At 37.2% G+C, this 110,067-nt stretch overlaps 5 protein-coding genes across 9 annotated transcripts; 2 read left to right on the forward strand and 3 right to left on the reverse strand.

Annotated features, from left to right (window-relative positions):
• Nucleotides 1–620: 620 nt before the first annotated feature.
• On the forward strand, nt 621–14,884 carry cnstb (consortin, connexin sorting protein b). Of its 2 annotated transcripts, none has more exons than XM_081378407.1 (10): nt 621–743; nt 2,916–3,149; nt 3,937–4,031; nt 6,480–6,510; nt 7,219–7,305; nt 9,392–9,509; nt 11,170–11,191; nt 11,279–11,569; nt 12,723–12,858; nt 12,967–14,884. In XM_081378407.1, the coding sequence occupies exons 2-10, from the start codon at nt 2,918–2,920 to the stop codon at nt 13,176–13,178; spliced, it is 1,224 nt and encodes a 407-aa protein (XP_081234533.1). In that variant the 5' UTR covers nt 621–743; nt 2,916–2,917; the 3' UTR covers nt 13,179–14,884. The 2 variants fall into 2 exon arrangements, with proteins under 2 accessions (XP_081234533.1, XP_081234534.1); XM_081378408.1 differs by having other exon boundaries at nt 11,279–11,560.
• Nucleotides 14,885–15,168: 284 nt separating this feature from the next.
• Nucleotides 15,169–29,826, forward strand: sccpdhb (saccharopine dehydrogenase b). The gene is made up of 12 exons (XM_081379231.1): nt 15,169–15,554; nt 16,422–16,531; nt 16,750–16,830; nt 17,105–17,234; nt 24,624–24,673; nt 25,277–25,407; nt 25,580–25,697; nt 27,184–27,303; nt 27,444–27,500; nt 27,605–27,716; nt 27,805–27,886; nt 28,739–29,826. The coding sequence occupies exons 1-12, from the start codon at nt 15,356–15,358 to the stop codon at nt 28,836–28,838; spliced, it is 1,290 nt and encodes a 429-aa protein (XP_081235357.1). The 5' UTR covers nt 15,169–15,355; the 3' UTR covers nt 28,839–29,826.
• A 7,225-nt stretch (nt 29,827–37,051) lies between these two features.
• On the reverse strand, nt 37,052–60,046 carry snap25a (synaptosome associated protein 25a). 4 transcript variants are annotated; one of them, XR_014031069.1, is made up of 9 exons: nt 57,890–57,995; nt 49,691–49,834; nt 48,157–48,198; nt 45,912–45,960; nt 43,416–43,533; nt 40,099–40,218; nt 39,760–39,904; nt 38,415–38,545; nt 37,995–38,274 (listed from the first exon to the last, which is right to left on the reverse strand). XR_014031069.1 is itself a non-coding variant. In XM_081378642.1 (8 exons), the coding sequence occupies exons 2-8, from the start codon at nt 49,760–49,762 to the stop codon at nt 38,477–38,479; spliced, it is 615 nt and encodes a 204-aa protein (XP_081234768.1). In that variant the 5' UTR covers nt 49,763–49,834; nt 59,884–60,046; the 3' UTR covers nt 37,052–38,476. The 4 variants fall into 4 exon arrangements, 3 of the variants coding, with proteins under 3 accessions (XP_081234768.1, XP_081234769.1, XP_081234770.1); XM_081378642.1 differs by lacking the exon at nt 57,890–57,995 and adding an exon at nt 59,884–60,046 and having other exon boundaries at nt 37,052–38,545; XM_081378643.1 differs by having other exon boundaries at nt 37,052–38,545; nt 57,842–58,062.
• Nucleotides 60,047–69,195: 9,149 nt separating this feature from the next.
• Nucleotides 69,196–86,709, reverse strand: ankef1a (ankyrin repeat and EF-hand domain containing 1a). The gene is made up of 11 exons (XM_081378390.1): nt 86,460–86,709; nt 84,934–85,292; nt 84,327–84,526; nt 83,248–83,397; nt 83,006–83,129; nt 81,396–82,224; nt 80,739–80,965; nt 80,328–80,497; nt 79,444–79,584; nt 77,123–77,278; nt 69,196–70,527 (listed from the first exon to the last, which is right to left on the reverse strand). Exons 2-10 carry the CDS (start codon nt 85,283–85,285, stop codon nt 77,126–77,128), a joined length of 2,346 nt encoding a protein of 781 aa, XP_081234516.1. The 5' UTR covers nt 85,286–85,292; nt 86,460–86,709; the 3' UTR covers nt 69,196–70,527; nt 77,123–77,125.
• Nucleotides 86,710–87,169: 460 nt separating this feature from the next.
• emilin1a (elastin microfibril interfacer 1a) lies at nt 87,170–102,663 on the reverse strand. Its single transcript, XM_081378319.1, has 8 exons — nt 102,142–102,663; nt 94,983–95,102; nt 93,953–94,104; nt 91,668–93,710; nt 90,329–90,445; nt 90,198–90,215; nt 89,954–90,088; nt 87,170–89,870 (listed from the first exon to the last, which is right to left on the reverse strand). Exons 1-8 carry the CDS (start codon nt 102,300–102,302, stop codon nt 89,557–89,559), a joined length of 3,060 nt encoding a protein of 1,019 aa, XP_081234445.1. The 5' UTR covers nt 102,303–102,663; the 3' UTR covers nt 87,170–89,556.
• Nucleotides 102,664–110,067: the final 7,404 nt, after the last annotated feature.

Below are 110,067 nucleotides of genomic sequence, written 5' to 3' on the forward strand. Positions count from 1 at the left end.
ATATTCTAATGTCCATTTTTATGTTTGCTTTCATAGTTTATTTATATTTTAGGGAAAGACTTCTGAAAATATTTGGAATATTCTTGGATGCTGATGGATTACTGAAACTGAAATCAAGCAGACTTTTTCTTTATACCAGCATTTTTCTTGTTGATGATGAATAATTTGATAGTAGCATAAGAGTTTATTCAGCTTACTGGTTTCAACATTGTTGGATATTGTTCAGTTTTGGGCAGTGAGTAAAAACTTACAATGCAAGTAGGCCTACTGTAAAGTAGTTTTTAATATAAAAATAAAACTACGTTTTTCTCTAATGTCACCTGACAAGAGTCACGACTATTTAATTGCTTTAAGGACTAATTTGTCATATTTGCAATTATGTGGGCAAATAGACAATTGTATCGCCTTGAATGAATGCAGTTTTGAAATGAACAGAAACCAATTTGATGTCTAATTTTATGTCTCCAAACACTTTCAATGTCAATGTGAACCGATGGGTGGCACTAACGTCCACTGTTGTCCAGCAAGATCGAAACCTTGAAAAGAAACGCCCATGTTTGGATTGTAAACAACTGCACAGATGCAGAGACAGGCAGGGCATCGAAACTGATTTGAGATCGGTCTGTATATCACAGAGAGGGGTCTGGGGTCGCTGCTTGAGCAGCTCTGGGAACAGATATGAACGCTGCGCGTGCACGCGTTCACAGATACGGACTATTGTAACATCATTACAGAGACTAAACGTAAGTACGACGTGTGTCTGTTTTTCTTTTATTGAAATGGTTCTGGTGAAAATAAAATAGCGAGAAAAGACAAGACGCCGTGAAATGGTTACGGGACACTAAAGCACGCGCCCTTTACACCATTTTTCATTTGTGTGCAAGGTATGAATGCAAAACTAGATCAGTAGAAATATATTACAAGAGCAGTAACGTAAATAGAAATGTATTTTACCTGTCCACGTTGTAATGTAAGCCGTTTATATGTACATTTATTAATTTAGCACACTCATTAATTAAAATGGTGAAGATTCATTAGAAGTTCAATACGATGCAATCTTAAAAGTTGACTAGAGGGGCAGAGAACAGAGTTTTCTTTTCTTTTCTTTTCTTTTCTTTTCTTTTCTTTTCTTTTCTTTTAAAATGGGTCAGTTTTAGTATGTGCTTTTCTTTAATAAAGGCCTCAGGGCACGCATGTGAACACCTGTCTGTTGTTAAACATAAGCATGTCCTGACATCTATATTTGCAGGCTACTATACAATCACTTTGTCTGTTAAATTACGGTAATTCATGGTTTGACTATAGTGTACTCTAAAGTCATTGTTAAACCCAACCTTGATGTGACTGGATGTCACTCAAAAATAAATAAATAGCTAAAAATCACTAAAAAATTAATAAATAAAAATAAATGAGTCAGTTAGATAACAGCACCAAAACAAAACCGTGGTGGTGCCATGGTACACAATCAGAATGTTATATGGCGTTTTTGATATATACCATGGCATTAAATGATTAAAATGACCATTTTTACATGGTACTTCAAGTTACTTGGAAGAAACAGTAGGCAAAACTGAAATATTGTGTTTCCATAAAAAAAAACAAATAAACATGGTTATATACTACTACGATTTAAGATTCTTTAAGTTACATTATTGCTGCAAATTACTCATATTGCAATATACACTACTGATTAAAAGTTTGAGGTCAGTAAGATAATTTATTTACATATACTTTTAATCAGCAAGTTTTTTAAATAAATGCGGTTCTTTTGAACTTTTTATTCATCAAAGAATCCTTAAAAAAATGATCATGGTTTCCAAAAACCATGCTGTTGATAATAAGAAATGATTCTTGAGAACCAAATCAGCATATTAGAATGATTTCTGAAAAATCATGTTACACTGAAGACTGGAGTAATCAAGTGCCATCACATGAATAAATTACATTTTAAAAAATATAGACAAATAGAATAAATAGTTACAATAGAGTAAACAGTTACATACTACTGTAATATCACTACAGTCATTGTAATAATATTTCACTATATTAATGTTTTTACTGTATTTTTTACTGTTAAAAATGTACCAACCACAAACTTTTCAACGGTAGTGTATTAAACGAACTTATGCCAATGAAATTTATTTATTTATTTTCAATATCACTTTTGCTGCATCAGGTACAGTGTCAATCTCAGCATGTCTCATTATTTGCCCACCCTGTTGTTAGGTTATATGTTCACACTGTTCAGCTTTTATTAGGGTTCATCTTGACATCGATCTGGCCAGTTGTGGTCATGTTATGTCAAGAAACATCTCAACTTTTCTGTCAGCCTTTTCCACCTCATCATTCGAATGATGGTTCTGTTACCACTCTGACAGTGACAAGTAATTTACTATGAGGACACTCATCCACACTCCACCCATTTTCCATCTCTCTGTCTCTGGTTTCACTGCTCGTCCCCCAAAATGCCTAGACAGAGTGAAAGACAAGCATCCCTATCCCATGAATTATGCAGCGCTGCTACAACCGGCTCTTGTTTTTGAACACACCTGTCAGTTTGAGCTTGCTGTCAGCTTCGGGAGTAAATCAAGTGAGTGTTGGTTCGTTTTAGGACACCCTGTTTCACAGCTTCACAAGTTTTTCCTCAAGTAAGGCCCAAGATCTGCCTGAAAAAAATTTCAGCAACACCAGACATGTCCTACTTGTGTTTCCTCTTTGAATTCTTTTCAATTTACGATCACTGTGATGCATTGTCGCTGATGGCAGATATGACCAGCATAAGAGACAGAGCAGGGTGAAGAACTTGAAAAACCACCCTGTCCCCAATTGGTGGATATATTTAGTCCTTAATGCTTTCTCTTGAATTCTTATTAAGGTATAGATTCATTTTCATTATGGTCTATCATTCATTGCAGTTATGGGAGAATCCAATACAAGGAAGTCTGTACGATGGAAAGAGACGAGCGCAATAACCCAGACCGCTGAGGACATCATTACGTCTTACCTAACAGCCTCTGATGAGAATCAGAACAAGCTGCACGAGGCAGAGGTTATGGACGTGAAAGCTGTTAAACTCCACTCGGAGATTATGAACCCAGAAGAGAGGTCTCCAACAAACAACAAGAGCCATAGTTGCTCTTTAGATCATGGTAGGCATTTTAGATCGCTGTAATTCTTGTCTTGATGAAAGAAATATTACTTAAAAGGTTATAAATAATTCAATCAAAAACGTGAAATGGAATTACTTCCTTTTTCCTTTGGAACACAAAAGCTAGAAATATTTAAGAATATACTATTTATTTATTTGTGTACTATTTATGTAATTGAAATTATTCAAGATATTCAATAATTATTCAAATGATTCAAGTTCAAAAGAACAGCAATGTAACAACGTTAAAGTGTCCTAACTAAACAAAAGTACTAAGGACACTTGTTACATTGCTGTTCTTTTGAACTTCGTTCTTCAAATCCTGAAAAAATGTATCACGTTCTCCACAAAAATAATACAAATTTCATAATAAAAAAGAAACATTTCTTATGCAGCATATCAGCTATTTTAAATTTCACAATATTACTGTATTTTTGTTCAATGGAATGGAAAAGAGCTGTGTGAGGATCCTTTTAAATGATTATTTTGTTCCAGGAAAAAAAAGTCAGTTAACTTGTTAGGAATGACATGAGGAAATAATGGCAAATTTGTCATTTTGGCTGAACTGCTTCTTTAAGGTTAAATTTAGACCAACTGCTAACCACATGAACACATTCCAAAAACAATCTTTCCTTTAATTATTAGCAGGTATTAAGTAGTTTAATTAACCATAAACCTAAGTAACCAGAATGCACTCAAATCACTGGATTTACCAGTTTACTTAATTCATAATTATGCATTTGCATCAGAGTTCCTAATGTTTTTTTCCTGATGTGATCTCTGTACAGGAACTCTCCCTGGACCTAGTCCTTCTCTTCTGGCTTCACTGCAGTCCCTTGTTGAAGAGAATGATCACATGCTCCTCCCTCATTCCTTACATCAGGTGAGTGCACTGGGAGTTTGAAAAGGTTACGCCCACAAAAAGGCCGTAGCCAAAACACAAATTGGCATGAAAGACCTTAAAGGGACAGTTCACTTTGAAATTAAATGTTGGTATGTTTTAGCTTACCTCAAGGGCATCCAAGATGTAGGTGTCTTTGTTTTCGCAGTAGTTTCAATTTTGATATTTTTAGGTCAAACCGTTCTTGTCTGTCAGTCATATCATGCAGGTCTATGGTCACTATCTGAAAGAGCATGCACAGAGAAGTCCAAATTAAATAATTCCACATCGTAAGTACACATTGATGGCCTAAGACACGAAACGAGCGGTTTGTGTGAGAAAACGAACAGTATTTATATCGTTTTTACCTCTTGTACACATTATATGACTGACAGACAAGAACGGTTTGACTTAAAAATATCAAAATTGAAACTAATGCAGAAACAAAGACACCTACATCTTGGATGCCCTTGAGGTAAGCTAAAACATACCAAAATTTAATTTCAAAGTGAACTGTCCCTTTAAAGGGCCATTTAGGGGTTCCCATCATGTGATCATTTTATGTATTAAGTTTAATTAATTAATTTTGTTTCAATGCATTTTTATTTTAACTAAATGTATTAATTAAACAGCTCATAAACTAAATTAAATAACCTATTAAACATGAAAGTATTATGCAATCAGGTAAGACATTTCTCCTTATTTAGCTTTTTAGCATAAAGAGTCCTTTAAAATTCAAGAGTTATATATAGAACCTTTTATTCTAAGAGTGTTGATAACCGTTGTTGTTTACTTAAGGATATTTTAAAGGGAAAAAAGCAGTAATCTTATAGAGTGCAACAGTCTTGTTCTGAAAGTATATACAGTATAGCACCATTCATTTTCTCCATAGGGAAATTTTAACGGTAACATATAAACCTGTAAAGACAGCCTTACTGTGAGCTACGAGTATGATAATATTTGCTTCTGTTTAAGCTGTTATTCTGCATTATTTCAACTTAGTTTTAATATAATCCTGTTTAACAGCAGAATTTGTGGTGAAAACTACATTACCCATGATGCTGTACAGAAAATTCCACCAATCTGAGTCGAAACAAGATAATGCTTCATGGGATAGTAGTTCTAAAAGCTGTTAAAGGGATAGTTCACTTTGAAATTAATTTTTGATATGTTTTAGCTTACCTTAAGGGCATCCAAGATGTAGGTGTCTTTGTTTCCGCAGTAGTTTCAATTTTGATATTTTTAGGTCAAACCGTTCTTGTCTGTCAGTCATATAATGCAGGTCGATGGTCACTGGCTCAAAACACAAGCACAGAGTCCAAATTAAAACAATTCCCCATCGTCCAAATGAAACAATTCCCCATCATAAGTACACATTGATGGCCTAAGACACGAAACGAGCGGTTTGTGTGAGAAAACGAACAGTATTTATATCGTTGTTATCTCTTGAAAACAGCACACGTCCAAATGATCTGACGGCGCGGGCGGGTATAGATATATACACTAGATGTCGCCTTGGCTACGGTTTCGTTCCAATGAACTGCAGTAGCGAAGTAAGTTTCGTTCCAATGAACTGCAGTAATTTCAAAGTGAACTATCCCTTTAAGTTCTAAAGCTGTTAAGTTCACAGTTTTGAACCGTTGTTTTTTTATTTCCAAATACTTTTTTGATTCAAATCAAAGTTTGTAATGTTGTGATTCACCTCGTTGCTAGTTTGGCTTGGTTCATGGCTTATAAAGCTTTAACAAATACTTTTTTTAAAATCCCTATGGGAGAAATGATTGGGAAAAGTACTTCCGGAACCAACGCTGCTGAAAAAGTGGGCGGGCGCTAATGAACTCTATTCTTATAAGCTCTTTCAGTTTTAAACTAACTCTTTAATTTCAACCTTTAATTTCTTGTTTTTCCATATTTTGCATGTAAAAAAGCTTTGACTAAAACACCATGCACATTTATAATCAGATCTGTCAACAAGACAAACTGCTGAAATGTGCTCTGCGAGTTGTTTTTTTAACCTCCCTGTTGAGTTACAAATAGAGGGGTGCAAATTGCCTCCCAATGAGATTATTGTAGTTAGATAAAATCAAGAGTACAGGACAAACAATTCATTTTCCTGCATTACACTAAATATAGACGATCCATGTAAGAGAATGCATTGGATAGGGCAGTTATTTTCTCAAGCATTCTCCGCTCACTGTCAGACCCGTCAACATGTTCGCATGCGCTTCATTCTGTTGATTGTCCTTTTAAATTTGCTCTTCACTAGAGCTTCTCTTGATCAGGGAATTGAAATGAAATCAAGTTTCAGGTTTAACAGGAAATGCGGCTTTGATCGACCACAGCTGAGAGTCTTTTTACCGAACGCTTGATGAAACTGTCTTTGTGATGATCCAGGAATTGGTAAGGAGATGTCATATTTTACTTGCTGATATTTTTCGTCCATATTAACAGATAGCGGAGGGCTACTTCCTTGAAGAGGACTGTATCCTTTTGCATATTAAATCCACCACTGTTATTCTCCTGATCTCTGTCTGTTTCCTCTTTGCCTTTCCTTTACTGTCACTAAATGGTCCCTGTTGATGCTGTTGTCTTAGTGACCAGGGCAAGCGTAACCAAGGGGAAGCTCACTGGGGTGTGTCTTTCCATGCTGACGTTTCGGGTGTTGGGAAAAGGAAGGATGTTGATAGATATTTAATTTTAAAATGAGATTTTATCTCTGGTCATCATGGGCTTTGTTTTTTGAAAGATAAAAAAATACTGTGAAATATTACAATTTAAAATAATTGTTTTCTATTTAATATATTTTAAAATGCTATTTTTCCTGTGATGGCCAATCAGAATTTTCAGCATCATTACTCCAGTCTTCAGTGTCACGTGATCCTTCAGACATCATTCTAATATGATGATTTGGTGCTTAATGTTAAAAAGTGCTGCTTAATATTTTAGTGGAAACCATCATACTTTTCCAGGATTCTTTGATGAACAGGAAGATCAAATGAACAGCATTTATTTTGAAGTTTTTTTTACAATGTACAATGTATTTACGGTCACTTTTGATCAATTTAATGCATCCTTCCTGAAAAAAAAAAATAATTTGTTTAAAAAAAAACCTTACCTCAAACTTTTGAATGGTACTCTCTCTATATAAACACCTTTAAACGCTGCTTTCTTTAAGCATTGACTATCTCAGATCAGTGGGCAGTGCAGTTTCTTCATCTGGAGAAGCTGTACCATGAAAGACTACTGTCTAATCTGGCCTCCATACAAAATGAATGGGGTAAGAATGCCAGATGATTATGGATAAATGGTACATCAAAAATGTATTTCCTAAAATAATAATAACTTTAACCAGGGGAGGTCAAATTGTTTGCATGTGAGAGGATTTCCTAAAGCATTATTTGATCTTATAAAGATGAGACTCCTTTTATAAATAGGACAATACTCTTGTAAGTTGAATTGCTAGTTTCATCTTTTACAAGTAAACCGCAGTGGTATGGTTTGATCTCAGGAAATTGCTCATTTCCCAACCGTGCTTCATTGCCCAGGCCACATGTGACTTTTACTTCACCAATTTCACTGCAGTACAGAGGTCAGACTCTCACATCTTATCTGATTTACTGTCAACAAGGTCTTACTGTGGAAAGTGAAACTTGAAGAATGTCGCATAGCTGTAGTTTTATTTGGTACAAAGATTTTTTTCATGAAATATCAGGAACTGAGAATTAAATGTGTGTTTTAAGACTGCTTTCACATAATCTGTGAGTACTAGGGCTGTTTTCGACTAAGGATTTTCATAGTCGAATCTGATTCGTTAGATTTTGCCGTAGTCGACTGATAGTCGAACCTTTTTTTTTTCTTTTTTTTTTTAGATAGCAGCTAGATTTTTTCCATTTCAAACAAAAGAGCTAAAAACACATATATATCACACATATATCATAACATTTCATAAACATGAGGAGCAATATGAGAGAGAAATTTGGTGATGGTTGTTTAGGTACATTAAACCACGTAAAGCTTTTTCACGCCCATGAGAACCGCGTGGAGTCAACTCACAGCCGCTCCGCTGCCCTGCTGAAAATGTGAAGCAGAAACGCTTAATATCAGATAACGTCCATAATAATTGGACTCTGGGTTCGATTTTTTGACCATTTTCAGTGGTTATGAGGAGCAATATGAGAGGGAAATCTGGTAATCGTTGTTTAGGTACATTAAACAACGTAAAGCTTTTTAACGCACATGAGAACCGTGTGGAGTCAACTCACAGCCGCTCCGCAGCCCTGCTGAAAATGTGAAGCAGAAACGCTTAATATCAGATAACGTCCATAATAATTGGACTCTGGGTTCGATTTTTTGACCATTTTCAGTGGTTATGAGGAGCAATATGAGAGGGAAATCTGGTAATCGTTGTTTAGGTACATTAAACAACGTAAAGCTTTTTAACGCACATGAGAACCGTGTGGAGTCAGCTTTTTAACGCACATGAGAACCGTGTGGAGTCAGCTTTTTAACGCACATGAGAACCGCGTGGAGTCAACTCACAGCCGCTCCGCTGCCCTGCTGAAAATGTGAAGCAGAAACGCTTAATATCAGATAACGTCCATAATAATTGGACTCTGGGTTCGATTTTTTGACCATTTTCAGTGGTTATGAGGAGCAATATGAGAGGGAAATTTGGTAATTGTTGTTTAGGTACATTAAACAACTTAAAGCTTTTTAACGCACATGAGAACCGTGTGGAGTCAGCTTTTTGACGCACATGAGAACCGTGTGGAGTCAACTCACAGCCGCTCCGCAGCCCTGCTGAAAATGTAAAGCAGAAACGCTTAATATCTGTTAACGTCCATAATAATTGGACTCTGGGTTCGATTTTTTTACCATTTTAAGTGGTTATGAGGAGCAACATGAGAGGGGAATTTGGTAATCATTGTTTAGGTACATTAAACCACGTAAAGCTTTTTAACGCACATGAGAACCGTGTGGAGTCAACTCACAGCCGCTCCACAGCCCTGCTGAAAACGTGAAGCAGGTTTTTGAATACATTTTTATTTATTTACATTAGTAAGCTACAGGACCTGCGCGAAAGCGAAAAAATAAAATAAAAATGGTACCCAGCCCTTCTGAAAATGCGAATGCGTCTCTGTCCCCAGCACATTTCAAACCAAACTGACGCCCATGTATTCGACTATGAGGTTCATAGTCGAATCAGACCTCTCCGAATCGAATCGTCGAATCCTCGACTATTAGAAGTCAGCCCTAGTGAGTACATATTGTATACTGTATATGCGGGAGAGAGAGAGAGAGAGAGAGAAAATGAGACACACAGTCCAAATATTTAAGACTCAAATCCTTATGTTTGGTTTCAGAGTCCCAGAGGAAAATCAGCATCCAAACCGAAAGTAACTCTACTTTAAACGCTAATGGAACTGACAGAGAGCGAGAGCATATGGAAGTGTTGAGTCATATCTGCAGAACACACCAGAGGTGAGACTGTGTGTAGACAAGAACTGTCCGAGAAAAAGAAAATAATAATCATTACATTTTATTTCCAATGTTAAAATCTTTAACCCTGACAGAACCAGGGTCTTTTCAAGTACCATCAATTTAAACTGATTTATAGGGAAATACCTGAAGAAGAATGACATGAATTTTGAACATTTTCTAAACAAAATTTGGTTTTCATTTTTATTTTCTTGTCTTAATGTAATATATTTAAGAGCTTTTATTTGACTTGTTTAAGTTGTTATTTGATCAAAAATACAGTAGAACAGTAATATTATTTTAATACTAGTGTTTATAAGTGTTTTTATATTTATATATAATATATTATATTATATATATTGAGAAGCTTACTCTAAAGGTATATATTTTAAAATAAAAATATGTAAAAACGATAATGGTATAACCATGCTATATATATATATATATATATATATATATATATATATATATATATATATATATATATATATATATATATACATATACATATATATATAATTATTCATTATTTGATCTTATTTGATTATTTGGTCTGTATATATACTGTGTGTGTGTGTATATATATATATATATATATATATATATATATATATATATATATATATATATATATACTGTTTGTGTATATATATATATATATATATATATATATATATATATATATATATATATATATATATATATATATATATACATACATATACAGTGCTATGCATAAGTTTAGCACCCATGCTAAAGTTGACTAAAAAGAGGAATAAAAAATCATCTTTTGGAAACTGAACTTAATGCCTTAATTTAAAAAATTAGGAAAAATCCAACCTTTAAGGACACCATTTTTCTTTGTGAATGAATAATGTATCATAAATAAATAAATGTTCTTCCTTAAAATACAGGGTGCATAAGTTTGGACACCCCTAAATTAAAATAGCCTTCACCATACCTAGAGATTGGTATGGTTTTATTTCAGTTAGCCTAATAGCTGGTTTGATTTGCATTGAGAGATGATCTTATGGAAAGTACTCCGTGCCAATCTCTAGGTATGGTGAAGGCTATGTGATGATGTGGGGCTATTTTAATTCCAAAGGCCAAGGGAACTTTATCAGGATGCATAGTATCCTTAATCCATGAAGTAACTGGCCTTTAAAAATAAAAATCTGCCTGCCTCTATGGGAATTTAACATAGGGGTGTCCAAACTTGTGCACCCTGTATTTTAAGGAAGAACATTTATTTATTTACGATACATTATTCATTCACAAAGAAAATTGGTGTCCTTAAAGGTTGGATTTTTCCTATTTTTTTAAATTAAGGCATTAAGTTCAATTTCCAAAAGATGATTTTTTATTCCTCTTTTTAGTCAACTTTAGCATGGGTGTCTAAACTTATGCATAGCACTGTATATGTATGTATATATATATACAGTTATGCAATATACATTATAATGTACACACACATACACATATATATATATATATGTGACCTAGCAAATAATGAATAATTATATATATATATATATATATATATATATATATATATAATGATTCATTATTTGCTAGGTTTGCAATTGTATAAAATATTTTAACAACACTACCGAAATTAAAAATTTCTTAATTAATAATTTGACAAACTCTGCTCCTCTTTCAGGCCTAACTTCTCTTTGGAAAAGGTAAAATAAAAACATTATAATTGTCTTATTATCCACCAACGCGGTTTATGTTTCTGCGAGTCTGATTAAAGCAGTCTGTTATTGCAGAACATGGATGACATAAAACTACAAAACAGCCCAACCCGTGTGACAGAACACAGAAGATCAAAACAAGTACAAGCTTCAGTGAACTCAACCGGGAGAGAAAATCGGGCGGACGACTGCTCATGGCTGGAAGCTGAACAGGAGCCAGAAGAGAACTGTGAATTGAATGAGGAGGATGAGGAGGAGGAAGGTCTTGAGGAGGACGAGTACTGGAATGAGGAGCTGCAGGACGACACAGACTTTGACGGCCAGGTTCCTGTGGATGAGCTGGACGACCTCATTCAGGTAAAGGAGGTAGGACGCTGTTGGAGTGATGTTAATCTCTTGCATATTACCATCTGCTTATAGAAAAAATAAGCATGCTGAGACACCATCCGTCTGCTGCGATCTTTCCAAACCAACCGCTTACAGAACGATTTGTATTCCTCAGAGCTTAGATATGCAATGATGTATTAATATGGGTCCTCAATTTGATTCTTTTTACGACTTCGTGAAAGGTCAAATGGGACTTTCTTCCAATTGTCGGGCCACATTTTTTAGCCACAGGGTTTTTCTGCTTTGTGAAAGCAAAATAGTGTGATGTCATCCACAGCATTATGGCAGCCAGCTGCAGGAATTTTATAAAGAAGCGTTCTGGGAGTGTAGGGTTTCCTAAAGCTATTGGGCGTGGTTGTTTTAATAACAGTCCAACTGCAAAAACCTTCTCCAGAACTGTATTGGACACACATTCTGAAAGAGTTACTGACTTTTTTGATCAACAAACACGACAACTGAGTGATGATTACATGTGTTTGTTTGCTTGTTGTACACAATTATTTTATAGTGATTTAAAGACTCTCATCACTTTTGTTTAGGCCTCTGATTTGACTTGAAAAATTACGAAAATGTGTCTGTTATTATTTACTCAACATGCCTTTCCAAAGCTCTATGACTGTCTTTCTTCTGCTGAACACAAAAGAAGGTATTTTGAAGAATGTCGGCAACCAAACAGTTGCTGGTCCCCGTTGATTTTTTTTTCCATACAATGGAAGTCAATGGGGCTCATCAACTGTCTGGTTGCCGACATTCTTCAAAATATCTTCTTTTGTGTTCAGCAGAGGAAAGAAAGTCATTCAGGTTTGGAAAAACTTTAGGGTGAGTAAATAATGAATTTTGGGTGAACTGTCTCTTTAAGTCCTACTTAAGTGGGTTAAAAAGCACTCTTAAATTCAACTAGAAAATCTATTCGATAATACATTGGTTCACATTTAAGTATATTATTTCCATAATAAGTGCTCTTTTTAAAAGTACTCTTTTCACAAGGGATCACAATAATGTAGTTCAGTTCATGATGTTGCACATACTGCCCCCTTGTGGTTACTACATTATTTGCTGTACATGCTTTAAATTGAATTCTACCTCAGATTTTGTTGTCTATTTCATGGATTTTCATACTGTATTTCTCTAGATGTTTCCCTCAAATGGCTTAGTCTCTATTTTAAAGAAGAGAGCCTGCGTCAAGGAAACCGAGAATGCGACTCCACAAAAAGACTCGACCAAACGCAAAGTCCGTTTCAGAGAGCCAAATGATGCTTTCGATCAAGGTACAATTTCATCACAGTTTTGATAGCAAATGGTCACACAGGGCCTTTATATATTCATATTTCTGTTTTGTATTAATGTGAGAATGATCATCTTTCTCATGCTTCCAGATGAGGTGTCTGCAAACTCGTGCCTCGTCCTTCTCCTCTTGTGTCTGGCTACTGTGGTGATTAGCATGGGTGGGACTGCTCTTTATTGTCTCGTTGGAGAGGCGTACTCTAATGTGTGTGTCGACTTCTCACAAAACGTGGAATTTTTCTTTGGACCTGTACGACGAGGAGTGGACGCTCTCACACAGTGGCTCTCTTCTGGTGCATCATAGCAGCTATTTTATGCTAACTTAAGTGGAACTCTTTCTTTATATTACCATTTCTGTTGATAAACGACAGTATTTCTCTTGAGATAATATGCAGAAATGCACATTACCGGACAGGCCTTAATAAATGTTTCTTTAGTGAGTCTGTACTCATCACACAGGGCTTCCTAATGCATAAATACATCTGTATAAAGTATTTGATACTGGTACTAAAACATGCTTATTAGAGGATTTTAATATACCACAGCTATTCCTCTGATCAATAACTACATGCATTGAAGGAATTGCCTTTGGAGCATTACACTGTTTTGTACATTTTAGTACTCTGATACACTACATTCCATGGTTATCTTTGCATGTATATTTTTATTTTGAGATAGATAGATTGATTTGCCGCTTTTCAATGGTGCTGTAAGCACAGAAATACACACATCAACATGAACAAGCAAAAATAGGTGTTTCTAGCAATGTTAACTTATTAGTAACAGATAAGTATATTGAATAACGAATAGCAAATGACCAGGCTGAATAATGAGGATCGATCAGATCTGACTGGATTATGTGTCTTCTGTGATTATTAACACTTCTTCTGTGGTCAGCTGGTACAAAATAAATCTGAAAATTGTATAATCGTAAAAAGACAGCAAGCAATCAATTTGTTTTTACTTTCAAGCATGTTTTGTGTTCAATAATCAAAGAAAGAGTTGTGTTTTCAATAATAATCTTACAGTGCCCCGGTTTCACAGACAAGGCTTAAGCTAGTCCCAGACTAAAATGCATGTTTGAGCCGTTTTAACTGAAAGCAACTTGCACTGACATATCTTAAAATATGTCAGTGCCATTGTTTTGTCTCAATATGCACACCAGTAATGTTTTTATCTAAGGCGCGTTTATAAAAGCTACTTAAATGTTCTAATTAAACTAAGGCCTAATCCTGGTTTAACCTAAGCCATGTCTGTGAAACCAGGCCTTAGTGTTTTAATGTTATTCTCAGAACTAGAATCCTATTTTTCTGTATGTCTTTCTGTTTTCCTTTGCAAAGTAGTACACATGACATCTCTGAATTATGACATGAAATATATTTTGGAAGTGGGTTTATGCTGTAACTCTGTCTATGATAATAGTGGAATGGTCTTCTGAATGGAAGAAAAGATGGAAATGGCACACATAACCTAGGTGAAGTAGGAGCATTTCACACTGGAGACCAGTGTGTCATCCGTAGAATGACTCATAGCTAATTTAATTTCAGAATCCAATCAAAAAAAAGCATTAACAACTCCAAAAAATAGTGCCACAGCCTTGATTAAGTACCTGATCATTGTACTGTTTCTTGCCAAAAGAACAATATGCTTGAACTTTAAAGTCAATTGTAAAGTGCATATTGAAATAATTCATTCATATTGCTTAATTTGATTTTACAATATGTGATTAATCACAAAAACATACAGTGGGGACAAAAAAAAGTCTAGAAACGCATTGAAAATAAAGGATTCAAAGTGTAATTATAAACAGAAAGTGTTAGATTTTTCAAAACAAATTTAAAGAAAGAAACATTGTAAAATGAATACAAAAATGTCTACGATTCAGCACCATTTCTTTAATTTTGCCAATATGTGAACTCCTTTATATGTGAAAATATTGTTGGTGCTGCTGTCATTAAAGCAAAAACGAAATAATTATGCTGATAAAATCATTTGGAATAATAAAAAATGCATTAGAAAAAAAAAATGGAAAATTATTTTCACAAGTGGTCTGACTTGAACTTGACATTTTTGACTGATTTCTTCATAACAAGCTGCGATCCTATCATCTATAAATTGACATTCAAATGTTATTTATAGCTGTGTATATTTACATACATTTGATTTTATATATAATATGTTAATGGTCACAAAATATAGCTTAAATTACACTGCAGTGCTGTTGTGGTAATATCACCTTTCCAGCACAAGATGTCTCTCTACTACTTCAAAGTGTGACCGTTTCTGGAATTTTCACCCACAAACAATTGGATTTGTATATGAGCTACAATTTCAATTGATCTGAATCACAACCTGAGCTTCTAAACCTCTTCTGCAGTATTTTACCCTGATACTGTACACTGTGTGTTCAGTGACACCAGAGGAGCAGCAGCGGTCGCTCTGACCTAGTCTGTGTCGCATCGCACGCGGATTACAGACACAATGGCGACGCTCACAACGTCAAGCAAAAGACCGTACCATATCATAGTGTTCGGGGCGACCGGTTTTACCGGTCAGTTTGTAGTGGAGGAGGTCGCGCGGACGTGTACCGAGGGTCCAGGAGGGTCGTTACAATGGGCTGTAGCCGGACGGAACCGCGACCGACTGGAAAAAACACTCATTCAGGCAGCTGACGCTCTGTGTACGTGTTTGACGCAGTACATTTAAGTTTAACAACAACTTTTTAGATTTTGGCGTAATTGTACTTTACATTGAAGTGCGCACACATATTATATAACATAATTAATTACAACAGAAAATACTAAACATATAGTAACTCTATTTACAAAAATACACCTGTATTAATTCTCATTTGGATTGTAATCACAATACGTGTGACCATTTAGTAATAATAAAAACTGACATGGTATTACCAAGTTTTTCCCTGTACTAGTTTGTCACCTATTTTTGTTTATTGTTTATTATAAAACAATAATCTCAATAATTCAGAATAATTCATTAATACATTGTTTTATATATTATATTTCAATATAGTGGTACATGAATATATCAAGGAAAATATGTTTACCCTCTAATCCCATAATGTTACTGCCACAGTACTTATACTATATTAAATATAAATTATTTTTTATTTTTATTTTTTTGCTAGGCCAGACAGAATTACAATGCACATATGCTATTTATGACAGACTGAATTACCATACTGTCATGGCTAGACATGAGGCAGTCAGATCATGGTATTAGACGAGTTTCAGCTGATTTTGTTTGTTGAGATTATCCGATGGGATTACAAGGTTTGAGAATATTGTTGATTAAAGGCATAATGTTCTGACAATCCAATCATAATCTGGAATTGCCCATACTGAGATGATTTTTAAACTGTGCAAAAGGCTATCTATCTATCTATCTATCTATCTATCTATCTATCTATCTATCTATCTATCTATCTATCTATCTATCTATCTATCTATCTATCTATCTATCTATCTATCTATCTGTTAGAGAAGAGAGATCCATCCGTCTTTGACATTGCATCATTTGTCTGCAGGTAAACCAGAGCTGAAGTGTGTGGAGGTTATTGTTGCAGATGTAGCCGAGCCAGAGTCATTGGCCATCATGTGCAAACAAGGCTTCATTGTGCTCAACTGCGTGGGACCAGTAAGTCCACAAAGACTATAGTAAAAAAAAAAGCACAGTAAGGGGTCAGTTTACACATCTGTGCATTCACACCTGTCCCAGCACACACATAGTCCCACGATAGCTTTATGACAAAAAAATGATAAATGGAGTTGTGTTATTCTGAGTGAACTGTTGACTGTAAAATGCCATTTTGCATTTATGGAAGTAGATTGTGCTGAGTTGTCTTCTTTCAACAGTATAGATTCTATGGAGAGCCTGTGGTGAATGCTTGCATAGAGAATGGGGCCCACTGCATTGACATCTGTGGAGAACCTCAGGTAGTTACTGTTATGCTTTTATCACTGTTCTTTGCGGTCATTACTCCAGTCTTCAGTGCAACATGATTCTTCAAAAATCATTCTAATATGATGATTTGGTGCTCAAGAAACATTAAAATTTTTGTGTAAACTGTGACTTTCCATTCTTTGATTAATAGAAAGTAAAAAAAAACAAAAAAAAAACATTTTGTAACATTATAAATGTAAAGAAAAATCTAACTTACCCCAAACTTTTGAATGGTAATGCAGATCTCTTTGTTTGTTGAATATGCAGTTTTTAGAGGGGATACAGCTGAAGTACCACAGTAAAGCTCAGGAGAATGGTGTGTATATCATTGGAAGCTGTGGGTTTGATTCAATACCAGCAGATATGGGCATCCTTTATACACAGAATCACTTCAAAGGTAGGTTGCATGTCTGGATAATGTTTTATTATTAATATATATATATATATATATATATATATATATATATATATATATATATATATATATATATATATATATATATATATATATATATATATACAGTGGTGGAAATGGGCAAAATTCACTGGGCGGACTCTATTTAAAAAAAAAAAAAAAAAAAATTAGAGGTCATCTGGCTTTAGATGACCTTATGTTTAAAAACCTTTATAATCTATAATAACAAAATTATATAAATTATTTATTTTATGTTTCATTTAACCCCTGGGGTCGGCTATTGCAAATAATAAAAACAAAACGTTTTTTTCATAAATTTACCCCTAAATACCCATATTTTTTCAAAATGATAGCTGCAAATCCACCTTTCACTGCCTGGAATTTAGGCTAGTTGTTTCTATGAATTGCAGTGATCCTTTTGCATAGCTTTCGCCATTCTGTAAAAATATACTTCAGATTTGTTGTAAAATCTACAGTCTATTTTTGTGCAGTCAATCTTAAAGCTCTTTCCCTTTTTAGATGTGTTTTTCAAACAAATGCTGCCACTCAGTCTTTCATGTGGATTTATGGTATTTTTATTATTTATTTGCCAAAACAAAAACTTTTATCAAAGACTTTTACCTACAACCACTATTTGGCTCCAGATGATTACTCAATGTGTTTTATCTCTTTTAGATTTAAGTTTAGACATTTCTAAAATCATTATTATATCAATACAATTTTGTTTTTGATGTAGCTGATTTATCTTTTTTAACAAATTATGTAAGAGAGAGCAACTTCACCATTCTTTTCTGTGTGTGATTTTGAGGAGGGAGGAGGGGGAGGGGGTCTGGGGTATTTAAAGCTCCAGTATGCGACTTTGGTATTTGACCACAAGAGGGCGCAGTTTCAACAATAACAAAGGCGAAGCTTGATGACGCTATGAAGGAGGTGACAATGGGAGATGTCGTTTTTAATGTGTTTTCACCATCTAGCGATATATCTACATGGAATTAATGAATCATGATCACGGATGAGGTAATTTATTCGTTTTTGTATTACCTGTCTGATCGTATTATTTTATTTCATCATAATTAATGAACTGCAAGGAACGTGAAATGTTATGCTATATTATCCCGTTACAACATACAGCTATTTGTCAAATGATTTGTTTGGTTAATGTTGTGCAGTTTTACGTTTTTATGGTTAACGCCGTGTTGTTTAACGTGTTCAAACCAATATCTAAAAGTAAATTTGAACGAACATTTGCAAGTAATGACTAAATATATTTTTTTAACATCATATCCGATTGTATTTAATTGTACTGCCATAAGCTCGGTCACCACACGTGATACAAAGCCTTACCAAAGTACAAAGAGCAATATGACTTTGTTTATAAGTGCTATTATTGACAGTTGCATGTCTTACCTGTCTATCAATACACTCGCGAGAGCAGAGTCTCGGTCAAGTCCAGTGGCGGCTGGTGCTAAAATTTTTTGGGGGGGCACAACAAACTGAATTTTTAATTCAGGACTGAATGTAGGCTTATTGTTAAATAACAATTTATCAGTGATAATAATGTAGCTATCATTAGCCTAAAGTTTAGCTAAAACTTCAGCCGGTAGGGTAGCCAATTGCCAAATAAATCTGAATTTTTGGGCTAAATGGCGATGTATAGTATAATCTGAGTATTTAATTATTATTTTTCTATTTGAATAAAAAAACCCTGTATTTAAATTTTTTTTTTAATATTTAATATCCTGATCGATATTGTCCTACAAACAATGTTTATATTGAAGGTTATAAAAACAAACACAGTGTAACCTTGCTGTCTATCTGCAGTCTATCCAAAAAAGGGATCAAATCACATTACATTCTAACATTGCAACATTACAATCTAAAAACAAAATAATGTTTTTTAAAGAAGTAGTTAAATTTACTAAACCAAAAAAAAAAAAAAAAAAGCTAATATCATAAAAATACACATGTAGGTTTGAAATTCTCAAGCACATTTATGTTCACCAACAACAACAAATATTCAACAACAAATGTTTTAGCTAAATATATTTATAATTTAGTGCTAATGTATATTTTAGTCAGAATAATTGCGCTCCTATTCTATTGCGCTCCGTCTGTTCGGCGCGCATGCACGCGGGGGCGCTCGTTCACGGAAGTATAGCTTGCAGAAAGCTCGCCCACTCATGACAGCAAACTGGACTTTCTAACATTTACAGATGGAGAATATGTCCGTGAAATGTAAGTTATGCACTAAGGAAATTATTGGATGTCACTTCAGCTTATGGCTAAATACTATTAGAGGAACATTTGTTTCCACCAATCGCTGCACAAGATGAGGTTACGTATGATGACGAAAGCAGGTTAGTGCGAGCCCTCCCGGAACCCATAGAGAATGCATTGCAGTGCCTGCAGTTCGAAAAAAAAAATCTTTGAATGCAAGTCTATGGGAAGACTCTGGGCGATTCTCAGCCAGAGTGAAATCGCCCAAAAAGAGGCGGTACTCCACAGAACGTGACTCGGCGCTGATTGGACTATATCCAGAGGCAGAACAACAGTGAGTGACTGCTAGCGTAACTCTGTGGTTGAATGAGATAGTGATTGAAAAAGTCCCTTACTCCCTTACACACTTTGGTGGTGCGTCGCCCGATCGCCCTAATGAAGAAACCGCCGCTGGTCAAGTCCAAGATTGACGCGCAGCTCTCTCCATCTCGAAAACGCCTGCCGATATTTATCTGGGTTATATTCCTCCGTTTGTCACACAGTCTGAGTGTATCCGAATATGGACGCTTTCGTTTTGTTGGCACTTCAAAACTCGCCAAAGAGTTCGTGATCCATAACAGCTATAACCATACAGTCTATGGCTATAACGCTTTAACCACCACTTCCGCATTTGACCATGCGATATTCCGGTGTGGTGGGTCATATTTTTTATTTTATTCTTTTTCTATTCTTTGTCAGACGTCTTTATTGTTTATTGTGATAAGAAAAAAAACCTCAAAGTTGTTGTAAAAAAAATAAAATAATAAAAAAATAAATCCGGTGTGGTGGAATATCCTATCGCATGGTCCACACCGGAAAAAAGGGATATTGCGTCACTGAGGCGCGACATTTCTTTTCCGGGACGGTCAGTTATTTAAAATCGGAATTTCTCTGAAATAAAAAATCTTTGGAGACTTTTGAGATATTGTAAGTACACAACTGGAGGAAATATATCACACTGTGCAAGTTATTTTTGGAAATTTTATTACAAAATTCCTACATATTGGAGCTTTAAATAAAATATTATTTACAAAGAGTTTACCTCACAATTGATTTGAATTGATTACCTCACAACAAGGCTACAATTAGCCACAAAAACTTATTTCTTTTTTTCTTTATTCCCTTAAATGCCTATTAATCAATAACTAAAATAACACATTAGCTTGAAAACCCCTACAATTAACAAACAAACATTATAGACCGTTCTTATTTATCTGTACAGTATTACATTACCAGTAGATTGTATTTAATAGATTTCACTTTGTAACTGTTAAACACATTTGCAGTTGGTTTGTAAAAGGTAGGCTATCATCATTACATGATTGGCCTGTATTACATTTACAGTTTTGAACAGCATGTGTCGCCATTTATGTGTGTTTTGTGCCACGCACGGCGTTTCTTTCTTCAAAAAGAAAAAAAAAAACTTTTAATATATTCTAATCTTGTCAAAAATTATAAAAATCGGCAATAAGCTCATCATTTGTGCTAAAATAATCTAAATGTTTAGTTTTAAAAAGCTGGTTATGTCTATTGTGATGTTTCTGCGCAAGTTCAGCAGACAGTGGTTCGGGTTTGTTCCGATCAGAGCTCGTGAGCGGAGAGCGCATTTCTGAATATTCCGCTCCGCTCGCTCATTCCGCTCAGGGTCGCTCGCTCAACCCAGAATGGCCTGAGCCTGGCTCGAAAATATGCGGAATATGGGCTGCCTCCGACTATTTTTTTTTTTTCTAGTCGACTAGTAGTTTTTCATATAAAGCCATTCGTGGACAAATCGTATATTATTTTAATTACTTAAATAGATATAGCCTATCAGGATAATGAGCGTAATATAACCGCACTCAAGCGCACGACCGCACGCATAAAGCTTGCCACAAAGAACCGGTAAAAGTAATGATTATGAATGTGTCTAAAATAGCAAGGAGACATTTAATTGTATACTAATAAACTGGTGTTTTCTGTGTCGCTGCAAAGATAGCTGACGATGTGGATTCGCCATGAACGCCAGAGAGAAATGCACATTTCATATGGATTTCATAATCAGAGAGTAGCCTATTTCTTTTGGTTTTGAATATTTTCGTTTAAGACATTTCAAGCTTTCTATAATAGATAACCTATATTTCTAAAATCTGTGAGGCACAAGCTGAGTTTCGGCGCCCTCCAGTTCACGTATAATGCAAGTGATCGTGCCAGCGCCTTATTCCATTGTCTGCTATATATTTGCTTCTTATTTATTAAATACAGGTACGTGGCTGATAAAACATTGATCAAAATTAAGATACAATTTATACAAAACGAAAATCTTTTAAAAAGAGCCAGCGCCTCTGCCTCTCAGCGCCTCTGCCTCGCGAGTGGATGATAGACCTGAAGACCTAGCAATGGTATACCTTTAGTGATAGCATACCTTTAATTAAGTTATACCTTCGTAGCGCACTATTAGAGACAACGCCAGGTATGATGCGTATGATGCGTAATTGAGATTCCAATTGACTTCTTTGGTCAGAACCATGGAGAGCGATCGTGGATCGGTCCGTCCTATGCACCGAAACTATTAAAATCTACATTAGGCCTATGTATATTCACAGATAATATAACAGTATATTAGTCAGTAATTTTTATTAGGTTAAACAGTGATTGGATAACGTTTTTAATTTAACGTTTTTAATTTAAAGCCCACCCACAATTGGTCTGGCCCATCCAAAACTGGAATCCTGGCGCCGTGTCTGTTTTGTGCATCTCACGCATGTATTTCTGGATTAGCCTACTGGATCTGTTACTGTTTTTTGTTGTTGTTGTTGTTGTTGTTGTTGTTGTTGTTGTTGTTGTTGTTGTTGTTGTTGTTGTTGTTGTTGTTGTTTCATTTGATAGGCTACGTGTAACGGAAATTCGATTTCGAAATCCGAAAAGCTCTTTTCGAACAAAACAACCGGTTAATTTTAAGATGGCATTTTTTATTATTATTTTAGACCGGATCATTTCAGCTCCGTTAATACAGCTTACCCATACGAAAGTTTCTGTTATGACATCTGTTAAAGTAACGGTTTCTATTCAGATTTTCAAACAATATTACAGTTCATCATCCAAGATTATTTATTTACCTCACGCGGTCTGTTTTGAAGTTCTGTGAGTAGTAAGAAAGACGCGCACTGATAAGAGAAGCATTAATTCCCATTGGCTGCAGTCTGCAGGCATTGGCCAATAACAAAAGACATAGCGCCGCCAATTTTACAGAATGCCATTGATAAATATCAATATCCCTTTAAGTTTTTATTACCATATATTGTGCTAAGTTTATGTAGCTATTATATTGTAGATAAAATATAGTAATCGTTACAATGTCGACAAAAAAAAATATAAAACCTTTTTTTTTTCAACTGGAACGCCGTCCCCCCTCGAAATTCACTCCCCACACTCCGTCCCCCCGCGTCCCCCCCCCCATTTCCAGCCCTGTATATATATATATATATATATATATATATATATATATATATATATATATATATATATATATATATATACACTCACCTAAAGGATTATTAGGAACACCTGTTCAATTTCTCATTAATGCAATTATCTAATCAACCAATCACATGGCAGTTGCTTCAATGCATTTAGGGGTGTGGTCCTGGTCAAGACAATCTCCTGAACTCCAAACTGAATGTCAGAATGGGAAAGAAAGGAGATTTAAGCAATTTTGAGTGTGGCATGGTTGTTGGTGCCAGACGGGCCGGTCTGAGTATTTCACAATCTGCTCAGTTACTGGGATTTTCATGCACAACCATTTCTAGGGTTTACAAAGAATGGTGTGAAAAGGGAAAAACATCCAGTATGCGGCAGTCCTGTCGGCGAAAATGCCTTGTTGATGCTAGAGGTCAGAGGAGAATGGGCCGACTGATTCAAGCTGATAGAAGAGCAACTTTTACTGAAATAACCACTCGTTACAACCGAGGTATGCAGCAAAGCATTTGTGAAGCCACAACATGCACAACCTTGAGGCGGATGGGCTACAACAGCAGAAGACCCCACCGGGTACCACTCATCTCCACTACAAATAGGAAAAAGAGGCTACAATTTGCACGAGCTCACCAAAATTGGACAGTTAAAAGACTGGAAAAATGTTGCCTGGTCTGATGAGTCTCGATTTCTGTTGAGACATTCAGATGGTAGAGTCAGAATTTGGCGTAACAGAATGAGAACATGGATCCATCATGCCTTGTTACCACTGTGCAGGCTGGTGGTGGTGGTGTAATGGTGTGGGGGATGTTTTCTTGGCAGACTTTAGGCCCCTTAGTGCCAATTGGGCATCGTTTAAATGCCACGGCCTACCTGACCATTGTTTCTGACCATGTCCATCCCTTTATGACCACCATGTACCCATCCTCTGATGGCTACTTCCAGCAGGATAATGCACCATGTCACAAAGCTCGAATCATTTCAAATTGGTTTCTTGAACATGACAATGAGTTCACTGTACTAAAATGGCCCCCACAGTCACCAGATCTCAACCCAATAGAGCATCTTTGGGATGTGGTGGAACGGGAGCTTCGTGCCTTGGATGTGCATCCCACAAATCTCCATCAACTGCAAGATGCTATCCTATCAATATGGGCCAACATTTCTAAAGAATGCTTTCAGCACCTTTTTGAATCAATGCCACGTAGAAGGCAGTTCTGAAGGCGAAAGGGGGTCAAACACAGTATTAGTATGGTGTTCCTAATAATCCTTTAGGTGAGTATATATATATATATACTGTATATATATACTGCAATTACATCTAATCTACAGTACCATACAGTGTTAGGAAAAAAAAAATCTAATCCTGACTTGACTTATAACAGGTTTAGAGGTGCTATTTGCATCAGTGTCCTAATGCTAAAACGTACATATGTTACTGTGATATTTACCCTGTGTATGAACTTTGACCTTTGCTTCACACGATCCTTGTGCAGTCGGTTTCTTTAATCTCATCCCAATTAGTGGGACGTGTCGTGACAAAGGCAAAGGCGCTCAGTGCTTACAGGATGTGAGTGTCTGTCGTTGGCCTTTGAAGCGCTGCTGTGGGCAAACGTGCCAGTAGAGCAGCAGATGCCTGACAACTCCTCTTTATGTCTTCCACAGGAACGCTCACTGCTGTGGAGAGCTTTTTAACCATCAACACAGGACCTGAGGTGAGCAGTATACAGTAAACAGTATTTGCACAACTATTTTAAGGGTCCATTGGAATTTGATTTACTGTTATTGAAAATGAGCTCTCAAACTTTGGTTTGATCTAGGATTAAAGCAGTGCTTATATTAAGCTCTGGGAATTCACAATTGCAGCTGCTCATAAATAATGCAACTAACTGTCATATCCCGATGGAGCAAACTAGGAATTTGTGGGAATTCATGTTAATGAGAAACCTGATTACAAAGGAGACATAGTTTATGTGGATTTTTTTCTTTTTCTTTTTTGGGGGGGGGGATTGATCACAAAAAAAAAAAAAAAATGTTTAAATACATTCTGAAACACTATATAAAATTACATAAAAACTTTACATAAATTAAAATTCCAATGTTAGGGTAGCAGATGGCATAAAGCGAGTATATGGAGAGTATTATGGCCCATATTTTGTAGTATTTCATAAGCAATCTATCATCAAATTGTATTTCCTGCTGTTTTAATCGGGTATGAAGAGAGCTATAACAGATTGTTTGCATCTGACCTATTGCATGTCCTCAAAACAGCAAAACATGTCTTGGCTTTTGTTCAGCTGTCTCGTCTTCTTCATCAGGGTGGATGTGCACATGATGCGACATGGCAGTCAGCCATCTTTGGCTTTGCTGACAGTGCCGGTCTCAGAAGAATAAGGAAGAAGTTTGGGCATAAACCTCTGCCGGCCGTCGGCGCTAGAATTAAAAAGAGGTGGCTTTAAGTATTTCTAAAATAATTCTCGACATTAGATTCTATTAATAATATCTTGATCATGTTTCATGTGCTTTATATAGCAGTTGACTCCCAAAGGAGTGAAGGAGAATTGTTCTCAGGATGGAAATCTGTACTTGTGTTAATTTGCTTGCTATTTTGGTGTCCCCAGGGGAGCTGTTTTCTTCACTAAGGAGATTGAGCAGTATGCTATTCCCTTCATGGGCTCAGATCCATCTGTGGTGCGACGGACTCAGCACTATATGCATGAGGAACATAAACACTGCCCTGTGAGTCTAAAAAAATGACACGCACTTTTGATACCAATGTAATATATTTAAATATATTTTCATTTTTTTTGTTTATAATTTTCTATGAAATTATCTATATTTATACATGTGTGTGTATGTATATATACTTATAGTCATCTTTTTATTGTTTACCATGAAATAAACTCAAATGGACCCTTTTCAAAGTCTGTGATGACACATTTCCAGTTATATTTTTTCTTTTGCTATTATAGCAAAATAACACATTCAATTATATTATATTGTATTATATTTAGCAATTTGTCATCATATTAGCAATTTGTCATCTTTTTTTTTTAGTTTATTAGTTTATAGTTTACTTTTTAGTTTATAGTGATATAATCTCAAATTGTAATGTATATTTAAAATATCAAAATAAAAATTATTTTTAAACAATTATTTTAAAATATTAATAAAAATGTTATAAATAAATATTTAATTTTATATTGTATATTTCAATGTACTCTTAAGGCCCATTCACACCAAGCACGATAACTATAAAGATAACGATAAAGATAACTATATATGCGTCCACACCAACGACCGATAACGGTCTTTTTATTCTAAGCACGCGCCCGCCCGGATGATCCAGATCCATTTTAAATGCGCGAGACCTTTAAATTAGAATGGATTCTGATTGGCTGTCAGTGTTTTATCGTTCGACAGCTGGAAAAAATCGTTCCTCATATCTTTATCGTTATAGTTGTGGTGTGAACTCTGTTATTCTTTAATATGGAGAACGATTTTTAGAATTATATCTTTATCGTTATCTTTATAGTTATCGTCCTTGGTGTGAACGGGCCTTTAAAGTCTCTTATGTTCAACAAGGCGTCAATAATATTATGTATTCTTTTTTGTCGTTAATAGTAATTTGACTAAAACAATGTTTTATAAACCTTGCCAATCAGTTTTTGTGAGCAGAATAATTTTAACCCAAACCCATTATTCGGTTTTCTTAAACTGTTATTGGAATGTAGATCCAATGGGTTCTTGCCTACCCATCTGCATCCTCTTAAAAAAGACAGACTTTGACAGTTTCTTCCCTTGCTTTCCAAACACCATTATGCCCATTACTAGTTTTAATTATATTTCTTCTCAATCTGTCTTGTGCGAGCATGATTACTGTGATAGTGCTCTGAAAGCCTTCAAGGAAAGAGCAGGGGATGAATCACAGTCTTTGTGATTCATTGTCCTGTTCTTTCATCTCCATAGTGATGACCACTGTGTACAGGGTGATGTCATGAAGGTCAACAGAGTGCTGTCAGGATATGGTCATTTTTGATTGATGTCTTGCAGTGAACTCAAATGTATGTGTTATTAATTCAGCAGTCACAAATGTGTGCAGTTCACTGTCCAACCCACTTAGTTGTTGTTGTTGTTGTATAAATGGCCTTCATTTGACTGAATCAATTGTCAACAGTTCAATGTTTTACAGTACAATTGGTTTCCTCTGTCCTCTTGTCCTCAGGTTCAGTACATGGCATATGTAGGTATCGGTGGTCCCTTCTCCGTGGTGAAGACCTTCTTTGCAGGCGTGCTCTTCTGGTTCATGGTCAAATTTAGTTTGGGCAGGGGATTGCTTACTCAGGTCCAGTACCATTTAAAAAAACATTGGATTATATTTGAACTGTTAAAAGAAAACTCGCATTCATACCATAGAACAGCATGAACTGCTTGTATAAACTCATGAATATCAACTCAAGTGTGTTTTTTTATTCTCTCTACTAGTTTCCAGAATTTTTCTCATTTGGTTTGTTCTCCAAGTCCGGACCGTCAAGAAAGCAGGTACAATAAAAATGCATTGAAACTCACAGAACAAATGACTAAGCCCTTATTTGTTTTGTTGAAGATACATTTGGTGTCTCTCTGCCATTGTTGTCTTATTTCAGATGGATGGAACCTCTTTCTGCCTGAGGTTTATGGGGGAGGGCTACACAACAGGTCAGGACCCCTCTCTAGGCAAGCCAAATGCCACTATCAACACTGAAATAACAGGACCAGGTATTGTCCTACTAATTTGATTTGACACAAAATATTCACCTTAAATACTCAGACTTAAATGGTCTACGACTACTGTCGTATTTTGCAGAGCCAGGATACATTGCTACACCGATTACCATGGTACAGGCAGCCATTACACTGCTGAACGAATCTCACTGTCTCCCTAATAAGTGAGTAATCTGACCTCAAAATAATATATGGATGATTCTTCAGCTATTCGCACTTTGGTGAACTTAAAAAAACCCAACACATTTCATATTCTCAGTAGTTTATTTACTTTGTTCACTAACATTGTCGAATATTGGATAATCACTACTGTTCAAAAGTTTGGCGTCAGTAAGGTTTATTTTTTATTTTTTGAGGGGGGAAGAAGGTAGAACTTTTATTCAGCAAGGATGCATTACATTTCTCAAAGTTTAAGTAAAGACATTTATAAAGTTATAAAGGCATTATATGAATCAGCACAGCTGTTTACAAAATTGATAATATCAGAATGATTTCTGAAGGATCATGTGACATTGAAGACTGGAGTAATGATGCTGAAAAATCATCACAGGAATGGATTACATTTTAAAATATATTCAGTAGAAAGAAATTCACAGTATTACTGGTCTTACTGTATTTTTAATATAAATATATGCATAAAAGGTGAGCATGAAATACTTTTTAAAATAATATTACCGACCCTGAACTTTGGAACGGTAGTGTATATATTCTGTCATTTTTGAACATTCACAAAACAGTTTCATTTTCACTACATGTGAAATGATAATTGTAGATTTAATTTGAAAGAAATCAACCCCTGGGTGGAAGAAAGATTTTCTTCATGTTTGAAGAAACATCCATATATGTGTTGGGGTGATGTTATATAATTGCTGTGGTTAAACCTGAATACACTTCGTTTTTGGATACTAAATTTCAAAGCTACATGTGAATGTTAACTGTAGAGTCACATTTATGGGTTGATGCTGAATGTTATTTGAGTTCTTTCTTACCTGTTGTCCTTTTGTTGGTCCTCACAGAGGTGGCGTGTTCACTCCGGGCTCAGCGTTTGCAAGAACCACCCTAATAGAGCGTCTGAACAAACATGGAGTCCAGTTCTCACTGAAGAGCGGACAGTAGACATGAGTACTCTTGTCAGATTCACTCAGCCTAGCTCATCTCTGTTGAAATTTTGCATTGACTTAGTTAGCCAAAAGGATTGCGAATCGAGTGCAGTAGGCCTGTTCTTTGTTTGTAAGCCATTAAAGGTCTCAGATCTTAGAGTATATACTGTGACCCTAAAACACTTTTGAACACTCAAGTCACACTTAAAAATCTTTGAATGTCATTGCATTAAATGACTAAAGTTGGTGCTGATGCTAGAAAGATGATGCTAGAGCCTTTCTCTTTAGAAATGTTTCTATTACTTTCAAAAATAAATCTCTATTTATCAAATATTTCTAAAGAATTTGCAGAAAAGGCGTGGTAACTTTAATTTTTAAATTATTTACTTATTTAAAATTCTGTCATCATTTCTTCACCACAAATGAAGATATTTTAATGAAATCTAAGAGATTTCTGTTACACCATTGAATATCTTTTCACCCATAACTCTGATGCTTCAAAATATTCATAAAGATGTCACAAAAGAAATCCATAGGGATAGAGAGGTTTCATGTTCTGAAGAGACATAATCACTTTACATGAATATAATTTAGTTTTTTTTTCACATAAACATTGATCAAATTTGGTCACAGAAGCTCACACAGCACATTTGAGTTTCTGTAAGAACCAATGAGGTTTGTTACGGTTTAGCTTCTGAGTGCTCTGTGTATGTTCATTGTATACAGTGATCATATATACAGTGATCGCGTTTCTTCAGAAAACTTAAGATTAAACCGCTCTATTCTTAGATTAAACCGCTCTATTCATTTGGATTTGTTTCATTTTAAATTTTTTAAATGTTAAAATTTTGTTTTATTCTGAACGTTTTGAAGCTTGGGTGAATAGATTTTCAATGAGGGCCAGAAATCTCTCAGATTTTATAAAAAATATCTTCATTTGTGTTTTGCAGATAAATGAAAGTCTTGTGGATTGGGAGTGAGTTATTGATTTGGCCATTTTAATTAAAAAAAAAAAATTTACCCAAAAGGGTGAACTATCTCTGTTTTAAAATGCCTTTGACAGGAATCTACCACTAGGTGTCTCCTTTTTCCATTTCCACATCTGCCGGTTATTTATGTGGAGATGACAGGAAAGGTCATTTGGTGTGAGAGGGGTAGACGTTGTTTGGAGAGATTAGGAAAGGCAATGAATATATCTTTTTAAGGGAAGACGAGAGGTGACTGGTGGTCGCAGTGGATGTAGAACAGGGGCTGAAAGATGCAGGCCAAGGTTGAAGCAGCCTGGCAGGCGCAAGTTAGTATGACTCAGCGTCAGCTGCTTTCAGTCTTACAGAACATGAAGAGATGCAGGGACGGAGCTTGTTTTAATCTGTATTGTCACACTTGACTAAAGAGAGTGTGTTGTAAACTCACAGACCTTGCATACATGCATTGAGGACATGTCAAATATATGAGAAATGGATAGGATGGCATCTAAAAAGACAAATATGTGGGGTTCTCATATGCTGTAAAAATGAAACAGAGCTGAAGTTAGTCATTGCGTGAGGGTTTGAGAGTTATCTTGTCAAATTGAAATGAATTGTTACATTTTTTAACCGTATTATGATATTCTTATATTTTACTGATTCCTGTCATTTTAACTATAGGATGGATGTAGGAGTAAGACAAACCAACAAAAACCATAACTCATCATAGAATTAATTAAATCCATTGGCTTTTACTTGCTTATGTGTGCCTGAAGTTGATATGACATAAAATTAATGATATTGAGGACACAGAAATATGTAGATTATCCACCAATTAAAACAATTATATATACACACCTGGAAAATGTATAAATTCTAAAAGAGTTTTTAATGTTTAAAGTTAAAACCAGCGACTTTTTATATACCCTACCTTTGAAAAGTTTGGGGTCCAGCAGATTCTTTTGAAAGAAATTAATACTTTTATTTCGCCAGGATGCTTTTAATTGATCAAAAGTGACAGTGAAGACTTTTAAAACAGTTAAGAATATTAGTGTTTTTTTGGTTGTTGATAAAATAAATGCAGTCTTAGTGAGCAGAAGAGATTTTTTAACAGTATTATATGCATTAATTAGGGACATGAAAATGTAGGCTACTACACAAAGGAAATGACCCAGTAATGTTTGTAGATTTGAGACTCCTATATTGGTTTGTTTCTTTCTTACTCTCTCTCTCTGTTTCGTCTGCGCTGCTATTCCCATATTCCCGTCACATCCTCAGCCAGTTTCCCCCACACCCGTAAGCTCTTTAACACATCTTTATCTTTCAAATGCCATTCCCATTCCTCCTTTCCCCCAAGCTTGCGATCCAGTCCGAAGGCTTCTCTTTCCGGCATATTGTATGCATTGTACATAAAACCGTTATCAGTCCTCTGTACTTTGTCTTTCTCTTTCTCTCCCTCCCTCATTCCAGTCCTCAGAGGAACATTGTTTCTCTTGCCATGTTTTAGAGCGCCTGGTACTCACGAGTCTACTGCAAAGCCTTATGTAAGTCGCCCTCCCTTCTCACGCTTTCATTTTGCCCAAGCATCACCCTCAATCTCAGTCCTCCTCCGCCCCTCCCGGAGTCGTCCGACGGATTGCTTGAAACGACCGCATGCGTAATCTCGGAGGGTTAGGACTATGTGTGATCTTTCTCGACTTGCCACAGGGACGTGTCAAAGATCTGGACAGATCCGGTGAAGCCGTGCTAATGTGTTGCAGTGAGCGCTGGGGCGGAAGAGAAGGATTTGCCGTATGATTTGGACTTGTTTTGTGGTTGCAGGACATGGGGCGGCTATGCAGCATCAGTTACAGCTACGGGGGGAGGAGTGGAGAGAGGGGGAGGGGTGAAGGTGTAGAGAAAGTGAGACAGGGAGGGTGAAATGGTATATGAGCCGGAGAGAATGTGAAATTCAGCGAGAGTGAGAGTGAAAGACGGACTGAAGGCGTGTCATTTTGACTTGATGTGACAGGAAGAGAACATGTTGGTTCAGTATAAACAGCAGAGCACTGAGGCGAGTTTAAAACTATTTAAAAGGAAATAAGATTCTAGAAGTTTCTAACTTTTTATACCAAGGAAACCGTAATATAATGAACCCCTTGTCACAAGAAAGGAGATGAATCTATTTTTACATTTGGTTTTTAATTCTCACTGTTGAAAATGTGGCTCTCAATAGAATGAAATGTTTATTTGACTGTTTAAGCTTGGGTTTATGTAGATATTTATTTTCAGTTTTTTTTCTTTTTCTGATGTGTAATTGTTCCCAACATTATTTTGAATCATAACGTACCGTTTCAGATGGACTTAAACTGGGGTCTGTGGACTGATTATTTGATTGTTTAACTATGATCATGATCACCTGAAGACCTTTCTATATAATTATTGAGAATACGTGAAATTGTCACACTGACGAAGGCAAAGAGCCGAAACGTTTGTATAATCTTTATCTCCTGTTTGTCATAAAGTATTTTTAGAGTGCAGATCTTCTTTTTTTTGCATTTTTGTACTGATATATATAGGTCTCAGCACCTAATTAGCTGGGAGAGCGCGGTGAGTGTTTTGATAGCTCTCAATAGACTCAAATAATTGTGTTTCATGGTTTATTACAGTAAATATCCAAATTCTGTCAATACACATTCAAAAGTTTTGGGTTGATAGGTTTTTTTATGCTAAACAAGGCTGCATTTATTTGATCAAAAATGCAGTAAAATTGTGAAATATTATTACAATTTATGATAACGGTTTTCTATTTTAATATATTTAAAATAAAATGTATTCCTTTGATGGCAGGCTCCAGTCTTCAGTGTCACATGATCCTTCAGAAATCATTCTAATATGCTGATTTGGTTTTCTTTTATTATATTATTAATTTAAGCTTTTGTTAGTCAAAAGGACATTACAATCCATTTGAAAAAGACATGCATTTTAGCATAGGATACTTAAAAAAAGAGTACTAATTATGGAAATAATGTACAGGGTGGGCCATTTATATGGATACACCGTAATAACATGGGAATGGTTGGTGATATTAAAGTCCTGTTTGTGGCACATTAGTATATGTGAGGGGGCAAACTCCTCAAGATGGGTGGTGACCATGGTGGCCATTTAGAAGTCGGCCATCTTGGATACAACTTTTGTTTTTTCAATAGGAAGAGGGCCATGTGACACATCAAACTTATTGGTAATGTCACAAGAAAAACAATGGTGTGCTTGGTTTCAACGTAACTTTATTCGTTCATGAGTTATTTACAAGTTTCTGACCACTTCTAAAATGTGTTCAATGTGCTGCCCATTGTGTTGGATTGTCAATGCAACCCTGTTCTCCCACTCTTCACACACTGAATTGCCCCCAAGGTCTCCCGATCTGACCCCCTTAGACTTTTATCTTTGGGGTCATCTGAAGGCAATTGTCTATGGTGTGAAGATACGAGATGTGCAGCACCTGAAACTACGGATACTGGATGCCTGTGCTGGCATTTCTCCTGCGGTGTTGCTATAAGTGTGTGAAGAGTGGGAGAACAGGGTTGCATTGACAATCCAACACAGTGGGCAGCACATTAAACACATTTTATAAGTGGTCAGAAACTTGTAAATAACTCATGAACGAATAAAGTTACGTTGAAACCAAGCACACCATTGTTTTTCTTGTGACATTACCAATAAGTTTGATGTGTCACATGGCCCTCTTCCTATTGAAAAAACAAAAGTTGTATCCAAGATGGCCGACTTCTAAATGGCCACCATGGTCACCACCCATCTTGAGGAGTTTGCCCCCTCACATATACTAATGTGCCACAAACAGGACTTTAATATCACCAACCATTCCCATGTTATTACGGTGTATCCATATATATGGCCCACCCTGTACTTCCATACTTAAAAAGAATATACTTAAGTGTGAACTGAATGCTTAATATTTTTAGTTGAAGACCGTGATATTTTTTCATGATTCATTGATTAATAGAAGGTTCACAATTACAGCATTTATTTGAAACAGTAAAAATAGAAATCTTTTTTAACATTATAAATGTCTTTGCTGTAATTTTTTTATAAATTGAATGCATCATTGCTGAATAAAAGTATTAACTAATAAAAAAAAACTGATGTGTATGTTAAGAAATAATTGCTAAACATAATACCGTAAGTTAACACTTTGCCATTCCTATAGACAGATATAGATATCAGGCAATGAGGATACTAATTGTCACTAATTAGAACATAACATTTTGGAGGGAATGGGACACAGATGCAGAATATTTTGGACACCGTAAAGCAACAAACAGCCACTCTTTAAACGAATTTTGCTCTCTCAGATTAGCCCTGCGGCTGAGAGAGGTTGCGTCTTCGTCGTAAATCTCCAGCATCTTTAATTACCTCTGGGTCAGCAGAAAAGCACACTACAGCACCTCGTTCATCAGCCAACCTCACACACAAGGCCAAAATGAAAGAAAATCACATTTGTTTTTCCTCAGGAGGGAATGCAGCTCACAGCACTCAATTTTATTAACCTGAAGGGCTGGATTTCACTGAGGGAAATGCACCGTTCCCCGTTTCGCACATCTGTTGACTCACGTATTCGAAATGCAACACGAGGCACAACGACTGCCAACATACATTGGCATTGTATTATTGCAATGACTGGCACTATCACATATAGGATCATTCAACAGACAGGTTTGTTTATAAGCCTATGGAAAACCAGCAACGGAGACAATATTTAGATGGACCACATGTACAACACCTCATCTTCATTATCCGTTTTTTCTTCTTCTGTGAAACGACTCCACTTTGAAAATGGTGTGTAAACATAGAGGCTTTCTATGCCTGCAGTGTGGATATTTTTATGCTGATGAATATTTCATGTGGTTCAGTGTTGCCTGATATTGCAACACCTTTTCCAAATGTCTCTTGCAAATGTGTGATGATACAAGAGACATGAGCTTTTTTCCTGTTAGCTCTATTGTTTAAAGTCACCATGAAATCATTGACAACTATAGTGCCTTTATAGAATATTGCAGTATTTATTATAAATGATTTATGCATGCACATCATTATTAAAAAGAAAAAAAATGAATGTGGCCTATAGTAATCTTTAATCAAAACATCTTCCCCTCCCTCTTGAAAAGACATCTCTTCTCTGATGACGCGTTTACTGGCGTGAGGGCGGGGCAACCTGTCACTCACATGACATCACAGCAATAGCAAACCACAACCATCCAACTATTCAATCAAAATCCTAAAGTCAGAGTCCCTCCCTACATTTGTTCTTGTTCAAAAAGCTGTTTCACTTGGATACACATCACAATAGGGAAGGAAAGACTATCGCAACTTCCGTTTCATATGACTTTAATCATTTCATCAATAAAAATGAATAGAAATCTGATAGCATACCCTTTATTTTACATCTTGTCCTCTTATTTTAATGCATACTTTTGCAGTGTACCTCTGGTCTGAAGTGTTTATCAGTTCATTATAATACACTGTAACAGCATATATGATAATTAAGCGTCTTGAAGAAGTTTTTGGATAAACTTTAGACATCTTGCTGGTTGCGCTAAGCATTAACGTGTTGTTGTTCTTGCCTAATGGAACTAAATTAGGCTGATGTGTCTTGATTATTTCATTGCAACAGCGAATTCATCCTTATTAATTATATCTAGCCAAAACCCGGACAGCTCAAGGTGACGATCTGAAACAGAGACTGTAGAAAAAGGAATGGGAGAAGTCAACAATAAGTAGTCCCGCTTTTTAATTAAAAGAGTCAATCACCTTTATGATAGAGTCATCACCTGTTTGTTTACTCTACAGGGTGGGCCATTTATATGGATACACCGTAATAACATGGGAATGGTTGGTGATATTAAAGTCCTGTTTGTGGCACATTAGTATATGTGAGGGGGCAAACTCCTCAAGATGGGTGGTGACCATGGTGGCCATTTAGAAGTCGGCCATCTTGGATACAACTTTTGTTTTTTCAATAGGAAGAGGGCCATGTGACACATCAAACTTATTGGTAATGTCACAAGAAAAACAATGGTGTGCTTGGTTTCAACGTAACTTTATTCGTTCATGAGTTATTTACAAGTTTCTGACCATTTATAAAATGTGTTCAATGTGCTGCCCATTGTGTTGGATTGTCAATGCAACCCTGTTCTCCCACTCTTCACACACTGATAGCAACACCGCAGGAGAAATGCCAGCACAGGCATCCAGTATCCGTAGTTTCAGGTGCTGCACATCTCGTATCTTCACACCATAGACAATTGCCTTCAGATGAACCCAAAGATAAAAGTCTAAGGGGGTCAGATCGGGAGACCTTGGGGGCAATTCAGTGTGTGAAGAGTGGGAGAACAGGGTTGCATTGACAATCCAACACAATGGGCAGCACATTGAACACATTTTAGAAGTGGTCAGAAACTTGTAAATAACTCATGAACGAATAAAGTTAAGTTGAAACCAAGCACACCATTGTTTTTTCTTGTGACATTACCAATAAGTTTGATGTGTCACATGGCCCTCTTCCTATTGAAAAAACAAAAGTTGTATCCAAGATGGCCGACTTCTAAATGGCCACCATGGTCACCAGCCATCTTGAGGAGTTTGCCCCCTCACATATACTAATGTGCCACAAACAGGACTTTAATATCACCAACCATTCCCATGTTATTACGGTGTATCCATATAAATGGCCCACCCTGTAGAATGTTCATGTACTGGACTAGCCTGTTTTAGCATGATTTAATTAAACGAGCTAAATTTATGATACAATGGTTGTCATTCATCGCAAAGTTAAAATATGTAATCGAAACGTAATATTATCAAGATTTTAGTCATTCCCCATTCAAGTTGTCTATTACCTACATTGAAAACAACAGCTCCGGGGCTGTAACCAATATGGCGGCTGAGTGAACTCGCTCGCCTTAATGGACTTTGTCTGAAAGCAATTTACTCCAATCTGCGATTGCTGTCTCGTATCATTCTGTGCCAGTTTTGTCTCATTAGAAATGCATGACCTTCATAACGACTAATATGTAAAGCGTGACACTAGTAGCAGCAACATCGAGGCCGCAGGGTTTTATTCCCAGGGAACACAGTTGCAAGTTGCTTTGGTTAAAAGCGTCTGCCAGCTATGTAAAATTCAAGTTTGGCTTGGTTTCTCACAAAGCAGCTCTGTCAAGCGACATTGAGGTTTTGCTTGAGACAATAATGAAAACCCACAGCGATTAGGGGTTTATTACTTTTAATCAATTCAGCTATAGCTACAAAATGTCAACCACTTCACAGACTGACAGGATACAGAGGGAGTTTTAATATTACATGCGTTGAGGACATCAATCTCACAGTTTAACCTATGTCATTCAGGTAAGGTATTTATTTGACTTGTTATAATAACTATTCAATATCGTAGTGATTTGGTGTGCATAGCTCTAAGTACAGAAGCAACAAAAAAAATCCTTTTTTTGTTATGAATTATTCAAATTTTTTACCAATAACAAACCACACGGGGAAAGTAAACTAACAGGATACAGTCATCTTATAAAAGTAAGTTCTCTCAGAAATATGCGTCTTTGCTTTACATTGCAAATGATTTATTTGTATTTTTTCAGATCATCCAAAACCTATGATACAGTAAACAACCGGACCCCACCTTTCAGAACATCCTTTTCTACACCAAACTGCATATTCATTTTTAGAAAACAAGTCATTTTTGCAGGACCACCACACCAGCATTGTTTCGTTTCCATCACATTTCCTCTTTAAGTCACTTTGCATTATTTTACAACAAAGGTCACAGTCTGTAAATATATATTATCGACTGAAATGGTGGCACTATTGCAAACTTGCAGTAATATGGAACGTTCCACTGTGTCCTAATACTGAGCATGCTTTTGTCAATTTTGCTACTGCCATGATTAAGTTATTTTTTTGTCATCTTTTTAAAACAAGTTTTATTTATAAGACGCTAAGATCTACCATTTGTCATGCATAACGCACAATTCACATCACTCGGAATGCAATGTTTTTACTACTACAGCTACAGAATCTAGTTGCACATCGTCTAAACAGTAACTGATTATGGTTGTGATGAGGGATATGAACCAAGGACGTTGATTGTAAGTGCTTGTTGTATTGGTATCATTTGCAAAATATTTTTTTTTCCCATTTTTCATTGTCATGACAACATCAAAATAAGGAGCATGACAGTAGCTGAGTGGTGTGACACAGTTTTACCAAGACGATACTGAGATATACTGAAAAGGAAAGACAACTTGTATAGCATTCCTAAATAGTTCCTCCAGCAAAAGTTCGATATATATACACATAGGCTATATGCATACACATACAAGTAGATATATGTATACATACATACATATATGTATACAGGCAATAAAGAGAATAAAAACTTCACAAGTGAGCAAGAGCCATCGAGTCAGCACTATATACAACCTTTGGAAAGAATGGTACAGAGTATAAGAAATCATTTTACGAGGACAATCATTGAAAAAGCTGACGGACGACACATAGAACAACATTTACAATGGGGGCCGGATGATATGTGCATGTGTGCAAACCTAGAAGGTAAATACCATGATAAGCGCATTGCCTTTTGACAAACTGCATGGTTGGTAAAAGCAGGCAGACCAGAGCTTTAGCCACTGCCCAGCATCTTTGTGGCCCTCTGGTTGGCTTCATCAATCCTGGTTTTGTTGGAATCAGCCTGAAATAGACCAAACAGTGCTTTATTAGCAAAGATCTTTTCATTCATGTAAATCAAACCTTCTATACATATATGAAGAGTTCATATGCAAAAGCCTCTAAATGCCATCTGAATTTTCTTCTAGAATGATCATTTTTATCAAGCTCGTATATTTAAATTCAATCATTTCACTTAAATGGCAATGCAGATTACCTATTAATTGTCATTTAAGTGAAATTACTGAACTTAAATATACGAGCTTGATAAAAATTATCATTCTAGAAGAAAATTTCTATGAATTTCTATGAAAATTTTAATGAACTCTTCATATGTTTGTATATATGTATGAATGTATATCATTTAATTTAGTAATTCCCAATTAAGTTATGAAAGTCAAACAAGTTTTATAGATTTTTATTATTATTATTATTCTATAATATTGTTTTATTTTTAAAGTCATCATGACTAATCTTTAATCAAAATAATATCATATATTTTATATAGAAAAATTATATATAATATATCATATAATATAATACAATATAATATTTAGATATTTCATATTTCAAATTATATATAAAATATATAACAAAATATTAACATTAAGTAAATCCCAATTATTTGTCAAATCAAAATTGACTCTAATTTTTTTTTATCTTTAATTAAAATAATATGATATATATATACATTATACATATATATTTATATATAACATATCATAAAATAATAAAATATAATATTTAGATATTTTATTTAATATTTCAAGTTATCTCAATATATAACAAAATACAACATTAGTAATAGTAATAGAATAGTATATTAGTATAATAGTAAAAATAGTCATTTTAATAAATATTAATTTAGTAAATCCCAATTATTTATGTAAAATCAAAATTGACTTAATATTTAATAAAAATATCATTCATATATATGTGTGTGTACAGTATATATTAATATATAACTTATCATACAATAATAAAATATAATATTTAGATATTTATTTCATATTTTAAGTTATATATAAAATATATAACAAAATACAACATTTAGTAATATTAATAAATATCAATTTAGTAAATCCCAATCATTTATGTTATGGAAGTTAAACATGTTGCAAATAGATATTCAGGTCAACTCTTAATTTGTTGAATTGACTTTTAAAACTGCACTTTAGGATTCTGTTTAATCATTGGAAACTCCAATAGGGTAAACTGTCCTTGAGAGCCAATCCATACCTTCTCCATGATCCTGTCGATCTGGCGGTTCTGGGTGTCAATCTCGTTGCCCATATCAAGGGCCATGTGGCGCAGATTACCAATGATGCCTCCCACCTGCTCTAAGTTCTCATCCATCTCATTTTCCCTGGCGTCATCTGTTACCCTGCATCCACATGAGAACGGTAGAATGTCACTTTAAATCACCAATCATTTCTCAAAGCAGAACGCATATATGGGCGGGCTATCTACACATTTGACCTCTTAAGTCTTTTTATTTTAGCTTTTGGCTACACGATCAAACCTCTCTCTTATAGCTAACCCTCTTGACTGAGTGTCCTGGAATCCTGGACGTCTCACCTGCGGATGAAGCCACCGCTGATGGCCATCTGTTCGCGCTCATCCACTACGCGGGCGGGCTGGCTCGCAACCACTCCATCCTGGTTGTTTCCCCAGGCCTTGCTGGCTCCACTCTTCATTCTGCACAGAGTCGGGGGAAGCGTGAGCACTAGCGTAACCGGACACTTCCATATCAGCAGCAGTGTGTCCACAGATCAACAACAAACATGAATTACCAGGCAAGCATAACAGGGATGGGCTCATTCTCCCAGGGGCTTTGCAATTTGTAATGGTATATCCTGCGGACATTTAACATACATGTACTCGATGCTGAGACACATACCTTTCTGAAAATGGGGGACGTAAATAGAGGTGGATAGCCATTTATAAACAAAGATAAATGGGACTCGGAGGTCACTTCTGCCCGCCCCATGGCACATGAGCTGTCCCCCTCTCAAATTATGACAAATAACAAAGAGCACAGGCCTTGGCGACAGACAACACAGAGTAACAGGACTGCCACATCAGTGGAGACAAGTGTAAATAACTTCAACAGAAAAGAAACTGGAGGAAGAGAAGCGCATCCTATCTTGCCCTTTCATTGGCCACTTCTCAGCTCAGTGTTTCTGACTCTTAAATGTGTTAAAATGAACGTTATAATGAAAGAAAAGCAATGACAGATCAATATCGTTATGAGATTACAAGCCCACAGCCGCAAATGAATCAATTATTGCTATTTATAGCCTCTTTTACATGCTAATTATCCAAAACATATGCAATCTTATCAAATATGACAACAACCTATTATGATTATAACTATGGGATCTTCTGATCATTCAGAGGCCAGAGGTGAGGTATAGAACAATAATTGGTAACACTTATCAATAAGTTTCCATTGGCTAACATGAACTAACAATGAGCAATATTATTTTGTAAATGTTATTTAGTAAAAATATAACTGTTCATTGTTTGTTCATTATAGTCATTTTAACTATTTAACACAACTTTGATTAATGTATTAGTAAATGTTGAGATTAACTAAGACTAATAAACGCTGCAGAAGTGTTGTTCATTGTAGTTTATATTAACTAATGTTACAACTAATTACCTTATTGTAAAGTGCTACCCAATAATCAAAAGCATGAGAAGAGCCCATTTAAAGACTGAAAGCAATTTCATAATTGCTACTGCAGACAATTTGATTTAATAGTCCATCAACATGACATAGCGTCAAGAAAATCATAAACTTAATTTATAAATTATAAACAAGAATCTAGATTGCATCTTTTGCATAAACGAGGTTTTATTCATCTGCTGTTGTTCTTGCTGTGAGTTGTTGATATGGATTTTAGTTCTAATATTTCTTGATTTATCTAAAGAGAGATGGCCATGCCTCCCACTGCAGTATTATTTATAGAGACGGACTAAAGCTACAATTCCCCCGGCTGCCGTCCCTCCGTTCTCTCTCTAAACAGCATGTTGAGCTTTATCTAATGTGAAGGAGCAGTTAATACTCAAACTGGCAAACAATGCCTACAAAATATATTAGAACCTTGAATATCTTATTTTCCTTTACATATTCTGTAAGAGAAAACATATACCTTTTGCTGTCCAACTATTAAAGAATCTTCTGAAAATTGAATTTGTTTTTAAAAATAATCAGATAAAAAAAAAGTATTTAAATAGAATAATATTTTATTTAAAAAGTGACTGTTATGTTGATAAAACTATGGACTGAGTTAAATGTGAACCACACAATCTGACCCAAAATTCAACCTCCCTGAGCGCACGGGTTCATTTGCTCCTCTGCACCAGTCCGGGACTTCATGACATGCTGTCACATTAAAAAAAAGCCTTGAATATCTGCACTGTATCTTTTTCTCTGTCTGACCTAGATCTTGTCTGCTCCCCTTGGGGAACCAGCAAAAGCATTGGTTCTCTCCACTGAACTGCGGCTATAGACTGGACTTTGTGTCCTGTTCTTTGCCGAACTATCCCTGCCAACATAAATGAGACAGGCTTGAAACTGTTAGATCATCTGAATGACTTTGAGTAGGAGTTGGTCATCAGCATTGTTACTATGCATAAATGCTCTTTATAACAAATAGCAGTAATGTCAGTATCATTAGCAAGAGATGCATGAGCATGCATTTGGCATTCAAGGACATGCTATTGCAGTCATACAGGTAGCATTGATGGATGTGCTTTCAAAGTTGTAAAAAAGCTAGTGTATGCTTATACATTTTAAAGCAGAAAATGTTAAATATGTTTAATATAGGCCTATATAACCTATATATGTGAGTGAGTTGCTCTATCACTTTGAGTCATTTTAGATCAAGAACAATATTTCTGAATTTCATGCACTGAATGAAACAGGAAAGTGCTTTCTAATGATATAATTATGATATTTCTGTTCCAAACTGTTGTCTAGATATACTCATTTAAATAGTAGCTGTCAAAAATGCCTCTAAAGATTCCAAACATCTTCAGACAGTTAATTAAACATTAAACATTTTAGCGATATGATCCTCTCGACGTTTCCTGAAGTAAATGGAATATCACGTCACGTGACATGTTCACGCGCTGTTTCATTGAGGTCTTTTCGCGGTCAAAACGCTGATGACACGACAGATGATACATTTTAGTAAGTTATACTATATCTTTTAACATGCCCTCTGACGTTCATTCATGTTTTTCGTGCTTATAAATAGTCATAAAGACGTAGATCATGTAACACATCGCCAAAACGCCATTTGTTTTTTGCATTCGTTATAAAATGAGCGTTTTGAAGACTTTGAGTTTGAATTCATTAAAACGTAGCCTAATTAAAACACAAAACAGTTAAGGTATTTCTCCGTAAACGACTCAAAATGACGAGCTCGTCACATATGCGTTATGTATGTTAACTAATCTTGATGGACTGGAAAGGAGTAATTATTTATCGGAAGATAAAGTACTTAAGTTGATAAAAGAGTCAAATTTACAGTATTTTCTATTCATTTGTATTGAGACTACGTTTAGTGACTCAACTTTGGCACATCCATGCAGTTTTAGTGGTTTGATATAGTGTTCATAATATGTCGACTTGGCCTTGGGTTGTGCAGCATGCCTTATATTCATTTCATTGATAAACTGTCTAATAAAGGACCCAGAGCTAAGGCTATTGGACTGTTGTACTTCTGTGAGCATGTGTGACCATGCCTCATGCTCACTGTCTGTGCTTAGGATCATGGGTAGTGAACTTGGCAGGAGTTGGGCACGTCTGGCTAGGGCTACAGGCCTCTCAATAAGATTTATTTTTAGGCAGGCAGGCAGGCAGGCAGGCAAGCAGCACCTACTTGTTACATGGACAGGAACAAAGACCACAGAATTTTCCTAGATCGTTCAAATTCTTTTCTGCATCCTTCATGTCCTTATTGATTTGGTCCATTCCCTCCTCGATGCGTTCCAGTTGCTCTGATTAAACAACAAGTAATTTATCCCCCACAGAATGAGAGCAGGTGTCAGGAAAATAAAGGAGGGAGGAAAGAAAGAGGAAAGAGAGGACAAAGAAGAGAAGACAAAACTTCAGACAGTCACTGTGACAAAAGGAAACTCAAAAAAAAGGGAGGGGGAAAAAAAACGGACGCCACCACATACGTAAGACCCTTCTGCCACATAGGTCAGTACCTACTTGTTACATGGACATATGAAAAGGCCACAGCATTTCCCTAAATCTTTTAAATTTTTCTCGGCCTCCTTCATGTCTTGGTTGATATGGTTCATGCCATCTTCAACACGATCGAGTTGTTCTGGTCAGGACAAAGGGATGACAGCAGTGGAATGAATTTTACTGGCCCTTGTTTGACAAGAATATATGAGAAATGAGCACTGCTGAACTGGATGCGAAATTGTTCAATGCATCTAGAGGGGACGCATGCATTAGAGTGAACCTAAGCAAAAAAAGAATTAGGAAAGAGTTAAAAAAGCAAGACTTCATCCTTTAGCTAAATATGCATCAAAGTCAACATGAAATCAAAACGGGCCCTATTTACTTTCTTAATGCACATCCCTGGTATTATCGGGAATGAAAAGAGATTTAAAAAGTGTCTTTTTAATCCCTATTCAAAAAGTTTCCTGCTGACATCACTGAGGCCACACAGGCTATTGGATAATGTTAACCTGTAGTCAAATAGCTATTTTTTTTTGCAAACTCGAATTCACTTGGTTAAATTCTGATATGTAACGCCCACTTTTCACCAATTCCCAATAAAGCCCCTTCAAACATTTTGAATCATTACTCAAAATATGTCACATTACAGAAGTAAAATGGGTTGCAATGGCAATTCAAGTTGACTTTCGCATTTAACACATGGAAAACTTGAATTTGATCCCAGCAGCCAATAGCAGACAGAGTCTCCCACAAGGGGCACTGCAGGAGGGCGACAGTGTCTTTTTAATTAGACCTTGGGGCAGAATAAAACACTGCCCGGATCTCTCTCAAGGCTTAGTGGCTGTAGTGCCCTTTTGCTGGAAGCGGACAGCCTCTTTTTCTCCTCGTTACAATGGAGGGAGCAGCTTATAGTTTGTTTGTCTCTGTGTGGTTAGGGGATGAAATGGCTGAGGCGCTGAGTGACCCGTGGTGATGCAGTCTGGCGTGTTTGTCGTGCAGACAGGGTGTGTTCGATAATGTTAAGAGGTTTAGTAAAGGTATCAGTCACAGGAAAGAGAGAGGCAAACTTGAAATGGTTGAGGAGGGAAACAAGCCTACCACATCAGTTGCGTTTGTTTAATCCCTGGCATTCAAAGACACTTTCATTTAGGCAAAGCAAATTAACCTAAATTTGATTAATTTCCTTGTGTCAAAATTCGAGAGATTCTTAACTTATCTGTCAAGAAAATTCTTAACAAGAAAATTAACTTTTGACACCTCATTCCTTGATAAAGCTAGAGCTTAGTGTCACCTCTGGGCTGAGAGTATTTAAATAGGCTTTAGGCTGTAGTTTGAGGGGATGAAGGAGTGAGATCTCATTCCCCCTATGAAAAGACTAATTATTGGCTGCAGACATGGGGCCCTCACACACAGGGGCCAATCAGAGGGCTTCTAAGGAGCTAATGCTTAAAGCAAGGCCAATTATGTAGTTTTAAGCCAAACAAGCTAACCGTGTGCTTTTAAAATGGGAAAAAGCTGGTTACAGCCTTGCCGATTTGTTTATTTAATGGTCCACTTTGACTTTGTACTGAGTCAAGTGACACTGTTACAGTATTAATATCTGGTTTCAATATTAGGATTACGCCAGGGATTATACAAAAGAGTATTAGTGTAGTTTATGGGAAAGAGTATCATTTGTCATTACCAGCTAAATCGATCGTTGCTTTATTTGTTTATTGGAACTTGTATTGTTACAAGCTGGCCTAAAAAACTAATGTGATGGCAACTACTTTTTAAACTGAACTGTGGATATATTTGACATGCAAACATTAAATGGACAGTTGCAGTGGCCAGTCCTGTTTACTTGGTAAAAGAGCATATTGAAAGAATATTAAATGAAAGAGAAAAGTGTGTTAAAAGGGTGAAAGATTTAGAGTTACTTCAGAAAAAGCAGAAGAAATCAAAATGACATTGCACAGAAATTACTGCAATTAATTAAGCAACTGAATTAACAAACAAAAAAATAGATAAAGATAAAAATCAATTTATAATACATACTCTAGTTGCATATTATAATGGCACATTGGCACATTTAAATTTGATATGAAAAGCTAATAGACATATGCAATTTATATTCAAAGATGTATGTGCCAAGAATGGAAGAAAATTGTTTTGTCGTCATCTAAAACACATCCACACTTACCTCCCTGCTCGTCCAGCATAACCAAAGTCCTGATACCAGCATCTTTACTCTATGCATCAAGAACCATGGTGAAGAAGGGTGGAAGAGAGGGTGAAATACATGGAAAACAAAGTGGAGAATAAAGGACACAGAAAAGGAGGTGAGATTCAGCACACAAAACACAAGGCTCATTCAGAGGCAGTCTACTTTTTTAGGCAGTACTGGTGACATTTCAAATTGCATAATGTTCTTCTCCTTTTTATTAGACTAAATAAGCAGACGCTAATTACTGTGGAGCATATAGCCCTGATCAATATAGTTTGTAAATGCACTAATGTGAGGCAGAATCTCTTTAGAGTCGTTTCTGAGCTTTCGTAGCTTGAGGCAATTCTAATACACCCTTAAACAGTACGAAAATCCATCAATGAAATATTCTGCTGAAATATGATCGGATTGAGGCAAAAATGAATCCGCTTGTGTGTTGAGTACAGTCAATTTAGGCAATGCAACAAATACAGTGTGGTCTCATTGAAAGTGAGAACGAGTGATGCCTTTTCGTTCCTCTTATTGAGGGCAGATTTCGCACACACTCTTTGGTGTGCCCATTAAAACGACGACAAATCATCTGGCACTTCATTAAAGCTCATAAAGTGAGTTACACTCATACAAAAGGACGCCTACTCCTCGCAAACCCCTGTAAAAATGATTAGGGGACATTAGCGTAAAGGCCAGCACAGAAGTTCTTCATATCTTGCTAGAGACGCCCTTGCCATAGTGCCCTGAAAAGGTCTGCGTTATAAATCAGCTCCTACTGTGCTGGTCCTCAATGAGAAACGTCTTTGAGTGACCTATTTAAATCACTATTTGGTCACTGGCATCCCAGATATCATCACTCGCAAAATATGACTTTTCCGTGAACGTAATGATCAGCGAGGTAAATTTACTGTGCCGTTTTTTCCCCTGGTGTTTGGAAAATAACAGGCAGCTGTGACATATTTCAGAAAGTGCAGCTTCAGCGCTTTGAGGGGAACGGGATATCGATATTTGGGATAATTGTAAGGCTTGGTGGTGCATATATCAGCGGGACGTGAAGCAGCACCCCTCCTTCCGGATGGGATCACAATGTGCCCTTAATGGATCCTTGGGGATTAATTTGTTTGTCCCATAAACCACTGAATTTTCACGCAGCAGTAAAAGCCTGGAACAAACTCAATGCTTCTACTAGTATAAATAATGAATGTGATTTACCTCCATTTTGGCCTAACGCAGGAATACTGCTGATCGTCTATAAGTGCCGAGAACATTCGATTAGTCTAACTAGAACATGAAAAGGCTGGTATAGACTGACATAGTTTATTAGACCTGACCGAGACATATCCCTGATCTGTGTGCAAGTGTGCACCCTCCCTATCCATGTTTTCTTCTGTCTGTCAGTCTCAGAGTCTTCAGGCGATTTTTGTCAATTTGTCAACTCAGAGGCGACTTATCGCTTCTCTGATCTGCCAGTAATGGACATGGCGAGGTGCTCTTTGCAGAGATATGGGCTGTGATTATCAATATGACCTTGAGATATGCTGTGGAGAATTCACAGTTCTTTCTCTTAGATATACACACCTCTCTTCTCTTTCTCTAACTAACACCCTCAACCCATCAAGCCTAGAATAGTCAAGCCCAGCTTGTGCTCAGCTCTGTCTGAAGACTAAAGCTCTCATGAAAGAACAAAAATGATCAAATTAGGATCATTATTATCCATATATTGATCTATTTCTTCAATTTTTTTACCATAGAATTATGTTCAGTTTCTAGGGATGTCAATTTAGCATGTTAATAATACATTTAATCTGAAAAAAAGCTTTTATCCAAAGTGGCTAACAGATTAAATGTACTACATTAACCTGTTAAATTGAATAAATGTAATTTTAAAATTTTGATAGAAGTCTCTCACCAGGGCTGCATTTATTTGATCAAAAATACAGTAAAAACAGTTAGACTGTGAAATATTATTGCAATTTAAAATAACTTATGGAAGTCTTTACTGTCATTTTTGATCAATTGAATGCATCCTCGCTAAATAAAAAAAATGTCTTTAAAGAATTTTACTGACCCAAATGTTTAAATGCTAATGTTATGTAGGCTATAGAGATTATGCCAGATCATAAATTATACATTTGTGATCAGAAAACATATGCATACAGTGAGATGTAATTTTTGATGATAAATATGAATAAATATATTATATAAATATAATAAAGCGTCTTTCTCTTACCTCTTCCACAAGCTGCAGCATACGACGGGTGCTCTCCAGTGACTGTGGGGGGGAGGAAAAAGATGTTAAAACCAGAATTCATTAGGAACTGACAGAGATAAAAACCTCCACAAGCTGTAGCGAGTGTGGGAGGATTTTTGACACACACTATAATCAATAAATAATCAATTGACGTTATTTGCAGCATTAATGTACCAGAACATTTAACATTTTAAAAATATACAAACAATTGCTCAACACAATGACTGCACTGCTTACTTTTTATGTTTTATTATTTAAATGCATAATAAACAATCTGTGCGAAATAATGTCTCACTGGTCGGTGCTCTGAGGCACCAAGTCAGAAAGAACATTATTCATCTCTCCTTTCAAACTCTAGATCCATTAGTCCATCCACCATTATGACCACCTTATGTTAGCTGAACAAGTTCCTTTTTTCTCTCTATCTAAACATTCAGAATACATTCGAAATATGCAATTTATATGAGTAAATTACAGCATTTTTCACACAAATATCATGGACTGGGTGTCTGGATATTATGAATTCATATCTCTGTGGATCAGAAGGCTGGAGGAAATTTTTGCAGTGTGCTGTTTGTGTTTTAATATTCTGCTCAGCTGTGAGAATCATAGTGTGGGGTGGCAGAGAGGAGCTCCATCAGGCTGCAAACACACAGGCACCACCCCCAGCTCTCTTTCTCACACACACACACACACACACACACACGCACACGCACACGCACACGCACACACACACACACACACACACACACACACACACCAAATGCTGCAGCGTTATGTAAGGCAGAGTGCAGGTGAACCTCTCTCCACATGACACACACACATTCACATATGGACTCTGACATCTCACAGTCACGGCCTACAGAACAAGCTGTGTACAAATAAGTAAATCTGTAGCATAAATTACAGCAATTTATCCAAGCCTCAATCAACCGAGCATAAAGACATGAAATAATTAACTTGTGTCAGAAACTTGGAGACTTGGATAAGAGCAAAACAAGTTTGATGTCTGCTTAATAATTGACTAGTGGCATTGATGCAGCATCACATAAAAAAAAGTTCCAATAACAGGAAGTTACCAAAATAAAGGAAGTAGTAATCACCTGCCCAACATGGCCGCCTCCATGAGGAGACCTGCTCCATGTGGAATAAATCAGCTTTTATTGGGCTATTGATGTGACTGGAGTCTTAATGTCATGTGAGTGTACTTTTTTTTTTTTTTTTCTCAAAAGTGTTATTCATTTCGGTACCATTTGGTTTGGTAGTCAAAAACACATTAATGCAGCAACAAAGCTTTATTTTGATTGTACATAAATTTTAAACAAAGTGTACATTAATTAACTGTAGTATACTCATATATATTCATCATTATCAGAAAACATGTCAATGTTGCACAAAGCTCCATTTTGATTTCTTAGTTGGCACTACGTTAGTCTTTGGTTGCAATCAGTTGATGTTTGAAGGTTGTTGTTCGTGTAAGTGTAGCATAAAGGCAGAAAGTGAATGTCCTCACCTCATCCGCCAGCTGGTCTGCACGTTGCTGCATGTCAGAGAGCTCATTGCGCATATCCGAATCATCTGCCATGGCTGCTGGGTGTGTTGGGTGGAGCTGGTCTCCAACTGGGAAGAGTGGGTCTTACTGGAAGTCTGGGGGAAGCTGAAAGAATTGGGCATAGAGAAAAGGAAACATTTCAACAATGGAGCTCACTTGAATAATAAAGTGTGTCATCCAGATTTTAAGAATGAACAAAGACAATCCTAAACCATACTCATCCTAAACCTAAACTCTCTCTTTCCCAGACCCATAAGCACCAGAAAAACAGCATAGGGCAGATAGAGTTATACAGCTAATAAAGCAATTTCATTAACACAGGCTAATTAAATGTCATGAAATAGACAGTAGGACATTGTCTGCTCTTAAAGAACCCATCGCCTCCTCTCGTACACTCTTTCGAAGAGCGTCGAGGTGGTGGCTGCTGTGTTTAGCTGATTAAATTCTTCCCTGAGGTTCTGGGTGTTCCAGGAGAAATGATTCCCTGCTCTGCCGTGGAAACTGTGAGCTTGACAGATATATTCCTGAAAAGACTGGCTTGACAGCTAGCAAGATATCCCAAGAGGTCTAATAAGAACAGCTTACTGAATAATTGTGAGTGTGTGTTAAACTGCACAAGCATGTGAGCTTAAATTATTCCATCCTTATTCAAAAAGTAAACATGCTTTCGCAAAACCATCCTGCAAGCAAGGCCAGACATTGCCCAGTCATTTTTAAATGTTTAAGCAGAAATTTCACTAAATGCAATATACATTTTTTTTTTCCAACTCAACCATCCACAATATTATCAGTGAAAAATCCAGTGAATTCCAAGCAGGCATTAAAGAGGGATACTGCTTCCATTAATTGCATAATTGTACTCGAGCGATTAAATTTAACACGCCTGCCTGACCTTTCCCAGAGAAATACTCCAGAGACTCTAAAGGCTGCAATATTACACTCCCATCTCCAATAGTGAATGTCATCTTCTGCTTTGGTTAAAGATCAGGGAGCACCAATCTAAAATTGATTGACCCAACAACCAGGCTGTGTACTGATGCAAGCTCTCTCAGGGTAGTAGAAACATGTTTGTGATGAATTTGCAGTATTGTAACATATGTCCCTAGCTGGTGCCAGTGAAACGCACTAATACAGAAACGTCCCTCACATGTCCTCGCTCAACCTCTGATGAATGAGCTCATTCAGATTCTGATGAGTGCATAAAAATGTCAGGTCAGTGAACGACTGTCATAGAGAATCCTTTGTGGTAGTATTCTTGAAATAACCTAAAAGTTAAGCACAATCTGAGAGACCAGACCAGGGGAAAAACAAAGAGGTGCCTTGCAGTCTCTTTTTTGTCTTAACTAGGCCAGTGAAACCTCATGTTTACTGTTAATTTACTCCACTTCACGCTGTTCTTTACTGCTGAAAAACAATCTTTTGATTTGCTTCTCCCTCCACATCTTTCATCTTTTCATTTTTTAACTGAGCGTACATAATGCTATTTGCCATATTATGACTATGAATGGCACTACTAGCAGTCCTTATAGGCTAGCTAAACCTGAAAAGTTTAGGCCAGAGAACTGAGTAGATGGAACCCTCTCGAATTTAAATTATTTTGCAATTCACTTCTGCTTTCAGGTTAAAATAATTATACTTGTTGCCTATATCCAAGAATTATTAATAATGCATTGGGTAGTGGTAACCTTTTCTATATTTTTTTTTCCAGTGCACTACCAGTGTAAATATGTACATGCTCTCATTCATGCTTTATTGATGACTGCCATTATTTTTATGCTTGTTGAATGATGGCAGACCATGCTAATTCTGAGGCAGTCGAATGTGCTTTTGATGAGACCTGTGTGCATCATTTCAGAACATCACTATGCAAATGAGTAAATTATAAACAAAGAATGGACAGGGATTACAAGAAATTAATACTGGTAAAATGCAAATAAAGCAGGGGTCTTCATCCTTTCAAGACTGGCCTATAATTATGCACACAGAGTACCATATTAATGTATTTTCAAACTGTATTATGTCTAGCCATTAAAATAAACATTACTGATGTATAGAATTACATACTTAAGCATCACATTTAACTTTTAATTAATACATTTTAAAGCGGGAGGGACAGTGAAACATTTAGCAGAACTGTTGCTTAAAAAAAAAGATTTATTTCATCAAACAATTTGAGATTGGACCCACGTTTGGACCTCTGAAATAAAAGCTCCACAGTAATGCCTCTAAAAGCAGTGAACATATCAAAAGTTGTTTCTTGAACTAGGCTACTGAGCGATATTTATTGATTTGGTTACGGGAAGTTGTATGTAGCTGTATGTTTGTTTACTGAAACAATGAGAAGCTCTATGGTTTAAACATGCTCTTTTAGAATAGCTGTGTGTGCGCGCGTGTGTGTGTGAGAGCTCGCTCATCCTCCGTCTCTGGCTGCCATTTTGTTTTCTCTCCTCAAACATGCAGCCTCTCCCTTCACTGCAGCACTTCAGTTACCACACAAAAACTGTCCTCCTCCAAAACTTGACGCTGCACTCACGTTTCGCTAAACGCTAACGCCAACGCCACCCTATATCCCCTCAAACGGAATGAACTTATCATGCCTGACCTCTAAATCTCCGAGTCAGGCGAAACAGACGTGTTTTACGAGATTACCTTTGAAATCGGGTTATGGTATTTCCCCTTAACAGTGTTATGTTTGTTGCAACAGATTGACTCTCGTAGAGCGGGTTATTGAGCTTGACATGCTTTAAAATCTCCAAGAGAATCCTTAATCACAGATGCAAGGACAGAAACTCGAGCCATATGCCATTTGTTACTCATTTCACAACCTTTTATGCTTGGCAAATTGATGGACATCTGATATGGCCATCTAACTAAATTCCACAGTAAATTGACAGCCTAGCCTTAGTTTGTCATAAAATAACATACTGAATGCATCAGAAAGTTGCATAGCTAAAGCGCATTTAATGTAAAAAAACAACAACAAAAAAACACGTTTAGCTGAACAAATGTTACTGAAGTGGGCGATGCATAATTTAGGGAGGTCCCTGAGTTCATTTATGCTTCCATTTGTTTCCAGCCATGCCTTGATTGAAAACCAAGGAATAACGGATAGAGCCGGCAACCTGTAAACTATAGCAATGGCTTATTATTCACAATGCAATGCAACCAGATGAGGAGGACAGGCCTGAGCGATGCCGCCCCCTCCTCTCATGAGCATTGATTAATAGCATCAGTTCCCTTCCTCCTGAGTGGAGGATTGCGTGGAATGATTCCAGGGCTCTATTAACATGTCTCGTAACCTCTTACTGTTCACACTTCTTATATAAATCAAGTATATAATATATAGAAATAGAAATTCCTATAAGATGAAAAGACCTCTGCTGCAAAAACAATCTAGTTCAAAATGGATTATACTGCCGTGAATTAGGAAAACTCCATCACCAGCCTGAGGAGGTGAGTTCCTTAGGTTTCCTCTCATCTACACTGCAATTATTTTTATTTTGTCAAAATTCCAGGCATTAAGACTTGCTATATGAGTTTTTTTTTTTTTTTCCTGTTGAACACAAATGAATGAAGAATTGAAGATTGAAGAATGTTGGCAACCAGACAGTTGATGGGAGCCTTTGACTTCCAGAGTATTTTTTCCTACTATCTGGTTACCAACATTCAAAAAAAGTGATGACAAAATTCTAATTTTTGAGTGAAATATCCCTTTAAGCATATATTTGACTAAATTGTGTTATTTTTTCTCTATATATATACCAATGGGATATGTATGAAAAATGAAAACTAAGACAAACTGTTTGAAACCGAGTACCTCGTGCAATTTTGTATCTCAAGATTAGTTCATTTAAATCTGCATTGGAACAATAAGGATAGTGAAAAGTACTAAATAAATTAACCAAAAATAAATAAATAAATCAAATAAACCTTGTACTCTCCAATAGAGAATCATTAGGCTTGTGATCTGTGGCGGTCATTAGTACTGATCTAAACTATACATTCCAGAGTGCGTGTGGCTGCATGCTGAGTATCCTTTACACTACGCACTCATGTTGCTGCACCATTAATGACTGCAGCAGCCTCAGAACCTCATCTATATCCCCCCTTTACATTGGGTTGAAGGGTCTTGTGATTTAGCAGGGATCCAATGGCAACTGCAATTGATTTGGCAGAGTCCATTTCACAAGCCCGTTTGTTGTCAGCTCTGCAGCAACACTAGCATCAGGTCCTCTGCAGAGAGCCCTCCCTTCTCATCGCCTGTAAACTCCCACTCATGGGGAAGCCCCAGGATGAATTTATTAACAACGGGGCCATTAAAGCAGACAGTGTGTTCCCCACCTGACACCCTGATTCCCTCGCCTCCCCATCTGGCTCCAAGGTTCTTGGCGATGTATGACGAGTGATGAAGTGATGAGTTTGACAGCGCAAGGATTGGAGGGCTGGCTATGCAGTCTGTTTGACAGTGACCTTCACATTTTTATTGCAGCTTCATAGAAATGATGATCAGAAAGCAGCAGAGGAATGAAAGTGAGTGCAGCCATCTTTTTCAAATTTTCTATAGAAACAGACCCACTTAAAACAACAACATTCAGACGTCCTCACACCTGCAGAAGATCTGTTTTCAACTGCCATTGCCATTCCACCAATACCATTGCTTTGCCATCTTACTTTTGATTGGTGTCCAAACATACTGTTATTGCAGTTACATAATATGCCTCTTCAACAACAGACGCTGCAGAAAAGGGAGGCATGAAGAAAGCACAGAAAAATGACACCTGAATGATAGCATCAGCAGGTGTTCAATATTTGAGGAGTCATAAACAACAGACATTAAAAAAACATTTAAGAAGCCAAGAATCCAGAAAGCAGCCAAAAGCTTTTGCTCAACGGAAACATGATTAACAGATTTATTTAGTTATAGAGTGGTGCAGGGATGACGTCAAAATCCGGAAGACTAATTCGCCACTGGTTCCCTCGAGATTTTCCTATGGGTTTTTATAATGGGTTTTTTTCAATTAATGAGTAAAATAAGGTCTGTGGTAAACATAATTTGATGATACTTGGACGTTTTGTTCTACAATGTCCTGACACACCCCAAATGATCTTATCTTGTTACTTATTAGAAACATCATTTTTTTAAAATAAACATAACAGCCTCAAAATTCGCATTTTTGTGTCTCACCACAGACCTTATTTTACTCATCAATTGAAAAACCCCATTATAAAAAGCATAGGGAAATCTCAAGGGAAATGCTGGTGAATTAGTCTTCCGGGTTTTGTCGTCATCCCTACAGCACTATTTCCTAGAGGTACATTTAGCTAAAGGAAGTAAAACTCTCCTAAATAAACACTTCAATTAAATTATGTATTCTGAATATTCTTTTTGAAAGCACCAGCTAATGATCGATTACCATATTACCATACCATACCATATATAAAGATATTTTAAGATATAAAAATATATTAAGATTAAGATAATTATATTTACATTTTTCTTATCACATTAGCAAATCATTTTTGGTCTTAATATCTCATGCAATTTTGCATCTCAAGTATATTCATGGTTTAAAGATTTCAATTTTTTTAATGCAAAACAAAACAAAAGTACTTTTTTGGTCACTGTTTATTTTAAATCTGATTTGGAACAATAAGCATAGTGAAAAGTGCTACAAAAATGTACCAACAAATTTACAAATAAAGATATTCATAATGATTTATAATGATAAAGGTTTATTTTTGGATTATTTATAATCAAAAAGAGTGAATGCCACAAAATCAAATTTCTTTAACGTTTTTTTTTTCTAAATGAGAAACATCGGTGATTGACAAGCAAAGATTGAATATACAACTTCAACTATAGCAAGTTTGTCTTTCTACATCCCATTGACTTGTTTAAATGAGCCAGTGTGCATTATCAAATGACTGTTTGGCATCTCAAACACAGGTCAACAGTCAAATAATCCTCAAAAGAAATATGCAAACATGAAGCAAAGGCTAATGTTGAATTTATGAGTAGCGTTTACTATAGCATGCTGCTTAATACTGAAATATGATTCCACTTTAATGGAATCAGACTGTCTAATAATGTAAACTGAGAAAGTATGAATCATCTTATCATCTATCTCTTATATATGCACTACACTGTAGAAAACTTGATGACGTGAACTGATTGAACTCTCTGTACTCTGAAAGAGCACCATTCTAAAATGGCTTCAGACTGCAGCTATGAGCAAATGAACAGATGCCGTAACATTTGTCCAAATTGCTCACAATAACAGCTTGCAAAAGTAGCCAAATTGCACAAGTCCATCTGATCTGGTACAAACATTAAGATGCCATACGAAAGACAATTGACACAGGTAAGAAAAATCATATTGATCACGCAAAACGCATTCGTGTTTTAATCCATTTGTACTTTAAACAAATGCCCGTCCTATGACGCATTCTCACATCTATTTCCACATCATAACAAACACAAATATGAAGTTAGGAGTTTATATGAGCATTTTCAAAAACTAGATGTCAAATACAAAATACATTGCTTTAGCTCTCTCAGTATTACGTGGCAAGTACAAACTACAGTAAGTTTCATCAGCTAGCTCTTAATCCTTTGCTTAATCTCACTTTTATTCAGTAAGTTTAAGATTGCACTTATTAACCACTGTGACCTCTCTTACATTGAGAGAGAGAGAGAGAGAGAAAGAGGACAGTGTCAGTCCTTTACTGATTTATGATGCTTCTCTTTCCACCCTCAGAAACCTCCAGCACTATTGATATTCATAAATGGTGAAGGGGAACCCACATGTGTGGGCAGAGCTTACAGGCTGAGATGCTTGGCATGAGGGTGCTTCTTTCTGCAGTCATTATGCATCATACAAGCTAATTCTTCAGGGTATCTTCTCTTTTCTCATTTCATCCTCAGCTGCCCTCCTCTGACGTACTTTGTTTTTTTTTGTATTCTCTACCAACATTATCCCCCCTCTTTCTATTGCTCGTCTTTTTATCCATAGCCGTCTTCAGTCTTTTATGCTCTTGTGACGCATTTGTCCATATTTTCAATCTGTGGGTGTTCAGCCAAGTGCACTTGTGCAGGATTGTCGCAGATATCCAGTATCCATTTTGTACTTGGGCCCATGTTATTATTTGCTAGATGTAAAGTGTTTCCCAAGACTACCTGCTCTTTTTCATTGGAGTTTGCAAATCAGTTTCCATTTTTTACCCAGCTGGTGCTTTAATCTGAAACAATTTTGTGTTCAAAGGCGATATGTAATTTGGAATATGAAATCAAGGACTTTAGGGTGATGGTTATACATGTAGCTGACAATAACATATAATTTTCAGTTATAGGCTGGTAAAGCTTTTGATTTTCTTCTTTTTTTCTTTTCTTCATTATATCTATCACAACATTTCATTGATACAATGATAGTGTATGTGATTAATCAAGACATCGGAGCAACCATAACAAAGCACTTCGCTGTCTCAGTGTCAAGATATGATGAAACAATTTCCAAATGACAGATTAATTGGTTTGTATGAGTTGAATCACTCCTGACTGAGCTCAGCCATTTGTTAAAAGTAGAATTTGTGAACATGTGCTGTTCTAAAATACATCTAATAAAGCCTGGATGACATATAGGCTAATTTAGAATTTGCATGCAACTGTTTATCCTTATACACCAATCAATTTGCATAAATATCCCATAAAAATCCATGGGTATCCTATTATATATGAACAAATCACTGTATATTTTTTTTCATCTCGAATATGTGCACTACAATTTAAACTCTTTTATGCTATATTATGTAGAACGTATTAATATTAGGTACCTAAATATGTGAAGTAGCAATGAGCATCGATAAATCAAGACGAATCGCGGTCTGGTAGGCTATCGCGTGAGTCACCACTTATTGGGGAACATCCCTGCCGCCCTGCGCTCTGCAGTCAAGCCATAATAAGCCGCATTAAACCATCAGATTCAACAACAGAAGCGTGCCAACCGCCGCAAGACACATACAGACCGGAACAAGCGAAACTGAACGCTCTACTCACTGTAGTATCGTTTTCTGTTGCTCATATATGCGTCAGTAACAGTATGCGCATTTACTAACCTTATAGCAACAGAATGATGCCCAAAACAGAGTGATGTTAAACAATACCGTGGTTTTAGAGCATTTGCAGGTGCAAGACGAGGGCACGTGACTGAAAAAAGGGAGCTCGTCTGCAGTATCCTGACATGTCCAAGTCACGCGGGCATTTTGACCGGATGATTAGATGATATTTCGGGTTGTTACGGACATCCGGTTAATGTAGGGATTTTACGCTCGCGATAATAGGCTACTATTGTGTAATCAGTACATTCTGTGAGCCAGAAAGTGTTTAACACGTGAGGATGGAGTCAATGTGGCGAAGAACTGAATCTGCATCATACAAAGGGTTTGGAGAACCATTCGATTTTTATTTTGGTGACATTCGGTTCTCGAGCGCTAAATTTTTCAGCCGATGCGGTTAGAACACTAAAATGCTCTGATGGTCTTGTTCAACATCGCTACAGAATGTACAGCAAACACGAATGCCTGTGAGCCGGATCTTTAATAGAGAGTCAAAAACACAAGTATGGATGAGTAGCCGAAAGAATGATTCATGCGAGTCGATTCTTTTTAGTGAATCAACAATTTACAGCGCGACCTGTGTAGATTTATTCCCGAGAAAAAGATTCCTCTCTATCTTTTTAGAGAATCAAAAACATACAAGTCTAGATCAGGTAGAAAGAATTAATCCTATGAGTCGGTTCTTATAGTGAATCAACAATATAGGCTACAGCACGACCAGTCTTACTCTTATGACTCAGTTCTTCTGAAGTGAATGAAACACACCTGAACAGGACATTATTACTTTCGTCATGTATGACTGGAGTTTAATCAAAATAATTGTATGTTGTTAAGTCTCGTGAGACTTACATCAGTACTGGTTGATCATACGACAACGTAGGCTACGTTGAATGCTGAGTTGACACGTAGGCTACAGCTTTTACATTATGAGTTTAGTTGTAATCAATAATAAATTCATTAATGAAATATGTTACTATTTTTAGTTTGTTTAGTATTCTTAATTAGTATTAAGACCAATTATTGTAGGCTATTGCATTTATGCCGCCTATTAAAGTCTGTGAAAGCCACGAAATCTGAAGTTATTTTCCCCAAAAATATCTGACTTAAAAGTAGCTGGTAAGAGAATCATGAAATTCTTTAAGACTGCCACCCCTAATCATACGTGAGGGTATCTCCAGCATCCGCCTCCGCTCGTCTCTGCTCAAGCCCCCGCCCATCGTCTAACACCAGGAAGACACGAACTGATCATTACCGCTGCCCCATCGCATACATACGGCAAGGTTGAGATTATTTTTGGTTCAAACAATTAATATGTCGGTTCAATTTAATAAGTCTGATGATCACTGCATCATCCCATCTGACTTTCCCCACTCTGCTTTCTTTGCAACACGCAAATGCGGCACATTAATTCTCGACCACTTTGTCGCATTTTTCCATATTGACCCCCCCCCCCCCCACTATCAATCGCTGATCACTTTCGTTAAATCTCAACCCGATGTTATCAAACCTTACTTATTTATATTCTGAGATAAAAATGCTTCTGGCAAGGAAAGCAATTAGCCGACCTGGTCATAAAATGATACTGCAAAATGAAACATCTAGGCGTTTTCACTGTCATTTCAGTGATTAATGGCCTGATGCAACAGAGCCCTTTTTAAAAACGCGTAAACATCTGGTAAAACCAGCCATTACTTAGATGGCGCCTATGCGCAAAACTTTGCCAGACATATAATGGCAATTTAGCTGCAGAGGCTGGATGTGAATTCAGGACAGAAACGCAGTCGCTGTCCGGGGTGCTGAAACACAGAAACCGCCCACATCGTGCCGCATCCAACACACGATTCAAATGCGTATAAACCACACATGGTCATCCCTAAAATCTGACATCCTAATTAGCCATCAGTTTTCACATTGCATTTTGACAAAACATCCATTGCTGCTCTTGCCTCAACCACTTTTCGGCCAAACAAATTTAAAAGAAAGAAGAAAAGACATATCGTATCAAATCCTTTATATCATTTCCTCTTTTAAATAAAGCTTACCTGATCCCGTAGTCTTTGTTAGACCGTCAGTAAGGAAGTGTCTGTCTGCGAAATTTCAACAGCGAACCACCATCAAACTCCCTTCTGTGGGGACTGAGTTGCTGCAACGGCTATGCGTGTGTGTTCGCCTTCAATGGATAGCAACTCTGCCCTCGACAAAGATGGCGTCCGCTTTGACGTCACCGACGTTTAATAGAAATCTGTCGGGGAGGGGAGGCCCAAATAAAATGTAGCACCTGCCGTGGAACATTGTTTGGCAGCAGCATGTGAATGTTGAGTTGACAAGAACAACAAGACTCGTCCAATCTAATTTGGTCTGAGTATCACTCACAGAACTTTTTTTTTTTTTTTTTTTTTGTCTGTTGAGAACAATGGGAATGTTATACCTTCTGAATGTGTGGCATTTTCTCTCACGTGAGTGAAGTGAATTTGTTATTTTTGTAGACTTTAGCATAGTTTATTTTACGTTTAATCGATCAATTAGAAGTCATTTCAAATAGTTGACCATTTAAATGTTAAGCAGACAGCTAAGATTACAATTTTGCACTGTGTAACTCTTGCAAGCTCCAGAGACAGAGGATACTCTCAATCTCAGCCATTGGTCAAATGGCAGATCTTGCAAGCCAATCAGGAAAGGGATTTTCACCTATTCTTATTTTGCTCCACTCAGAGTAACATGCAATGAGGTAAAAAACAAAGATGTATATGTATATTTTACTTACTTTCTTAAATTCCCACTGTATGAGTTTAAACTGACTTATGTCAGGAAGTCATGTGACAACAGCTCATCATGCTCATTAGGGAAACCCCTCTCCAGTAGCAGTTTTAACATTAAGTGACATGGCATCTGACGCAATGGCACATGTCACTATGCGTATTGGCACATCCGGTGGCACATCCGGTCTTCATTGGCATGTGCCAGTGGATAGTGGCATGTGTCACTGACATTATTGGCATGTGCCAGTGGTGGATAGTGGCATGTGTCACTGCACTGACATCGCAACACACTGACACTGACATGTCACCTGACTGACACCGAGTCGCGGAACATGTCACCATGTTGCGACACCTCCAGTAGTGACTAAAAGATTAATCAAACACCTATAGCCTACTGACGTAATTGTGGCACAAAATCCTAAATAAATAGTCTAATTTTGTGATTTTTAAAATATCAATTAAACGAATTAATGTGCATTAATATTTTTTCAAACGTGTTATTTGTGTCACGTCTTTATTTGATTGGTATGTGTGCCACTGAATGTTTTGTAATACCAGAGCTACTTTACGATGTTTATCTCGCAAAGTCACAAACTGCCCATTCTAGGAAAGACACGAAAAAAATCTATCATGGGTCACTACGAATACAGTCGCGTCCGTTACTGTAAACCTTTATTTTTGCGTGATGCTGCACAGACGCACGCCAGTAGGTGTCAGTATAAGTGAGTGTAACAGTGGCCAGCGCATCTGTGGCTTTAGGCTAATATTTCAAAAATAATTGTATCGAATTATGTATGTAGGCTACACATTAACTTATAGTTGGGGGCCTTAAGCACATTTTCGCGCAAATTCATCTAAAAGCGCCAAATTTGGCACAGATGTAGCTCAGGTCATACTGAAATGATTTAGCTAGGGCGCCGGAGCCAGCGACCCTCGGGGCCAAGATGGCGGCCAAATCCAATATGGCCGCCGCCCGAAAAGGATTCCGGCTTTAACTTTTGAACCACATGAGTTACAAATACAAACTTGATATGTTTTTCAGCTTAATTGATCATGAGAAACACATAGGAATGTTTATATTTATGACCCAGTATATCTGTACCCCTCGATCCTCCAATTCCAATATGGCCACTGTCCAAAAAAGCAGTTTGGGCTGTAGTATGGGGCCTTACACACCATTGTTCGCGCAAATGCATCTACAAGCACCAAATTTGGCACAGATGTAGCTGAGGGGATACTGAAATGATTTAGCCAGGGCGCCCGAGCCAATGGTCCCTGAGACCAAGATGGCGGCCAAATCCAATATGGCCGCCGCCTGAAAGGGTTTCGGCTATAGCTTTTGAGCCAGATGAGATACAAATACAAACTTGATGTCTATTTTACCTTCTTTGGCCATGGGAAACCCATAGGAATACTTACATTTATGATTGGGTATATCAGGACCCCCCAAATTCCCTAAATTCAATATGGCTGCTGTCCGAAAAACGGTTTTGGCTACAAATTTTGAACAAAATGCGCTACAAATGAGGATGTGGTGTCTATTTTATGTTTATTGACCACAGGAAGTCCATTGGCATATTTATATTTATGCTTGTGTAAGTCTGGAACCTGTATTCTTTTCAAGACTGTGGTTGAAAATCCTTTTTTTTACCACAACTTTGAAGGTTATTCTAAATGTTGATTCATTTCCTTATAAAAGTAAATGGTTTTCAGTTTTCCACAGGTGAATACATTTCAAAGTGTAATCATATAAGAAAGAATAAGACACAATTATTATTGCAAGGCAATATTAAAATAATAATATAGTCAATTTTTCCAAAACTCTTAAAGGTTTGCTTAGCATAACAAAAAAACAGCAATAACATAAACAGTGAATTATCATTATCACTCACAATCACCGGATCTCTCATTGTCTTCACCATCATTGTTTGTACAAGCACCCTCACATGCACATATAGAAATGCAACGAACTCCAGCTTTACAGCACTTACAGTGCCCTCTACATGCTGTCTTGCAGCCACAGTGGAGGAGAATGGTGCAGGCTTTACTGGCGTCGCCGAGATTAGTCCAGTAAGGTTCCCAAGTCTTGCTCGTAGAGTCCCGAAACCATCCCCATGCATTAAACTCTGGGATATCTTGCTGGACAGCGGTTGCCTGATTCCAGTAGAAGCTGGCCTTCAGCAGTGCTCTTTTGATGTGCTGAATCAATGCAGCTTGGGTGGGTGGCAGGTTTTCGAGAGACTTGGTACCATTCGAGAAAGGGTGATGTCTAGCTTCATCTACACGGCTGGAACCACAGGTCTTGCTGTACATGATGAGCTCATGTGACAGATTCATAGCTCATGGTCCAAATGGTCCGGCCAACTACTGAAAAAACATTCCATACTACGTTAACACCAGTATTGCTGGGTTTGTGAGGTCACACATGAGCTATGAATCTGTCACGTGATTGGATATTGTGTTTGACACATATCCAGAGGAGAACCTCAAAACACAAACTCACCAACGCAGAGGAACCGGATCAAGAACTAAAGTACATAGGAGAACTCCAATTCCAAAACGTAACTGGATATATCTATTATATACATTATATACTGGATATATTGTTATATATCTAACTATTTGGATAAATCAGTGAAGAGATAACCAAGCATTACATGTCAGGTAAACTCCTCCTTTCCACCAAGAAAGATGCTGTACTCTCCAACAGACCAGGGTATGACATGTCTGCCCTTCAGCCTTGTAATCATCCAGAAGCACTAGAATAATCCTGCATCTTGCACATGCTGGGGCCAATGGCCATAAAAAGGCATTTGTCCAGACTGTCGACAGCGATGTTGTCATCCTTGCCATCCGCTTCTTCAACACACTCGGCCTCACAGAGCTCTGGATCGGCTTTGCAGGTGGAAAAAACTATAGGGACATTCCTGCTCATGAAATCAGCAAGGATCTTGGTCCCCAGAAGTCACTAGCCTTACCACTCTTCCACGCTTTAACAGGCTGTGACACAACCTCAGCCTTCCTGTGCCATGGGAAAAAGAGTGCATGGGTAGCTTGGGAGGCAACACCAGATCTCACAGAATCTCTGGTTACCCTCACCTTGGAGCCTGAACAGATCAACAATGACGTCCATGTCCAAAGACTGGAGCGTATGGTCGTCATCATGTACAGCAAGAGCTGTGGTTCCAGCCGTGTAGATGAAGCTAGACATCACCTTTTCTCGAATGGTACCAAGTCTCTCGAGAACCTGCCACCCACCCAAGCTGCATTGATTCAGCACATCAAAAGAGCACTGCTGCAGGCCAGCTTCTACTGGAATCAGGCAACCGCTGTCCAGCAAGATATCCTAGAGTTCAATGAATGGGGATGGTATCGGGACTCTACGAGCAAGACTTGGGAACCTTACTGGACTAATCTCGGAGACGCCAGTAAAGCCTGCACCATTCTCCTCCACTGTGGCTGCAAGACAGCATGTAGAGGGCACTGTAAGTGCTGTAAAGCCGGAGTTCGTTGCACTTCTATATGTGCATGTGAGGGTGCTTGTACAAACAATGATGGTGAAGACAATGAGAGATCCAGTGATTGTGAGTGAAATGATAATTCATGTGAGAGACTGTTGTTTTTTTTTTTTTTATTGCTGTTTTTTTTTTTTTTATTGCTGTTTTTTTTTTGTTATGCTAAGCAAACCTTTTGGAAGCAAAAGAGTTTTGGAAAAATTGACTATATTATTATTTTAACAATTTGATATAATATAAATATTGCCTTGCAATAATACTTGTCTTATTCTTTCTTATATGATTACACTTTGAAATGTATTCACCTGTGGTAAACTGAAAACCATTTCACTTTTATAAGGAAATGAATCAACATTGAGAATAACCTTCAAAGTTGTGGTAAAAAAAAAGGATTTTCAACCAGTCTTGAAAAGAATACAGGTTCCAGACTTACACAAGCATAAATATAAATATGCCAATGGACTTCCTGTGGTCAATAAACATAAAATAGACACCACATCCTCATTTGTAGCGCATTTTGTTCAAAATTTGTAGCCAAAACCGTTTTTCGGACAGCAGCCATATTGAATTTAGGGAATTTGGGGGGTCCTGATATACCCAATCATAAATGTAAGTATTCCTATGGGTTTCCCATGGCCAAAGAAGGTAAAATAGACATCAAGTTTGTATTTGTATCTCATCTGGCTCAAAAGCTATAGCCGAAACCCTTTCAGGCGGCGGCCATATTGGATTTGGCCGCCATCTTGGTCTCAGGGACCATTGGCTCGGGCGCCCTGGCTAAATCATTTCAGTATCCCCTCAGCTACATCTGCGCCAAATTTGGTGCTTGTAGATGCATTTGCGCGAACAATGGTGTGTAAGGCCCCATACTACAGCCCAAACTGCTTTTTTGGACAGTGGCCATATTGGAATTGGAGGATCGAGGGGTACAGATATACTGGGTCATAAATATAAACATTCCTATGTGTTTCTCATGATCAATTAAGCTGAAAAACATATCAAGTTTGTATTTGTAACTCATGTGGTTCAAAAGTTAAAGCCGGAACCCTTTTCGGGCGGCGGCCATATTGGATTTGGCCGCCATCTTGGCCCCAAAGGTCGCTGGCTCCGGCGCCCTAGCTAAATCATTTCGGTATGACCTGAGCTACATCTGTGCCAAATTTGGCGCTTTTAGATGAATTTGCGCGAAATTACCTATTTATGTGCTTAAGGCCCCCAACTATTAGCGATGTTATAAATCATATTTTTTTGACAGCATAAAGCAAATTGTTATGCAAGTGGCATATGACGCAATCCATTGGCACATATCACGTTTTAGTGACACATGCCAATATCCACTGGTACATGCCAGTTGGCCTGTGTCACTAAAACTGACATGTCTCTTTATCTTGTGGCACCTCCAGTAGTGACACCTGCAGCTGTCTGCCAGAGTATAATGTAGATTATATAACATATGCACATAGTTAATTTGTACAACAAAAAATTATTTTATTTATTGAATAATTCCATAAAATTAAGGTAGGTCCTGTTTGTTGAATTTTTAAAATGCACTGAGCACTTTTTTGCACTTGTATAAATAGAGAATATTGCTAGTTTTTTACACTTTTTGGAAGGACTTGAAATATTAAAGCCACAGATAAGAATCTTGCGCTGGCCACTGTTACACTCACTTATACTGACACCTACTGGCGTGCGTCTGTGCAGCATCACGCAAAAATAAAGGTTTACAGTAACGGACGCGACTGTATTCGTAGTGACCCATGATAGATTTTTTTCGTGTCTTTCCTAGAATGGGCAGTTTGTGACTTTGCGAGATAAACATCGTAAAGTAGCTCTGGTATTACAAAACATTCAGTGGCACACATACCAATCAAATAAAGACGTGACACAAATAACACGTTTGAAAAAATATTAATGCACTTTAATTCGTTTAATTGATATTTTAAAAATCACCAAATTAGGCTATTTATTTAGGATTTTGTGCCACAATTACGTCAGTAGGCTATAGGTGTTTGATTAATCTTTTAGTCACTACTGGAGGTGTCGCAACACGGTGACATGTTCCGCGACTCGGTGTCAGTCAGGTGACATGTCAGTGTCAGTGTGTTGCTATGTCAGTGCAGTGACACATGCGACATGCCACTATCCACCACTGGCACATGCCAATAATGTCAGTGACACATGCCACTATCCACTGGCACATGCCAATGAAGACCGGATGTGCCACCGGATGTGCCAATACGCATAGTGACATGTGCCATTGGCTTCTGTGCGTCAGATGCCATGTCACTTAATGTTAATACCGCCTCTCCCCCTCTGGAGAACATTGGGAAACCAGCAGGATAGCAAAAACACCTAAAAACTGGAGGAATGACTTGCAAAAGCTGAAGTAGGTGCTCTTGAAATAAGTTGGACAGATGTCATATTTTTAGTGTTCATAATTCATTCAATTTGTTTATGTCACCGTGAGTATTTCCTGCAGATTCCACAAGAATTACAGAGATTTGACTATTTTAATACAGTTTAAACTCAACTACATTAAAGTTACCCCCTTAATAGCCTTAGTTTTCTCATCATCTCAGTATGCTATCACTGGGTAATGGAGGGAGAATATATTAGTACAATAAATGTTTTGTGAAGATTTAATGGTCATTTTTTTGTAAAATAAAAATTATTAATAATAATATTCATAAATGTATCAGATATGTTATTATACACCGGTAGGTCCCAAATAAATATTGAGTTACTTTCTCTTCCAATCAAAGACAGTTTAAAGTCAGTTGCTTGTCGTGGAATTTAACTTGAAACAAAGCAGATTTGCTCTTTTTTTTGTAATGTTAAGATTAAAACAAATCTTTAAAAAAGTCTCGCTGAATCTTTGAAGCCTTTGAAGTTTTTTTTATTAGTTTTTTATCTGTAGCATTTGACTTTGCTGCGTTTTTTGCACCATTGGAACAGAGGCAGTAAGAAAAGAATTAGTAGTTGCATTATCAACTCTCTTTGTGACTAGACCTTGCTCTCTTACACGTCACTCACACACTCATTTCCCCCTTAATTAAACCAGAGAGAGGAGAGTGAGAGCACAGAGGGAGCTGGGCAAGGGGGTGCTGACAGAGATAAAGAGAAAAAGTTGGGGTTGGAGCGGGTGGGTGTAGATCAGAACACGAGAGGGGGATGGAGGGAGAGGATGAAAGTGAGAGAATGAGGAGAAGAGCTGTTGAAGGGAGGGGGAGCACGCTTCAGCAATGGATTCGACCGGTGACTCAGCAGTCTGAAAACATGTTTATTCTCTGCTGCTACAAAGGAATCCTTTAAAATATGACTCAGAGGAATGTGAAAATCTCAGCATCGATACATCAACTGTAGTTATTTGACTTGATGATCTGACTGTATTGTTTTTTTAAATCTCTTATTTGCATGTGGTGTTTGGTCAGTCAGCTTCATCTTAAAATAGTGCACTGACCCTTGATAAAAAATAAATTCACTATTAAACAATTAGCCATTAGGCAATATTAGAGTGATTTTATTTTTTAGTAAGGATAAGTGCATTGCAGTGCACAGCTACTTCCTGAAATAAATAAAAGGAGATAAAATAATCGATTATTTAAAAATAAATAAATAAATGAGATGGATAGAAACTGCGATATGAGAGATGTGAATCTAGCACATCTATTTTGGCAATATGTGTGATATAAAGTTTTAGTGGCAATTATCCAAAAAATTTGGGCTGCAGGATGCGGATATTGACCAATCAGAATCAAGTATTCTAGAGAGCTGCGTGTTATGTAAAATGGTTTGTTCCAGTCCTGGCTTCTGATTTGTCAATTAAGCATTCTATCCCTGCAAAAATCAATGATATAGTAGCATGTTTGTTTACCATATCAGTTTTGCCTTGCATTTCTTAAGTCTCATCTCAACTATTAAGTCATTTCTAACAAATTATTCTTTAAGCATTATATAATGTAGTATTAGTACTTATGCTACTTATTTATACTTATACTAATACATGAGTACTTATTGTCAATTGTTACTGAGGAAATCCAGCTTTTTATACCTGGGTTGGCTAAGAGTTTGAAAATCCTGCACTAAATAAACACCGTTTCCCACAGAATTGTTTTAGATCTTCTGTTTTACCACGATTTATTCCTACTTTTGTTTTATTTCCCCATGCATTTTCTAATCTGGTGACTTGTTTTCATTTAGAATTAATACAAAAGTTAGCTTTGGCTGCCTTGTCACTCCAGCAGACAATATTGTTCTAGCTGCTCATTACATCCTGTCTCCTTTGCCCTAGACTTGCATGACCTATTTTCCACAGAGGTTCATTCAGATATCTCTCTAGTTGCTCCTCTGAGCCCTGTAGAGAGAAAATGCCAGACTGCAAGCTTGATAATTCGGGAAAGTGACATTCAGTGTGATAATTGATGAGCGGCTAGATTCGAGAAGGGTGGCAATGCTGATAAGTGTGTGACTGAGGGTCTCAAATGCACTGATGCAGATATATGTCAGAAGAAATATTGATCCGCATTGATCTGAGCTTTATAAGGGACTGTAGTTTCATCTCACCCTTTCATTCAATCCAAACAAGAATGGGTAATTAAAATAAACATAAAAATTTCAAAAATATGTATTAATATGCTTGGATAATCACCAAAATGCACAAGACTGGTATCAAAGCACCTTCATTTATGCCTGCTGTCATTCTCTTTCTGAGTGTTGTGGGGGCAGGAAAGGGTCACATTGATCCCCTGGGCACTGAGGCAGCATGCTTTAGCACTGAGGTCAAAGGTTAATTACTACCTAAATTGATTTGATCCAAAGTCATGTAACATCAATATGTATTTATGTATATGTACAGGGGTGTAAGCACAGTGGAGTCTTGAGTAGACTTAGAATGTTTCATTCTTGCCAGGATGATAGTGTAGACTAGAGAATAGTTTTGAACACGCCATGTGTGCATTAGGCTGGAATGTGATATCCCTTCTAGCCAATTAACAGGACGTCTTATACTTTTGCCAATTGAATGGAAACTTCCTCTTTCCAGAAAATAAATAAATAAATCAATCAACTCACCGGAAATAGTGTTCTCCCACTCTGGTTCACAAATTTAATGTATTCAATATGGGCAGAAATAAAGATCTGAGAGACAAGGGCCGAATTGTTATGACAAGGCAACTGGGTCAGAGTATCTCTGAAATGAGAAGAATTGTGGGGCAGCAGTGACGAGTATTTACCAACAGTGGTCTGAAGAGAGACAAACCACAAATCGGCGACAGGGCGCCCAAGTCTCATCGATGCACGAGGGCCTGTGATGACCCCTGTCTACCATTGAAAGCGACTCGGAACTGGACCTTTAAGCAGTGGAAGAAGGCTGTCTAGTCCGATGAGTCCCATTTTCTTTTTCATCACGTGGATGGCCGTGTACTTGTGCACCGCTTGACAAGCCGGTGGAGAAAGTGTGAAGCTCTGGGCAACGTTCTGCTTGGAAACCCTGGGTCCGGCCATTCATGTGGATGTAAATTTGACAGGCACCACCTACCTAAAACAGACCAGGTATCTTCATGACATCGATTTTTACAGGAAATCAAGACAAAAATACTAATTAAGTCAATGATTTTTGCAGTGATGCACTTGCTCATTTGCACCATGGGAAGAACTGTGGAACAGCTGAGATGCTCTTACTGCATGACTACATCTGATGTGTCCAGTGAGCAGACGTAATGACCACACTCTCAAAACAAGGACATCAGGACATATACACAGTGTTAGACCATGCAGACTTGCATCTTAATACAGCATGAAAGTTTTCAGTTGATTGCACTTTCTTTTTAGCATCTATGTGTTATTGTTTGGAAAAGTCTTTCGGGGTTCGTACACATAACTGCTCTGTCTTTCGCTCATTCTTTTTCTCCTTCTCCGCTGTGAGTAGTGCAGTGTTCTGGTTGGTGAGGCAAACCTGCCTGTTGGTGATCATTATCATTTCAGGCTTAGTTGGGGACATCAGCAGAATCCAGATAATGGTGAACGAGTGTGTGTGATGGATTTAAGGGAAGACTAGTGTAACAATGCTTAAGCTTCATAGATGGAACACCAGATTAGTCCTTGATGCCTTAACCTGCATGTTGCCATGGAAACATGGGGGTTTTCTCTCCCCATGCGTCACCTGCAGCTTCATTTTTTTTTTTCCTGCAGAGATGCTCACGTTCATGTAGAAAACGTGTGAAGAGGTTAAAGCGGATGTCCTAAAGCCACGCTGTGTCATATTTGCATGAATTTGATGAATGATGCTTCAATTCACTCGTGACGCTTGCCTTCCTGCTGCATGAAGATGTAGAGCAGCGATTCCCAACCAAGAGTACTGAAGCAGGTTCCAGGGAGTACTTGGAAAGATTGTGATTTTGCTTTGTGAAACCTGTAAAAAAGAAAGTTAAGAAAAAAATTAAGGCTGTCAAAATGTTAAAATAATCAATTGCTATTATTTTTAGTGAATGCCTTAACACATTCAGTTTTTTTAAGAAATACAAAAATGTTCAATTACTTTTAAATATTATAAGAAATTTCAAGGTCATGACTTTTTAAAAAGAGGTTTACTTCCCATTTGATTATGGCATTGTAATGATTGTATTTTGACATATAAATAACTTTTTACCCGTTTTCTTTTTATTTATTTTTTTAAACAAAGTGAAATATCGTGTTGATTATAGCTCATGCATTAACCCGCTTTACAGTTTTACTCCCAAGGGTCTTTAAGTGTGTATCCCAGTACAAGGTTCCCAGTTTATTTCGAATCTGACATAACTGTAAAATGACTCGTGGTTTCAGTGAAGGAGTCAGTTGTGAACTCTTTTGGTTTATTTGTGAATAAAAGCCTAAATTCAATCTGCTCATCATATAAAGTGATCGCGTCTTATCAGAAACTAAACTAAATCGCTCAATTCGATTAGTTTCACGATCTCTTTATGAACTTTTTGAAGCGTCAAAGTGGTAGTTACAAAGCTATCAATGGAGGGACAGAAAGCTCTCAGATTTCATTAAAAAAATCTTAATTTGTGAACGAAAGTATTGAGGGCGAGTAATTTTCATATTTGGGTGAACTGACCCTTTAAAATAACTTTTCTTCTTATTGTGAAGGAAGGTCATGTCGTGTCGCATCCAATGTAGATGCCGCTCAACCCCAGTGCGTTAGACATGACTACAACACAATCGTACATTAGTAATATTATCACTGAAGGGTTCATAAAAATAGCTTTTTCAGACTGCTGGAATGGCAAAAAGACAATCAGCATCACTGATTATAATGGGTTCTATTGTCTTTTTTTCTGCATCGTGCCACTCTCGTGCGGCTTAAACACGGTGTAAGATTGTAGAGCATCAGGACCTGGACCCAGACTGTCATGTCTGGTGCCTGCAACACACACACAGTATCTCTTGCAGACCTGACGCAGCATTTTTTTGCCATGGTGTTAATGCCAGATCTTACCCTTAAGGGCCGCTCAAAGGGAAACTAGTACCTCAGTGCCTCCTGCCGCTTAATGAACTGCAGCCTCCAGCTATGCAAGTGTGTGCGTGTGTTTTTTATGTGGCTTTGTTTGTGCCCAGAGGTGGAACACCAGACGCCTCCACTGCAGTGAAAATGAAACTGCTCAGCACTGAAACCGTGACCCACTCCAGAAAAACCGGATCGATGGAGTGCAGAGCAGATCTCTGCCAGCTTCACCCTGCTGGCTCCGCATTGCTAAGCCTCACGCTCTCATCCTCGGAACCCTGTCACTGAAATGTTGCCACTTACTCCAACACTGCATGCTGCTCAACCCCAGTGCGTTAGACCTGACTACAACACAATCATGCATTAGTGATATTATCACTGGAGGGTTCATAAAAATTGCTTTTTCAGACTGCTGGAAAGGCAACAAGACAATATCATTTCTTTCCTCACAGCATCTGGTAGTGAGATTAAAGATTAATGTCTGCCTGGGCATTCTCAAGAGCGCTCTTGCATATGCCTGATTCAAATGCTTAATGACCACTGTGATGATTAAATTACTCATCATATTACTGGGTCTTCACTGGCAGGTTTCAAGAATATTTCTTGTCAATTTTAAAACCGATGAAAGTAACCTGGCTGAGAAAATTGTGTCTGCATCTGTATTGTTTGTTGTCAAGTTCCCCTGGCTGGGTACCAAAATAAACCAAGGACAGCAAGTAAAAGATGGCTGGGAAGGCAAAGGGGATGCAACAAAAAGAATGCAAGCCAAATGCAAATGGTAATTGCAGAAAACTGCTCAACAGCAAGATACTTGAACTTCTGCCATCAGCTTCTATCGACTGAAATTGTACACCAACTCCTTGGGAAAAGAACTTGAGTGAGGAACTCAAACCAAAATAATCCTTCACTCTACAACAACAACAACTGTATTTAAGGCTGCTGGTAGGAAAATCTCACTGAACATCAGAGAAAGAAAAAGAGAGTTGTTTTGGAAATAACTTGAAAGAAAATATTACTTTTAGAGATACCGTTTTATCTAGGTTGACGCATATATGTGCAATATTGTTCAAAGATTTGGGGGTCAGTAAGATTATTAAACTTATAAGCTCTATTAAGATTATAAGCGCTTTTATTCAGCAAGGATGGATGATATTAAAGACATTTCAAATTATCATTGTTCTTTTGAACTTTCTATTCATCAATGAATGATGAATAAATGTATCAGGATTTACAACAAAACAAATGTAAGCAGCACAATAATTTTTTTATTCGCTACTTTGTAATGATATGGATTTTCTGTCCAAATATATTGAATTTTGGTTTTCTGTCAGTAGCACTATTTTAAGTGCTTCACATAGGAGGTTGTAAACAACTCCACATTCCTCCACCTTACAAGAATTACCCAAATAAACCAGTGATGACCTGTTTTATTGTGACTGACAGACTGTACCCTTCACCAGTATGTGTAAGAAAGTTGCTGTATATGGACATCCGGGGACTTATTACGACAAAACTTTCACATCGTATTCGGCAGACCTCATAAAACCCTGATTAACAGGTCATATGATGTTGTACAACACTAATACCTATGTTCATATGGCTATTCTGTGTCTACTCAAGTGTATGCAGATGCCCAGTCTCTGAACTGAAAATGATGGGTCTTAACTCTCAGTCAGGACAGAGCCAGTCGGCTGTGTTGAGACCAGCGGCCCCTGGTAGTGGGGCAGAGCTGTGACAGGCACTGAATAAAACACAAACAAACACAGCTCAGGCCAAGCCTGGCCAGCAGAGTACTCCGTCTCCCCTTGGTCCCAGGAGGAACAAGAATGCTGAGTAAGCTCCGTGTGGGGGTGTGTATGAGTAGAAACACTGCAGTGCTGCAAGGAAAGACTTTCAACCCCGAAAACAAGGCATATCATTTCGGATGGAGCAAAACAAAGTCTTAGCACAGCTCTACATGACCAGATTAACAAAAGTAAAACAGATTATTGGGTAAAAAAAAATGTTTGTAATAATCCCTTTTTTTAAAGTCTCTTATGTTTACCAATGCTTTATTTGATTAATAATATTTCACAATGTTACTGTTTTTTACTGTATTTTTTTTAGAGTTTAAAAGACCTGTTTTCTATTTGATTATATTTAAAAATATGATTTATTCCTGTGATGGTTTCAGCATCATTACTGTAGTCTTCAGTGTCACGAGATTGTTAAAAATTCATTTTAATATGCTGATTTGCTGCTCAATTATTATCAATTATCATTGGTGCTCAATTATTAATTAGGGTTCTTATTAATGTTGCAAACTGTTTTTGCTGCTTAGTATTTTTGAGGAAATCAAAATATATATTTTTTAGGATTCTTTGTAGAATAGAAAATTTGAAAGAACAGCATTAAAAAAGAAATAATTTGTAACATCATAAATGTTTTTATAATGTTACTTTTGATCAATTTACTGCCCCCTTGCTGATTTAAAAGTATTCGTTTCTTTAAAAAAAAGTGTACTTACCCTACATTTTTTTAATGGTAGTTTATCATGGTTTCCACAAAAATATGAAGCAGCACAACTGATTTCAACATGGATAATAATAAGAAATGTTTCCTGAGCACCTAATCAGCATATCAGAATGATTTCTGAAGGATCATTTGACATTGAAAACTGGAGTAATGATGCTGAAAATTCAGCTTTAGCGCAGAAATAACTTTAAATTTTAAAATATATTAAAATAGACAACAGTTCTTTTAAATTGTAATAATATTTCACTGTATTTTTGATCAAATGAAAGCAGCTTTGGTCAGCATAAGACACACAAAAAACATAAAAAAATGTAATTATGACAAATCCTATTAAATACAACAATGAACAAAGTATTAAGATAAGAAAAACAAGTGAGATTACTCGACATGCACGCATAAAAACGAAATTTGCATGTGCGTGTGCTCATCACTCTTGAAAGATCTAGTTTACACTGAAGCCAAGAGCATTGATTTTATAAAACATTCACTCCTCTATTTCCATCCCTCCATCCCTGACTCACCCCACACAGCTCTGTCGTTACCCACATCTACAGGGATGAATGTCACCGACGAGTTCACACTCAAACTATCGCTTTCATTCGCCCTGTCCTTCTCTCTCTCTGATGCACTAACTCTCCGAGCTGCCCCATATCTCTCTCTGCCACTCTCATGTTTGCTCTTTTGTTGTCTAGCATCTCTTTCTCAGCTTCTGAAACAAACGTAGTAAAAAAAAAATAAATAAATAAAAAAGACTATTTAGAAATGCATGCACATAACAAAATCCATATATGTCCAATGCTAGTTACAGTACTTGATAATTAACATAAATTCTCCATAATCTTATTGGATATCACATGTATATGTAAAAACCTCATATCTTCAGTATAGCCTTGATTTATTGCTGTTGGTTTAAACCATTTATTTTGTTATGTAACCATGCCCAACAGATCTTGAAGGCATAGCAATCCTAATGATCGAATTCGGTGGTAAATGCTGGTATCAGCAGACGTGTGCATTTAATCAGATCCATGTCGTACAAACAAAAAACACTGTATCTTTGTTTTTAAGACGCCACTTGACATTTTAAACAGATTTTTTACTCTATGGTTACAGTAAAACATTGTGACGTTGATTTGATGTGGCTGTTTATTTCTTTAATGCTGTCACAATTGGTACATTTCTATTGGTTTATAAACTAACAGAATACATCACGGACTAAATCAGAGAGATTGTTTATGGAATGAGACTTAAAATGGCAGCTAAGATACATAATATTATGCAATCCATACCTGCACATTTTGAATGACCCTCATCCACATGTTATTTTAACCGAGATCAAATTGCAACTCTGAATAATCACAATAGTTTTGAATATTATTTTGCAGCACTGTGCTGAGCTGTAACACAAGAGCGCTTGAGGATCTCACAACAGCAGCCATCCAAAACAGACACTATTCGTATGTGAACACTATTGCGCCATCTGTTGGCCAAACAGAGGAACCGTGCAATAAAAAGGACAGCCAAGTGGTGCATTTCCTTATACCAAAAAGAATCTAGAATCTACTCTGAAACCACTGCCGTCTCAGCAACCTGTAAAGTGCAGAAAATAACAGCAGCTTTTATTGGAAGTCATTCTACTAGTCACAGTTTCAACTACACATTTCCACTATGAATATATCAGACATCAGCAGATAATGTATTCTTGTTAAAGCATGTGGATAGAATAGCTTGTTTTTTTTTCTGAGATAAACAACATGAGGGGTTTTGCGCAGCGCTGCCTGTGGTGAAAGGCCTGAACTCAGCACGCCCGACAGACGCTGAGACATGGAGGAGACAAACTGCATGCCAGCACGTAGGCAGCAGCTCTCATCTCCTGCCTCTCCTAAACGCATAATCAATCTTACTTAACACACCTACTCCCTCTCTGAGGCGACAGAGAAACAGCCGTGAGACATGCAGTATTAATCCCTAAACTACAGCTTAAAACACACTGTATGTTAGAATGGTACCAAAACTAGAGTGCTGATGCCCATGCAAAGTTTGACGCTATGATGCCAAAGCATTTTGGAAGGTTGTCAGGACATTGCTATCAGGTTGCTAAAATAGATGACCCCCAAGTCTCTATGATATTCTGGGGCCAGATTCACAAAACAATTAGTTTGCTCTAAAGACAAAACTGAATTCCTTAAAAGAATGTTCTTAGGATAAGTTAGGTTAGCATCCAACTTGAGTTAAATCCCCTAAGGTAAGATGTTTAATGAATTTATTGAGCATTACAACATAACACTAACTACTTGTAATTCATATTACTATTTCTAGGGATGTGCATGAGTACACTGAAGTGAAACATATTATTATGTGTAAAGTGACTTTTTGGTAATCAACTAACAATCAGTAACAATTCAACTGAAACAGGGACTTCTTTTTTAATTTTATAAATACAACATTTTCGGCAGCATTCAGCACAAAATAAATATATAACACATGGCACATTAAAAAACTGCAACGGCAAGTGCTGAGCTCCCATTTTAAGCCAGTTGTGACAAAGATGTGTGTAAAAATAATCATTTATTATGGTAATTTGCAGGCACTACAAAAAGATGAGTTGATTTGCAAGTCTTTGTCAAGAACCGGCATACAATCAGATAACAACGGATAACAGCACACAATGCCTGTCATGTTCTTCTTAAGTAAAAAATAAGATGTTCTAAAGAAATGTTTAAATATCTTTTATCTTAAGAAATTTCTTGCCGCCTTCCTCAAGAAGATTGTCATGAGTCCAGCCCCTGGTCTCTAGATGGGACAGGGATTATCTACAATCTATAGATTATCTACAATAACATTTATATATGATTAGATATTTTGTCCATTTTATTGTCTGCCAGGTAGAAATTGTTTGTCTGCTCACTTAAAATTAAAAGGACATGCCAAAGATTATTATCCCTTCTGTTATTATCAGTATCTGATCTAAGACTGATCTGATCATTCAGTATCTGAATGTTTTTACCTTTCAGTCGGTAAATTCAAATTCCACAGACTTCTTCTGAATGTTTTTATTGAATGGCATCTTGAAGTCATCAAAGTCCACCTCAAAACTGAAACGCTGCCTCCTCCTTGCCTTCTTCTCCATCAGCTCGCTTGTGGTCAGCTGATTTTTCCACGTCTACAACAAATAGCAGGAAAAAACAAATATCATAATCCACTGAAACTAAATGTGCTAATCTTTTGGCCACATGACATCTCATCCTTTCTTAAACTAGAAGTTTGTAAGCACATATTTATGTGTAAAACATATTATATTTTTTCATATATTATATTCTAAATTTAAGATAACACAAGAAACTCTTTTCTTTTAAATCACAATCTTGGTGCTCTTATAAACAGCATATGTTTTAAATAATTTAAATAATAATAATTAATTAACAAATTCTTGTATTTCAGAGTAACAAAAATAGGTTCTGCATACAATGCATCTGAAAATGTGTAGTTTTGGCCAATATAAAACATGTATATTTCAAATGTTTTTTGAGAATGCCATGGTTAGCATGGCTTTACTTAAAGTCCCCCTGAGTTGAAAACCAAGCACAATATGCACAATATGCACAACCAAGCACAATATGTAACTTTTTCGCTTTAAAAATAGCAAAAATCACTATATCTGTTATATATTTTTTTTAGTTGTGTACTTACATTATCCCGACTGTTTCCAACAACTTTCAAACCAGGAGAAATTTGTAATTTAATTCGAGAAACGTCCCGTTTCTTTATTTCTGTTTTGTCGCCGCCAATGCCGTCATATCCACGTTGTCCCTGGTTTCCGCTCGTGCTGTCATGGCAACCAGAGCTATGAACCAGAGCCGTCTGATAGTAAACAAAGCGACTGACGCGGACAACTTTGTAATTTGCAATGTCTATTTGCACGCTGTTGTTGTTTCGTTCAAACATTATGGACCATGGCAAGCAGACTTTGGATAAAAAAAGGATAACTAAAACGAGAATCAATATCAGCGCGGTGTTCTCGAGATGCCTAGAGCTCCCATAGACAGTATATAAACGAGAGTTCCACGTCCGAGACTTCGACCGCTTCTACATGTACTTTATTAAACAGGTGAGCACATTTACAGTACATAAAACTAATGAATGTTATATAGTTCAACAATGATAAAATGTTAGAATATGATCTGTATGTTATTCTAATGTTGATCTAGCTTACTGCTAGTCTCATACAGACAGACTAACACATACATTTCAACACATTCAAATGCAGTTTAGTGTGCTAGTGTAATGTTAGACCAGGTGAAACAGCGCTGCGTTACCTCACAAGTTTAATTTGTCTAATAAACTGACCTGTGAGTAGTAATTCTGCACTTGCGTGTAGTTCGGTAGAATGAAATGTCCATATTCCTTTTATATCTGCGGGTCTCGCGTCGCGTTTGGAGCTGAACACTGTCTCTTAGCAATCTCGAACTGCTTCATATCACAGTCAAGATAAAAACATTGATGTATTCACTCATCCATAAACATTATTAGATCGGTCGGCTTGACGTTGACGACAAGATCCATAATTCTTAGCAAATGTTGCGTCATCAATCTACGCCTTTGTTATTGTAAATAGGTTAGCGACCCCTAGTGGCGAAAAATGCCATACTGTACGTTTAATATGCTTTAAGACAAACCATGTGTAAATTCATAAGTCAACACCATTGCTGAGTATTTTCTCCTTAAAACTGCAGTGAACCAAAGACAGTCTCAAAAATGCGGTTTTAAATCGCAGGTGTTTCTGACGTCACAAACTACCTTGTAACCAATCATGTCAACGTATGATCGTCAACGAGTGGATCTCTGAGCTGATGTGAGCTGAGGCAGGGCTAATTTGCATATTAATAGAACCGCGTATACTAAATAAGGCAAAGGGTGTAGAGTTACATTCAAACTATTTTAAGGCATGAAGGATTTTCTTCAAGGAATTTTTTTTTTAATTTTGGTGATCAAAGATGAGTTTTTAGGGATACAATTGACTACAGGGGGACTTTAAAGATCTTGCTGCATGTGCTTTCATGCAAAATGTGAGCGTGAGGAAACATTTGCAAAGAACAATGTATCCTTACTGTGAGTGCAGTCCTTTTATGGAGACATATCTATGTAGAATAATCCAGATTAATCAACGTAGAATGTGAAGTAGAATGAGAGTAAGAGCAAATGTATGTGCGCACACACCTGTTTTTGCATGAAAACACATGTTATTAGTACATGAGGCCCACTGTGCTGCTCACACAGGCCTAGCTCACATTTCTCTCTGTGCATACCTTTGTGTGGTGTCCAGCTTACCGTTCTTGGCACAAAACTGATGTCCAATTTGTTGAGCTTGCCGCTGGTGATCTGAGTGCTGTGCACGATAACACTGTCTTTCTTCATTGCTTTCTTGACTGCTGAGTTTGAGGAGGCTGTGGGAGTGGGAACGGTGCCCTGCTGAGAAGATAAAGCGCTAACACCGTAATCAAGACACAGTGGACGTGATGACACATTGACAATGGTGTGACTTTCAACAAAGGTTCAGCGGGGTTTCCCTGAGCACACTAACAGAGTCACAAAGCCGCCAGTGCCTTGTTGGGGGGTAATATGACACGTCTGGACTCATTTACTTACTCTTCGCTTGGGTTTTCATTTTCATGTTTATGGCCAGATGGTTTTGATCACAGCTTAGATTTGAAATGACACAGCAATTTTAAAATGAATAGTAATTCTGACAAATATGTAGTGATTTTTGATTTTATTTCTACATAAGGATAAATACTGATATTGCAGTATAATGATATTGCAGTCTATAACCCCCTATTAGGGGACACTTCTGGTTGCAGAATAAATTAGTCATAAAAAAATGTGAATTGCACATCTGAAAGCGTTTGCTATTGTGTGATGCTGCATCTGTGCCATTGGTCAAGTCAAGTCAAGTCAAGTCAAGCCACAATTATTTATATAGCACTTTATACAATACAGATTGTTTTAAAGCAGCTTCACTTTGATTCAATGCAAACAGGAAACAGTTGGTATTATCTTTAAAGTATATTAAAAAGGAAAAAATATTGATCCCTAGTCTCATAGTATATGTTTGAATAATGTAAGAATTGTCTATTTTGATTTCATGGTGACTTTAAATGAAGGTAGGCGTGTACAGTAGATATGCTGAATCACATACAGTACGCTTGCTCTACCTTTTCTTTTGTAGAGCTAGGGGTTGAGGCCGGCGTTGGTTTGCGGTGGACTTTGATTGGTTGTGGCTTCTTGTTGTCCTTAGGTCTGGGTAGCATATTAATCTTAGCCTGGATCAAATCCACCACTCTGAAGTCTGCATAAGCGTGGGCAACGTCCAAGCAATTTTGCTCTGCAATTAAAAGATTGAAAGTTCCTGACTCAAATGACAGCAGTTGATAAATCTCAGAGATTTAATGCACTGTAAATCTGGGTGTTCATAATAGCGCTCCAGCAAAGATGAGGTGGCATTGTGGAAATGACGTAGAAACAGTCTGCACTGGTTGCGAATGGTTATGAATTTGTTTCAATAGATTTATGTTCCATCAGATGTAGTTGTAAAATAACTGTCCTTCCTAGAAAGTGGACTGTACCTGTCTTATTTACTGCATTGATCTTTGCCCCAGCTTTGATGAGGTACTCCACACAGGACGGCCTACAGCTCTCGATGGCTCTCATTAGGGGAGTGGCTCCATTGAGAGTGGGCGGGTCCACAGAAGCTCCCGCCTCCAGCAGCAACTGTATAATGTCCAGCTGTCCTGCATGACAGGCATGGTGCAGAGGAGTCCAGTTGAACTGATCGCATGCATTCATGTCAGCTCTGTAATGAGATTATCATTTGGGTAAATTTTTTATATATATATGCCAATGTAAATATACTTTCATTTATTCCTTAAAGGGATAGTCCACCCAAAAAAATCTGTCATTTACTCACCCTCATTTATTCCAAACCTGTATGACTTTCTTTCTTCTGTTGAACATGAAAGGAGATATTTTGAAGAATGTTGGTAACCAACAGTTTCTGTTCCCATTGACTTCTATTGTATTTTTTGTCCATACAATGGAAAACGAATGGGAAACAAAACTGTTTGGTTACCAACTTGCTCCAAAGTATCTTTTTTATGTTCTGCAGAAAAATAAATGCAAACAGGTTTTTTGAATGACATGAGGGTGAATTATGACAGAATTTTAATTTTTGGGTGGACTACTGTATCCTTTTAAGTCAGCACTTAGAAGTTCATAAGTCTTACCCGTTATCAAGAAGGAACTTTGCCACTTCAAAGTTCCCACTTGAACATGCAGCCATGAGTGGTGTCTTGTAGAACCGATCTTTCACATCTACTGGAACCTTTTGGATGAGTGCTAACCGAAGAGACTCAATATCTCCTGTTTTAGCACAGTAGTTCATGTTTATGTATATCTTTTCGGGCTCATCGATGTACCACGTTGTATCATCTTCGATAGGATGTGCTGGTCGATGGTCCCGGTCATATCTGTGGGTATCTGTAAAATGCTGGTAGCTTTCAATCATAAAATGCGGTGGCCCACCATCATCACGGCGATGCAAGAGATCAGGTGGGACAGTGCAGATGGGCATGGGTAGATTGAACTTATTCTTTTTGGTCTTTCCTGACTTGGTTGCTTTCTTCTTCTTAGGCCCATAAGATGCCATAACATATATCTTTGGAAGATATTTGAGACCTCTTAGAAAGTCACTTATATTTATGAAGCCCTCTCTTCTCTTATCGAGAGCAAGCAGAAGAGTATGAATTTGGTTCTCATCTAGAGGAGCGTGAAGTTCCTGAAGAACAGACACAAACGTCACCCTGGACACCACCTCTATTCCCATGATGCCGTCTGATGCAGACTCGAAAGCACTTCTTAACGCATTCTCGTTTTCATGAGACCAGTCGTGAAGTGTCAGAGCCCATGGTTCATTTGTGCCGCCCATCCCTTTTGAGAACTTTCCATGTAGTCGTTCAGCCTTCTTAAGCTCTTTTACAGTGGCTTTGTGGCCACAGTCCTTAGCAATCTGACGAGGAAGCAGACCTTCTTGGTTCTTCAATTTAGGATTGCATCCTGAAATAAGAATAAAGGTGTGAAATATCATATTATAAAGTTCAGCATGTTCCACATCAAGAAGCATGATTGCTTTTATAGTAGGGCTGCGTGATTTTGTGAAAAAAAAAATTGTGGTTGCAATTTTAAATGCTTTTTTTTTAGGGCTGCACAATTTATTATAATTATTACTAAATGAAAATATGAAACTATACAAAATATTGCTATTGTAATACTATTGTAATATTTCACTGTAAAATAAAACAATAAAGTATTTAGAAAAAATAATATATAATAATAATAAAAACAAATATATTTTATAGTACAACTGTAGAATTACAGAACTAATATTTATGGCTGAAAATGTCTTCAAACATTAAACCACCAAGCTTTTAATTAGGAAGAAACCAACATTTAACGCAAAACGTGCCAGTCTGAGACACTAAAAAACACTGGATCATGAGCTGCTCATACACAAAACCACACAGTGCCTCGCTTCACTCAGAAACATGATCTGCATATTTATTACTTTAAATCATAGCCTTTGTGTCTGTTAATATGGCTAAGCCATATCACGATTGTATGGCTGTATGCTTTATCTCAGGAAAACAGGGCAAAAAATACTGATTACTCATACTGCACTGCACATCCTATTCTATCCAGTCAAGTTGAATGAAAGGAAAATAAACGTTCCTTATGAATTAAAAAGAATCAATAAAGAAAATATGGAAAATAATCACAAAATGCAATGAATTATAAGCAGCCTTCTCCCCTGGTTTTGACTTAGAATGAATTGATTTACCTCTTTGAGCTAGAAACCTGCAGCAATCTGTGTAGCCACCAGAGGCAGCAAAGTGTAGCGGTGTATCCCCCTCTGTTGTTACCACTCCAAAATCTGCTGCATATGCAGACAGCACCTTAATGATCTGGAAATAGCATAACTAGAATTAAAAGCAGTGATCATAATCACTGGGAGAAATAAATAGGCTTATATCCGTTTTAGCACTTTTTATATTATAGAAGAATACAACAATTGAAACTCACTTCAAAGAAGCCTTTTTCCGCCGCAAAGTGAGCTGAGTGGAATCGCTTTTTATCCAGAGCATTGACGTTTCCTCCTTTCTTGAGGATGGCTCTCACTAGATCTATTGCTCCCGCTCTGGTGGCCTCCATCAGAGCTGTCAAACCGGTTTTCTGGGATAACATACACACAAAATCGATCTACCAACACCAGTCAACAGAGCTAGGAGGCCTACATGTTATTCTGTGTAGTCAATGTAATACCTTTGTGCATGAACAAATGGTTTGGTTTTTAAAGGGACACTCCACCGTTTTTTGAAATAGGGCTTATCACCTTCTTTCCTACATTTAGATAGGTGGGCGAATGCATTTTTGTCTCAGTGCATGCATTGTTTTAGTTTGACAGGGTCGGCGCTAGCTTAGCTTAGCATAATGAATGGAATCCTTTGTTGCCAGCTAGCATGTCCTGAGTAAAAGTGATATATATATATAAAAAAAAAAAAACCCACCTAATTACTTCTTGTGGCCTGCGTATTCGCAACGAGTACAAATAGCAATGCAGATTAACACTAGGCGATTTCCTAGGCAGATACTGACTTATATATTAAGGACTATATTAGGGGGAAGCACAGGCGAAGCACTGCTACTTGGGCGTGATATCTCTGCGCCCAAGTTGCAGTGCTTCGCCTGTGCTTGCCCCTAATATAGTCCCAAGTCAATATCTGCATAGGAAATCGCCTAGTTAATCTGCATCGCTATTTGTACTTGTTGTGAATACGCAGGCCACAAGAAGTAATTAGGTGGTTTTTTTTTTTATATCTCGTTTACTTAGGACATGCTAGCTGGCAACAAAGGATTCCATTCATTATGCTAAGCTAAGCTAGCGCCGACCCTGTCAAACTAAAACAGTGCATGCACTGAAACAAAAATGCATTTGCCCACCTATCTAAATGTAGGAAAGAAGGTGAATAAGCCCTATTTAAAAAAACGGTGGAGTGTTCCCTTAAATTACATGCCTGTGATATCAGAAGGTTGGTTTGTTTGAATCCAGCTCAGGGAAAGAGGATTCAAATATCATTATCAATTACACAACATTTGCATACTTGATTTGTGGCATTGGGGTCTGCTCCTCTCTCTAGGATACTTAGACACATTCCCTCACAGTCCTGAGCTTGCTCGCAGGCCAGCAGGAACACTGGCATCCCAGTTTCTGAAACATTGTTGACATCTGCATTGCCTTTTAGGGCCACCTGGAGGCAGCGCATGTGCCTTTTGGTGGGTTGGATGCAGTAGAAGAGCAAGCCTGGGAGAGAAGCCAGAGTACGGATTACTCAGATCGGTTTACACACTAACTGGTCGTGCCCTGATCTGTAATTAGATAGACTGCATACAGTAAATCTCCATAACTGGCATGATGATGCCAGCCATTGATGATCTCTGTCGACTATGTGGCTGCTGTCAAACTGTCTTATTTATTGTGGGGTAAGCGTCATTAATATCTAACCCTTGAGAGAAAGTGAGCTATTGTATATTGATAAATAAAATGATTTTGTATTCACCAATAAAGTTTATACAGTTCATTGATGTTCAGTAATTATTTACCCTGCCACTGACCAAAGCTTTTAAAAGTTGCGTGCATATTTTTTGTAATGGCTAAAAAGTAGCAGTTAATATATAACTATATTATAAAATAAAATAATTAAAAGTTACCTTTCCCATCTTTGTCGACAAGTTTCATGTCTGCATTCTTCTTGGCCAGTAGAGACACAATACCATCATATCCGAGCTCTGCGGCCAGCATCAGCGGTGTCCGCCCCCTCCTGTCCTGCACATCTGGTCGGGCACCCTGAGCTATGAGGAACTCCAGCATGTCGGGATTGTTGGCCACTGATACCAGGTGCAGGACGCCGTACCCCTCGCGTGGCTCGGTGAGATTGATGAGGTCATCAACACCCATGCTGATTAATTTCTCTATGTACGGCTTTTCTCCATCCTGGACGCACTGAAGCAGCCGGTAGATCTGCAAAACTTCAAGCCTTCCCTTGACCGGGTTGCATGACATTTTGAACCTGAAAATATTATATGTATGGTATGGTAGCATTTGCATGTTTTCTATTTTCTTTGTGTTTTGATCTATTTGAATGAGTAACTTAAATGAATGCATACATTTTTATCAAAGTGCACTAAAACATGTAAGAATTTGATTGAGTAGTCTATTACGTACTTTTTCATATTTACTTTTTATTTTACATAAACTTACATGTTTTGGCATCCAATACAATAGATTTGTTTGAAAATATTGATTTATAAAGAAAACAGATGTGTTTCTAATTCTGAGTATGTGAATTGTTGTGTAGTCCACTGGTAGTGTACATAGGAATTTACTTATAATCTATTTAAAGTACAGTTAAAGGTAAAAAATTACCTAAATAGGAACATGGTAGTATAAAGTGCAACAAATTATATTTAAATAGTAAACTATAAGAATAATAAGTTCACTTAAAGATAACAGTATAAAACTACTAAACTAGTAGGCTAGTTTATTGAGAGTTTACTTCAAAGTGTACTTTCATAAACTAAAAAGTGTTAGACTAGTAAACTATCACTATACCTATAAGTTCACTTGTAGTATAGTTGCAGTACAAACGTTGTGTACTTAGTTTAATAGTGTCACACTTAAAGTATACAAAAAATATACTTTCATACACTTAAAAAGTGGGCCAATTTACTGCCAAGTAGTTTTGAAATAGTAGTTACAAGTATAATTCTAGTACATTGATAATAGTATACTTACTATATAAACTTTCGAGATCATTTTACTTAATAAAATGAACTTGAAGTATACTTGTTTGGGTATACACAGTCAAGGCGTTATGAAATGCCAAAAGTGATGACAAAAACTCAAATTTTCATAATGATAACTTGCCATAACACAGACCAAAACCCAACTACTGCGACCCCAAGTGTATAGTAGGCCTTTTAGCTGTCTTAATATTATGTAGCCTTTTATTTTTTTCTACAACTCATGTTGCACCATGAATATTCAGTAAAAACGACTGTAATTTTTCCAATTTTACATCTTATATTTTTGGACCAAAATATATTTCCCCCTACTTTGCAAGTAAGTTTTACTTAAAGGGTTTTTTTTAGGCTAGCAACCATATAGCCTGTGTATATCGGATCCACAAGTTTTACAAGACTATATTCAACGTCAAACAACCGCTAGATTCCCTTACCTGTAGTCGATGTTTAAAATCAACAGTATAGTGTTAAAGTTCTAATAAATGTTACATTGTTTCCAGGCGCGTCGATCTGTGCTCGCTGTGTGTCTCTATGGCAACAGCACGCCGTGGCTCGTGAACTCTCGAAAAGCTTCTTCAAGAAGTAGCCTAAATTCCGCCTCATTGTCCCCGGCCTCCGCAGGTAGAATTACCGCACTTTTACGTGATGACCACCTGACCGGGGTTGAGTAGCCTGACGAGGAACGGCCTATCTCAGATTTCATGGCAATTTGTTCAAGCGTGTGAGTAACTTTTTGAATGAGTGACAGTAAGTGACATCTATCACAAAGAGAGGCTTCCTCGCGCCATGCTCATATGGGATATGATTCTCTCACCATAAAGTCAGAGTCATGCATAATTTAAAATGTTATCACTTCAACCAGCACTCAATTCTTCTCAGGAAGATGGTAGGGTTCAAGAAGAGGAAAACTTGGGGGAATATTTAAGATTGTCCACTAGAGGGCGCTAACTTTATATAAATAAGTGGAGTGACCCGCGCTTTTTTTTAGCCAATGAGACTTTGGAGGGCGGGGCTTTGGAGGCCGAGCGAGCGTGTGATTGGTTGAAGGGAATCAGAACACTACCATAGTAGGCTACTTTTCCTAGTAAAATAAAAAAATCTAAATCTAGGCTTTTTGAAAAATAACATCTTTACACAAAAAGAAAATTGTTAAAAAATATATTTTATTTTATTAGAAACCAGCATTGCAAATATAGTGATGTATATCCAATACTCAACATTCAGTTTGGAAGAAGAAAATAATCTGAGGACTATTTGGATTGTACAACAGTCAGACACATTGTTGATTTATAATACTGCTATGAAATACCTGTAGTGAGAAGCAAGGTGAAACTGTCAGATATGAACATATGGTTCAGGCTGTTCCTAGACAGCTGATATAACCTGGTCCCAATTGCAAATTGAGCAAATCAGCTCTTACTGCAAAATGAATCATTTTGAAGTAATATTTATAAAGGCCTTTTAGGTAATTCCTCTCTTCTGAAGGTTTAAATGGACTGAATGGTCAAAGTTTGATCTCAGTCCTAGACTCTAGTGCAAAGTCCTTTAAATCCCTTTGTATTAAAGAAAACATTAGGCATAGACCACCAAGACAGCTAAGGTCACACAAATACATGTCTGGCAAAGATGCAGAGTCTGAGCTGTTAGATTCAGTCTATTGACTGGAGAACATCTGCAGTCCAGAGAGACAAAATAAAAATCCATTGACAAAAAGATAGCCAGGATGAAATCTTTTCTGCATCTAGCATAAACAACTTGGATAGTTTTCTTTGGAAGAGTTACCAGAGGACGGGTTAGAAGTTTCTTGATCTATAGCCTCTGGCTTGGCTAAAAACGTCCCTCTCTGCACAGCCTGCTTTATTTGAATTCATCCTTTTATAGTTACTTTTCCAAATTTGGAGATTAAGTGTGAGATTAAGAAATGTGCCGCAAATATGAAAGAATAACACAGTGGGGAAATGGGGAATAATAGAAAATATCATGTCATGTGTAATATGTATTGCATCCATCTTGAGAAAAGATCTTTTATCGTTTTAAAACGAATTCCTTCTTCTTGACGTGTATTTTAGTGATATTTCAGTAAAGCACTGGTTGGCTGGTAAATGTAAAGGAACTGTTAGTGGGCGAAAAGGTACTTAACTGTATATTTATATAGATCTCTATACAAGCTTTTAAAAAACAAGCACTTATACAAGCTTTAAATAAAGAATGTATATAGGCTAACTTTCTCGGCTTGGATTGGATTTCTCAGTTGCTGGCAGATTGAACATCGTCACATCGTCTACGTACAGATTAGTTTTTTAAGGTGACAGAACCTTTTCAAACGTACAAACAACAAAATAGCCTGCTTCTGAAGGGTGTTCCCCATTTATGCTTATGTTCTGTAATTTCAAAAAAAAAAAAAAAAAGTACTATCCATGTACTTCTTTACTTGGTAAGTGCTGTAAATACACTGTATTGTGCACATGTGAATACGCTATATTATGCACTGCAATACACTGCCTTTTTATACTGTTATGTGGATATACTGTAAATTGTCTTTACAGAGTTCACAAGATGCATGCGCTGTGTAATCACTGATAAAAGACATTTGTGAGGTTTGTTTCTTACAATTTATTGTAGGTATATATCCACCTCATCCAGCGCTCTTTTTGTTTTCTTTTTCAGTTTGAGAAACCACTGCAAACAATTCAGTGTGTGAGCAAACCATCCAAATGAATCAAACTGAATCATGAACAAATTCTTAATTTTTGCAAAATCAGAAGAGTGCTTAATTCATGAATTTGGCATGACTAGTGATGATTCTAAATAGCTGATAGAAATGACAGTATTGCTGAAATATTATCAGGAAAAAACATTCTCAGCGTGGTATATGGTAATATACATTTTCAGACAAGGATTTATCAGTAATATTTACTGGGGAAAGGAATATTTCAAGGGTCTTGCAACGCTCCTGCTGACAGCCACAAATTATCTTTATTTGCATAAAACAAAAATTTAAATAATCACCTTCAAATATGTACTATGATGGAAGTTTATAGTTCAGATCTAATTTGACATTTCAAATAAAGATTGCATTAGGTTATTGTATAATCATGTAAGATATTCCACTTGAGTCCTATCCCAGTTTGACAGTCACTCATTCTCATCTCTTCCGGAACAAATGACGTGGATGGGCAAGTTTTTTAGAAGTAACTTTGCTGCTCCCAGCTGCATTTTAATAAAAACAAACATTGGCCACTCACAGTATATAAACATATGACTTGACATTCAAGAATAAAATGTAAAAAAAAACAACCATATACAAATTTCAGTTCATTGTTCTGATAATAGATAAATATAATCATCCTGTGTGTCCTCATGGCCTTTTATAAATGAAACCTGCATAAAATTTGTATCATAAACCTTATTCAACATTGAATATGTAAAAGTGTTCTTCAAAAAAAAATTTCACGATTTGTCCAGATACAAAGTTTTACATCTGATATGTCCTCACTGAGTCTCAGATGAGTCTTACAATCTGTCCTCTGTTTAATCGTAGAGCAACATCCCACTGAACATCGTCAGGGGCTCCACTGAGTGGGCAAGTTTACCTGTGACCAGGTCAATGCAGATAGTATCTCCCTCCTGCAGAGGAAGTATGATGTTGAAGATGACCAGGGAGCCAGGAGTGTGCCGTGCCTCGGCAATGGGTTTCTCAAGACCCTCAGGCTGATAGCCTGCCGAATCTCCACGGGCAATACCATAATTGGATTTAGACAAGACTGCCTCAATCTTCACATTCTTGTGACCTGTCAGGACTGCACTGAAGAAGTATCGCCCATTCATAGGAGCAGTGAACAAACCTGTCAAAATACATTTGGTAGAGCATTTATGATTATGACAGTCCTTAATTCACATACAATATGCTTGTCTTTAACACACATACCTGTCTTTGGATTGTAGGCCTTTCTTTCATTGACAAAGACCTTGTTGAAGACTATAGTGCCTGCATTGTCTTGTGGTCGTGTGAGTGCTGCTGAGAATGACAGTCTTGGAACGTTGGCATCCTCTCCGCGAGGTCCTGGTAAGGACAAGAACAGACAAAAAAACGTTCTTAATATAAAGTAAAATCATTTTACTGTAATAGTAGAAGAAAAAGTCATGGCAGTAGTAATAGTAAGAATACTGACCTTGTTCACCTCTGAGGCCTTAAATAGGAGACAATTAAGAAAAATGGATAGGAAAATATTATTAATTTTGCCAGTTCGGTTAAAATTGTGAAAAAAAAAAAAATCATTCATTTATTTATTCATTAATTTACCTGGAGGTCCTACTGGCCCCACTTTCCCTTGTGGTCCCTCTCTGCCTGGATGTCCTAGTGGCCCAGGAGGTCCTTTGGATCCTTTCTCTCCTTGAGGACCAGGTAGTCCAGGAGGTCCTGAGGATTGGCCCAAAAGTCATTGTAAAAATTGCAAAAAATGCTGGCTGATATTTTAGATGGAGTATAGCATGTCACACAACAGGACAGTGTTTTATTTTGACTACACTAACGTATTTTTCCTCCCAAATGTCATGTTATGGTTGGTTATAGTAATGAGCGCAATACTGAGATAATAAATTATGTTTCAGATAATAAACAATCTTAATAAGGAACACTTTTAGGAGTATCTACAGGAAATATAACACAACCACAATACAACGACGACAAGGAACCATGCACTGAAGATACTAAGGTCTTAAATACAAGGGAGAGCTAATGAACTGAACAGAAAACAAGTGCGTGTTTAATTAGAAACTATGGAAACTAATAAGCGGAGGGAAACCGGTACAGGGAAAACAGAACATAACTGTTGCACCAAAATGCTAGACTTGACATTATTGTCATCAACATAATATTTAACATGACTATCCACATTGCATTTTCTTTTTCACAAGCAGAAATTTTTGATTGAGATATTCTTATGACAAAATATATAATTTGTTTTTGTCTTGATATGCATTATCGATCAACAGTTTGGAATAATTATGTTTTTTTTAAGACTCTTATGCTCACCAAGGCTGCATTTATGTGATCAATACATTACAGTAAAACCATAAAGATTGTGAATATTAATAAGAAACATTTATTTTTATTAGCAATGTTGAAAACAGCTGTGCTTCAAAAAATTTTGAGGAAACGATGATCCATTTCTTTCAGGATTCTTTGATGAATAGAAAGTTCAAAAGAACAGCATTTATTTGAAATATAAATCTTTTGTAACATTATAAATGTTACAAAATTAATGTGTCCCTGCTGAATAAAAGTACTAATTTCTTTTAAAAATATATTTTTTACCCCAATGTTTGAATGGTAGTGTATCACGTTTTCCACAAATATATTAAGCAGCACAACTGTTGTTGTCCACATTGATAATAATAAGAAATGTTTCTTGAGCACCAAATCAGCATATTAGAATAATTTCTAATAGCATATTAGAATAAGGATCATGTGACACTGAAGTCTGGAGTAATAAGGCTGAAAATTCAACTTTGCCATCACAGGAATAAATCAAATTTTAAAATACATTCAAATAGAAAACTGTTAATAAAAGACTTCTTTCAAAAATATAAAAAAACCTTACTTATTCCAAACTAGATAAGATAAATAGATAAGAACCTACCAGTAAAGTCCTGTTCAGTGAAGATCTGGAACTCCTTGAGAACGCGCAGTATGGAAGAGTTGAGGTTGTTCATCCTGCCACGAATGTTCTCTAAGTGAACATCATGAATGCTGTTGATGGCCTCACCGTGTGAGATAACTGTGGAGTTTAGGTCATTAACACACGTCCAAAGCCCAGAGACATGTTTGCTCAGGCCATCTTTGATAGTCTGAAGGTTCACTGACAAGGAATCCAGTCTACTGCAGACATCCTCCAACTTCGAGAGTCTCTTATCCAGCCCTTCTCGAGAAAGTTTGCATTCTCCCATTTCAATCATCAAATTGCTGTTAAAGCTACTGATGCCGTCAAAACGTCCTTTACTGTCTTCTTTGTGCTTGTTAAAATCATCCTCAATCTGATCTAACTCTGAGTGAATTCTGTCCTTAGACCTGTTCAGATCAGAAATGGAGTTGCCGTGGTTCTGTATGGTGTTCCTGAAGCCTTTCAGAGTGTCATTGATGGAGCTGAACGTTTGGATTACTCCTGTGAGCTCACCCTGAATGGACTTGAGGTCTTTTCCAAGCTTGCGAGTTATGGTGTTTTGATTATCTATGTTCCTCTTATGGTCAGTCATACTGTTCATGCATTGGCCTGTGCATTTCTCTACCTCTTCTTTCAATTTGCCCACTTCCTCCTGGAGGTTTGAGCATACCTGCGAGCAAACATACTCATCTGAATATACCTTCTTGCGCAAATCTGTAAGTTCTCCCTGGAACGTATTAAAAGAATAGCTGGTTATGTTTCTTATTTTTTTTAGCTCGCTCTCTATCGTACTACATATGTCGCAATCACGTCCCATTTTCTCCACATCGGTGATGATTTGGTTAAAGTGTTCTCCATTGTGTCCTGTCAGATCCTTAATTTTTTGAACGTCATGGCTTAGATCTTCAATACGGTCAAATAAGGAGTCACCAGACACACTTAATTCCTTTAGCTTGGTGTCAAACTTCTTAATGTCCTCCTCATTGCCAAAAACCTTCCATTCCAGGCTTTTCACAGTATCTGCTGTCTCACTCCCTTTTGGACCGCACGTCTCTGTGCACAAATTAATCGCTGATTTAAGTCCACTGTCGAGATCATTTGTTTTGTTCCCTAACCGTTCCAGGTTATTTTTGTGATCGTTAATGAAACGCTTCAAGTCTTGGATGCCTGTTTCCATGATAGATATTCTATAACCATGATCATCATTTCGATTGAGGACAGAGTTTTTTATCTGGCTGATCTCTCTCTGGACAAACTCCTTCATACTTGTTTCAGTATGGGAGCATTTTTGCTCAGTTTTTCTCACAGTCCCGTTCAGTCTTCTCTCCAGGTCTCTAAGACGACTGTTCAGTTTTTCTTCAAGTGCTTTTCCCCGACCACCATTCCCATTGCCTGATCCTCTCAACTCTTTTTCAAGACGTCCTCTAAGGATATCATACGTCTCTGCAGTCGAACTGACTTTCCTCTCAATGGCACTAAGTCTCCTGTCAAGATCGCTCAGGGAATCACAGCAACTCTGAGAGCGTGACAGTTCCCTCTCAAGCATCTCTACAGTTTGACGGTGGTGCTGCTCCATCACACTGATGTGCTTCTCCAGCGCTCGGATCCTCTCTCTGTCTTCCTGCTGTTGCCTTTGCATGCTCTCCACTCCAGTTTGGCAAGACGAGCAAGACAGTGTCACTCGCCGTTCCAGCTCCCTGAGAATCTCTTCTTTAAATGTGCTATACCGACTATCCAATTCGTTCCCAATTCCGTTGCTGCCCACAAGGTGGTTGTTGATGCTGGTGAGGGTCTTGTCATGGACCTGTGTCATGTTGTCCAGCATGTCCAGTTTGGTCTGGATGCTGTGAATGGTCTGGGCAGCGTCGGCTAGATTGTTGCCGCCACTGATGCCTTCCCTTTGAGATTCCTCGTGCATTTTCTTATTCATGTTGTGTACGGTTGAGTGGAGGTTGTGAAGGTCTTTATTCAAGCTTTGAATTTGTTCCTCAAGTTGTCTAATCTTGTTGTTGTCACTTCTCCCTATGAATAACATTGATTAACATTGAAGTTATTTAACATTTACTAATTCAGTAAGCACATTACCTTCCTGTTTTAACCCTAGAATGCATGACCCATGACCCATTATACCTATAATGTTTTTTGATTAAGACATAAAATCAAAACAAAATGCTGCAGCAATTAAAATATTCTCAAAATCCAAACCTAGCCGATCAATTTAACTCCATTTATGCATTCTAGGGGGGGGAAGTGTAACACCATACCTTCTTCACCAGTATGTCTGCCACTGCTGTCCTGTGTGGCAGAGGAGCCTTCACTACAATCATCACCTGAGTAACCATGACAGCACTTCCATTCCATCTCTGTGACCATTTTATAGGCAACCTTGTACCGTGGTCTTCTAAAAGTCCGATACCTGTGGTGTGAGATATTTTGTCATATTCGGTTCTAACAAGAGCTGAAACTATGAATATGAACTATATGTATACTAGTCCAACTTGACTTTTTTGTTGTAAAATTGAAGATTTAATATGTGTCTACTTTTCTGACATTTATGAAAATGAAGACTTAAAGCTGACAAGTTTAATTTAATCCTCTTTCACGACTTTAACCGGAGCGTCTCTAATGGCACTGCTCAAGTAGGCAGATAGAAAATATTTCTGTTACGTTCATATCCTAGGCTATGTATCGCTTTACAGAAGGCCACAACTCTGCTAGGAAACAGTACAATAAAGGCCTGTTCTTCATTTTCTTAGAGCTGTTGTTTCTGGGCATGTTTTTGTTATTTTATTCAGTCAAAGCTTTCAGTACATCATTAAAATCTTTGAAAGTGTTTGCTTTGCTCTGGCAAGCCTCTTGTGTGTCTTACTTAACTTTCAAGTGCACTTGTTGCTATTATTAGAACATTGTTTATACTCCATTCATACTTGTGATGTGGCTTCTGTATAGGGGACTAGTATTATGGCTGTCTTTGAAGATCTTGGATAAAACTGAGGTTTACTCAGACCTAAGAAAAAGGTCAACTTCATCTTGGACTTATGGCTGAAATTTGTTCTCTAAAAAATTATTAAATAACAACATTACAAGTAAGTTGTACGTTAGCAGTTTCATCAGAGACAGATTTCTGTCTCAATTTCTCTCCAATCTCATTCCACAAATAGTTTGGTGGACATGCATCCCGCTGAGAGAGGGACATGGGCCAAAACTTTCCAGTTTGACACTGTCATAATAGCGAGTGGTAACCAAGATTAAATGAAATGCAATTTGGCAGTGTTTTTGCTCATGAATACTTACAAAACCACATGGGAACACTGGCCCCAAGCACAGCGCTGGTATTCAGGTTTCACATAGGTCTCCACTCCATCTTCCATTACACAGCTTACAGTCTTTGTCACTACGTAGGCACACCAGTTTCTGTTTGTGTACAAAGCATGGGCAAATTATTCTTCTTAAAAGGATACTTCACCTCTGGAAAGATGAATGTGTATTTAAAATAGGTCATTTATGTAGAAGAAATGTGAAATTATTTTTGAATTTGGAGCTTTCTAGACTAAGAAAAGCCAGAAAATGTATTTTTGGCTTATGTGGATGAAAGACAACAACACCCAGAATGCACTTGCTTCGCTGCCCTAGGAGGCCACTCCCAAGCCACGCCTACCCGTAAGAGAGGGCAGTTGAAAACAACAAAGCTAAGCTACTAGCGAGTCTCCGTGATGAGTTTGCCCTGGATTTCGAGATCGCCCAAAATGTCCGGGATTCGGCTTTTGCGTTCTACAGTCGCCATTCATCATGTTTACTGTGGCGAGCAGGACGAGGCTGAGGGCCGGTCTCGCATCTCTCACGGAGGAGCGGGAATTTTCTAAGCAATGTTAAAATGCACATCAACCGATCACTTGTTTAGCGTTGATGTAAACACTACATTCAGATTCACCAATCGGAATGAATTCAGCTTTGAAACAAAAGGTGTGCATGTAAACAATGAATGGCGACCGAAGAAAGCAAAAGCCGAATCCCGGACATTTTGGACGATCTCGACGGCTGGACATGTTCGGAAAAAAGAGGATGGCTTTGGAAATCAAATGCACTGGCACTGATCTGTGATAGGTCTGTTAGCGCATTAGGTCCAACCCCCTATGGGCGGGTTTGAAAGTGTGGGAACTAGTGCTTGTAGTCTCAACAGAAATCCGCCCCTCTTACACTTCCTCCGACAATGACGCAAAATGACGATTTTTGCATCATTGTGGGAGGAAGTGTAAGAGGTAAATACGGATTTCTCCTGTCTCAGGGGAAAATGAGAGAGTGTTGCACGACCATTCAATAGTATGACTGGGTTTCTAACAATGCAAAGCTTAATGCAAATGGGTGGAGTGTTCCTTTAAGGCTTCATTTCAAATGGTTGAGGACTGCCATCTTCATTGTAGACATAACTGAATTAAAAAGTTATCTGTAATAAAAGTACAAATAATTGGCCTTCAAAACCAACACTTTCCTCCAATGACACCAATAAAGCATCACATCAGTACAACCAGTTAGCAAGGTTATGGCAGCATTAGGGTTGGCAACAAGAGCTGGTCCTTATTCAAATAAGTTTGATTGACAAGCGATCTGACCAATCATAACACAGACAAACAAACCAGATCTGTTGTGACACATTAAAGAGCCAGAAAACAGTATTTATTGTTTGAACTTCTTAAAAAATGACAATTTGAAAGCTGAGACTTTGTTTCACACCAAAAGTAACCTGTCATGTCTGTTGGTCAGTGTCCTCTTTACTCCTCTTTATGTGACAACGTGATGTTTGGCGTGAGAGCACCATGGCTTGTCGGACGTAGCAACATTAACTATGGGGGACGGGTCTTTGCGTAGGGTCAATTGACATTCTGTTCAATTAAGAACATGGCAATCCTCTACTGATGTGAAAATGGCAGACTATCTGACAGAGTTCCCTGCACTACTGAACAACACCGCTACTAAATCTACAGGGTGAAACAGACAAGCATGGCTGATTCACAAACAAATGACTCCAGTTCTTTTTAGTGAGACAAAACCTTCAGTGCAAGTATATTCAGACTAAACAAATGTCTCTTATAAACCACTTATTTTTGGTGAATCAAAACTTACAGCTGACCAGTGTAGTCTGATTCCCGAATGAGAGACTCTAATGATGAATCAAACATACACAACTATGGCTTTTATTATTACTATGTGCAAGGCTGCGTTGTAATTATATAAATAGTCTGACGTGCTACATCACGTTTCATAATTTGTTACCCTGGATCACAAAACCAGTCACAAGTAGCAAGGGTATATTTGTGGCAATAGCCAACAATACGTTTTATGGGTCAAAATTATCGATATTTCTTTTATGCCAACAATCATTAGGCTATTAAGTAAAGAGATCATGTTCCATGAAGATATTTTGTAAATGTCCTTCCGTAAATATATAAAACATTTATTTTTGTGAGTGAATGCAGCACAATTGTGAACATAAATGGACAACTTTAAAGGCGATTTTAGAAACCTTCAGATTCCAGATTTTCAAATAGTTGTATCTCGGCCAAATATTGTCATATCCTAACGAACCATACATTAAAGCTTATTTATTCAGCTCTCAGATGATGTATACATCTCAATTTAAAAAAAATTGACCCATGTGACTGGTTTTGTGGTCCAGGGTCACATTTGGTGTTTTCAGTTTATTGGAGAGGCTTGGTTCACAGTAAATGCTGCTTCAGACGAAGTACATCTTTGCAATGGCTGTTAGGTCACTTATTATGACAGCCATCTTCCCAAATTTGTAAAAAAGAAAAAAAAAAGAAAAAAAGAGCTTTAAGGTCTTCCTGGGTTTTTCCACCAAAATAAAAGCTCTAAGGTTTAAGATTGAAAGGTAAGAAATTAAGACAGCAATAATTTGTAAATCTCGATTATTATTTTTAAATACAAATGTTTTACTTAACAGTACAATAGTAATACATTTCTTTTTTCCCCCCTATTTTTAATAATTTAAATGACAGTCAAATATTCAATAGTAATAATAATAATACTAATTTTAATTATTATTGTTGTTCTTCTAGTATAGTTATTGAATGGGTAAAAAAAAGGTTATCCTTCTTTGTCTTTAGCCTGATTAATGAATTGAATATGTTGGGACATTTTTGTTTGTTTAGTAATGTCACCTCAAAAAAAAACGTGAAAAGTATATAAAAAGTCTCTGTAAACACACCTTTTGCAAGGATTGTTTTACATTTATTATTGAAATGATCTCATCATTTGGCATTGCATTTCTTTTTTTTTTCTTCTTTTTTTACAAATATTTATTCCTTAAAAGATCTAAAAAACAAAAATTGTTAATGGAACTGATAAGGAACTGAAATCGTTAAAGCAACACTAAGGAACTTTTTTTTACCTTAAAATAATGTTTCCAAAATGGTATCAGTGGTTCATCAAATCGTAACAGGGTGAAAGGCACTTTGCATTCGCTTTGCGGCCCTATATCTGCTATAACCACACTATGCAAGTTTGCCAAACCGGGTCGCGTTTCTGTAGTTCGAATGAGACAACTACAAATTTGACTTGCTTTACGCCAAGTGTTACAATAGTCATTATTTAGTTTTTCTTCGTTTCTGATGTCGCAATACATCATACTTTCATGAAATCATGTAACATACTCTACCTTGTCTTTGGACATTGTCATTCCAAAGCCGGTGCTAGATAAACAGCGGGCGTGCGTGCGACAGTCGGCTGCGGCAGGCTAAATTATTTACGACAGCGGTAATGGACAATTCCGCTTCCAACCTGTAGGGCGACCGAAGAGGAAAAGTTCCTTAGTGTTGCTTTAAGAGGAATCAGAATTGGAAACTTAAAGAGGCTACATGCGATTTTCTGAAATTTAAACTCGCGACTGACACCTGTGGCCAAAAAACGGAACAGCTCTTCCTTTCTGCTCGCTCTCGTACGTGCACACTTCACAAGTCATCCGCTGCAAAGAAGTCAACATTATGTTTACAGAGGTAAGAACAGTCAAATACATATATTGTTAGAGAAACTAAGTTTGTTTGCTGACTAGCGGTGGTGGCAGAGTGATCTGAAACGTTTAACATGAACGCGCTTGACGACACATCCGCAGACAGCGCGCGAAAAATCCGACCCGACAGAAAATAGGAAAAATAGGATACAGGCTTATAGGTGCACCCACTGTGAGCTGACAAGGTGTCAGTATGCTCATCAGGAGATGTTTGAGTCATAAATGGTCAAATAAAAAGGCTATTGTTACGTTTATTTTTGGGGAAAAGTTGCATGTAGCCTCTTTAATGATACTTCATGATTCCAGTCCAGCTTATCAAAAAATAAGTTGAGTTTATTTGGTTTTCAGACATTTTTTGTCACATGGATTTATTTGATGTATACATCTTAAACATCCACCCATCCTGTGAGAGAATGAGGGGAGAGATATCGCCATTCTGCTCAAATATATACATCTGCTCTGGGCACATATACAGTATTTATTTGGAATAAATACTTCATGTAATACCGGAATGGATAATACTATATTTAAAAAAAATGTCAATATGGTAAACAAAAGATTCTTATTTTTGTTCATGTGGAATTATCTTCATATTCAATGAGAGTTTAATGTAGTTTCCCCAACACCTTGGAAAGCTGTATGATTTAAAAACAAATTTTCTGATTAAAGTGATCAATTATGCTGTTTTCTCAGGGAGCATGTTTAGATGAAATCGAAACCAGGCTGGAATCCAATGTGACTGGTTCATTAAAAAAACTCATTGAGTCTGGTTAGTCATTCGTTATCATGAGCAGCGCTGAGACTGGAATGTCTCGATGCATCAACTGCAAGTGCTTTGCTCTCACACATACAAATAAATGGGGCCCAGACACTCAGAGTACACAAGTTCAACACGGACATCTTCACCACAGACAACCGTGCTTTTCAAATTCTACACTCACTCAATCTCAGACAAGGTGCATTTATTTGTGTTTCTGTGGACCTAAATATTGACTAAGTCTTTTCATCATGCATTATAAATACAAAATGTTGTGTTTGTTTGTAAAATAGCGTGAAATATTTATATGCATATCCTACCGTGTATGTAAATTTGGATTGGGTGTGTGATGAAAGAGCTTGTAAAGACATTCTGAATATAACCCAACATTAATAGCAAATTTATGGATGGATTCATGGACGTGTGCACATGCATTAATTAGGACACGCATACAAATTGTGGTATTTGGGGTAGACAACTAAAGAGTGATGGCAGTAGAACACTGAGCCATTGTTTCTGTTGGAGTCTGGGGGTGGTTTAAGAAAAAAGAAAGACAAAGGCATGGATCCATGTATACCAATGAGAAAAAAAGGAAATAGTGGTTCTCAGCTTTATCAAATTTGAGAGAGGAAAAGTAAACAAAAACTTTGGAGTCACAATGGCTTCTTTGTCTCATATGTACACAAATCCATTTTGATTGTGTTCAAGATCAGTCTTAAGAATGAGTTCCAGTGTGCAGCATTCTTGTATTCTTGCTCCCGGTTTAATTACCACACAATGGTTGCTCAGGATTGGAAGCAGTATACTTTTTTTGGTGTTGGAAAGAACTCTGTCTGTAAACACTTCCAGTCATTTAATTATTTTTTAAGACACTGCACCTGCCAGCATAAATTTTTATACAAGAATAAAATTCACTGCTTAGCCACATAAACAAGAAGACCCAGACGCAAGTATCAGGCCTGTGCCACTCAGACTCAAGAACATCCAGCTGAAGGCGACTGAATATAAACACCTTCCCTCAAAGGATAAAAATCCACAGGACCCAATTTGGCAAGGAATTAAGTATCACTTCAACCTCTCAAGCAGAAACAGAACTTGGACGGAAATAATAGCGAGAATACACAGTAACAGGGCAATGTATTGCTACGCTCAAAAGAGAAACCGTGGGTAGGCCTGCAGGGCAATGAGTTATCCATACAAACAAAGCTCAAATATATTTAAGCAAGCTGTCTAAAGGCAGATTCGTTTTTCTGCATGCAATCTAAAGGTCACCTTTTGACAATCTGTTTTCATGGTTTTCCCCCACTAGACTTATTTTCAGACTTGTTCCTCATTGAATGATACCAATACATCATTAATGTGCAGAACCACAGAAATTTATATAAAGCCCAAATACCTTTTTACACTGTCCAAAATATCTCTGTACAAAGATTTGCAATTGGCTTGGTCAGTGTCCCTACATTGCTCCCATATCATATTTACTTGTTATATCCAGTTTCACAAACGTTTGCAATTATGGGTAAGAAAATGTGATAAGTTTTATCATAGCAGGAACTACTTAGGTTTACGTTTCCGGCCAATGCATCGCAGTGCAAGAAGCATTTGACAAAACAAATTTGTTAAAAGGTAAAGCCTCCTGTAATATTACAGTGTGTATATATATATATATATATATATATATATATATATATATATATAGGCTATATATATATGGTTCTTTCAGTCTTTCATGCATCTGTTACAGAGAAATAGCAAACAGCATAACAAAATTTGTCAGCATAAAATATTCATTTTACTGGCAACTGACACATTTGTTCTGCTGGACTGAAAGCATTTGTGCATACCAGCTATTCATTGGGCATAATGTGGACTGACTCAGTACAACTCGATCAAAAGTAGAGGGGCAAATGATATCATCCGAGATATTGGACAGACAGGAAACATGACACACTGTGAAGGAGGGTTTCAGCTACCACAGGTCGTGTAATATTTCACACATCTGTAAAAACAAAACAGAGCTCAAACAGCCTTAAGCAATGGTGCCAGGGGCCAACACATTCTTTCCCGCAGAACCTCTGTACACCACTGGGTTGTGCTAATGCCAGGATAAGTGCACTTAAGGTCTTCACCGTTTGGCCTCCGTCCCATTGCACATGCATTAACGTCTGCTTAGTAATGCCAAAAAAGGGAAGACTGTCCAACAGTAGCTCACGCTCGCAGGGCTAGAGTCTGTGATTTCATACTGGTCTTAGTGACCAGAAACTAGTAAACTAATAACAGCATGAACTTATATTTGCAATATTAGCATCAGCTCCATGTAAGACAGGTAGCCTACGTGTGAGTCGGTGTGACACACCACGTGATTTTGAAAAACCAGCTTGAACGTTAGTAAGCAATGGTACACGACTTAATGAGGTGCTTTGACAGTTGTGATGATCAGGGAGTAATTTCAGATAGCATATATATTATTTTATTAATATAAACATGTAGTAGAACATATCTCTAATATCAGTTCATTTAGATGTTAGGCCCACCTAACAAGGACATTTATTTTACATGACAAAGTGTACAGTGTAATTTTTTAAATTTTTCAGTGTACAAATGTATTATTTATTATTATTAATATGACTCAGACCTGTTGTTTCTAAAATTAAAACTCATTTGTCTCTTACCTATGTCTACTTGTCACCTTAGATCCACTCTGTGCAGCAGATACAGACTGACTCTCATCCACACGTTGAGTGTATCGTGATGCGTAGGTTCCCGCTCCCCAAATATCTCCGGGCAAAATCACAGCCAACATAGCGAATAAGTAAACAAAATATAGTGCCATGACTTAGAAGTAAAAACAGAATTTAAAAATGCGATCGTTAAAAAAAAGTACATCCAAAAACTTCAACGTAGAAAATCCGACTTGTACACACCGAGCGCAGTCCAACAGCCCCGCTAACTCTCCATGAGTCGATGCTCAGCACTGATATTTCATAAAGTTCTGTGTAGCTAAATGTTTATGCCCCGCTGTCATCATTTCGCGCAGTGTCCATTAATCGCAAAAGATGCTCCCGTCAGTTTCCCCATGACACACGGTCCGCAGTCAAACCCTGATGAGAAGTGTCCGGTTTTTTCTCTCTTTCTCGTCTGCCCAGTCATAATGAGAAAACTGCCCTGAATAGATCCAAAACTCTCTCTCTCTCTCTCTCTCTCTCTCTCTCTCTCTCTCTCTCTCTCTCTCTCTCTCTCTCTCTCTCTCTCTCAGGAAGGAACCACGCTCTGCTTTTAAATTTTGGGACCTTCCTGGATTTCTTTTCAAATGTGAGCATAAACTCTAATTATAACAGACATATAACTGTTATCTATTTAACCCATTGTCTTTTCATTACTCTTGACTGGTGGGAATCTGACCCACTTTTAAAAAGAAAAACAGTTATGACTGCTCACTTGTTTGTAAATTCCTAATAGGGGTTTTCATACTTTTTGCCTAATAAGATCTCCAAATATGATGATAGCTATAGCCTATATACTTTCATGTACTACTCATTTATAATGTGTGTGACTTTAATGGCTTTTTATACTTTCGCTGTATTGAAATATTTGCTAGTTGACATTGCATTTTCTTCAGCCTGCTATATGGTTAGATGTATAAACCTGAAGATAAACATTTTCAATTCAATTCAGATTCATATTTGTAAAGCCCTGTGTTAAAAAAAGGATTAAAAAAAATACTGTGCTAAAAATAGTTTTATAATTATTTAAAAGTGCAGTATGTAATATTGACTGAAAGCTAGTGGTTGAAATGGATACTGCAGTCCTAATTGTTTCTTATTTTATTATTTAATTATTTCCCGCCAACTGTCAAGTAGCAGCGGGATCACACAGACTAAAACAAAAACAGGCATTCCGACACGGAACGCACAATTTAAAGTAGAATAATTGGCTGTAGCGTTGTTTTTCGGAGAAAAAAGTAGGCTATGTCATGTTAGCATGTTTCCTAAATCGTAAACATATTATTGTATTTTTATGCTTTAGTACAGTCAAAAAAATTGCTTGCACCTTTAAAGTTATAACATGACCGCCCTAAAATTAAAAAGAAAAAGATTTAAAAAAAAAAATATTTTCTGCTCTGTCAAATTTTCTAAACCCCGGTTTAAAAAACCCTGAAATACACAAAAGGGAAAGAAGAGACCCAAGCTGTCCCAGTTCTGGCCTGGAATTCACTGGACAGTTTCCTCTGATCTCAAGGTTGCTGAGATAGCATCACATATAATTGCTGTGATGTTAAAGCAATGCCAAAGGGAGGATCCAAGCTGTTAAGAGACATGACCTAACCTACCCTAACCATCAAAGATTGTTCCGGGCCACTGGACCAGAATAACAGCCTCAGCAAATTTTCATCTTTAGCCGCATCTCTTGTCTAAGTCAAGTTTTGTCTTAAGAGAGTGGCTAGACATCAGCATTGAGGACTATGACAACTTGTAGTGTCTCAGTTATGGCAGTGATAATGTAAGAACCCAGGCAGACAGCAGTTGAAACATTCAAGGTTAGTTTGAGTGAGGTCTTTCTTCTTGGCCAGATGTGAGGAAAAAGTGTGTGAATGCAAGTGTGGTGTGTTTTGAATTCCCTTCCACAGTTTGATCTATAAATCTGTGTGTAAAAGCACACATCTTATTAGTAATATTTAAATTTTTTACCAAACTCTGTTTGCATCAGACAGATTCAAATCTCTTTTAATCCATGTCAGTCTACCACAGAGAGCGAAAGACACTTTTGATGAATCATTTTAATATTCATTGCATTTTGATGTCATTCAACCACAAGACAGCATTTTCCAGTTTCTATTTGAGTTTAGTCTGCATTATATACTCCGATTTCCCTTTAAACATGGCTGTGTAGACTTTAGCCAACATTGGATCTTCCCATCTTTCATTTTGAAACTGAAAGCACTGTTAAGTCCCTGGACTTTGTACAACAGATTAAAATTCCTGAGGGAACAGTTTATTTGCAATCAGTGAACAAAAACTGTGGTACACAACACGGAACAAACTGGGGGTGTTGTGGTAGTCACATTCTTCTCAGGGATTCACAGAGATATTTCTGAGAAATGATGAAGACATGGGTTATGTCCCTTTTATTAAGCTTTATTTTTGGCCTTTTATGAGTATATATGAGACAGGAAACAATGGAAAGGAGAGAGAGGGGAACAGGACAGGCAAAGGACTTCGAGCCAGAACTTGAACTAGGGTCGCCTGAAGCACAGGCTATTGCTCTGACAACATATTGTTTTTGTATTCAAAGAAGTCTTAAAGAAATAAGTTTAACCAAAAATTAAAAATCTGTTATCATTTTCTCACCCAAAGCTTTCCAATGTCCAGCATTCGTACTTTGAGAACCAAAGTATCATAGAAGTCAACCATATACCTTGTGCACTGTATTCCATGATAGCCATATGATACTGTAGTTTTATGACAAAACAGATTTTTCCCTCCTGTGAGCTGTGAACCGGAGAATTTGATTGAGCAGTGGTGAACTCATGAATCCGATAAACCTGATTCATGAGCAAATGACTCAAATCGGTTTTGTGAACCGTTTGTGAACTTAAAAGAATGACTTATCTCATAAGCTGTCATGAATGTGCAAAGAATGAAACAACATGAAGGTAAATTATTTCATTTTGACTGAACTATGCCTTTAAATATTTTTTTACAGACCCTCATTAATTCTACACATCAGCCTCCTTTCCCAGAGTCATTTTTTTCTGAAGTTCAATATGTTTACATTCTTTCTGTCTTGACCTGCCATCCTAACACCAGTGGGTCGTGGCATTTTGTTTGGTTTAGTTGTGAGTGTTATCTGTATGTTGTTATTTTACACTTAGAAACAGCCCAAGAATGCAAGTGATTGCCACCCACCACCAATATATATTTTACAAGATCACAGTAGTTGCGCGATTTAAAAAAACAAAACAAATACTACTTGAATTCATGGTCGGTTAGTTTAATAGGAGTCATTGAGAGCCGTTAAACCCCAGTGCACTGCCCGATGGTTTGCCTCCAGCATGCTGTCAGAGTCTCTGCACACATTCCAAAAGTTAACATAAATACATTCAATCAACCTCAATGACAGCTGCACTCCCTGCAACACAGTCCCATTAAAACCAATCTCTGGGATTTGACTCGTTGCTTCTGAGAGCACAGTCACCGTGTCTGTCTTTAACTGGAAGGGATTATTTTCACTGTGTCATGACATTGCTGCTTGCCTCCTCAGACATGGGATAATCCTCAACTCATGATTTAAGTGGCCTTAAGTGTTTCTAAAACAGGAAACCTCACCATGAAATCAAAATGAACAATTATTTATTTTCTTTATTTATGGAATATTGCAGTATTTATTACAAATGATCTATTTTTATTTAAATGATCATTATTATTTTTTGAATTCATGTGCCCTCGTAATCAAAACTTCCCCTTCCACTTGCAGCAACATCTCTTTTCTTCTCTGATGGCGTGTTTACTGGTGTGAGGGCGGGACAACCTGTCACTCACATGACATCACAGCAATAGCAAACTTCAATGAACCAACGATCCAATCAATTACAAATGGTCACAATCAAGTGACATTTTTTTTCTTGTTCGAGAAGCCGTTTCACTTAAATAGGGAAGAAAAGACTTACACAACTTCTGTTTCATGCAGACTTTAAAGTGAAAAAAATGAAGACCTGCTCTATGACTTGATAACGACGTCCAGTTTATGAACAAATAATTTTTTGAGACGATTATTTTTATTGAACCTATTGAATCGTATTATGCCGCATCGGATGATTTATGACTTCAACATATCCAACAGCATTGAGTAACTGATTCAATGATCCGGACCGGTGAATAGCTTGTGTTTTGTGTGTTATTAGGAAGGAAAACTAGGTCAGTTAGAAGCAATTAAACACAATTCTCCTTTTTGTATTATGCATGTACACAATTACCATAATAAGTTTTCAGATATTTGGGAAACCATGCTAAGTTCACATATTTGTTTCTTTGAAAAACAATGTTACAGCCAATTATTCTACTTCCGTGTCGGAATGTCTATTTTTGTTTTGGTCTGTGTGATTCTGCCCACTGCCAATTTATTCACCCAATAGTATTTCGACACCCCGGGTTGCCATCTGGCGGAAAACACAGCGTATTGTAGCCACGGAGGCCAGCAAACGAACTAGGTCAGAGATCGCAGATTCTACCCGACCTAAAAAGCCTCGACATCCATCTAAAAAGCTCTATGTCCAGAGGCATATTAAAACGCGGATGAATCAACTCATAAACTTAGAGAGTAAGTGCTCGTCACCTTCCATTGTCCATTGCGCTTGTTCCTGTTGCGTGTTCTCAAACTAGCAACCCACATGAGTGTCTAGTCTGGAGGAGTGTGCGGGAGAAACAACCCTCTCCAATATTTTGCATTTGGACTGGCATACCCATTTCAACCACTAGCTGTCAATATTACACACTGCACCTTTAAATTAATTAAAAATGAACCTACATTATAAAAACTGACCTGAGACCAGTTAAAACCATAGACACTAATTCATGGATGTTTTTTATTGCTAGGCTGATTGTTTTAGACATGGTGTTTATGGACTGTAATGTTACATTTTTCTTAGTGTAAGCTATATAAAGATAAAATTATTAAATAATTTCAAATCAAATCAATACTCCATGTCCATTTTCTGAGTAGCCATTTAATATGAGGGATAATTTACTTAAAATACGATTCAATTAAACTGTTTTTCCGGAGAAGCATGATGGTACTAATACTAAAGCAAAAGAAACAAAAGAACACCCACCTGTAACATATGTGTTCTGAATCCAACCACACACATGCACCAGGATTCCTGTTAACCTCTGTTTTAATTGCCAATTACATACACTGCATGGTTTACAATGAAGACTTAACTGAAAACTGCTGTGAGAAAAACAACTCTTTTCATTTATGAGAACTTTTAACTTTTTGCTTTTAATGTTTACCATCTGCATGCTGGAGCAGTCACGCAGTTAGTGGTCACAAATGTTGGTTGTTGGCATTGTTCTCATGTGGGAAATGACTATGTTTTGCTTTCAAACAAGCATACGCATTTCTATTAATTTTGGAAATGCAAACCGAAACATTTCCACAACATTTTGTGGCTTACGTTTATGGCCATCTAATGATCCTGAGAGAATAAAACACATTACAACAATGTTGATTCAGGAACTAAATAAAAATGAAAAGCACCAGCCCACATAGTCTACAGTGAAGATCTCGATAGCTGATTAACTTTCATGTTCTGTTTGTGGTCTTTTATGGTATTTTTCCACAATGCTTTTTTACCAGGGTCAAATTCACTCCAAACAGAAACAAGAAGTAAAATAAAATAGTGGTAAAATATTAGGATAAAGTTACAGTAATATCTGCCTACTTTTGATTAGATCAGAGGAACACGTTAAAAGAATTTAAAGAAAAAATAAGTTAGTTTCAAAATTGCCATGAATATTTTGCTCATACATCATGGGGTTTTAATAGAACATGGTGGTTAATTATATAAATATTATAATTAAACGTGGATGACAGAATGATTCAGACCCTATTCCTTTGACATGGCACAGAGGTGAGACACTCTGGATACCCTGCCCAGAGGGATCAAGGCCTGGGAAGGGGTTTGGTGTGATCCTGCTGTGTCTTTAAACCAACCAGAGCAGCAGTGCTCCACTAGCCACTGTGTTCTCAATGAACCGTGGAGGGCTGGGGGTTTAATGGCAGTAAGAGTTAAGAAAGCAAAGGGATGAGGAAAGAAAGCCCTCCTTTGTGCAAGTGGATGAGGGGAGAGACCATCCACAACCTTCGACTTCCACCCCCGCCCCAACACTAGCTCTTGCTTTACTATCGTTTTGGAGTAGTGTAACCAAACACAAGATCAATGGAGGAATGAGCACTGAAACCCCACAAAAGTCAAACATGCTTCCTTTCTGGGTTCATTTTAAAGTCATAGATTAATGGAAGCAATACATGTTTAAAAATAACATAAAAGATAAGTATAGTTTGCAACCCAATCTCAAATGTGAATGTAATGAGTCCTTTAAGATGTTTTGAGTAAAATCACACCAGTCAAATTCAGGAGTGACCTAAAGTACATTAAAATTGATTATAGCATGCATAACAGTATTTTCTTTTCGAGGGACCCAAAACCGAGAGCCATAAGAAAGACAGGCTTCAACAGCCTTCATCTGCAACAGGACACTGCTGTCACAAAGACCATGTGATACTTTGTTTTCTTTTTTCCTCCACCTTAAATTAAAAGGTGGGAGTTGGCTGTACTCCACTGTATGGCCGGTATAAAGGCCAGCATTCATAAGCTCACACACGCAGACTGTCAAGGAGTGTCAACATCCTGACAAAAATGCATAATACTGGGTGTGAAAGCGAGAAGTGGTCTCCGTTTTATTACAAGTAACTGTAGCCGTTGTGTTTCGTTTCAGCCAACAATAAAAAAGAAGTAATCTTTTACTCACCCCTCCTCAATTCTGTATGCCATGTGCAATATCTCTTCATATTAAGAAAGAAAGGTTTGGAACAACACGATATTCATTTTAGGTGAAATATTCATTTATGTTTCATGGATCTATAATTTGATTTAAACTTGTTTTGGATTTTTACAGTATTTCTTTGGGATATTCATACCCAAGTTTCATACAAAATACTACTGAATTGAAACCAATAGTGCACTAGTAATCTGTCCCAAATATTTATTAACATTCCCAAAGGGAGAGGAGTGTGAAGCTTTCTAGTCCAGATATATCTGGTCTTATCGGCCTAGTTGGGCATTCTGTCAAGGAATGGAACATCCAGCCTGGCAAACTGGGGGAGTTGTGCACCTTCATTTTTGATATGTTCCTGACAGCATTCCAGCAACGAATCAATAAAACGGTGGTAGAAAGAGAATGTGGCTAAAATCGCTGGAGCCACCAGCTTGGCCTGGTAGCAAACTTGAACACAGATATCACATTATTTAACATTCAACATTCAGAAATATTTAACATTAGAAACATAAAATAAGGTCATTTTTTACTTATTTTTATATTATTGGAATTGCTTGTTTCAAAGTAGGCAATGTTTCCTTTTTGTATAGCTCTAATGACCAAACAAATAGTTTACAGCAGGTCACAGGGCTTGTCCTGTACTATGTCAAAGTCAGGGTGAGGAGAGCAGTGACAGTGGAAACAGGTCAGAATGTGGACCTGCAGACTTGTGTATTAATGCTTATCAGCAGATATCCAGCCCAGAGCCCTGCATGATCTGTCTGTACATCTAGTCTGAGTGCTATATTTACAGCTGGCCTTTCCTGTATGTAAGCTGAAAACTTAGTAATACCCCCCCAATCTTCAACCCGAGTTTCTGAGCATAGTTTGCCAGATAATTTTCTGTAATGCAGCTATTTCATTAAAAATGAATTTCACTGTCAAATGATATATTGGTTAAACTTTTTTTTTAAAGTTTAATTTACTTAAACTGACCAACTCAATGTTTTTATGTCTATTGTTTCTGATGCAGATACTGTCAATCTGTTAACTGTTTACTTT

The sequence above is a fragment of the Scardinius erythrophthalmus genome (assembly GCF_964197995.2).
Source record: "Scardinius erythrophthalmus genome assembly, chromosome: 11".
NCBI lineage: Eukaryota > Metazoa > Chordata > Actinopteri > Cypriniformes > Leuciscidae > Scardinius > Scardinius erythrophthalmus.

Coding starts and splice junctions, on each gene's coding strand:
- cnstb (XM_081378407.1), top strand. CDS start 2,918: ATGGGAGAATCCAATACAAGGAAGTCTGTACGATGGAAAGAGACGAGC. Junction 4,032..6,479: donor TCCCTCATTCCTTACATCAG/GTGAGTGCACTG, acceptor CCATATTAACAG/ATAGCGGAGGGCTACTTCCT. Junction 9,510..11,169: donor ATCTGCAGAACACACCAGAG/GTGAGACTGTGT, acceptor CTCCTCTTTCAG/GCCTAACTTCTCTTTGGAAA.
- sccpdhb (XM_081379231.1), top strand. CDS start 15,356: ATGGCGACGCTCACAACGTCAAGCAAAAGACCGTACCATATCATAGTG. Junction 16,532..16,749: donor TGCTCAACTGCGTGGGACCA/GTAAGTCCACAA, acceptor TTCTTTCAACAG/TATAGATTCTATGGAGAGCC. Junction 16,831..17,104: donor ACATCTGTGGAGAACCTCAG/GTAGTTACTGTT, acceptor TTGAATATGCAG/TTTTTAGAGGGGATACAGCT.
- snap25a (XM_081378642.1), bottom strand. CDS start 49,762: ATGGCAGATGATTCGGATATGCGCAATGAGCTCTCTGACATGCAGCAA. Junction 40,219..43,415: donor TGTTCCTGTCCATGTAACAA/GTAGGTGCTGCT, acceptor GACTCTGTGCAG/AATGAAGAGTGGAGCCAGCA. Junction 38,546..39,759: donor TCGACAGGATCATGGAGAAG/GTATGGATTGGC, acceptor GGTCTATTTCAG/GCTGATTCCAACAAAACCAG.
- ankef1a (XM_081378390.1), bottom strand. CDS start 85,285: ATGTCATGCAACCCGGTCAAGGGAAGGCTTGAAGTTTTGCAGATCTAC. Junction 83,130..83,247: donor CGGAAAAAGGCTTCTTTGAA/GTGAGTTTCAAT, acceptor TGCTATTTCCAG/ATCATTAAGGTGCTGTCTGC. Junction 80,966..81,395: donor AAGTTCCTTCTTGATAACGG/GTAAGACTTATG, acceptor ATCTCATTACAG/AGCTGACATGAATGCATGCG.
- emilin1a (XM_081378319.1), bottom strand. CDS start 102,302: ATGGCACTATATTTTGTTTACTTATTCGCTATGTTGGCTGTGATTTTG. Junction 94,105..94,982: donor CAGTGTTCCCATGTGGTTTT/GTAAGTATTCAT, acceptor CTCACACCACAG/GTATCGGACTTTTAGAAGAC. Junction 89,871..89,953: donor GGCCTACAATCCAAAGACAG/GTATGTGTGTTA, acceptor GTATTTTGACAG/GTTTGTTCACTGCTCCTATG.